We start from the raw sequence: 125,835 nt of genomic DNA on the forward strand, positions 1-125,835 counted from the left end.
TTACGAGTATACTACTATCTCTTTATCAACCAGTGTACAGTGCGGTAGTTCACGGCTGTGGCTACCTCTGTGTCGGAACTCGGCAGGCAGTCCGTCCATCCATAATTGTATTATTATAATATATACCACCTAACCGTGGTTTTTTTTTCATTCTTTATACCGTCATAGTGTCATACTAGTTGTTACGAGTATACTACTATCTCTTTATCAACCAGTGTACAGTGCGGTAGTTCACGGCTGTGGCTACCTCTGTGTCGGCAGTCGGCAGGCAGTCCGTCCATCCATAATTGTATTATAATATATACCACCTAACCGTGGTTTTTTTTTCATTCTTTATACCGTCATAGTCAGTCATACTAGTTGTTACGAGTATACTACTATCTCTTTATCAACCAGTGTACAGTGCGGTAGTTCACGGCTGTGGCTACCTCTGTGTCGGAACTCGGCAGGCAGTCCGTCCATCCATAATTGTATTACAATATATACCACCTAACCGTGGTTTTTTTTTCATTCTTTATACCGTCATAGTCAGTCATACTAGTTGTTACGAGTATACTACTATCTCTTTATCAACCAGTGTACAGTGCGGTAGTTCACGGCTGTGGCTACCTCTGTGTCGGCACTCGGCAGGCAGTCCGTCCATCCATAATTGTATTACAATATATACCACCTAACCGTGGTTTTTTTATACCACCTAACCGTGGCAGTCCGTCCATAATTGTATACTAGTATCCAATCCATCCATCTCCATTGTTTACCTGAGGTGCCTTTTAGTTCTGCCTATAAAATATGGAGAACAAAAAAGTTGAGGTTCCAAAATTAGGGAAAGATCAAGATCCACTTCCACCTCGTGCTGAAGCTGCTGCCACTAGTCATGGCCGAGACGATGAAATGCCAGCAACGTCGTCTGCCAAGGCCGATGCCCAATGTCATAGTACAGAGCATGTCAAATCCAAAACACCAAATATCAGAAAAAAAAGGACTCCAAAACCTAAAATAAAATTGTCGGAGGAGAAGCGTAAACTTGCCAATATGCCATTTACCACACGGAGTGGCAAGGAACGGCTGAGGCCCTGGCCTATGTTCATGGCTAGTGGTTCAGCTTCACATGAGGATGGAAGCACTCAGCCTCTCGCTAGAAAACTGAAAAGACTCAAGCTGGCAAAAGCACCGCAAAGAACTGTGCGTTCTTTGAAATCCCAAATCCACAAGGAGAGTCCAATTGTGTCGGTTGCGATGCCTGACCTTCCCAACACTGGATGTGAAGAGCATGCGCCTTCCACTATTTGCATGCCCCCTGCAAGTGCTGGAAGGAGCACCCGCAGTCCAGTTCCTGATAGTCAGATTGAAGATGTCAGTGTTGAAGTACACCAGGATGAGGAGGATATGGGTGTTGCTGGCGCTGGGGAGGAAATTGACCAGAAGGATTCTGATGGTGAGGTGGTTTGTTTAAGTCAGGCACCCGGGGAGACACCTGTTGTCCGTGGGAGGAATATGGCCGTTGACATGCCAGGTGAAAATACCAAAAAAATCAGCTCTTCGGTGTGGAGGTATTTCACCAGAAATGCGGACAACAGGTGTCAAGCCGTGTGTTCCCTTTGTCAAGCTGTAATAAGTAGGGGTAAGGACGTTAACCACCTCGGAACATCCTCCCTTATACGTCACCTGCAGCGCATTCATAATAAGTCAGTGACAAGTTCAAAAACTTTGGGTGACAGCGGAAGCAGTCCACTGACCAGTAAATCCCTTCCTCTTGTAACCAAGCTCACGCAAACCACCCCACCAACTCCCTCAGTGTCAATTTCCTCCTTCCCCAGGAATGCCAATAGTCCTGCAGGCCATGTCACTGGCAAGTCTGACGAGTCCTCTCCTGCCTGGGATTCCTCCGATGCATCCTTGCGTGTAACGCCTACTGCTGCTGGCGCTGCTGTTGTTGCCGCTGGGAGTCGATGGTCATCCCAGAGGGGAAGTCGTAAGCCCACTTGTACTACTTCCAGTAAGCAATTGACTGTTCAACAGTCCTTTGCGAGGAAGATGAAATATCACAGCAGTCATCCTACTGCAAAGCGGATAACTGAGGCCTTGGCATCCTGGGTGGTGAGAAACGTGGTTCCGGTATCCATCATTACTGCAGAGCCAACTAGAGACTTGTTGGAGGTACTGTGTCCCCGGTACCAAATACCATCTAGGTTCCATTTCTCTAGGCAGGCGATACCGAAAATGTACACAGACCTCAGAAAAAGAGTCACCAGTGTCCTAAAAAATGCAGCTGTACCCAATGTCCACTTAACCACGGACATGTGGACAAGTGGAGCAGGGCAGGGTCAGGACTATATGACTGTGACAGCCCACTGGGTAGATGTATGGACTCCCGCCGCAAGAACAGCAGCGGCGGCACCAGTAGCAGCATCTCGCAAACGCCAACTCTTTCCTAGGCAGGCTACGCTTTGTATCACCGCTTTCCAGAATACGCACACAGCTGAAAACCTCTTACGGCAACTGAGGAAGATCATCGCGGAATGGCTTACCCCAATTGGACTCTCCTGTGGATTTGTGGCATCGGACAACGCCAGCAATATTGTGTGTGCATTAAATATGGGCAAATTCCAGCACGTCCCATGTTTTGCACATACCTTGAATTTGGTGGTGCAGAATTTTTTAAAAAACGACAGGGGCGTGCAAGAGATGCTGTCGGTGGCCAGAAAAATTGCGGGACACTTTCGGCGTACAGGCACCACGTACAGAAGACTGGAGCACCACCAAAAACTACTGAACCTGCCCTGCCATCATCTGAAGCAAGAAGTGGTAACGAGGTGGAATTCAACCCTCTATATGCTTCAGAGGTTGGAGGAGCAGCAAAAGGCCATTCAAGCCTATACAATTGAGCACGATATAGGAGATGGAATGCACCTGTCTCAAGTGCAGTGGAGAATGATTTCAACGTTGTGCAAGGTTCTGATGCCCTTTGAACTTGCCACACGTGAAGTCAGTTCAGACACTGCCAGCCTGAGTCAGGTCATTCCCCTCATCAGGCTTTTGCAGAAGAAGCTGGAGGCATTGAAGAAGGAGCTAACACGGAGCGATTCCGCTAGGCATGTGGGACTTGTGGATGCAGCCCTTAATTCGCTTAACAAGGATTCACGGGTGGTCAATCTGTTGAAATCAGAGCACTACATTTTGGCCACCGTGCTCGATCCTAGATTTAAAGCCTACCTTGGATCTCTCTTTCCGGCAGACACAGGTCTGCTGGGGTTGAAAGACCTGCTGGTGACAAAATTGTCAAGTCAAGCGGAACGCGACCTGTCAACATCTCCTCCTTCACATTCTCCCGCAACTGGGGGTGCGAGGAAAAGGCTCAGAATTCCGAGCCCACCCGCTGGCGGTGATGCAGGGCAGTCTGGAGCGACTGCTGATGCTGACATCTGGTCCGGACTGAAGGACCTGACAACGATTACGGACATGTCGTCTACTGTCACTGCATATGATTCTCTCAACATTGATAGAATGGTGGAGGATTATATGAGTGACCGCATCCAAGTAGGCACGTCACACAGTCCGTACTTATACTGGCAGGAAAAAGAGGCAATTTGGAGGCCCTTGCACAAACTGGCTTTATTCTACCTAAGTTGCCCTCCCACAAGTGTGTACTCCGAAAGAGTGTTTAGTGCCGCCGCTCACCTTGTCAGCAATCGGCGTACGAGGTTACATCCAGAAAATGTGGAGAAGATGATGTTCATTAAAATGAATTATAATCAATTCCTCCGCGGAGACATTGACCAGCAGCAATTGCCTCCACAAAGTACACAGGGAGCTGAGATGGTGGATTCCAGTGGGGACGAATTGATAATCTGTGAGGAGGGGGATGTACACGGTGATATATCGGAGGGTGAAGATGAGGTGGACATCTTGCCTCTGTAGAGCCAGTTTGTGCAAGGAGAGATTAATTGCTTCTTTTTTGGGGGGGGTCCAAACCAACCCGTCATATCAGTCACAGTCGTGTGGCAGACCCTGTCACTGAAATGATGGGTTGGTTAAAGTGTGCATGTCCTGTTTTGTTTATACAACATAAGGGTGGGTGGGAGGGCCCAAGGATAATTCCATCTTGCACCTCTTTTTTCTTTTCTTTTTCTTTGCATCATGTGCTGATTGGGGAGGGTTTTTTGGAAGGGACATCCTGCGTGACACTGCAGTGCCACTCCTAGATGGGCCCGGTGTTTGTGTCGGCCACTAGGGTCGCTAATCTTACTCACACAGCTACCTCATTGCGCCTCTTTTTTTCTTTGCGTCATGTGCTGTTTGGGGAGGGTTTTTTGGAAGGGACATCCTGCGTGACACTGCAGTGCCACTCCTAGATGGGCCCGGTGTTTGTGTCGGCCACTAGGGTCGCTAATCTTACTCACACAGTCAGCTACCTCATTGCGCCTCTTTTTTTCTTTGCGTCATGTGCTGTTTGGGGAGGGTTTTTTGGAAGGGCCATCCTGCGTGACACTGCAGTGCCACTCCTAGATGGGCCCGGTGTTTGTGTCGGCCACTAGGGTCGCTAATCTTACTCACACAGCTACCTCATTGCGCCTCTTTTTTTCTTTGCGTCATGTGCTGTTTGGGGAGGGTTTTTTGGAAGGGCCATCCTGCGTGACACTGCAGTGCCACTCCTAGATGGGCCCGGTGTTTGTGTCGGCCACTAGGGTCGCTAATCTTACTCACACAGCTACCTCATTGCGCCTCTTTTTTTCTTTGCGTCATGTGCTGTTTGGGGAGGGTTTTTTGGAAGGGACATCCTGCGTGACACTGCAGTGCCACTCCTAGATGGGCCCGGTGTTTGTGTCGGCCACTAGGGTCGCTTATCTTACTCACACAGCGACCTCGGTGCAAATTTTAGGACTAAAAATAATATTGTGAGGTGTGAGGTATTCAGAATAGACTGAAAATGAGTGTAAATTATGGTTTTTGAGGTTAATAATACTTTGGGATCAAAATGACCCCCAAATTCTATGATTTAAGCTGTTTTTTAGTGTTTTTGGAAAAAAACACCCGAATCCAAAACACACCCGAATCCGACAAAAATAATTCGGTGAGGTTTTGCCAAAACGCGTTCGAACCCAAAACACGGCCGCGGAACCGAACCCAAAACCAAAACACAAAACCCGAAAAATTTCAGGCGCTCATCTCTAGTATTTTCCAAATTGGATTTATGGGGGGCCTACAATTTGATACTCATTCGCTGGGAAGACAAATGGAAGACAGCATTTAATACCTGCGATGGGCATTTCGAATACCTGGTAATGCCCTTTGGTCTGTGTAATGCCCCAGCAGTCTTTCAAAATTTTGTTAATGAAATTTTAAGAGACCTCCTATACAATTGCTTGGTGGTATATTTGGACGACATTCTAAGCTTCTCTAGGGATCTGAAAACCCATCGAGAACAAGTTAAGGAGGTCCTGACCCATTTAAGGAGAAATCAGTTATTTTTTAAACTTGAGAAGTGTACTTTCGAAGTGTCCTCGACCTTATTCCTCGGTTATATCATCTTGGGAGAGAAGTTACAGATGGATCCCGCTAAAGTCCAGGCGATCCAGGATTGGTCGCTACCGGTCACCCTTAAGGGGGTTCAACGTTTTCTAGGATTTGCCAACTTCTACTGGAAATTCATTAAGAATTATTCGTCCATCATAGTGTCCATCACTGCATTGACTAGAAAAGGAGCAGATCCTACCAAGTGGTCTCTGGAGGCTTTAGAAGCCTTTTCATCTTTAAAGAAAGCCTTCATATGTGCCCCTGTCCTCCAGCAACCTGATCTCGGTCGCCCATTCCTGGTCGTGGTCGATGCATCCACTGTGGGTGTGGGAGCAGTGTTGTCTCAGCTCTTCGAGGACAAGAAAGTCCATCCCTGTGCATTCTTCTCGCGAAGGTTCTCTCCCGCTGAGCAGAATTATGCTATTGGAGAACAGGAACTGTTGGCAATTAAGTTTGCCTTCGAGGAATGGCGGTGTGTGTTGGAGGGAGCTCAACATCCAATTTCGGCAACCACAGATCACAAGAACCTCTTATATTTACAATCAGCTCAATGTCTGAACCCACGCCAAGCAAGATGGGCTCTCTTTTTTACTCGTTTCAGGTTTAAACTCGGCTACCGGCCAGGTTCACAGAACAGGAGAGCCGATGCACTTTCCCATTCTTTAAATTCTGAAGAATCCACTGATCATTCAAGGGAACAGTTTATCTTGGAACCCATCTCTTTCTCAGCAACTCGTATGTCTCCACTTCCCCCTCCTGGAAGAACTTTTGTTTTTCCGAATCTTCAAAAGAGACTCCTTACATGGGCTCATACCTCATCCTTTATGGGCCATGCAGGAGGTCACAAAACTTTCTCAAGTTCAATTAAGCGCTCCTACTGGTGGCCTCATCTCAAAACTGATGTTAAAGAGTTCATAGCTGCCTGTCCAAAGTTTGCCCAATATAAGAGTCCACAGGTCATCCATCAGGTTTACTTCATCCACTACCCGTGCCGCAAAGACCATGGACTCACATCTCTATGGATTTTATAACCGATTTACCTATCTCTGGAGGACGAAATACCATTTGGGTCATAGTTGATCGGTTCTCTAAGATGGCACACTTTGTTCCTCTTCCTGGTCTCCCATCCGCATCTCTGTTGGCAAAGCTGTTTGTAGCAGAGATCTTCCGACTTCATGGTTTGCCGCAGGAGATTGTGTCAGATAGAGGTCCTCAGTTTGTGGCCAAGTTTTGGAGGTCCCTGTGTTCTGCCCTTGGTGTGAAACTGAACTTCTCCTCAGCATATCATCCCCAGACAGATGGCCAAACGGAAAGAGTGAACCAAGATCTGGAAATGTTCCTACGTTTATTTATGTCATCTTCTCAGGATGACTGGCTGGACTATCTTCCATTTGCTGAATTTTCCCATAACAACCTCCACCATTCTGCTACTAAGTCTACTCCATCCTACATAAATTACGGTTACCATCCAAGAGTTCCGGACTTTCAATTTCTACCTACACTTGAGGTTCCTGCCACAGAGTTAGCACTTCGACAGTTCACCAAAACTTGGAAACAAGTTCACGAGGCATTGCTTAGGTCTTCCAAGAGATATAAAACTTATACAGATTTGAAACGAAAGGCTGTCCCAAGCCTCAAGGTGGGAGACCAAGACTGGATATCCACTCGAAACTTAAGACTTAAAGTACCCTCCAAGAAATTTGCTCCCAGGTTCATCGGACCTTTTCCTATAGAAAGAGTACTGAATCAAGTTTCGTATAAGGTGAAGTTGCCTCCCTATTTAAGGATTCCTAACACTTTCCACGTTTCTCTGCTAAAGCCTCTAGTTCTGAATCGATTCTGGGCTGCACTTCCTAATCCTCCCAAGGTCCAAGCCACTCAAAGTGAGGAATTTGAAGTTCATAGGATTTTCGACTCCCGTAAGAGTTATGTTCGTCTCCAATAACTTATTGATTGGAAGGGATATGGCCCTGAGGAAAGGTCCTGGGTTTCCGCGGAGGACATCCATGCTCCAAGTCTAGTCCGATCCTTTCATGCCAAAAACCCGACCAAAGCACATGGGTGTTCGGAGCCCACCCTGAAAAGATGGGGTACTGTCAGTAACCAGAGTCTTACCTCCGGCAGGGGTCTCGGGGATCGCCACTGCGGCGTGGACCTCTGGTACATCCGCCCGGCGACTAGAAGCTGGGGGCCAAAGGCTGGAGGCCTGAGTGCTGTGGCAGGGAGCTGCTGTAGCAGAGGGCTCTGGCGGTGAGTGCAGGGAGTCCAGTGTGCATACTGGTTCCCTGTGTGTCCTCTCATCTGGGGGCCACCATGTTGGAGACCAAGCAGAGCCAATTGGATCCCACTCTGTGCCCAGCCAATCCCGGGTAGGCTTCCCATACAAAAAGGGGCTGGTTCAGAGCAAGGGTGCCAGTGCTTCAAGTTACTTACTTGTGTAAGGTTCTCGGGGTCTGTGCTCCCAGGTTGCTTCAGGTTGCTTCAGGTGCCCTGGTTCTGGTTACTAGCACTTGTTGCAGCAGTCCTTTGTCGTCAGCCTGCCTCCACTCGTAGAGTGCCCACTGGGACCCTAAGCCATAGAGTAATGCCGGGTGCTGCGCTGACCTCCGCAGTCTTCAATTCTTTAAAAGGCAGAGTTCTTGAGCCTCGTCTTTCAAGCCACAGTTTACAAATCCGCAATTTATTATCTTCAGCCTCGTCTTTCAAGCCACAGTTCACAAATTCACAGTTCATTATCTTCAGCCTCGTCTTTCAAGCCACAGTTCACAAATTTGCAGTTCATTATCTTCAGCCTCGCCTTTCAAGCCACAGTTCACAAATCCGCAATTCATTATCTTCATCCTCGTCTTTCAAGCCACAGTTCGCAGTTCATTATCTTCAGCCTCGTCTTTGAGCCACCATTCAAAAGCCGCAGTTCTTTATCCTCAGTTTTTAAAAACGAAAACTCACTGGCTCCTAGCTCCACCTACATCCTTCATTGATCTCTTGTCTCATGAGAAGGAACTATATCCAGCCCCCTCGTCTTCTTCATCCACAAGCACAGAGACTACATATGTCCTTTATAGAACAGGGCTATCCTAGAGAGGTGTTAGATAAAGCTTATAAGGAAGTACAGGGAATGAAAAGAGAGCCCATACTTATGAGATCAAAAAATAAAAATAAAGGACGAGTAGGATATGGGGAAACTGATAGGTCATTGAATTTTATAACTCAATACAATTCACATGCTTTAGAAATTAAAAACATTATAAAAAAGAATAGTCAACTCTTGGTGTTAGATAATTATATTGGGGATCTCATTGTACCAGAGAAAGGAGTAACGTTTCGAAAAGCAGGGAATATTAAAAGTATATTAGCCCCAAGCCATTATAAAAAGACAAATAAAAACAATGAGAATAAAGGGGAAAATTGGCTATCTATAAAATTACCTATGGGTTTCCACAGATGTGGGAAAGATAGATGTGAGACCTGCAAGTTTACTGAAAAAAAGTCCACTACTATAAGATCATTTGTTACAGATGAATGTTATAATATCAAGGATTTTATCAATTGTAGCTCCAACTACGTGATATATGTATTAACTTGTGGTTGCGGTAAACAATACGTGGGACGCACCACAAGGACTTTACACACGAGATTTATGGAGCATAAACGAAACATCACTAAAAATTTGAAAACCCATTGCCTGTCAAGTCATGTATCAAACTGTGTAGAGGGTTCACTTGATAATATTAGTGTAATTGGTATTGAACAAATTGGAGCGACACAGAGAGGTGGTGATCGCTTCAATAGGCTATGCAGACGCGAAGCCTTCTGGATATTTAGATTATGCACACTAAAACCGCAAGGACTAAATGATACTGTAGAATTAAATAATATATGAGTATAAAAATTAGCTAATTGATTACTAATTGGCCAGAACACCACTCAATCTATTCATCTATATGAGTGGTATATGTAGAAAATTCTTCCCCTATAACTGCGAGATATTACATCATATGCATACATATCTTCCTCCTTTTAACAATTGTTCTTTATGATTGGTTTTCCTTGTATATACATATGTACGTATATATATGTATGTGTATATGCACATAGATATGTATATGTATGTGTATATATATTACTACCTTAATTGTTGCCTAAGCCTTCAGATATATCATTTGATGTGATATAATTAATTAATAAAATATTATTTTTCTGATTGTTTGATAATCATGTGATAATTATTATTATAATTATTAGAATTATTATGAGTATTATTTATATAAATTTTCTTTTAGTAATTTTTAATCTGAACTGAGATAGATTGAATATATCAGTGGTGTGGAAAATTGCGATGATGATTGATATATAGCCTAATAATTAATGATTGACGTGTGTACAGTATATTGATGCTTGCTTTTTAATTAATGCCACACAAGGAATATATATATTAATGGGCAAAACACGAGATTGATACAAACAGGAAATGATACCATAACAACCATCAAAACGTATGATGGAACGCATGATTGGAACGCACGTAGTGCGCATGCGCGACCTACGGAAACAGGAAAGAGAGGGAGGTCCCTGGGTTCCGTTAAATACAGAGTGGTGTAAGACAGCACCATTCATTCATTTATTCTCTCTGAAGAAGCCGCCGAGTTGCACAAAGGCGGGGAAACGCGTTAAAAAAAAGAAGAGGAGTGCCATCCTCGGCTGGGATCAATTGTTGCTTACAACCAGCACCGCAAGCGTGAGGACCTGTTTGGAGCACAAGGAGTGAGACGTCACCCCGGTTAACCACATCCCGGTCTGAAGACACGCCGAGTTGCTGCTTGTTTAGCGTGGCCACGCTGGACTGATAAGTACATAATTATACTAAAAGCTGTCTGCAGTTGTTACAATCGAGCAAGGAGATTTCTGCACTAATACGCTTGCTACTAACAAATTTCAAGCTTTGAATTATCATCAAATTATCAGCTGAAAAAGTTTCATGCTTTTAAACTCTTCTACTCTCCATTATGGCATGCTAATGGCTACTAACATTTAGCCCACCAATTAAGCTTAATTATTCCGGAGTGGCTACATTATATAATATATATATTATATATGTTTTAAGTGATAATAGAATAAACACCGGCCGTGTGATTCATGTTTGTCTTGTAATTGTTAAATAAATGTTACATGTTTTAAATATATATTGATTTGGACAGCGCTTCATTATTTTGTATATATCATCCACAGGCAGTCGCTTCCTCGGGCAAACCTCAGCCCCCGGATTCCCAAATCCAGCCGAGCGTGACAATTGCCCTTTTTAATTTCAATCTTAAACACACCTGGAAGTGGCAGATATTAATAGGACACGGATAAGTAAATAAACCCCTTAATTTATTACCACAAACATACATGATAGGCCGCTAAGAAGAACTGTATGATAAGACATTTCATTTATATAACATGAAGATACGTGGCCTGATGGACTTCTGCAAAAGGGTCTTAACTAGATCAGGGAACGGGGTCCCTCCTCCTCAGTGATATTCATTGAGATAGTGCATGTGCATTAGAGAGCAAAGATTATGGGACGATTAGAGCTAATACCTGGATGATTTTTGCTAATTGTACATTAGCACAAAGGAACATGATGTCACTGACCTGGTTTGGGAGTGTTGTGGACTCGGGGCTTCTTCCGATGACCGGGAAGAGGAACCGCCACTCGGTCGTAGTAGAGATGGCCGGATGTAGGTCTTCCTCATGCAGGACTAAGACGGCAGGCGGGAGGCCCAGAGGAATTCTTGAAGGTCTCCTGTAAGACAAGACTTGTAGAAATACTGAAGGCTGGGGTACTGAGATATTGGAGACACTGTGGTATTGGAGGCACTGAGGTGCTGGGAGTACAGGGAGTGCAGGGAGGCCCTTGGAGGCACGGAGGTGCTTGGAGGCACGAAGGTGCTTGGGGGCACGGAGGTGTTTGGAGACACCGAGGTGCTTGGAGGGATGAGGTGCTTGGAGGCACGAGGTGCTTGGAGACACGGAGGTAACTGGAGGCACGGAGGTGCTTGGAGGCACGGAGGTGCTTAGAGGCACGGAGGTGTTTGGAGACACCGAGGTGTTTGGAGGGATGAGGTGCTTGGAGGCACGAGGTGCTTGGAGGTAACTGGAGGCACGGAGGTGCTTGGAGGCACGGAGGTGCTTGGAGGCACGGAGGTGTTTGGAGGGATGAGGCACTTGGAGGCACGAGGTGCTTGGAGGTAACTGGAGGCACGGAGGTGCTTGGAGGCACGGAGGTGCTTGGAGGCACGGAGGTGCTTGGAGGCACAGAGGTGCTTGGAGGCACGAGGTGCTTGGAGACACGAGGTGCTTGGAGGCACAGGATGCTTGGAGGCACAGGATGCTTGGAGGCTCAGGATGCTTGGAGGCACAGGATGCTTGGAAGCACAGGATGCTTGCAGGGACGAGGGAGCTCTGGAATCACAGCTTCCGCAGGAGAAACGAAGATACTCAGGCACCGGATCTCTGCCTGGTATCTGATTTTAAATTCCCCGCCCTAGCCTGATTGGCGGAGCAGGCAGGTGACGTCAGACCTGCTCCGCCTCCTTGCCCTCGCTTGTGATGGCGGCGTCCTTGCTTCCGGGAAGCCGCCGGGGAGCAGCGCCGACCCGCCGCTGAAGCCGGAGACCGTCAGGGGAAGAGAGGCGCCGGGCAGACCAGGCCACCCGCAGGGACAAGCGCGGTCGCCGCTGCCCGAGGTTCGTGACAGTACCCCCTCCTCCAGGAGTGGCCCCTGGACACTTCCCGGGCTTAGTCGGATGTCTGGAGTGGAAGATCCGAATCAGACGAGGAGCCGTTACTTCAGTAGCCCCAATCCAACTTCTCTCCTCAGGACCATAACCCTTCCAGTCCACCAAGTACTGTAATTTTTTATGAAGATAACGAGAGTCAAGAATAGTTTTGATTTCAAACTCCGCTCCAGCTTCTGCCACTACGGACGTTGGCCTAGGGAGTGCTGAGTGGAACCGATTCAGAATGAGGGGACGGAGTAGAGAAGCATGAAAGGCGTTAGGTATTCGAAGATGGGCAGGCAAACCCAGTTTACAGACCACAGGATTTAAGACTTGTAGCACAGGGTAAGGACCGATGAACCTTGGAGCGAATTTCATGGTGGGCACCTTCAACCGGAGATTCCGTGTGGACAGCCATACCCTGTCCCCAACTTTATATTGAGGTGCGGCTTGCCGTTTCTTATCTGCGAAGAACTTGTACCGAACAGAAACCTGCTTAAGATTAGCATGAACCTTTCTCCAAATTTGTCCAAAGTGTCGTAGAGTGGACACTACAGCAGGAACCTCTATTATCGGAAGGCTTGGAAATTCCGGAACACGGGGATGGAACCCGTAGTTGACGAAAAATGGTGATTCCCCAGTGGAATAATGAAACAAATGGTTATGGGCAAACTCCGCCCAAGGCAACAACTCCACCCAGTTGTCCTGTGAAGGAGAGAGATACAAACGAAGAAAAGTCTCTAGATCTTGATTGACTCGTTCCGTTTGCCCATTAGTTTGGGGATGATAAGCAGACGAAAACTTAAGTTTAATGTGTAGAGTTGAACAAAGGGCTTTCCAAAACCTGGCGGTGAACTGTACTCCACGGTCAGAAACAATCTCTTGTGGCAACCCATGCAAATGAAAATGTTCTCGGATAAACAATAGAGCCAGTTTCGGTGCTGTCGGGAGACCAGTCAAGGGCACAAAGTGTGCCATCTTCGAAAAACGGTCAACGATAACCCAAACGGTGTTGCAACCCTTGGAACAGGGCAAGTCAGTGATGAAGTCCATGGAAATGTGAGTCCAGGGTCTCACAGGGATAGGCAGAGGACGAAGTAACCCTGCAGGAGGCAGACGAGGAGATTTATGTTGTGTACATTGGGGACACGAATTAACGCAATCTTGTACATCCTTCCTCATGGTGTTCCACCAGTAAGACCTTTGCAGAAACTTGTACATCTTCTGAGCGCCGGGATGACCGGAAAACTTGGAGTTATGGGCCCACAGTAGTATTCCTGGGCGGAATCTAGCTGGCACGGACATTCTTCCAGGAGGAGGAGCTGGAGTAGTTAAAGCAGCAGAGACAGAAACTGGATTCAGAATTAAACCCCGCTCCGGAGGTTCATCCTCGTCTGTGGGAACTTGTGAACGAGAAAGCGCATCTGCTTTAATATTGAGAGTCCCGGCCCGGTACTTGATAATGAACGAGAATCGGGAAAAGAAAAGTGCCCATCTCGCCTGGCGAGGATTCAAGCATTGTGCGGATTTGATGTACAGCAAATTCTTGTGATCCGTGTAGATGGTAAACACATGTTTAGCCCCTTCTAGAAGATATCTCCATTCTTCCAAGGCAGATTTGATTGCCAAGAGTTCCTGGTCTCCAATAGTGTAATTTCGTTCGGCTGGAGAGAATTTACGAGAATGGAAGCCACACGGATGTAATTTTTTATCAGAGGAATACTGGGAGAGAACAGCCCCAACCCCGACTGAAGATGCATCAACTTCTAAGAAGAAGGGTTCCTCGAAATTTGGTTGTTGGAGAACTGGAGCCGTCATGAAAGCTAACTTTAAGCGAGAAAAAGCTACAATGGCTTCCGGAGGCCACAAACTAGGATTAGAACCCTTCCTCGTCAGGGCAGTAATGGGCGCAACAATGGTGGAGAAACCCTTAATGAATTTCCTGTAGTAGTTCGCAAAGCCCAGGAACCTTTGTATTGCTTTCAGGGAAAGAGGCTGAGTCCAGTCACGAATGGCCGACAACTTTTCCGGATCCATGCGAAGCTCCGTCCCCGAGATGACATAACCGAGGAACGGAATAGATGTTACTTCAAAGGTACATTTGGAAAGCTTGGCGTAGAGATGATTCTCTCGTAAACGGTGTAGCACCTCTTTGACTTGAGTCCTGTGTTCGACAAGATTCTTGGAAAAAATCAGTATGTCGTCCAGATATACCACAACGCTCTGATACAGCATATCACGAAAGATTTCGTTGACGAACCCCTGGAAAACCGCGGGAGCATTACTAAGACCAAACGGCATCACCAAGTATTCGTAATGCCCATCTCGGGTATTAAAGGCAGTCTTCCATTCATCCCCCTCTCGGATGCGTATAAGATTGTAAGCTCCTCTCAAGTCGAGTTTTGAAAAAATGCGGGCACCACGAACCCTATCAAATAACTCTGTGATTAGTGGCAAGGGGTATTTATTCTTAATAGTAATGTCGTTTAGGCCGCGGTAGTCGATGCATGGTCTCAACCCCCCGTCCTTTTTCTTCACGAAAAAGAAGCCTGCACCGGCAGGGGAGGAAGAGGGGCGAATGAATCCCTTGAGCATATTGGACTTAATATACTCCGACATGGCTTGAGTCTCGGGAAGAGACAGAGGATATGTGCGACCACGAGGTGGCGTCTTCCCTGGGACAAGGTCAATAGGGCAGTCCCAAGGCCTGTGAGGTGGTAACAGGTCAGCAGCTTGTTCCGAAAATACGTCCTTGTACCCTTGATATGCCTCCGGAATGTGCTCTTCATCCGTTTTGGAGGTAACACGGAGCGGACAAACAGGAGTAAGACAATTAGTGTGACAAAAGGGACTCCAGGACAGAATTTGTGACGACTTCCAGTCGATGTGGGGATTATGACTTTTCAGCCAAGGCATTCCAAGAACCAGATCATGAGGCATTTCTGGGATTACCAAGAGTTCCAAAACTTCCTGATGTAGAGCCCCGACCTGCAGCTTAACTGGCCCCGTGCGCCACATTATAAGACCTTTGGAAATTCTAGTCCCGTTGATAGCCGTCAGTGAAATTGGCCGCTCAATAGGCCGTAACTTTAAACCCAAACTTTGGGCACAGAAAGAAGAAACGAAGTTCCCTGCAGCTCCGGAATCCAATAGGGCTTCACAAGACCTGGAGACTGAATTGGAGACTAGAGTTACTGGAAGCAAGCAGTCCGAAGTTGGAGAAGCTTTTGTCGTAACTCCCAGCTTGACTCCTCCGGAACAAGCTAGGCCTGCCCGTTTCCCGGACGGGCTTTACAAGATTTAAGAAAATGATCTGCGGCTCCACAGTAAAGGCAGAGTTTACCCTCATGACGACGCTGTCGTTCTTCCGGAGACAGTCGGGAGCGGTTAATTTGCATGGGCTCATCTGAGCTGGGTGAGGCCACCGGCCTAGGAGTAGGATTCCGGAACCTGGAACGATCCGAACGGCTACGTTCTCTTCCACGCTCCTGCATCCGAAGATCCACCTTGACGCAATGGGAAATCAAATCTTCTAATGGATCCGGCAGATCTCTAGTAACCAGCTCATCTTTCAGCCGGTCGGAAAGACCGTTCCAGAAGGCAGCTCTCAGGGCGTCATTATTCCAGCGTAGTTCGGAAGCAATGGTCTGGAAATGAACCACGTACTGGCCCACGGAACGGGCGCCCTGCCGAACACGGAGCAAATCGGAAGAAGCAGTGGTCATTCTGCCGGGCTCGTCGAAAATCCTTCGAAAGGACGAGATGAAGTTGGTGTAGTTGGAAACCATGGGATCAGATCGTTCCCATAATGGAGACACCCAATCCAAAGCTGAACCTTCCAACAGAGAAATAATATATGCTACCTTGGACCGGTCTGTAGGAAAGTTGTGTGCAAGTAGCTCGAAATGTACCTCGCATTGGTTCAAGAAACCACGACAATTTTTGGGATTCCCATTATAGCGGGACGGAGTAGGCAACTGAAGGCGTGGAGTGACACCGGCCGATGGTTGAACATTGCTGGCAACGGCAACTGGTGCGACTACTGGAACAGGTGCCGGAATTACTGAGGCCAGAGACGCCTGAATCTGATCCAGACGCCCGGACAACTGCTGGAGGTACTGCATCACCTGGCCTTGCGCTGCTTCCTGACTTTGCACTCGAGAAGCCAGGTTCTGAATGGCACTCGAGTCCGTGTTCCGATTCCCCGAGTCCATGTGGCCTGAGTATACTGTCACTGACCTGGTTTGGGAGTGTTGTGGACTCGGGGCTTCTTCCGATGACCGGGAAGAGGAACCGCCACTGGGTCGTAGTAGAGATGGCCGGATGTAGGTCTTCCTCATGCAGGACTAAGACGGCAGACGGGAGGCCCAGAGAAATTCTTGAAGGTCTCCTGTAAGACAAGACTTGTAGAAATACTGAAGGCTGGGGTACTGAGATATTGGAGACACTGTGGTATTGGAGGCACTGAGGTGCTGGGAGTACAGGGAGTGCAGGGAGGCCCTTGGAGGCACGGAGGTGCTTGGAGGCACGAAGGTGCTTGGGGGCACGGAGGTGTTTGGAGACACCGAGGTGCTTGGAGGGATGAGGTGCTTGGAGGCACGAGGTGCTTGGAGACACGGAGGTAACTGGAGGCACGGAGGTGCTTGGAGGAACGGAGGTGCTTGGAGGCACGGAGGTGCTTAGAGGCACGGAGGTGTTTGGAGACACCGAGGTGTTTGGAGGGATGAGGTGCTTGGAGGCACGAGGTGCTTGGAGGTAACTGGAGGCACGGAGGTGCTTGGAGGCACGGAGGTGCTTGGAGGCACGGAGGTGTTTGGAGGGATGAGGCACTTGGAGGCACGAGGTGCTTGGAGGTAACTGGAGGCACGGAGGTGCTTGGAGGCACGGAGGTGCTTGGAGGCACGGAGGTGCTTGGAGGCACATAGGTGCTTGGAGGCACAGAGGTGCTTGGAGGCACGAGGTGCTTGGAGACACGAGGTGCTTGGAGGCACAGGATGCTTGGAGGCACAGGATGCTTGGAGGCTCAGGATGCTTGGAGGCACAGGATGCTTGGAAGCACAGGATGCTTGCAGGGACGAGGGAGCTCTGGAATCACAGCTTCCGCAGGAGAAACGAAGATACTCAGGCACCGGATCTCTGCCTGGTATCTGATTTTAAATTCCCCGCCCTAGCCTGATTGGCGGAGCAGGCAGGTGACGTCAGACCTGCTCCGCCTCCTTGCCCTCGCTTGTGATGGCGGCGTCCTTGCTTCCGGGAAGCCGCCGGGGAGCAGCGCCGACCCGCCGCTGAAGCCGGAGACCGTCAGGGGAAGAGAGGCGCCGGGCAGACCAGGCCACCCGCAGGGACAAGCGCGGTCGCCGCTGCCCGAGGTTCGTGACACATGAGTTTTTTGATTCAGCATTCACAGTGGAAATCTTAATTAATGATATCTAAAAAACTGTAAAAGCTGTATTTCAGCAGCACTGGGTACCAGATTACCAACACAGGTGTATCAGAGCCAGTGGCACTGCTGGGAGTTTCACACAAAGTAATGTGTTTGGTGTACTAATATTGCCTACCACTCAAATAACATAAAAACTGGTACAAATTAGAAAAGGGGGCATGGTCACGGGTAAAGGGGGTGTGGCCATGCCCCCTTTCCTATACTTTCAATGGAAATTTGGAGTGTCAAAAATCGGTACAAAGCCCTTTTTGGCAGGTACGGGCAATAAAAAAGATACTTTACCTGCCAAAAAGGTACAGTTGGAGGGTATGTATCTGATGGAGACTGACACGGTAACAGACTACAGCCAGTCATGCAACAGCTGAGTACAACTGTGGTACAGAAAATAAGGTATCAGAAAATGTACAATATCACCATAACTTTTAATAATTAATAAATAATAATAATTAATCATTTTATTTCCATAGCGCTCTTTCTCCAACTGGACTCAAGGTGCTTATAACTTGTCACAGATGGGGTATTTCACTAGTCCACTATGCACCACTTCTAGCTAACATTGCTGACAAATGACAAACAAATATTCTAGACTGACTTTAACAACTGTAACAAATGGAATTCCTCTGGACATGTCCCCTGTAAATTAATAACATTAAAGCTTGGGAAATGTGCAGTGCCACTCCCATTCCTGTTATTAGTTTTCAGCATCTGTGTAGAGTTCAGACATAGCACGATTTATCTTACTTTCTGGCTGTAACCCCAGACTCATTACCATAGGTTATGAATAAACAGTTATATAATGAAGAAGATATTAGTTCTTAAAGAATATTAATTCACCGGTGACACCACTGGAGTGTGAAGATATTTTCGCTAATAAAAAGCCAACAAAACAGCCGGCTCCATTGTGTCTCAAACAAGTGACTACATTCTCATATATTTTGCTTCCACCAAAATGGGTGCCTACACTGGTGGCCATTTTGTGCAGTGCACATGACAAGTGCTGAAAAATACTTTTATACCCCAGGAAGGTTAAACCAGTAACCATCAAGGTGCATGCCTAATCACTTCTCTCTTGATACTCTATTTTAAAGGAGAAATATGCATTTGTGTACAGAGAAATGGAAAACTTTTCAGAGTTGGCAGTTTTGTGTGCGCATAGTTTTTAATGCATACTTGTCTGTTTTCCCTGCATTCCATGGAGTTCTTCCAGACTCCCAGAATATTGGACCAGCCTCTCAGATCCAGGCCACTTCTCCACTAAAGCTTCATGACACTACTTGCATCGAACTGTCAAAAATGACACCGCCTACTGATGCCACAAATTGTGCCCTGTACAGGCAGGTGCCCCAATGACTCTATTTGCTGTGCTACACAGATATTTCCTGCATTATTGAAAGCACACCACATCTACACAATGTATGTCATCTACAGATGGCGTCAACACTCTCTTTCCAATGGAAAAGGTGTCCACTGACATCCCTCTAGTCTAGTACCTTTGGCTCTCACAGTGCAAATGAGTGACCTAAGGTTGCACAGGCTTAGTAACGCTACCAGAACAGAACACTTTCTGCTGCGGGGTACACTAGGCTCCACAAGTCTGGACAATGGGGTGTAGAGTAGGATCTTGATCCGAGTCACCAACAGGCTCAAAGCTTTGACTGTTCCCAGAATGCACAGCGCCGCCTCCTATATCACCCCGCCTCCCAGCACAGGAGCTCAGTTTGTCAGTTGGTGCTGCAGTAAGCAGGCACTTAACAGAGGGGCCGCTCCAAGCAGCCCTAAGAAAAGCTTTTTATGAGGTAAAAAGTGAAGACTTCAAGGGCAGCAGCAGTGGTAAATGTCTTGTGACATTCTCTGCTGCAGCTCCAGCTCTCCCCAGCGGCGCTGTACACTCCCGAGCCCTGGTTGCCGGGTACCTACAGCGGAGGCTCTGGTTTTCTTCATGTTAGACACACACGGCTAGGGCTCTCCAGGATCACGTGGCCGCGCTTCGGGAGGTGGTAAGTGGGTCCCGCTCGTGGGACCCAGTCTTTATCGCGATCCGGTGCGGTCAGTGGGAGGCGGGCCGCGCGCTGGCGGTGGACACTGTGGATACAGACGATCCCACTAGATCACCAGGGCATGGGTGCAGGTCAGGTTTTCTCTTAAAACCAATTTTAATATCGCCCACAGTACCCGGTGGTTTTGCCAGCAAGGGGGATAAGGCTTAGACCTGAAGCCCCTCCCCCAGCCCCAGGGCGCCATTTCCAGCAAGTGTTCCCACCCTCGAGCTGCATCTCTGTCTTTTCCTCACTCCCTGTCAGTGTCTGCGGCGCCATTACTCCTCAGCTCACTGTTCCTGGGACTGCTTGGGCAAATCCTCCTATGTAAAGCCGCCTGGTTGTCAGCGCTGTGCCTTTACATGACACTTAAGTATTCTACCTACCTTTTTAGTCAGTGTTAGTAAGAAAGAGTGCATTTAGTCAGGGGTTTATAGTACAATTACCCTGTGATATACATCCAGTTTCTTACTGTGTAGTGTTATATCTATTGACTATATAGCTGTGTACGCTAGTCCAGTGCAGTATTATTGTCTGTAATAACCTCTGCATTGTACAAACTGTGACTATTTGTGTGTGCATTGATAGCTGAGTGGTGTCCATCTCGTGTCTTTCACTCAACTTGCTATCCCTATATTCTATAACCTGAGGGGGCTTGGTGCGTCAGGTGTTATTTAATATAGGATTTTCTCTAACGTCCTAAGTGGATGCTGGGGACTCCGTAAGGACCATGGGGAATAGCGGCTCCGCAGGAGACTGGGCACATCTAAAGAAAGCTTTAGGACTATCTGGTGTGCACTGGCTCCTCCCCCTATGACCCTCCTCCAAGCCTCAGTTAGATCTCTGTGCCCGAACGAGAAGGGTGCACACTAGGGGCTCTCCTGAGCTTCTTAGTGAAAGTTTTAGTTTAGGTTTTTTATTTTCAGTGAGACCTGCTGGCAACAGGCTCACTGCATCGAGGGACTAAGGGGAGAAGAAGCGAACTCACCTGCGTGCAGAGTGGATTGGGCTTCTTAGGCTACTGGACATTAGCTCCAGAGGGACGATCACAGGCCCAGCTTGGATGGGTCCCAGAGCCGCGCCGCCGGCCCCCTTACAGAGCCAGAAGGCAGAAGAGGTCCGGAAAATCGGCGGCAGAAGACGTCCTGTCTTCAACAAGGTAGCGCACAGCACTGCAGCTGTGCGCCATTGCTCTCAGCACACTTCACACTCCAGTCACTGAGGGTGCAGGGCGCTGGGGGGGGGCGCCCTGAGACGCAATAAAAAACACCTTGGATGGCAAAAAATGCATCACATATAGCTCCTGGGCTATATGGATGCATTTAACCCCTGCCAGAATACATAGAAAAACGGGAGATAAGGCCGCCGATAAGGGGGCGGAGCCTATCTCCTCAGCACACTGGCGCCATTTTCCCTCACAGCTCCGTTGGAGGGAAGCTCCCTGTCTCTCCCCTGCAGTCACCACACTACAGAAAGGGTTAAAAAAGAGAGGGGGGGGGGGCACTAATTACGCGCAGTATTAAACATACAGCAGCTATAAAGGGAAAAACACTTATATAAGGTTATCCCTGTATATATATAGCGCTCTGGTGTGTGCTGGCAAACTCTCCCTCTGTCTCCCCAAAGGGCTAGTGGGGTCCTGTCCTCTATCAGAGCATTCCCTGTGTGTGTGCTGTATGTCGGTACGTTTGTGTCGACATGTATGAGGAGAAAAATGATGTGGAGACGGAGCAGATTGCCTGTAATAGTGATGTCACCCCCTAGGAGGTCGACACCTGAGTGGATGAACTGTTGGAAGGAATTACGTGACAGTGTCAGCTCTGTATAAAAGACAGTGGTTGACATGAGACAGCCGGCTACTCAGCTTGGGCCTGTCCTGACGTCTCATAGGCCGTCAGGGGCTCTAAAGCGCCCGTTACCACAGATGGCAGATATAGACGCCGACACGGATACTGACTCCAGTGTCGACGGTGAAGAGACTAATGTGACTTCCAGTAGGGCCACACGTTACATGATTGAGGCAATGAAAAATGTTTACACATTTCTGATAATACGAGTACCACCAAAAAGGGGTATTATGTTCGGTGAGGAAAAACTACCTGTAGTTTTCCTGAATCTGAGAAATTAAATGAGGTGTGTGATGATGCGTGGTTTTCCCCCGATAACAACTGATAATTTCTAAAATGTTATTGGCATTATATCCTTTCCCGCCAGAGGTTAGGGTGCGTTGGGAAACACCCCCTAGGGTGGATAAAGCGCTCACACGCTTGTAAGGGCTCTACCCTCTCCTGAGATGGCCGCCCTTAAGGATCCTGCTGATAGAAAGCAGGAGGGTATCCTAAAATGTATTTACACACATACTGGTGTTAGACTGCGACCAGCAATCGCCTCAGCCTGGATGTGCAGTGCTGGGTTGGCGTGGTCGGATTCCCTGACTAAAAATATTGATACCCTAGATAGGGACAGTATATTTTTGCCTATAGAGCATTTAAAAGATGCATTTCTATATATCCGTGATGCACAGCGGAATATTTGCCGACTGGCATCAAGTCTAAGTGCGTTGTCCATTTCTACCAGTAGAAGGTTATGGACACGTCAGTGGTCAGGTGATGCGTATTCCAAACGGCATTTGGAAGTATTGCCTTATTAAAGGGAGGAGTTATTTGGGGTCGGTCTTTCAGACCTGGTGGCCACGGCAACAGCTGGGAAATCCACGTTTGTACCCCAGGTCGCCTCTCAACATGAGAAGACGCCGTATTATCAGGCGCAGTCTTTTCGTGGACAAGCGGGCAAAAGGTTCCTCATTTCTGCCCCGTGACAGAGGGAGAGGAAAAAGGCTGCAGAAATCAGCCAGTTCCCAGGAACAGAAACCCTCTCCCGCCTCTGCCAAGCCCTCAGCATGACGCTGGGGCTTTACAAGCAGAATCAGGCACGGTGGGGGGCCCGTCTCAATGAATTTCAGCGCGCAGTGGGCTCACTCGCAAGTAGACCCCTGGATCCTTCAGGTGATATCTCAGGGGTACAAATTAGAATTCGAGACGTCTCCCCCTCGCCGTTTCCTAAAGTCGGCTTTACCGATGTCTCCTTCTGACAGGGAGACAGTTTTGGAAGCCATTCACAAGCTGTATTCCCAGCAGGTGATAATCAAGGTACCCCTCCTGCAACAGGGAACGGGGTATTATTCCACACTGTTGTGGTACCGAAGCCGGACGGCTCGGTGAGACCGATTCTAAATCTAAAATCTTTGAACACTTACATACAGAGGTTCAAATTCAAGATTGAGTCACTCAGAGCAGTGATTGCGAACCTGGAAGAAGGGGACTACATGATGTCTCGGGACATCAAGGATGCTTACCTTCATGTCAAAATTTACCCTTCTCATCAAGGGTACCTCAGGTTTATGGTACAGAACTGTCACTATCAGTTCAGACGCTGCCGTATGGATGGTCCACGGCACCCCGGGTCTTTACCAAGGTAATGGCCGACATGATGATATTCCTTCGAAGGAAGGGAATTTTAGTTATCCCTTACTTGGACGATTCCCTGATAAGGGTAAGATCCAGGGGACAGTTGGAGGTCGGTGTAGCACTATCTCAGGTAGTGTTGCGGCAGCACGATTGGATTCTCAATATTCCAAAATCGCAGCTGGTTCCGACGACTTGTCTTCTGTTCCTAGGGATGATCCTGGACACAGTCCAGAAAAAGGTGTTTCTCCCGGAGGAGAAAGCCAGGGAGTTATCCGAGCTAGTCAGGAACCTCCTAAAACCGAGCCAAGTCTCAGTGCATCAATGCACAAGGGTTCTGGGTAAAATGGTGGCTTCCTACGAAGCAATCCCATTCGGCAGATTCCATGCAAGAACTTTCCAGTGGGACCTGCTGGACAAATGGTCCGGGTCGCATCTTCAGATGCATCAGCGGATAACCCTGTCACCAAGGACAAGGGTGTCCCTCCTGTGGTGGTTGCAGAGTGCTCATCTTCTAGAGGGCCGCAGATTCGGCATTCAGGACTGGGTCCTGGTGACCACGGATGCCAGCCTGCGAGGCTGGGGAGCAGTCACACAGGGAAGGAATATCCAGGGCTTATGGTCAAGCCTGGAGACATCACTTCACATAAATATCCTGAAGCTAAGGGCCATTTACAATGCTCTAAGCTTAGCAAGACCTCTGCTTCAAGGTCAGCCGGTGTTGATCCAGTCGGACAACATCACGGCAGTCACCCACGTAAACAGACAGGGTGGCACAAGAAGCAGGAGGGCAATGGCAGAAGCTGCAAGGATTCTTCGCTGGGTGGAAAATCATGTGATAGCACTGTCAGCAGTATTCATTCCGGGAGTGGACAACTGGGAAGCAGACTTCCTCAGCACGACCTCCACCCGGGAGAGTGGGGACTTCACCCAGAAGTCTTCCACATGATTATAAACCGTTGGGAAAAACTCGACAGGTATTGCGCCAGGTCAAGGGACCCTCAGGCAATAGCTGTAGACGCTCTGGTAACACCGTGGGTGTACCAGTCAGTGTATGTGTTCCCTCCTCTGCCTCTCATACCCAAGGTACTGAGATTGATAAGATGGAGAGGAGTAAGCACTATATTCGTGGCTCCGGATTGGCCAAGAAGGACTTGGTAACCGGAACTTCAAGAGATGCTCACGGAGGATCCGTGGCCTCTACCTCTAAGAAGGGACCTGCTCCAGCAAGGACCCTGTCTGTTCCAAGACTTACCGCGGCTGCGTTTGACGGCATGGCGGTTGAACGCCGGATCCTGAAGGAAAAAAGGCATTCCGGATGAAGTCATCCCTATCCTGATCAAAGCCAGGAAGGATGTAACCGCAAAACATTATCACCGCATTTGGCGAAAATATGTTGCGTGGTGCGAGGCCAGTAAGGCCCGACGGAGGAAATTCAACTGGGTCGATTCCTACATTTCCTGCAAACAGGAGTGTCTATGGGCCTGAAATTGGGGTCCATTAAGGTTCAAATTTCGGCCCTGTCAATTTTCTTCCAAAAAGAACTAGCTTCAGTCCCTGAAGTTCAGACGTTTGTAAAAGGGGTACTGCATATACAGCCTCCTTTTGTGCCTCCAGTGGCACTTTGGGATCTCAATGTAGTTTTTGGGTTCCAAAAGTCACATTGGTTTGAACCACTTAAATCTGTGGAGTTAAAATATCTCACATGGAAAGTGGTCATGCTGTTGGCCCTGGCCTGGGCCAGGCGCGTGTCAGAATTGGCGGCTTTATCCTGTAAAAGCCCTTATCTGATTTTCCATTCGGACAGGGCGGAATTGAGGACTCGTCCTCAGTTTCTCCCTAAGGTGGTTTCAGCGTTTCACCTGAACCAACCTATTGTGGTGCCTGTGGCTACTAGGGACTTGGGGGACTCCAAGTTGCTAGACGTTGTCAGGGCCCTGAAAATATATGTTTCCAGGACGGCTGGAGTCAGGAAAACTGACTCGCTGTTTATCCTGTATGCACCCAACAAGCTGGGTGCTCCTGCTTCTAAGCAGACTATTGCTCGTTGGATTTGTAGTACAATTCAGCTTGCACATTCTGTGGCAGGCCTGCCACAGCCAAAAATCTGTAAATGCCCACTCCACAAGGAAGGTGGGCTCATCTTGGGCGGCTGCCCGAGGGGTCTCGGCTTTACAACTTTGCCGAGCAGCTACTTGGTCAGGAGCAAATACGTTTGTAAAATTCTACAAAATTGATACCCTGGCTGAGGAGGACCTGGAGTTCTCTCATTTGGTGCTGCAGAGTCATCCGCACTCTCCCGCCCGTTTGGGAGCTTTGGTATAATCCCCATGGTCCTTACGGAGTCCCCAGCATCCACTTAGGACGTTAGAGAAAATAAGAATTTACTTACCGATAATTCTATTTCTCGTAGTCCGTAGTGGATGCTGGGCGCCCATCCCAAGTGCGGATTGTCTGCAATACTGGTACATAGTTATTGTTACCAAAAAATCGGGTTATTGCTGTAGTGAGCCATCTTTTCTAGAGGCTCCTCTGTTATCATGCTGTTAACTGGGTTCAGATCACAAGTTGTACGGTGTGATTGGTGTGGCTGGTATGAGTCTTACCCGGGATTCAAGATCCTTCCTTATTGTGTACGCTCGTCCGGGCACAGTATCCTAACTGAGGCTTGGAGGAGGGTCATAGGGGGAGGAGCCAGTGCACACCAGATAGTCCTAAAGCTTTCTTTAGATGTGCCCAGTCTCCTGCGGAGCCGCTATTCCCCATGGTCCTTACGGAGTCCCCAGCATCCACTACGGACTACGAGAAATAGAATTATCGGTAAGTAAATTCTTATTCTCACAAAGATATACTGTATTACGTATTTTTCTCTGTGATTTAGTCACCATATCTCTCCTTTATCTCTGCTGGTGCTGACTACACTGCGCAGGGGTTTGGGTTTAGGGATATAGTGCTGCTAATAATTGTACTGTGTTACCTCATACTGCAAGTTATATCATGTCTGCTAAGTTCTGAGGGTAACGGTTCTGGGGCAGAACACACTGCTGGTGTTGCTGAAGCCACAGGCACATATGGGGAGAATATAGCAGCTGTGGGCTCTGGTTCTGGGGGCTCCTTGCCCCCCAGTGGGACTGTGGCAACGGAGGCACATACTGACCCTCCGTGGGCCGCTTTTTCCACGCTTCTGCATACGCTAGTTCATAAACTAACACCCCCTATGGGACTCCCAATGCCGGTACAACCGTATGTGGTCCCTGCAGCTAACCCGCCGTGGGCGGATGATTTATCTGCTCAATTAAAGAAGTTGAACCAGTCCCTGACTACTAAAAAGTCTGACCATCGCTCGCCTAAGTCCAAGAGGTCCTCTAAGCGAGCGCTCGTCTCCTCACAATCCACTGCTGTCACTGACACCTCGTCTGATGAAGACAGCACATGCACTGACCCCACAGGTTCTGACTCAGATACGGCTGATGGGGAGGGTAGTTCACATCACATGTGGATGTTCCTGATCTTTTGGAGGCTATTAAGTTAATTCTGCAGATTACGGATGATCCCGAGCCATCCGTTCCTCCTAAGAAACCAGACAGGTTCAAGTGTCAGAAGGTGATTAAACAAGTTTTACCTCACTCTGACTACCTAGTGGATATATGTTAGGAACCCTGGCAAAGCCCGGGTACGAAGTTTGTGCCTCAAAAGAAGATGCTGGCTCGCTATCCCCTCGCCCCAGAGCTGTCTAAGAATTGGGAAATGCCTCCTCCAGTAGACTCATATGTGGCTAGGATGGTGGTTTCCTCCGCTCTACCTGTCACTACGGTTACGTCTCTAAAAGAGCCTACGGATAAACGTGTCGAGGGTTGTCTAAAAGCGATTTACACCCTCACGGGTGCTGCACAAAGGCCCACTATTGCAGCTACATGGGCGGCAGAGGCTATTGAAGCATGGGCCTTGGAGTTAGAAGCTGAAATCTCCTCTGACCATGCTAGACAATGCTTGTCATATATTGTCACAGCTTCTCGCTATGTTAAAGAGGCGGCTTCTGATGCCGGTATCCTAGCAGCCAAGGCCTCTACTACGTCAGTCCTGGCCCGCCGGATATTGTGGCTGAGATCCTGGTCTGTAGATCTGGACTCTAGAAAAACCCTGGAGGTACTCCCTTTCAAGGGGGATATTCTGTTTGGAGCGGTCTTTGGATGTGGTACGGGTATCATTGTGATACATTGGTATCTATGTGAAGAGAACTGCTTCTATTCGAAAGTCTGATTCTCTCTTTGTTTTGTTTGGATTTCACAAACGTGGCTGCCCTGCTCACAAGCAGACCCTGGCCAGGTGGATTAGAATGGTGATTGCGCATGCTTATATGAAGGCTGGTCTGTCAGCTCCTGTTCATATTATGGCCCATTCTACTCAGTCTGTTGGACCTTCTTGGGCGGCCCAACGTGGTGCGACCCTTGATCAATTGTGCAAGGCGGCTACGTGGTCCTCCGGGAACACGTTCATAAGGTTCTATGCCTTCGATACTGCCGCTTCCCAGGATGCTTCCTTTGGACGCCGGGTTCTTGTGCCCACTACAGTGCATCCCCTCCCATAAGGAACTGCTTTAGGACATCCCCATTGTCCAGACTTGTGGAGCCCAGTGTACCCTGCAGCAGAAAACGAGTTTTATGGTAAGAACTTACCCTTGTTAAAACTCTTTCTGCGAGGTACACTGGGCTCCACAAGGCGCCCACCCTGACGCACTTAGCTTCTTTGGGTTGATATGGCATTAGCAGCTGACACTTCTCTTGTCGTGAGAGTGTGGTGTATGTGGCTACTAACCGTTGTCGTCTCTTTTCCTGCTACTGCATTGGGCTGGTTAACTAAACTGAGCTCCTGTGCTGGGAGGTGGGGTGATATAGGAGGTGGCGCTGTGCATTCTGGGAATAGCCAAAGCTTTGAGCCTGTTGGTGCCTCGGATCAAGATCCTACTCTACACCCAATTGTCCAGACTTGTGGAGCCCAGTGTACCTCGCAGAATGAGTTTTAACAAGGGTAAGTTCTTACCATAAAACTCGTTTTTGCTGCTGTCATTAATGGTGAAACCTTTAGGTTTTTGTGCCCTGAGATGCATTACAAAATCATGACAAATAGTGGTGATGAGGAAATTTAGGTTCAGGGGCATTTATGTCCATTTTAATAAATAGGTCCCTTATAATATATTGGAAGCCACAAAACAGCCTACCTCTGCTATCTACTCTAACTGTAACTTCGGTTTAGTGTAGAAGAGAACAATGATGTCACTATAACACTGAACTTGAAGTACAGAGGGGTGCTGATCCAGTGAGGAAAGAAAGGGGAGGGAATAATATACTCATCCCTAGAAACCTTTGTGCTTGCATCGTAATTTTGTTATTGTTCCCACAAGTTTCCAGTTCACCCCTTGTCTCCACTCTTTAATTATCAAAAGTTACACAGTGAAGTGAAGTGAAGCTTTTGCTCACATGCAGGGGTGTATCTAGGAGTCTGAGCGCCCCTGACAAAGTAAGGAACTGGCGCCCCCCACCTCCCCCACCCAGGGACACAGAGCGGGGATTTACAGATAGGCTGAGGTCAGGGACACTGAGAGGGAATTATGGGGAGGGTGCGGGCAGGGAGACTTAGGGGGAATTATGGGAAGGGTGCGGGCAGGGACACTGAGAGGAAATTACAGGAGTGTATGGGCAGGGTCACTGAGGGGGCAGTTTCAGGGATGGTGCGGGCAGGGACACTGAGGGAGAATTACAAGGAGGGCGCAGGCAGGGACACCGAGGGGATATATGCACACATACATATCCAGTTGACAAGGTGTGCTGGGACTTGTAGTCTCAACACAGCTGGAAAGGCAGTCACTGGTCAAATCCAGTTGACAAATCCAGTTGACAAGGTGTGCTGGGACTTGTAGTCTCAACACAGCTGGAAAGGCAGTCACTGGTCTAGATAGTCTCCATACAGAGCTCTTTGTAAGCTGTGATCCAGACTGCCAGGATAGACCATGCAGTACAGCTACGGTACCCCAGAAAATGTACAGGTATGCTCATGCTGCACTGCTGACTGGTGCTGATTGTAGTGGCTGCTGGTAGTGGCTGCTTGTTGGTGACAGACCACATGGGACCAATGAGAATGGGAACGGATGAGGAAGAGGAGGTGCCTCGCCCCTCCCCATACTTGGAAGTGCCCCGCTCCCTGGCTATAGTCATCATCATTGTACTGTAGTCACAGAGAGTGTCAAAGTGCAATACGCTTCTGAGAGTCCAGCAGTGGATGATCACTGCTAAGGGACGTACTCAGTGAGAACTACCATGTCCTTCTACCCCCTGGCGCGGGTGGCACTGCCAGGCTGTGCCCCCCCTTTGGCAGGCACCCCTGGCAAGTGCCATCCTGGCCAATAGGCAGATACACCCCTGCTCACATGACAGTTTGCCTTTGTGTTATATAATGACAAAGAACAAGGGACATTGATTATCAAATACTGTTCCATCAACATACAGTAAGAATCACCTTACTGCTCTTTTAAGTATATCATAAGATTATATAGATTGTAAGCTTGCGAGCAGGGCCTTCCTACCTCTATGTCTGTCTGTTTTTTACACAGTTTTGTTCTATTACTGTTGTTCCAATTGTAAAGCGCAACAGAATATGCTGCGCTATGTAAGAAACTGTTAATAAATGATTTAATAAATAATAAGATGATTTATAAAAATAAAAAAGTGTATATTTGCTAGCAATAAATTAAATGTAAAAAAAAAAATCCTCATTGCTAAGTGTCATCACTAATAGTATTTATGAAGCACAAGCTCTGCATGAGCTCACACCTCATTGTAGTTAGAACACTGTGTACTAAATGAGCCTGGTCAAAGTGCGCCGCGCAGCACAGGATAATCAGCTGGAACCACTACACACCCGGCTCCACAGATGGGATGTTTCCTTGAAAAGATCTCATTATGCCCTCAAAAATTTGCTGAGGTTGTCCATCTAACAGTAACATATTGTGCTCGGTTTCCTTTACTTCTCTAGACCATCCTCAGTCTGCCCGTAGTTACTAATTAGTTTTGGTAGCATGAATAACTAATATCCTTAAATAAAATAGGTCGTAAAAATGTTTGATGCACTTTGATACAGCATGTCACAAATAGTGTCACTGATCTGCAAACTTTGTAAAACAACCAATTTATATGATTGACATAAAATGTATTAAAGGAAGTCATTCTGTAGAATTTTCTGGCTATTGCTCACTGATTTCTGTCTACTTGTTCACAGCCTTTTTCTCAAAACCTACGCTGCCAGAATCAAAGTGATAATGCGTATCTCCTAACTTCTGATTACAGCATAACGGTACAAATACCTGTGGTCATGCATCAAGGGGTGTGTCCAGCATTTAATCCAGAACCAATTTACATGCAGGACAAAACTTTTTGTTAGTTTAGCGCTGTAGATAATAAGGGTAGTTACCGCGGGCCATCCCGGCACATTGATACCAATATATATAAATCCTAGTTTTAGAAGAGAGAGGCACTCCACGGTTTTACGTCTCTAAACAAAGTGATGTGTATTCCATTAACAACATTTCAGGCGTGCGATGAGTTCTTTCCTCAGGGTGCAACAATTAAACAAATGAAAAAAGCTTAACTTCAATAACCCTGGTGCAACACCGGAGCTGGGCGCTTGCACGGAGTCAGTAGGCCTACACTGATGACGCCAGAGGGCTAGTAGCATTGGAAAGCACCCAGGATATAGCAGATGACCTGTTACTGGAACAGCAATGTTGGGGGTGGGTGATGCACGGCGCAGTCTGGTAGCATGCAACTGGAGGCGTTATGATGTCATTACCTCAGCCCTCGGCCACTTCATTCTGTAGATGAATATAACCCGTAGGGAAAAGAAAGCATGCAAATAAGTTATAATAGTAAACGAAAAACTGGCCTTAATAGATATACATAACACCAGAGATAATGATTAATGGCTTTATTCATGAAGAAGTGAAAATCCCTGTTTCACTCATACTGTAACTAGGCTTTTCACATATTCATCCATATTCAGAGAAGCAGAATTCTAAGAATTCACCAGTGATGCTCCTGACTAGATTCTGTGGCTGACTGGCTGGCTGACTTCAAGTCTCCTTTTCACCTGGTTTTAGTCAGCCACAGAATTTGGGTAATTTATGTGTCCCTTATTAAAGGGATAATCACGCAGCCCTATTTTGCATACCCCTAACACTTGGAAGATAATATACCGTGTTTAAGTCTAATCATGAAAGATAGTCAGTCTTGCCCATTTGAAAAGTTGTAAATAAAGTATTTAAAAAATCATGCAAAGTATTTGGTACCTGGTTATTTAACATATCCTAATATCATTCTGCTGAACACAGCCCTTTGCATGCAGAGTCCTGTTCCTTTTGGAATTACTGTATCACAATTTTATTTTTTATTTTGTTGAACTCATAAAGTACTTTACTTGGTTCAATATTCTCCGTAATACAGGGAATTACAAGTCAAATAATGTTAGAAAAAAGTTTATAAAAAATGCAATACATCCTGTCCTGGCCTGATAAACAAAAAACATAGCAAGTGCCACTGTCCACTTACTTTGGACACATTGTAAGGGTCTGCTCCTCTATACACAGGAAGACAGTCTGAAGCATGTGGAGACATTTTAATCTTATCAGCACACAAGTGTCTCTCGCTGACTCCTTACTGGTTTTACAACAACCAAAGCTGACACTTAGATCATGTTCACACCTATCCACTTTTAAGAAAGCTTTTCACATGTTAATAAATGCATGAAATGTACATTACTACATACTTACCTACATTTTATTTCTCCTCTCCGGGAGAAGCCCGGAGAGGAGACGCTGCAGGTGTCTTCGGGGGGCGGGGCCGGATTGTGACATCACTAAGCCCCGTCCCCCGCAGCGGGAAATGCCGCGATTCGCGGGTCCGCGGGAAGGGGGCGGGGCTAAAATGACGCGATTTGCGTCATTTTAACCCCTTATCCACCCAACGGACCCGCGAATGCGGGAGGTTATCTCTCCATCCTGCTCGCATCACTAGGGTGCGAGCAGGATGCAGGAGACCTGCCCACTCTTCCGGGGGTGCGGGGGGCTACCCCAAAAAACGGGAGCCTCCCGCAGCTTCCGGGAGAGTAGGTAAGTATGCATTACTATAGGGACGCATGCAGAGGTGTAGCTAGGTGCCATGGTGCCCGGAGCAAGGGTATGTTTTAGCGCTCCCACCCCTGTACTGAATTGGATACCTAGCAAACATGTGGTGGCATGTTACATTTGAAAAGAAAACATATAAAAAAAATCGGAGATAGTGCCAGTTCTAGGCTTTGTGGAACTCAGGGTGCATCAAAAAATATAGGAGTGTGGTTTCATGGGTATGGGTTGTGGACACAGAATAGTACCAATTCACATTACACCACACAGTAGTGTCCATTATTAACATTACACCACACAGGAGTACCCCTTATATATGTTAAGCTACATAGTAGAGCCCCTTATTCACAATACACCATACAGTAGAACACCTTACACACGTTACACCACACAGTAGTACCCCGTATATACGTTATGCTGTATAGTAGAGCCCCTTATTCACAATTCACCACACAGTAGAGCTCCCTATACACATGAAACCACAGTATAGCTGCTTATACACGGGACAGAGAGTGGTGTTGCAGAAGCCTGGGAAGAAAGAAGTGCTGCAGAACCTGATATAGAGATATGTGCTGCAGCTTCCAGAAAAGAGAGAGATGATGCAGAAGCTGGGACAGAGAGAGGTGCTGTATCAACTGGGCAAGAAAGGTGCTACAGCAACAGGAGCAGAGAATGGTGCTGCAGGACGGAAGTAGCCCTGCTGCACAGCTACATGCAGACAGTGAGACATATAAAGAGGGTGGGCAGAGCTCCGGCATGTACTGGCTGTCAGTGCCTCCTGCAGTGTTGCCCCTGGCCTGCCCTGTTCCTACCTACTGTATTTTCTAAGTCCGAGTCAGTGTGGCGCCCTCCCTGGCCCTGCTCTGCAGCTGCCTATACAGCAGTCCACTGTGCAGCATGAGGAGGGAGGGTGGTGACGCGCCCTCTGCCTTTTTTAGTGCCCGGAGCTTTCGCTCCACCGGAGCCACCCTCGCTACACCCCTGGACGCATGAGAGTCAAATATGCTGTAAAATTTCGGAACGAGGCAGCACCCGTATTTCATGCATTACTGCTAGCAGAGTATTCTGCATCGCTAAAATGCACACATAAAAAGTACATGGAAAACTTGTTAAATATGCATAACCAAAACACATCTAAAGTAGATGTTATGGGCCCTACACACCTGGTGATATTTCCGATTTGGACAATGTTCGTTTTCAACGATTAACGACCATCGTCCAAATTGACTTGCTATGATAAACGAGGGGAAACTGGGCCGCACATTGTTCATCGTTGGTGCATACACACACTGAGCGATATGAACGATTTATCGTTCATTACTGAACGAGATCGTTCACATCATTCATACACATCGGCAAGTGTGTAGGGCCCATTAGTTTTCACTTTGTTTTTATCCATTTTCCCAGGTTTAGTGTGAGTCTTCACAATCTCATTCTTTAGGAGGCTCTTAAACATCTACATCCCCACAAATGCAGTTCTTAATCAGGTGCATGAGTTCAAACAGAAACAGGAAATATGCTAGGCTCAGTTATGGGAGTCAATTCAAGTACATGCGCACACCTGAAAATGTGAGATTCAATTATAAATGCCAATTCGTAAGACTCACCCTGAGCTTGTGCTACTTTTTTTGCAAAAAGCGTCTAGGCAGAAATGCATGTTAAAGTGAGAAAATCATGTTGGATCCCAAAAATGTGGCAACTGAGACAGTGGTTTTATATGGTCCATATAAAAGGTATAGTGATCGCAAGGAAAGTACTGGAGGTTCTTAGAAGGTGGGAAATGCCTGATTTTTGTATTTTATAGATACTGAAAAAATGATAGCAAGCAAGTGATCTCAGCAATCTAAAGTCTTTACAGCAATATAAAGTCTGAACTGGGGTTGAGGCAGGTATTTGTAAAGTGATTTTTAAGTGTTTGTAAAAAGTAAAAAAAGAAAAGAAAAATACTTTTAGCTCCCATCTCCAAGCTCAAAAATCCCTCTCCCATCAATATAACATCTTACCATACCTGTAACACATCATTTAACCCATTATCGAACTTTCACAGAAATTCATCTGAAAAATAAAATTTTTATTGGCCACATTATACTATTTAAAACCATCCTATCTGCATGATTATTCATTGAGAGGGGTGTACCCGACATTTTTAGCTTAAAAGATTTTCCCTGCCTTTTTACCTGCTCGGGGGGTGTGCACAAAAAATGGGCAGAGTGAGCCCGCAAAGGGTACACATCTGACTGATGGTGGTCACATAACATGGACTATACAAGATGTGGCCTAAAAAACTCGTGTTGACCATTTTTTGTGTCAACCATCGTCATGTCGACCTTTTGTACCTGTCGACCTTGAGTCCTGTTGGAGAAAGAGCGCTATAAAAATAAAATTATTATTAACCACTGTCAACCTTTTATTTGTCCACCTTGTGTACCTGTCAACCTTTTGTACCTATCGACCTAATGCATGTCGACCATATGTTGTCGACCTTTTGACTGTCTACCTAGGCATTGTAGATCTATTATACCACACCCTACTTATTTAGGGAAACAGCTTCTGTAATAGACTTGGAGTTAGTGAATGGTATAATTCATACATTTCTATCCATGTGATATAAAAGATGGCCAATGGCAGAGTTCAGAATGGGGCTGTCTCTCAAACAATCCTACAGTGAGGAGGGATACTTGGCTACAGCTCCTATGGGAAGGTACAAGTCAGGAAACACTAACATCTGGAAATGGAAACATTCGTCCTTTCTGTCACTTTACATAGACTAAGGAAGGTAAAGAGCTTATATAAACAAACTCACATCAATTATTTCCTATTTTAAATTTGTCACAGTTTTTTATATGCACACACATAGTAAAAAATTACAAAGTCCATAAACATAAATGACTGCCAATAAATACAATGTGTGGACTATCTATTGCTGCTTGCAGTCCCCTGCCAGAAACCCCATTCCCTTTGTTTTTTAGGGGATGTGTGACCCTAGAGGTCGTATCTGTCAGCTTCTCAGATGATGTAACTTAACCGTCCAGAGCAGCACTGACCTGCCAAGCTATGTTATGCTGTGGGACATTGGTATGGCCTGTGCAGTGTATTACATTAGGGAGTTCAGTTGGTATAATTTTCTGCCACCCTTTCATTTTGTACTGTTTTTTTTTTCTTTCTTTTTTTTTTTATACCGACTGGTAGACAAACCGAGGTAATGTAACTAGATTACCTGTAACTGGATTATAGAATTTGTGATTATTATTATTCTTTGTGTAGCCTAGTTGTTGGGTAGTGTAAGTGCATTCACCCTGGTATCTACCTCTGGAGATCCACCTACTCATCAGCTGGGTCTAGCTCAGGAGAGTGACCTACAGTAAGTAACGTGATGGTTAGATGTGGAGCTGACACAGCATGGTAGAGCATGAATGGACACCAGACCATATGTATCTGATGAGTCTTTTTTATTACATCACATTATTTGCCACAGGAGCTAATAACTCTCTAATTGGTATTGACACTGTCTCTCAGTCTCCAATTTATGCTCTACCAGTGTCACGCCACTTGCTGTGCTCTCACTTCCCTACAGGGTATCTCTTCAGAATTAGCATCAATATCCTGCCCCACTCATCAGGAATGTAACTAGAAATGTCTGCTCCATATACTGATGGGACTCCATAGAGAGGGAGGTGCAGGTGGGCAGGATGGGGGTCTATGGCACAGCAATTTGCATCATCGCAGCCCCACCCATGCCACAAGTTCTGTCATTGTGTTGCCCCATTGTACCGGGACGGGATGCAGGAGTCTTGTCCACTTTCCCAGGATGATCTCCTGAAAAATGTGAGAGTCTCCTGAAAGTTATGGTAGAGTGAATAAACAGAGGCGGTTTATGAGAGGAGGGGGCCCGTGTGCAAGAGCTGATCAATCCCCCTTCTCTCCTGCTTTGCAGTAGACTTTAGCATTGTGCCAGAGACTACTGCGCATGCGCAAATCACCAGGAAAATATCCGTGGCAGCCATTTTCCCAATGATCTCTGCAACTAGCACCTGGCCCATAGGGAGGTAAGTATAATTAATTGGGTGCATGGTGTGCTGTGTGTAGGCCCACCTGGACTCATGGGTCCATGTGCACCGCATACCTTGCACCCATTATAGATACCCCAGTGTGAACAAGTATGACCCACACTGATGTCTGTTCCACCTCCAGTCAGTATCCAATACTGCTGAGTTCTAACTGAATTAGTATTAATCTGGTAAAGTACTCTGAATAAAATCTGCAGTTATTTTATCATATAAAAAAGAAACCAAACTAAGTTTATACTCTCAGTAGTTTCACAGCAGGCTCACTAATCTGATATGATCACTACTATAAGACAGCAGTGGGAAACATGATACAGTTCAAGGGAATATTGAGTGATCCCAAGGGCGTAGCCAGTAGCGGATCTTGCCACGGGCAAGCAGGACTTTTGCCCGGGGCGCCGCCTTCCGGAGGGCACTGGCGCCATCCGGAGGGCGCCGCACCGTGGCAAGATCCGCCACTGCTGCCCGCTGTGTCCCCCGTCCGCCTCCGCTGCCCGCTGCCCGCTGCCGTCCCCGTCCGCCTCCTGTGAAGGGAACTAGACGCTATGCGTCTAGTTTCCCTTCGTGGAGAGTAACTTTGCTGAGCGGTGCGCGATGACGTCATCGCGCACCGCACAGCAAAGGTCCTCTCCACGAAGGGAAACTAGACGCATAGCGTCTAGTTTCCCTTCGTGGAGAGGACCTTTTGCTGTGCGGTGCGCGATGACGTCATCGCGCACCGCTCAGCATTCAAGCGGCGCTAGCAATGTACAGGGGGCGTAACTGACCACGCCCCCTGTATTAGGCCACACCCCCTTCCTGCCCGGGGCGCAGAGCGCCCTTGAACCGGCCCTGGGCGTAGCTAACATAGGTGCCGGCAGTGCAGCTGCTATGGGGCCCAGAACTGAGAGGGGCCCATATTCCCTGTCAAAGTTACATGTATTATATACATTTTTCACCATTGGGTGGTATGTATGGGTCCTTTCAAACTTTTTCCTTGGGGCCTGCAATATATCTAGGTATGCCCCTGGACCTGCTCATTGTAGTATAGTATAAAATGAACTGGAGGGCATTTTAATGTTATAGAATATGAACCAGGGCACTCTAAGGAGGCACAATATGAATGGGGAGCACTATATATCATAATGTGAATTGGGGGTACTGTGCGGCATAATGTGTACTGGCAGCTCTGAAATGTGACATAGGGTGAACTTAAGCACTACTGTGATTCATAAAAGAAACTAGGGCACTACTATGGGGCATAACATTAAATAAGGCTCTACTATGGTTCAGAAAATGAACTAGGGCACTATTATAGGGCATAATAGTAACAACTGCTGCAGAGCAGTGTCTCTCTAGCAGCGGTGGGACGGGGGCCCCTTCAAAATGTTGCTATGGGGCCCAAAAAGTTCTGGCTCTGCCCCTGAGTGATTCTCTAACTTTCAAAAGAGTCGCACATTACCCCAAATCTCATTATTTATTACATTAATCAAATATATTTAATGTAAAAAAAAACCCAGACAACACGCCCTTAGATTATATCTCAATTGCAATACAAAACATCCTTCACATATAGGCCCTCATTCCGAGTTGATCGCTAGCTGCTTTCGGTCGCAGTGCGGCGATTAGGTGAAAAAGTGGCATTTCTACGCATGCGTACGGGCCGCAGTACGCACGCGCGAAGTACTTTCACACAAAACTATGCAGTTTTACACAAGGTCGAACGCCGCTTTTCTGTCGCTCTGTTGATCGTTGAGTGATTGACAGGAAGTGGGTGTTTCTGGGTGGTAACTGGCCGTTTTCAGGGAGTGTGCTAAAAAACGCAGGCGTGACCGGTAAAAACGCAGGCGTGGCTGGGGAAACGGGGGAGTGGCTGGCCGAACGCAGGGCGTGTTTGTGACGTCACAGCAGGAACTAAACTGACTGAAGTGATCGCAAGGTAGGAGTAGGTTTTGAGCTGCTCAGAAACTGTATGAAAATTTTTACAAGCAGTTCTGCTAACCTTTCGTTCGCACTTCTGCTAAGCTAAGATACACTCCCAGAGGGCGGCGGCCTAGAGTTTGCACTGCTGCTAAAAGCAGCTAGTGAGCGATCAACTCGGAATGAGGGCCATAATGTGCTGTTCAAAATACTGCCATATGCCCTTAACCACTTAAGTGAAAAATTGTCATTTTTGTTAATTATTGAATTAGGTTAACAACATTTATTTAAAATATATCCAATACTATTTTATTTAAAAATAAATAAATAAATAAATAAATTTTAAAAAATGGTCACAACATTGCAACCTTCAGTTTCCCGTCACGTGATCCTCCCTGCAGCCTCCGGGGGTTCCTAAGGGAAGGTGAGGGCTGTTTTTTTTAAACATTTCCCCAGCAGTTGCTAATATCTGCAGTTGCTGGATGGGGGTGCTGCAGGGCTGACCGATCAGCAGTGCGTCCCTCTGAGAGCGGCAAATGCAGGAAGCCTCTTTTCCTGTAGCCGCAGACTGATCTTTCTGACAGGTTGCATCAGATGCGATCATGTCAGGGAATGCCCAGCCTGATGTGGTCGCATCTGATGTGACCATGCCAGGCAAGTGGTTAAGAATATAATTTATCCCAAAATACCTCCTCATACCTTCCAATGGAACACCTGTTCCTTAAATCCTACCAGTGCCCCTCATAGTCTTAACTCTCTGCCCTCCCTCCTCATCTGTTCCCTGCGTTTTTTCTGCCACTCCCATGCTACTTCCCCTAAATGGTCGCTGAGTGTCACTCACTTTGCAAATAAATCCTGTCTGTATCCACCATCACAACACCATATGCGCAATAATCTCTCAACTGCTAAAAAATCGGGTTTGCGTCCACCCCTCAGTCAGCCTAAAGTCGTTTAGAGTGTACTAGGCACTAGAATTTGTGTTTTTGTTGCACAGGTATTGGTACGAATTCACAGATCAATCTCATCCATATGTGACGTGCAGCGCGGCTCACATGCATCGGACCTCAGTCTTTTACCTTTTTACACAGGTAAGAGTCACACACAAGCAGCTGCATGCAGTGCCAGCGCCAGTGTCTGTGGTACCCGTGCATTGATTTCCATATACTTTGGGGTTTAGTTATCAAGAAGCAGCGATAGTTATGTTGTATGTCACAGTGCACAATGGGAACATATTAATGACCGGATTACAGCATGTGAATGGCACCCATGCCTTCATACACCTATCCCTTTTGTGGCATATGGTGTGAAACAGCAATCACCATATATCACAGCAATAGAAAACAGTGGCGTGCGGTGAGGTCATTGGCTGGTGAGGCACTGCAGCCATAATGATCCGCAAAGTCCGGTGATGAAACTTACCGCCACTTGTGATGTCATTGAAGTAGGCTAACAGTGCCTGCCTACTTCTATTTTTTTATTTAAACATTTTAAAAAAAAATATTTGTTTTAGTTAGGTAGCCCGTGAGTTGAAATAGTTGGGGGATTTGGGATCAGAGTTAGGTACCCCTTTTTACACATTACGGCAGACAGCGTCCCTTTTTTACACATTACGACAGACAGCGTCCCCTTATTACACATTACGACAGACAGCGTCCCCTTATTACACATTACGGCAGACAGCGTCCCTTTTTTACACATTACGGCAGACAGCGTCCCCTTTTTTACACATTCCGGCAGACAGCGTCCCCTTTTTTACACATTACGGCAGACAGCGTCCCCTTATTACACATTACGGCAGACAGCGTCCCTTTTTTACACATTACGACAGACAGCGTCCCCTTTTTTACACATTACGCCAGACAACGTCCTCTTTTTACACATTACGGCAGACAGCGTCCTCTTTTTACACATTACGGCAGACAGCACCCCCCTTTTTACACATTACGACAGACAGCGTCCCCTTATTACACATTACGGCAGACAGCGCCCCCCTTTTTTACACATTACAGCAGACAGCGTCTCCTTTTTTATTTTTCTTACACATTACATCACAGTGTGTGTGTGTGTGTGTGCGCGTGTGTGTGTGTATGTGTGGTACTCGCCTTGGGGGGCCACAATCCACGTCCACACGACGCATATCCTGGCAGCTGCTGCGATGCTGCGGAGCCGCGGAAGACAGACAGCGGCAACAGGGAGCTCGTCTCAGGGGCTGAGCAGGGACGGCGGCGGCGGGACTCGGGGACGGCGGCTGCGGACCTCGGGGACGGCGGCGGCGGAGGGACAAGGGGAAGACTTGGCCTCCGGGACAGCTCCCCTCCCGCTCTCCTGATTCCGGCCTGACAGCTGACAGGCAGCCAGCAGCTTCCTGCTCCACCGCTGCTGCTGGTCAGTGTTAGCTACAGGGGCGTGCTATGGGTTGAAAGCACGCCCCTGCCAGTCCCCTGTCAAAGCGGCACTTCCACTAAGTACCGCTTCAGCTGCATTTTTGAATGGGCTTTTACAGCCCAATTCTTGGTGCCGCCTCCCCGCTTCCTGCCCTCTGCACTGACAGCGGGAGGCACTGACAGCGGTGCCTCCTAAACTCAATTAAAAAGAATATTTACACACAAAGAAGCATTAAAATAATATAAAGCCTAATGCATATACTTATGACACAGAATATGTGTCATAAGTATTTTCTTTATATTATTTTAATGATTATGACAGGGGAGGCACTGCCTTCCCTGCCTCCCCTGACTGCACGTCATTGATAGAAAACTATTGACACTTTTTATCAATAAATACCCCCACTCATAGTCCCTTGACCTTGTCTTCACCCACCACTGTGATCCAACTGACTTCTCCAACTCACCCTTCCCCCCTCTGACCACCATTTACTCTTTTTTACTCTCTCATTTCCTCCTCTCGTCCCGATGCCCTGAACCAATGTCACCAGACGCAATCTCAGGTCTCTTGACCCTGCTATCTTATCTTCCCTCAATACTCTCCTTTCTTCTCTATCCACCATGGCCTGCCCCAACCATGCAGCCTCCTTCTATAACTCCATCATCACCTCCACACTCGATTCTGTAGCCCCCATTTCCTCTGTCCCTCTCCACGCCAAACTGACCTGGCTCCTGCAAAAATGCTAGACACACTGACGAGCGCCGCTGGAGCAAATCTCTAGTGGACTTCTTCCATTTCAAGTTTATTTTCTTTTGATACAGTTCTGCTCTTTCCCACGCCAAGCAATCCTTTTTCCAATCACTCATCTCTTCTCAGTCCTCCAACCCCCGCCACCTCTTTGATACTTTTAACACTCTCCTTCACCCTCCCTATCCTCCCCTCCAATCCTCCCTTACTACCAGTGACTTTTCCACCATTCACCTCCAAAAGTGAGACAATTCAAAACACAATCTCCTCCCGTCTCCCCTCAGCAGCCCTGTCGCCTCCACCATCCTCTTGCTCCAGCTATTCCACCTTGTGCTCCTTCTGCACCAACACAGACAAGGAAGTCCACTCCCTTATTTTACCCTGGACCCCCCCCCCCTCGCCTCCTCCACTCCCTCTTCCCCACTTCCTGCTCCCATCTTGCTCACCTTTTCAACCTATCACTCTCTACCATCTCTCCCTCGCCATTCAAAAATGCTCTAGCTAACGCCTCATCTATCTTCTCCTATTCGCCACCAAACTACTTGAGCAGCTGGTATACAGCCGTCTCACCAGCTACATCTCTGACATCTCCATTCTTGATGCTCTTGAATCTGGCTTTCACCCACTCCACTCCACTGAAACTGCCCTGGTCAAAGCACCAATGACATGCTTTCGGCCAGATCCAGGGGTCACTTCACTCTGGTCAACCTCCTAGACCTCTCTGCTGTCTTCGACACTGTGAATCATCCTCTTCTCCTCCGCACCCTCCAGACCATTGGCCTCTCTAGCACTGTTCTTGCCTGGTTCACCTTTTACCTCGCCAACCACTCCTTCTCAATGTCAGCTTCCGACTCCACCTAACCCCCATCTATCCTTCCCATCGGTGTCCCCCAGAGTTCTGTCCTTGGCCCCCTTCTCTTCTCCCTGTACACATTTTCCCTGGGTGCACGCATAAGCTCCTTCTGCCTTCAATACCACCTAAATGCCAAGGATATACAACTATACCTCTCCTCTCCTGACCTCTCCACCTCCGTCTTCTGTCGGGTATCCAGCTGCCTCTCCGCCATCTCCTCCTGGATGTCTGAGCACTCCCTGAAGCTCAACATGTACAAAAAACTGAACTCATCATCTTTACCCCATCCAGAGTCTCCATCTCTCTCTTCTCTGCCCCCCACGTCCAGTCTCACATCAGACCATTGTTCTCCCAGAGTGTGAATAAACTTATTATCCACTCACTGGTCATCTCATGGATCGACTATTGCAACATTCTCCTAACTGGCCTCCCACGCTACCATCTCACTCCACTGTGATCTGTTCTCAACTCCGCAGCTAGACTTATCTGTCTCTCCCGCATTTCTTGTAACTGCTTAGGACCTGCAAAGGTCTTAATAGTGCCCTATGCAGGATGCAAGGAATGATATACAGAGAGAATTTGGGGACCTTCCTACTATACACCAGATGCTTTTTTTCTTTCAAAAATCTACTGGGGTTTAAAGAGGAAATCCGCAGTGCACATGTGCAGAATGGGTTTGCTCCATCTGTTCCAGCCCCATAGCAGTGATGCAGTGGTCTGTGAACATCAACATCACTGCTACATGCACTCTGACCTCCCCACGTGGCCCTTAACTGCACTGCTGATCTCCCACAGGCCCCTACTCTGCAACACAATGTCAGTGATTTAGGGGTCTATTTACTAAACCTTGACTGGAGATAAAGTGCACGGAGATAAAGTACCAGCCAATCGGCTCCGAACTGTCATTTTTCAAACACAGCCTGTGGCACGGCAGTTAGGAGCTGATTGGCTGGTACTTTATCTACGCTGACTTTATCTCCATCCAAGGCTTAGTAAATAGACCCCTTAGTCACTCAATGCATTAGTGGTGTCATCCTTTTTACTTTGCGCTATCTCAATCCTCGAGAGGACGGAGTAGTGCAGTCGGTTGTATGTGTACAATGTAAAACACACAGTCCAGTTCTACTTGACATAATATGAATTGTGGGCACAATATGGTCACTTATAAGTGCAGTCATAGAGTTGGCTGATATGATGATACTGGGTAGAGCGGACGACAGGATTATATGAAAATTGTGCCCTTGTGTGAACCCCCCCCAATCCCGCCCCAAATGGCACATAGAGTGCTCCTATACTTCCCCTGGGTGCACAAACTAATAAAATGTGCTGCAAAGGCTCTCTGATGTGTTACGATTATGGCAGTGGTTCCCAATTTTTCTTGATTCATGGCACCCTAATGTATCAGCATTTTTTAAAGGCACCCCTAGGCTAAAAGTTTTTTATTGATATATTTGTAAAACAATATGAAATGAAGTAAATTGTGCCTACCTGTCATCCTTAGGGTCAGGTATGTGGTAGTGTACAGAGTTATGCTACTAATTGTCCATATGATAGCCGCCTATTTTTGACCTTAAATAATTTGTTTTGATTCTTGACCACAGGAAGCAGTCAGGATCCTGGCTGTCGGTATTCCAGCAGTCAGAATACCAACGCCGCTGGTGTGTACAGTCACTCTGCTAGACCACCGTCAGTTGTACTCACATATTCCAACCATGCACCAGTTGTTCAATCACTGTGGCTGCTATTGAGCTTTCTGTGTTTTGCGCCACTGGTATTATAAGTCATATTAGTCCTTTTGGTAGAATTAGGAGGCTGCCAGTCTGGGCCATACTGATAGATTCCCTGTCCTTACTCCCTTAGATGGCCTTCACAAAATTACTGTTCTTTAGTATCTTCAAGTAAGTTCTTGTAGACTTTGATGACAACACATCAGTAGCAGCCAATAGCCATTCTTTAGATATATGCCCTGCTTGGCAGGCTCAGTTAAGTGACATATCATTCACCATTACATGTAGTCAAGGTGTAACCAGGGACCACCTAAGCATAGGGTCCTATTATATATATTAATGGCCAACCAGGGTCTGTCATACAACAAATGGGAAAAAGTGCATATTTGTAAGAAACAAAGGTCATGCAGGTCAGTTTAGTTTCATAAAGGGGTTGATCACATCACATCCTTACATTCCGTTTCTGAGAACCAGATTTACAGAACTTGATCATAGAACTGTGTAGAAAACATAGGAGAGGGAGTAGTGGTGACGTGCACTCAACAGTGTGACATCAGATTGTCATCACTGGCTCCTCTACGCAAACACAGCCCTGTAGTGCTCTTACTGCTTGCAGCTGAAGGGTACTGAGTGATAGTACTCTAGTTATACCACTAAAAAGAGTGTGTTGAGTATAGTACTGATGTTCTGACTTGATAGTGACAGGGAAGAAGTAAGGTAAGTGTCCCTAATAAGTGTCACTGTTGGTTCCTCTGCAGTCATGCAGAATGCATCTTTCATGTGTGTCAAGTGTCAATAGAATTTGATGACAATACTAGCCAGCAGAATGTGGGTGTTCAAAAGCAGCTGTCTCACGTCTCAGCATCAGACACAGAGGATGAGAACAATGTAAGGTATATGGCTAGTGGATTGTGTGGTCTGCCTTCTGTGGATGTAATCCATGCAGCTTCTCATGATAATAAGGTAATATTGGGTACAAGTAAGTCACATTATTAGTGGGTTTTTTTGTGTTTAATTACATTATGTTGCCTGTGCATAATAGAGCCTTCTGTACCTTATGCAGGGCCAGCAACAGAAATCTTGGGGCCCCAAACAATATCATCTCTGGGGGCCCCCTACACCCTCAACTCCCCCCCTCAATATGTACTACATATATAAATATATGTTTGTGTTGAAAATTAATTAACTTTTAATTAATTTGTAGGTGGCCCGAAGTGCATTCAGCCAGACCCGGACCTAACCAATTTGATGCCCTAGGCAAGATTTTGTCTGGTGCCCGCTAGCACCGCCACTAGTTTCACCTCTGACACAGCACCCCTCTCCAAGCACAGCACCCATCACCCAGCACACTTTATCCTACACACAGCTCCCCCAGCACACTTTATCCTACACACAGCTCCCCCCCAGCACACTTTATCCTACACACAGCTCTCCCCCCAGCACACTTTATCCTACACACAGCTCTCCCCCCAGCACACTTTATCCTACACACAGCTCCCCCCAGCACACTTTATCCTACACACAGCTCCCCCCCAGCACACTTTATCCTACACACAGCTCTCCCCCCAGCACACTTTATCCTACACACAGCGCTCCCCCCAGCACACTTTATGCTACACACAGCTCTCCCCCCCAGCACACTTTATCCTTCACACAGCTCTCCCCCCAGCACACTTTATCCTACACACAGCTATCCCCCCCAGCACACTTTATCCTACACACAGCTCTCCCCCCCAGCAAACTTTATCCTACACACAGCTCTCCCCCCCAGCACACTTTATCCTACACACAGCTCTCACCCCAGGACATTTTATCGGTGGCACTGTGCACATCTTCCCTGCCCCCCCCCCCACCACCACCACCACATGCAGCTCTTAACTACCTTTTTATTTTGTTCCCCCATTGATAGTCACTGTCGGCGTAGGTGGCATCACGTCGTCTCATTCCCGCCACTGCGGCCAGCACCAGCAGCAGGGGGTCTTGCGGAGGCGGGCCAAAGGAGTTTGTGCAGCGCTGCTCGCCCGCCCCTTTATAATGTGGGAGACAGCAGGCGGGGACAACAGCACTGTGCAGAGTATAGTGGACGGGCAAAGTGGGCTGGAGGTGCGGAGGGGGAGAAAGCATAAGGAGAGGTGCTGAACCAGCTGGAACATCTCCTGTCCTGTTACGTCCTGCAGCCAGCCACAGCATACTGTAATGAGTCAATTTGACTTATTATCAGTACTGCTGACATTGCCGCTTCATCGCACCGCACCTCTGCCACGTATCTCCACCTGATCCAGCAGGGTCCGGCAGCTGTGTTGCTGCCCTGCCTGCTGCATGGATCACACAGCATTCTTACGCGCTGCCTACACATTTTGTGTACCCCTGATGCTTGGGGCCCCCCTGATCCTCGGGGCCCCATACGGGTGTCCCCTTTGACCCCCCCTGTCGCCGGGCCTGACCTTATGCAAAAAACACATTATTTCTTATTGAAATTACTGCATATCAGAAGATTTGTGATTTTTTGTGCAGCGCAAAAGCTCCACAACATCAATAAATATGTATAAGCAATAATTAAAGCAAAGGGGGCAGTTCACATAGGGATGGAAACTTTTCATTGTTAACTTTCTACTTAGTTTCAAGGGCTAATGGGGGTCATTCCGAGTTGTTCGCTCGCTAGCAGTTTTTAGCAGCTGTGCAAACGCTAAGCCGCCGCCCTCTGGGAGTGTGTTTTAGCTTAGCAGAAGTGCATACGAAAGGATCGCAGAGTGGCTACAAAAATTTTTTGTGCAGTTTCAGAGTAGCTTCAGACCTACTCAGCGCTTGCGATCACTTCAGACTATTCAGTTCCTGTTTTGATGTCACGAACACGCCCTGCGTTCGCCCAGCCACGCCTGCGTTTTTCCTGGCACGCCTGCGTTTTTTAGAACATTCCCTGAAAACGGTCAGTTGACACCCAGAAACGCCCTCTTCCTGTCAATCACTCTGCGGCCAGCAGTGCGACTGAAATGCTTTGCTAGACCTTGTGTGAAACTACGTCCTTCGTTGTAATAGTACGACGCGCATGCGCATTGCGCCGCATACGCATGCGCAGAAGTGCCTTTTTTTTGCCTGATCTCTGATCTTGAACGAAAATAGCTAGCGATCAACTCGGAATGACCCTCATTAGTACTACTAATATGGGATGCACCGTTTTGCGTACAGGTAAATGTTAAGGATAAACAGGCCCCCTACTGGACAAAAATGGTGTTGCATTCTTAGTGAACATTAGCCCTCATTCCGAGTTGTTCGCTCGCTAGCTGCTTTTAGCAGCATTGCACACGCTAAGCCGCCGCCCTCTGGGAGTGTATTTTAGCATAGCAGAATTGTGAACGAAAGATTAGCAGAATTGCGAATAGAAATTTCTTAGCAGTTTCTGAGTAGCTCGAGACTTACTCAGCCATTGCGATCAGTTCAGTCAGTTTCGTTCCAGGTTTGATGTCACAAACACACCCAGCGTTCGCCCAGACACTCCCCCGTTTCTTCAGACACTCCCGCGTTTTTCCCATAAACGCCAGCGTTTTTTCGCACATGCCCAGAAAACGGCAAGTTTCCGCCCAGAAACACCCACTTCCTTTCAATCACAGTACGATCACCAGAACGATGAAAAATCCTCATTATGCCGTGAGTAAAATACCTAACTTTTGAGTAAAATAACTAAGCGCATGCGCTCTGTGAACCTTGCGCATGCGCAGTAAGCGACTAATCGCAGTATAGCGAAAATCGTCAACGAGCGAACAACTCGGAATGACCCCCATTTTTCGGAATCATACAGGAAATCACTTTTCCCATTTAAATTCACCATTGTTACATCTGTAGCTTCTGATATATTTATTCTGCCTATTTCCATTATATATAAGCAAATTCAACATATTATGTACCCAGTATAACAGGAACTTCATTTCTCCAAAGTTTCATAGCATTATGAGCCTGTATGGGCAAATGCAGGATTTCTAGAGTGAGGTGTGTCTAAATGTTTGATTTTACAGCGATTGTCGCCAGCTCATGAAGGATGCATAATTTGCATGTAACAAACTATGGGGCAGATGTATTAACCTGGAGAAGGCATAAGGAAGTGATAAACCAGTGATATGTGCAAGGTGATAAAACGCACCAGCCAATCAGTTCCAATATGTAAATGAACAGTTAGGATATGATTGGCTGGTGCCTTTATTACCTTGCACATATCACTGGTTTATCACTTCCTTATGCCTTCTCCAGGTTAATACATCTGCCCCTATGTTCCTCAAACAAAGGGCAGTTTATGTAATACAGTACTACAGACATATGCAGGCCCAATGATCAGGGTAAGCCACTTACCAGATTCTCTCCCTGGTGCGATGATTGAGCACTCAGATCTACAGACAATCTGCTGCCACAGTGGGGGTGGGGGGGGGCAGTTAGGAGGTTCTTGCACTCACTGCAGAGCTGGTTGAATAGACACGTCTATTTACGGAGATAGAGGGACTGGAGGCATGCCAGCAGCTCACTGAATGCTGGCCATGCCCCCATAGTGACGAGAACGGGGGCCGTGGCTCGCGATCGGGGCATTGCCGCAAGGCCATGCCCTTTCTTCGAAGCCACGCCCCTTTTCTGTAGCCATGCCCACTTTTCAGCAGCGGGTGCGGCTTGGTCGCGCATGAAATCCCACTTCCACATTCTCTAAAGATGGGAGGTATGCCACTGCAGTGCAATATGTCTTTGCCAAGGTGCAAATTACTCCTATTACTGCTTTTTTTATTTTATTTGCTCTGAATTTGCCCTGCTGTATGTGTCTTGCTGAGGGTGTGGATCAGATATAGTTAATAGGGCAACCCAAATGGTCGACATGCAAAAGGTTGACAGTGTGGAAAGGTCAACAGGGTGCTAAGGTCGACATGAAATAGATAGATTGTAAAAAGGTTGACAGGGTGAAAAGGTCGACATAGAAATGGTTGACACAAAAAAGTCGACACACTTTTTTGTTTTCTTGGGTGCTTTGACACTTTTCTGCATCAAAAAAAGCCACATTAGTGTACTGCGTCCCCTCTAGGGAGGCCAATCCCGGGCCGTTTTTTCAATCCCGGGATTCAGGATTGAAAAACGGTCAATCCCGGGATCCCGGGATTGCAGTAGGGTTGTTCTGGGAGCAGGTTGTAGGGAGCAGCGCTGGAGGGAGGGTGTAGGTAGTGGTGCGGGAGGTAGGGAGGGTGTAGGTAGTGGTGCGGGAGGTAGGGAGGGTGTGGGTAGCGGTGCGGGAGGTAGGGAGGAGGTAGGTAGCAGTGCGGGAGGGTGGGTGTAGGTAGTGGTGCGGGAGGGAGGATGTAGGTAGCGGGGCGGAAGGGTTGGTAGCGGCGCGAGAGGGAGGGTGGGTGTAAGTAATACTACTTACTATTAGGCGGGCAGCCGCGGCAGCCATGGACTCACTGAACGCGGGAGCATTTCAAATGAAGCGCCGGCCGCCAGCCAACCAGAGCTGGCGGACCAGCAGCCAATCAGGGAAGCGGTCGCAGCAGTGGCTCCTGATTGGCTGCCGCTGCTGCGGCAGCTTCCCTGATTGGCTGCCGAGCCGCCAGCTCTGATTGGCTGGCGGCCGGCGCTACATTTGAAGTGCTGCCGCGTTCAGCTTGTCCATGGCTGCCGCGGCCGCCCGCCTAATAGTAAGTGTCATTACTTACACCCACCCTCCCGCACATGCGCACTGTGATCCCTTGAATCCCGGGATTGGAAGCTCCAATCCCGGGATTCAAATCCTGGCATTTTTGGGCCCAAATCCCGGGATCGCGCCGATCCCGATCCCGGGATTGGCCTCCCTAGTCCACTCACATGGCGAGCAAAGCAAGGTTACTATTCCTTATCGTAGTTCACGTAGATGGTAAAGTATGAAAAAATCTAAAAATAAAAATGGTTAAAAAAAAAATGCAAAAAATTATGTCGACCATATGTGTGTTGACCATTAGCATGTCCACATTTTGAACCGGTCGACCTTTTGTACTGTTTACCTTTTGACATGTCAACGTTTTGACCATGTCGGCCTTTTGACCATGTCGGCCGAATGCATGTTGACCATTAGTGCCCTACCTATTGACTGTCTACCTTTTGATTGATGACCTATAGACAGAGCTGGCCCTAACCAATATGATGCCCTAGGCAAGATTTTGGCTGGTGCCCCCTAGCACCACCACTAGTTCCGCCTCTGACCCTGCACCTCTTTCCCAGCACCATCACCCCTCACCCATAACAGTCCTTATTTTGGTGTTTGTACCCCCTATATTTTAAATAGGAACAGTTCGCTTATTTGGCGCACAGCCCAAAAAGGGGTGTGTTTTTGCTGGCAAGGGGCATGGCCACACAATAGTAACCCCAACTCAAATTACGCCACACAGTACAGCAACTTTATTCACATTTGATCATGCAATAGTGTCCATTATTCACATTACATCCCACAGTAGTATTAACATTATTAATGCCCTTATACACATAATGACACACATAGTGCCCCCTACACATTTGCTGCACATTATTAGTGCCCCTATACACATAATGACACACATACAGTAGTACTCTGTTACACATATGCCACACATTATTAATGCCCTTATACACATAATGACACACATAGTGTCCCTTACACATATGTTGCATATTATTAAATCATTTTTACATGACACACATAATGCTCCTTACACATATTCCGAACACTACTGCACAACCAACCCACTCACATGCACACAGCACTCACACTGCCACTAACACTGTGACCTCTGCTTCTGCTTGGATACAGATGTGTCCTCATAAATCTTGCCTCAATGCTAACATCGGGCACCTTTTTTTTATGAAAATGCATCTTATTTGCATTGCTATGTGGCTAGGATGCACAAGCAGCTTCTGCTGATTAAACTGATATGCAGCATGCCTATATACTGTGTGAGACTGTGGCTGTATCTGCATATGAAATGCTACACAAAGAATATAGGCATGCCGCATATCATTTTAATCAGCAGAAGCTGCTGATGCCCCTAGGCATATCAAATGCCCTAGGCAATTGCCTAGTTTGCCTATGCCTATGGCCGGCTCTGCCTATAGACTGGATTCCTATTCTGTAATGTCTATGGAACACTACATTGCTCCACAACAGGTCAACCACAAAACTATTATTACTGCGTAGACCTGAATGTCAATGATATGTTGTATTTGTTTTATGCTTCACTTATTCTTTAAACGTCTAATTTTACAACGCACACTAAGCAGCTTTTATCTTTTGTTACAAGGTATAATTTAAAGTTGGTTATGTTTTGTTGTTTTACATGAAAGAACTGTTGTCATAAGATGTGGGAATTAAGTGGTTTTGACAATGTAGATAGTAATACACACACACAATAATAAAGTTCTCACACACAGAGTTTAAATAAATGTATATAAAAGAAGGGAATTAAATAACAAAACATGATTAAAAATAAAGAGATTTAGTACAAGCCAATCAAGTAATTTCCCCCAGCAGAACCATGACACTGATTGCCAGGGTAAGCTTGCTGAGTGTCATTCAGAAGTTCCGAAAAGTAACTTGTAAGCTGCTCTGTGTCAGTGGTCCTTCCTGTGGGCGTGGCCTAGAGTTAGGAGAACAGGGCAGTGCTAGTGCTGCCCCCGCTGCATCATACACACTAGCGCCTGCAGCAGTGGTGGAGGAGACCCCGCTCTGTACATGGCATGTTTCACTAGCATCTCTGTGTATGATCGCGGTACTGCCACATAGGAACACTGCAGTGGGAGCTCAATGCTTCTGGTGATTACCTCCAGGGAGATTTTTCATCCAAAGCAGAGTATGGGGACCGCACTTATACTGGGTGTATTCCTGCAGCTCTGCCTGGCAGCAACAGGTGAGAGCCGATAAGCAGTCTGTGCAATGCTTTATATACAGAAATACAGGGGTGGTATCACCAGCCTCAAAGTTTTCTCAGGTTGCCAACCAAAGCATATAGTAGTTTGTGAAATATCATGGCATAAGCATGTTGATATTATTCCACTTATTCATTATTTAAACTGAGAAATAAATGGATGAACTAATGACAATTGGAATCTTTACTGTATATTAATAGTAATAGCATTCTTGTCTAGGGGAGGCAGCTACAGGGAGAAAATGGAGTATTAAACTTGTTTTATCTCAGTCAAAATCATGCTATTTTATTTTACTTATGCATATTGTAATCTCCATATAGAGTTGTATGAATGAATGGGTGTCATTACATTTTGTTGGCAGCTAAACACCAATGTATCTGCTTGTCAATTAACTTAAAACTACACTATTCACCCCCTTGAAAACAATCATGTTTCATAAATACCTTTATTATATGTGTTTCCAGTAAAATATGGCCCTAAATACTGTAAAAAATAGTACATGTGCATTTACTACCCATTATCAGGTATATAACCATTTCCTAACCTAAGTTTGAAAATACAAACAATTTTCTATATATTCAATAATAGGCATCCAGATTGCCCTTAGGAGCTGCTAGTTTTAGTAATTTTAAATTACGCTGGTTGTAAATACATAGGTGCTTAATACAATTATACACTAATTTTGAAAACCATTAGTGCCCAATACCATCAGAGAAAATCATTCTCTGCAGTTTTGAAATTAATTTCCTAACCTCACTTATGTTCCTGATGGACCTGTGGAATATGTGACAGTAATTTGTCTTTGTACGTGTTTTCCTCTGTATCCCATGATGATGATGATGATGTGTAATGCATTGTATTGTTATGCCATAGACCCCCGGTGTGTTATGCAATATTACTGGAAGAAGTGTCTAGAAAGTACAATCTGGTCACATCACTTTTAAAAAAATAAAAAAAAAGTACAGAGGAAGGGTGTTGGGAAGCAATAAGCTGTGACAGGATAAAATATCGTTATTTGCTGTCTCGTTATGGCAATAAATCCAGATTAGGTTTTTAGAGAGTTCACATGTGTGAAATACAGTATACACTAAGTTTATTATATATTACAAGTATTTTAGTATTGTTCCAATCTCCAAAGCATTTTAGATCACGATAAAGGCTTACTTATAGTGTATCAGTATCAAACATCCTTTTCAAAGACCTTGAAGCTGGACTGGCTAAAATAACAGGAACTCCACCCAAGACTATTGAATTGACCTGCTTTGCATTTTACCCCTGGACCATCTGCACAATCTTCCTGTTATGATAAAATGTGTTTTTAAAGTATACAGAGAAGAAGTAGCTTTGTAATTACAAGCATGTATAAGGCTATTTGTAATATATTTATGTTTCTATTATACCATGTCATTTTTGCTTCTTTGCAGATAAACCAAAATTAAGTTCTAAGAATGATAAGATTCTCATAGCTTCAAACTGTACACTAAATATTACATGCAGGTACAGTATGCTAACATTACTCCCTATGCGCATGTTTAGGAATGGTTTTCTTTTTAGAATAAAGTGTAATGTGTCATTCATTCTTGTTTATGTAGCATTATTGTTTTTCATTATACTTTATTTGGGAAATAAGAACTTGAACAGAATCTTGTTTGGTGGAAAGAGCAAATATAATGTACAGTATACCATGCTAATAGTTATCTGATGTCTCTAAGCCAACGTCAGTAAATACTTAATGTCATTTTATTTCTTCTTTTTGTAAATGCAAAGTTGCTATACTGTATGATGATGGGTAGTGAAATCATTATATGTTGTGACTAGTAAAGGTGCTTTATGCTTATGGCTAGTGAAATCATTATATGTTGGTGACTAGTTAAATTGTTTCATGTTGGTAACTAGTAAAGTCGCTACTTGTCATAGGCTAGCAGAGTTGCTATATATTAGTAGTTATTAATGTTGCTATATGTTGGTGGCTAGTGAAGTAAGTAATTATATGTTGGTGAATAGTACATTTTTTGGTGTCTACTAAAGTCATAATATGATAGTGGAAAATTAAGTCATAATTCAGTTTGTTGGTTATTAAAGTCATCATATGTTAGTGGCTAGGAAGGTATTTAGATATTGGTTACTAGTAAAGGTGTTATATGGTGGTAGATAGTAACGTCATAATATCTTGGTGGCTGGTAAAGTTAATGTACTGTAAGTTGGTGGCAAGTAGAGTCATAATATGTTGATGGCTAGTGAAGTAATTACAAGTTGATGGTAGTAAAGTTGCTATACTGTATGTTGGTGGCTAGTAAAGTAATTATTTGTTGGAGGCTAGTAAAGTCATAATATGTTAGTGGCTAGTAAAGCAATATGTTGGTTGCTTGTAAAGCGTTTATATGTTGGTGGTTAATATTGGTGAAGATCAGTGAACTCAGCTACTGCAAGACATCCCAGAGCTAGGAGATCGCTCACTATCTGTGTGTACTTTGTGGTTTTCCTTATATGATTCTCTCGCTCACATTTATGAATTATTCTATTTCTTCTACAGCCATAGGAATAAATAAACTTATACATAGCAGAGATACATCTGTTCCTATATCTGTACTTGCTAGCCAGTAGTGATGAGCGGGTTCGGTTTCTCGGAAACCGAACCCCCCCGAACTTCACCCTTTTTACACGGGTCCGAGGCAGGTTCGAACCTTCCCGCCTTGCTCGGCTAACCCGAGCGCGCCCGAACGTCATCATCCCGCTGTCGGATTCTCGCGAGATTCGGATTCTATATAAGCAGCCGCGCGTCGCCGCCATTTTCACTCGTGCATTGGAGATGATAGGGAGAGGACGTGGCTGGCATCCTCTCCGTTTATTGTTGAAGTTGATTGGTTTATTGCTTAATTGTGGGGAGGACTGGGGAGCAGCTGTTAGGAGGAGTACAGTGCAGAGTTTTGCTGATAAGTGACCACCAGTTTTTATCCGTTCTCTGCCTGAAAAAAACGCTCCATACCATATCTGTGCTCAGTGTGCTGCATAATATATCTGTGCTGATTGCTCACACTGCTTAATTGTGGGGACTGGGGAGCAGCTATAGCAGGAGTACAGTGCAGAGTTTTGCTGACAGTGACCACCAGTATACGTTGTCTGCCTGAAAAACACTCCATATCTGTGCTCAGTGTGCTTCTTTATTGTGGGGACTGGGGACCACCAGTATAATTAATATTATATAGGAGGAGTACAGTGCAGAGTGCACTGCTGTACCTACCTCTGTGTCGTCATCCATTAAGTATACTATCCATCTACATTCTATACCTGTGGTGCATTTTAGTTTTGCAGTTTGCTGACACAGTGTCCACCAGTATACTATATATAGCAGTACGGTAGGCCACTGCTGTACCTACCTCTGTGTCGTCATCCATTAAGTATACTATCCAATATCCATCTACATTCTATACCTGTGGTGCATTTTAGTTTTGCAGTTTGCTGACAGTGTCCACCAGTATACTATATATAGCAGTACGGTAGGCCACTGCTGTACCTACCTCTGTGTCGTCATCCATTAAGTATACTATCCATCTACATTCTATACCTGTGGTGCATTTTAGTTTTGCAGTTTGCTGACAGTGTCCACCAGTATACTATATATAGCAGTACGGTAGGCCACTGCTGTACCTACCTCTGTGTCGTCATCCATTAAGTATACTATCCATCTACATTCTATACCTGTGGTGCATTTTAGTTTTGCAGTTTGCTGACAGTGTCCACCAGTATACTATATATAGCAGTACGGTAGGCCACTGCTGTACCTACCTCTGTGTCGTCATCCATTAAGTATACTATCCATCTACATTCTATACCTGTGGTGCATTTTAGTTTTGCAGTTTGCTGACAGTGTCCACCAGTATACTATATATAGCAGTACGGTAGGCCACTGCTGTACCTACCTCTGTGTCGTCATCCATTAAGTATACTATCCAATATCCATCTACATTCTATACCTGTGGTGCATTTTAGTTTTGCAGTTTGCTGACACAGTGTCCACCAGTATACTATATATAGCAGTACGGTAGGCCACTGCTGTACCTACCTCTGTGTCGTCATCCATTAAGTATACTATCCATCTACATTCTATACCTGTGGTGCATTTTAGTTTTGCAGTTTGCTGACAGTGTTCACCAGTATACTATATATAGCAGTACGGTAGGCCACTGCTGTACCTACCTCTGTGTCATCATCCATTAAGTATACTATCCATCTACATTCTATACCTGTGGTGCATTTTAGTTTTGCAGTTTGCTGACAGTGTCCACCAGTATACTATATATAGCAGTACGGTAGGCCACTGCTGTACCTACCTCTGTGTCGTCATCCATTAAGTATACTATCCAATATCCATCTACATTCTATACCTGTGGTGCATTTTAGTTTTGCAGTTTGCTGACACAGTGTCCACCAGTATACTATATATAGCAGTACGGTAGGCCACTGCTGTACCTACCTCTGTGTCGTCATCCATTAAATATACTATCCAATATCCATCTACATTCTATACCTGTGGTGCATTTTAGTTTTGCAGTTTGCTGACACAGTGTCCACCAGTATACTATATATAGCAGTACGGTAGGCCACTGCTGTACCTACCTCTGTGTCGTCATCCATTAAGTATACTATCCATCTACATTCTATACCTGTGGTGCATTTTAGTTTTGCAGTTTGCTGACACAGTGTCCACCAGTATACTATATATAGCAGTACGGTAGGCCACTGCTGTACCTACCTCTGTGTCGTCATCCATTAAGTATACTATCCATCTACATTCTATACCTGTGGTGCATTTTAGTTTTGCAGTTTGCTGACAGTGTCCACCAGTATACTATATATAGCAGTGCGGTAGGCCACTGCTGTACCTACCTCTGTGTCGTCATCCATTAAGTATACTATCCATCTACATTCTATACCTGTGGTGCATTTCAGTTGTGCGCAGTAAATATAGTAGTAGGCCATTGCTATTGATACTGGCATATAATTCCACACATTAAAAAATGGAGAACAAAAATGTGGAGGTTAAAATAGGGAAAGATCAAGATCCACTTCCACCTCGTGCTGAAGCTGCTGCCACTAGTCATGGCCGAGACGATGAAATGCCATCAACGTCGTCTGCCAAGGCCGATGCCCAATGTCATAGTAGAGAGCATGTAAAATCCAAAACACAAAAGTTCAGTAAAATGACCCAAAAATCAAAATTAAAAGCGTCTGAGGAGAAGCGTAAACTTGCCAATATGCTATTTACGACACGGAGTGGCAAGAAATGGCTGAGGCCCTGGCCTATGTTCATGGCTAGTGGTTCAGCTTCACATGAGGATGGAAGCACTCATCCTCTCGCTAGAAAAAAGAAAAGACTTAAGCTGGCAAAAGCACAGCAAAGAACTGTGCGTTCTTCTAAATCACAAATCCCCAAGGAGAGTCCAATTGTGTCGGTTGCGATGCCTGACCTTCCCAACACTGGACGGGAAGAGCTTGCACCTTCCACCATTTGCACGCCCCCTGCAAGTGCTGGAAGGAGCACCCGCAGTCCAGTTCCTGATAGTCAAATTGAAGATGTCACTGTTGAAGTACACCAGGATGAGGATATGGGTGTTGCTGGCGCTGGGGAGGAAATTGACAAGGTGGATTCTGATGGTGAGGTGGTTTGTTTAAGTCAGGCACCCGGGGAGACACCTGTTGTCCGTGGGAGGAATATGGCCATTGACATGCCTGGTCAAAATACAAAAAAAATAAGCTATTCGGTGTGGAATTATTTCAACACAAATGCGGACAACAGGTGTCAAGCCGTGTGTTGCCTTTGTCAAGCTGTAATAAGTAGGGGTAAGGACGTTAACCACCTCGGAACATCCTCCCTTATACGTCACCTGCAGCGCATTCATCATAAGTCAGTGACAAGTTCAAAAACTTTGGGTGACAGCGGAAGCAGTCCACTGACCACTAAATCCCTTCCTCTTGTAACCAAGCTCCTGCAAACCACACCACCAACTCCCTCAGTGTCAATTTCCTCCTTACCCAGGAAAGCCAATAGTCCTGCAGGCCATGTCACTGTCAAGTCTGACGAGTCCTCTCCTGCCTGGGATTCCTCCGATGCATCCTTGAGTGTAACACCTACTGCTGCTGGCGCTGCTGTTGTTGCTGCTGGGAGTCGATCGTCATCCAAGAGGGGAAGTCGGAAGACCACTTGTACTACTTCCAGTAAGCAATTGACTGTCCAACAGTCCTTTGCCAGGAAGATGAAATATCACAGCAGTCATCCTGCTGCAAAGCAGATAACTCAGGCCTTGGCAGCCTGGGCGGTGAGAAACATGGTTCCGGTATCCATCGTTAATTCAGAGGCAACTATAGACTTGATTGAGATACTGTGTCCCCAGTACCAAATACCATCTAGGTTCCATTTCTCTAGGCAGGCGATACCGAAAATGTACACAGACCTCAGAAAAAGACTCACCAGTGTCCTAAAAAATGCAGTTGTACCCAATGTCCACTTAACCACGGACATGTGGACAAGTGGAGCAGGGCAGACTCAGGACTATATGACTGTGACAGCCCACTGGGTAGATGTATTGCCTCCCGCAGCAAGAACAGCAGCGGCGGCACCAGTAGCAGCATCTCGCAAACGCCAACTCGTTCCTAGGCATGCTACGCTTTGCATCACCGCTTTCCAGAATAGGAACACAGCTGACAACCTCTTACGGCAACTGAGGAAGATCATCGCAGAATGGCTTACCCCAATTGGACTCTCCTGGGGATTTGTGACATCGGACAACGCCAGCAATATTGTGCGTGCATTACATCTGGGCAAATTCCAGCACGTCCCATGTTTTGCACATACATTGAATTTGGTGGTGCAGAATTATTTAAAAAACGAGAGGGGCGTGCAAGAGATGCTGTCGGTGGCCCGAAGAATTGCGGGCCACTTTCGGCATTCAGGCACCGCGTACAGAAGACTGGAGCACCACCAAACATTCCTGAACCTGCCCTGCCATCATCTGAAGCAAGAGGTGGTAACGAGGTGGAATTCAACCCTCTATATGCTTCAGAGGATGGAGGAGCAGCAAAAGGCCATTCAAGCCTATACATCTGCCCACGATATAGGCAAAGGAGGGGGAATGCACCTGACTCAAGCGCAGTGGAGAATGATTTCAACGTTGTGCAAGGTTCTGCAACCCTTTGAACTTGCCACACGTGAAGTCAGTTCAGACACTGCCAGCCTGAGTCAGGTCATTCCCCTCATCAGGCTTTTGCAGAAGAAGCTGGAGACATTGAAGGAGGAGCTAAAACAGAGCGATTCCGCGAGGCATGTGGGACTTGTGGATGGAGCCCTTAATTCGCTTAACCAGGATTCACGGGTGGTCAATCTGTTGAAATCAGAGCACTACATTTTGGCCACCGTGCTCGATCCTAGATTTAAAACCTACGTTGTATCTCTCTTTACGGCAGACACAAGTCTGTAGAGGTTCAAAGACCTGCTGGTGAGAAAATTGTCAAGTCAAGCGGAACGTGACCCGTCAACATCTCCTCCTTCACATTCTCCTGCAACTGGGGGTGCGAGGAAAAGGCTAAGAATTCCTAGCCCACCCGCTGGCGGTGATGCAGGGCAGTCTGGAGCGAGTGCTGACATCTGGTCCGGACTGAAAGACCTGCCAATGATTACTGACATGTCGTCTACTGTCACTGCATATGATTCTCTCACCATGGAAAGAATGGTGGAGGATTATATGAGTGACCGCATCCAAGTAGGCACGTCAGACAGTCCGTACTTATACTGGCAGGAAAAAGAGGCAATTTGGAGGACCTTGCACAAACTGGCTTTATTCTACCTAAGTTGCCCTCCCTCCAGTGTGTACTCCGAAAGAGTGTTTAGTGCAGCCGCTCACCTTGTCAGCAATCGGCGTACAAGGTTACTTCCAGAAAATGTGGAGAAGATGATGTTCATCAAAATGAATTATAATCAATTCCTCCGTGGAGACATTCACCAGCAGCAATTGCCTCCAGAAAGTACACGGGGACCTGAGATGGTGGATTCCAGTGGGGACGAATTAATAATCTGTGAGGAGGGGGATGTACACAGTGAAAGGGGTGAGGAATCGGATGATGATGATGAGGTGGACATCTTGCCTCTGTAGAGCCAGTTTGTGCAAGGAGAGATTGATTGCTTCTTTTTTGGTGGGGGCACAAACCAACCAGTCATTTCAGTCACAGTCGTGTGGCAGACCCTGTCGCTGAAATGATGGGTTCGTTAAAGTGTGCATGTCCTGTTTATACAACATAAGGGTGGGTGGGAGGGCCCAAGAACAATTCCATCTTGCACCTCTTTTTTCTTTCATTTTTCTTTGCATCATGTGCTGTTTGGGGACAATTTTTTGGAAGTGCCATCCTGTCTTGATTGACACTGCAGTGCCACTCCTAGATGGGCCAGGTGTTTGTGTCGGCCACTTGTGTCGCTTAGCTTAGTCAAACAGCCACCTTGGTGCGCCTCTTTTTTTCTTTGCATCATGTGCTGTTTGGGGACTATTTTTTAAATCGGCCATCCTGTCTGACACTGCAGTGCCACTCCTAGATGGGCCAGGTGTTTGTGTCGGCCACTTGGGTCGCTTAGCTTAGTCATCCAGCGACCTTAGTGCAAATTGTAGGACTAAAAATAATATTGTGAGGTGTGAGGTGTTCAGAATAGACTGGAAATGAGTGGAAATTATGGTAATTGAGGTTAATAATACTATGGGATCAAATGACCCCCAAATTCTATGATTTAAGCTGTTTTTTAGGGGTTTTTGAAAAAAACACCCGAATCCAAAACACACCCGCAGTGATCGCGCTGAGCAGAAAAAATTGTGGGTCCTGGGGACCCCTCACTTTAAAAAATTGGGGTCCTACTTCACAGTTTCTGGGTCCCATATAAATGTATGCTTTTGAGCTCCCCTTATGCCTCCTCACATAGCATTAGACCACCGCACATGGTAGACAGCAGTTATGGCAGTATTGCGGGGCAAATAGGGGGTTAGGTGCAGGAAGTGCTGTAGGCAGTGTTAGGGGTAGGGAGGCATCAGTACCCAGGATTCGGTGCTTCCTTCTCCCCGTCAACTTTTAAGATCAGCTTTTCTGTGTCCTTGTTGAAGCCCTACCGCTATAACACGAGGTGTGTGCGTATGCTGGGCACTGCTTTGGTTTGGGGATTGTTTGTGTGTATGCTGAGCACTGTGTGGGTGTGGCAGTTGTGTCTATGCTGAGCACTGTGTGTGGATATGGGAGTTTATGTTTGCTGGTCACTGTGTATGGGGGGATGTATCATGGGCACTGTGGGTATGGAGTACCCATTTGCTAGGCGCTGGGGGGGGGGTGTATAATGAGCACTGTGTGGGTATGGGTGGTGCGTATGATGGCCAGTGTGTGGGTATAGAGGGTGCTATGAGCATTGTAAGTGTGTATAATGGGCACTGTGTGGTATAGGGGTGTGCGTGTGATGGGCGCTGTGTGGCATGGGTGTGCGTATGATGGGCGCTGTGTGGCATGGGTGTGCGTATGATGGGCGCTGTGTGGCATGGGTGTGCGTATGATGGGCGCTGTGTGGCAGATTGCGTATGATGGGCGCTGTGTGGAATGGGTGTGCGTATGATGGGCACTGTGCGGCATGGGTGTGCGTATGATGGGCGCTGTGTGGAATGGGTGTGCGTATGATGGGCACTGTGCGGCATGGGTGTGCGTATGATGGGCGCCGTGTGGCATGGGTGTGCGTATGATGGGCGCCATGTGGTATGGGTGTGCGTATGATGGGCGCTGTGTGGTATGGGTGTGCGTATGATGGTCACTATGGGGGTGCATATGATGGTCACTATGGGGGTGTGTATACTGAGCACTGTGTGGGTATGGGGGTGTTTATAATGGGCACTGTGTGGGTATGTGGGATAGAATGTGTGCAGTAGAGGTGGAAGGGGGTAGGATAGGTGCAGTACTGGTAGGATGGGAGCAGTAGTGGTAGCAGGGGGTAAGATAGGTGCAGTAGTGGTAGCAGGGGGTAAGATAGGTGTAGTAGTGGTAGCAGGGGGCAGGATGGGTGCAATAGTGGTAGCAGGGGTCAAGATAGGTGCAGTAGTGGTAGGGGGCAGGATGGGTGCAGTAGTGGTGGGGGCAGGATGGGTGCAGTAGTGGTAGGGGGTAGGATAGGTGCAGTAGTGGTAGCAGGGGGTAAGATAGGTGCAGTAGTGGTAGCAGGGGGTAAGATAGGTGCAGTAGTGGTAGCAGGGGGTAAGATAGGTGCAGTAGTGGTGGTAGCAGGGGGCAGGATGGGTGCAGTAGTGGTAGCAGGGGGTAAGATAGGTGCAGTAGTGGTGGTAGCAGGGGGCAGGATAGGTGCAGTAGTGGTAGCAGGGGGTAAGATAGGTGCAGTAGTGGTGGTAGCAGGGGGCAGGATGGGTGCAGTAGTGGTGGTAGCAGGGGGCAGGATGGGTGCAGTAGTGGTAGCAGGGGGTAGGATAGGTGCAGTAGTGGTAGCAGGGGGTAAGATAGGTGCAGTAGTGGTGGTAGCAGGGGGCAGGATGGGTGCAGTAGTGGTGGTAGCAGGGGGCAGGATGGGTGCAGTAGTGGTAGCAGGGGGTAAGATAGGTGCAGTAGTGGTGGTAGCAGGGGGCAGGATAGGTGCAGTAGTGGTAGCAGGGGGTAAGATAGGTGCAGTAGTGGTGGTAGCAGGGGGCAGGATGGGTGCAGTAGTGGTGGTAGCAGGGGGCAGGATGGGTGCAGTAGTGGTAGCAGGGGGTAGGATAGGTGCAGTAGTGGTAGCAGGGGGTAAGATAGGTGCAGTAGTGGTGGTAGCAGGGGGCAGGATGGGTGCAGTAGTGGTAGCAGGGGGTAAGATAGGTGCAGTAGTGGTGGTAGCAGGGGGCAGGATGGGTGCAGTAGTGGTAGCAGGGGGTAAGATAGGTGCAGTAGTGGTAGCAGGGGGTAAGATAGGTGCAGTAGTGGTAGCAGGGGGTAAGATAGGTGCAGTAGTGGTAGCAGGGGGTAAGATAGGTGCAGTAGTGGTAGCAGGGGGTAAGATAGGTGCAGTAGTGGTAGCAGGGGGTAAGATAGGTGCAGTAGTGGTAGCAGGGGGTAAGATAGGTGCAGTAGTGGTAGCAGGGGGTAAGATAGGTGTAGTAGTGGTAGCAGGGGACAGGATGTGTGCACTAGTAGTTGGGAGTGGAATGGACGCTGGGGGAATAAGATGCAGTGTAACAGGAAGCGCACCTACTTTGCTGCCTGCGCCCTCACAGGTATAATGTGCCATGTTATTAAATGCATATAGGAAAGTGAAACTAAAGATTTATCAGTGCCATTCCCCCAGGTCGCAGCGCTCTGACCTCCTCATAGTTTGCGGTCGTGGTGCCCGACCGCATTGACATGTCCCGCTCGGCCCCAGCTCATCTTCTCTGCAGCAGACCCGTCCGGGCTGCCCGTGGTGAAGGCCCTCCTCTCCTTCTCCTCGGCTCCCTCCTGCATCTTCCATACGCCTGTCATCGTGATGACCCGCACGGTTGCCACCAGCGCATGCAATGGGCTGGAGGCATCGCAGGGAGGAGGGACCGACGTCTCAGGTGGCGCTTGGATTGGGAGACGCTGCCGGCAGCGATTGGATGTTGAGAAGCTGCCGGCGGCTATTGGCTGGTGAGGCAGGGCTTGGGGAATTCTATTGGCTGTGAGGCGGCGGTCAGCAAAAAACAGCGCGTCCTGTGGGACCCGCTCACTTTTAAAATCCGAGTCCCTCACTGAGCGTAGCGCGTAAAAACGCGCCATAGCGCGTATTTTGCGATCACTGCACCCGAATCCGACAAAAAAATTTCGGTGAGGTTTTGCCAAAACGCGTCCGAATCCAAAACACGGCCGCGGAACCGAATCCAAAACCAAAACACAAAACCCGAAAAATGTCCGGTGCACATCACTACTAGCCAGTGTCATCTCAATATGAGAAAACAATACAGTGTGTTGCTTTAGATATGCGTATTATGGAGGTAATACATTTTAGGTTTAACAACATTACACATTTCATAATTACACATCGTCTTGTATATAGAATGATTTCTGAAAGTAATGGGTAGAAGGTAGTCCTAACATGCAAATATATGTCCTCTGTATTCTAGAGGGGAGCGGCCAGTGGTTTGGTCATTTCCTGTGGCCGTTAGTACTACTGATAACCGCACGTCCGTGAGTCAGTGCGGTGACAGCGCCTACTGCCTGGCGCTTGTGGTGGCCCAGCTCACACCCAATGACACTGGAATCTACAAGTGCCTTTTTGAAGGTACCAACAGCACATCAAGTGTCCATGTTTATGTTGTAGGTAAGTGGATACAAGTTACATTTCTCTGTAATGAAAATATTATATGTTTCGTCCATTAACTGTATTCAGCTGTCTAGACGGGGATCAGTATCAATGCTCAGGATGACAATTAAGAAGATAAATAAATACAATTACTTGTATCAAGCAAACTCTAAGTCAAATACAGTATGAAAATAGATATTAATATGGATTAAGTCTGACACTAGGTAAATAGGAGATGCCTGCAGCTATGCCCTTCTTTTCATGTGAAACTGTTTAAATCATTTACCAAATATCAACAATATTAACAAAAAACTTTTATTTTCCACTTTACTCATTTGCTCAAAGCAGTGAATCCATGTAAAGTGTAGACATGTGGTGGCTTAGTAGAGATGCATTGCTTGGCATATAAAGAAACAGGTCGGCAGAGGAGTCGTGTAGCAATGCTTCTTGGCAGAGGGGTTAATTAATGAAACACAAACATCTTACTCAACAACCTCATTTACCGTGTTTATGCAGATGGAAGATTTAGTCCTTTCTAAGTGATCATTGCCAACATTTTAAACTGTGCCGTTGGACCGGTGAATGCAAATGTCATGTACAAAACTGTCTACGTGGACCTTGGAGCACTACAGTCCCCAGCATGTCATGTTTTATCAATATGGATCTAATTTTTTGGGGGCATATTAAATATGTCTTTCACAAATTTCTGGGAACAGATCTCTAAAATGTGGAAGTAAGAGACAGTGGGCAACTATGGAATATCTGTCTTTTATTTGAACCGCACAGTGATAGAACTTTTTAAGTTTGTTTGTATAAGACATCTCAGCCAGGATGAGAGAACAGTCGGACCTATAACAGTCACTGCATGTCTAATATCTTGTCATACATAGATGAGAACTCGTCTCCATTTGGGCCTTCAGCAAGTGATAGTCCAAATCCTGTGTTCATCCATGGTAGTCTCATGGCCAATGACAGCGTAATAATACCATGCCAAGCTTCAAGGGGGGATCTCAATGTGACACTACGTACGGTAAGAGATGCTCAAATTTGTGTGGTCCTTACTACTGGGTAAAACTAATACAAATAACATAAAGCTCAGTAACTAGAACAGAAATAATAATAATAACAGAAAAAGAAAATTAACATTTTCAATTTTTTTTAAACTTTTTATTCTATAATGTATGTATTTTAACTATATTGGGTTTTTATTATACTATAGCTATCTAGCTCTTATTTTGGGGCCAGTGTGTGTATATTAGGAAGTTATACTCAGCATTTGCCAATTCCATCATCAGGCCACTTGACATTTTTGAAGGGGTTGGGGGCCGCTAAATCTAATAGGAAAATAATATAAACTGTATGTAGTGGTAAATAATGAGACCTAGGCAATAATATTTTGTGGAATTAGTGATGGGCAGGAAAAAGATAAAAAATTGGGAATGATTTTCCAAGACGCCTCAGTATAGGAATGTGCAATCCCTAAAGTATACTCAGTATAGCACAAAGAATGGGGGAATTGGTGTTTGTGTAAGTCTACTAGTGAATTCAGAGGTCTATTCATGAAGCAGTGAAAACAGTGAAGAAACAGACCAGTGGAGAAGTTGCCCATGGCAACCAATCAGCATCTCCCTTACATTTTATAAAACGTACTTGATAAGGGTTTCCTTCAAAGCTGATTGGCTGCCATAGGCAACTTCTCCACTGGTCCTTTTCTCCACTGTTTTCACTGCTTCATAAATAGACCCCTTAGGATGATAAACATTATCACACTGAATTTCACCTTAATTACTCCACAGAGAAATATGTCAAAAATGATTTTAAAGGGCTAAAATGTCCAGTACCTGTTTATTTTTATGACATCATTGTTTTATTTGATTATTTATGTATTTATTACATTTTGGGCCAATCACAAAACCCATTCTGCACATGTGCAGAGCGGGTCTTGCGATATTGCTCGTAGCCCCATCAGCCACAGTATGATTGAAATGCTTTGGCGTTTGGGGGTGGCACCCTGCACCGTACTTCAAAACAGGGGCATTATGGGTCCAGGGTCTGCGTCATTGGATGCAGACTTACTGAACCACGGTGTCCACATTCGATAAGCTTCGGCTTACTAAGGCTGACCGGTGCCTAAAAACATCACAAATCACGACGGTTGGCCGCGATGGTGATCCCAGGCTGCAGCCTCAGTTGCAGCACTCGGATCTGGCATAGGCTAACCAGAGGCGTCTATCTCCTACAGATGCCTCCAGCTGCATTTGAATTTTAATTGCATGGAATTGAACAGCCACTTCCTTGCGACTGTGCAATTTCTTACAAACATGAATCAGACCCTTTGTTTGGAAATTGGTGGTGCATGTTATTTTAATCCTGCTGATATTGTTATACAGTGACTAATCCAGAATATATTTATCATTTTAGAAATATGTAGACAACACATTTGTTCCTGATGGTCACAGTGTGAAGTGGGACAAGGAGAATGGTGTCACAATCCACAGTGGATTGGTGAGGTCTTTTGATATGGTCTTCTGCGAAACAGCTATTGGTGGAGAAACATACAGGTCCCCTAACTACATGATAATAGTGATAGGTGATTATATGTTGCTTTCATTCTTTAGTAACTATATTGTTATATTTTACTTTTAATATACTGTATATTATGTTGCAATAACCATTATTCATTCATATGTGCCAAAATGTTAAAATCTTAGAGAGATTAGTGCTCATTGATAATAATATTTTGCTTTTTTCCCAATTGTCTTGCATCGTTTAGAATTTAAGATGTATAGCCTGTCTATGAACCCGCACCCTCAGATCCAACTGGCCGTTGGGGAGAAGCTGTCACTAAATTGTAGCGCACGCACCCCTTTAAATGCCAGAGTCAGTCTCAAATGGGATTATCCTTCATTGGCAGTAAGTACACTTTTCTCTCGTATGTTTCATTTTTCTTGTAAACCTGAATTTGAGTACATTTTAACATATCATGCACATATATTATTCATAATAAAAGAGAGAGAGTAAGAATATGAAACCAGTCTTATGCGTCCTACGCACTGGGCGATGTTGCAGAGCGATATGAACGTCCTCATTCATTAATCAACGAGAAATCGTTCATTTCGCTCAGCTTGCCTGCACCAATGATGAACTATGCGCGGCCCCGCGTCGTTCATCGTTAGTTTTCCGTCGTTTTGCAATGCAAGCCAATTTGGACAATATTGACATCGATCATCGGTCAAATTGCTGCCGTCACCCAGTGTGTAGGGCGCATAAGTATTAGTTAAATGGGGCATATGGGAAGAAGAGAGCTAGCGCCCATATAACATGTATTTTGGGATCCTCAGAATTTCTTTGGTTTGTGTTGAGTACGTAGAGATTTGATTGGCCCATTGCAGAAATTGAATAGTATCTGGCAAACACTGTGGGCCTTATTTAGAGTTGGACCCCAACAAGTCAGAAAAAGGCTACATTTTTACTATTTATTCAGAGTTGGTTGCACGCACAACTTTGACAAAAAAATCTCCTTAATGCATTTCTATATTGTTAGAATCAGCACCAAATATTAGTCTTTCTGTGACTTACAAATGTCAAGTTTGTTTACAAGTGAATTTTGGTATTTGCCATCATTTTAATTTAACATTAAAACTCTGTCTACATATATGAGAGTATATTTGCAAAACTTAAAATCTGGAGAATATGTAAAGCAGAGCCCAATATACTTTCTTTGTGATCTTAGCAAAAGCGAGCAGAGGTGAGAGTACAGAGGAATGACTTACCTGGGGAACTGGAGCACTTGGGATTCCTGAAAATAGAAGAGGTGACTTTGAAAGATGGAGGAATTTACAGCTGCACAGCAGACACCGGGGGCATGAACAAAACTAACAGCACAACAGTCATTGTACATGGTAAGTGCATTCATTGCTCATCCTGGCTCAGAGGTAGACAACTCTGAAACCCCAGCTTCTGTCAGAACCTCTTCCCTAAGAAACAGCAGCAACTGCCACGTCTCTTTTATTCTTTTGTTTATAAATTCTTTATACTAATTAGGTTTTTAAAAAAGAGTAGAATAGGGAGTACCATGTTTCTTGTGGCTCTGCTTCCTCCCTCTGATCTAAACGTAGTGCTTCTGGCAAAGTAAATAATCCAGATATAGGATGGATGGTTCCCTATATCCAGGGCTGGCTTCAGAAATGATGGAGTCCAGTACAGATGAACCCCTAATCCCACCCACCACCCCCAGCCTCTGACCCAATGAATGCAGAGGTCCAACAAGAACTGGCACCTAGAGCAAACATATGCTATATACATAATAGCACATCTACACTGATTTCTGACCACCTTGTCATTCAATTACATCCTCCTTTATTTAACACACACACACACACACACACACACACACACACACACACACACACACACACACACACACACACACCCTAACACATTGCAGTCAGACACCTTACACATGGAGCTATTTGCTCCTGCATAGTATGTCTGGTAATTAATTTCTGTACTTTCTACTTTCAGAAAAACCTTTTATAATAATTGATAGTACAATGGAAAAGTTGTTCATTGTTAATGCTGGCGGCCGTGTCAAGATACCGGTGAAGTTCACAGCATATCCTCTGCCTGATGCCAAATGGTAAGTTTGGTACTTATAGCGTCAGGGTACGTACTTTGGCCCTCATTCCGAGTTGTTCGCTCGCAAGCTGCCGCCTACTGGGAGTGAATCTTAGCTTAGCAAAATTGCGAACAAAAGATTCTCAATATTGCGAAAAGACTTCTCTGTGCAGTTTCTGAGTAGCTCGAGACTTACTCTTCCAGTGCAATCAGTTCAGTGCTTGTTGTTCCTGGTTTGACGTCACAAACACACCCAGCGTTCGCCCAGACACTCCTCCGTTTCTCCAGCCACTCCCGCGTTTTTTCCAGAAACGGTAGCGTTTTTTCACACACACCCATAAAACGGCTAGTTTCCGCCCAGAAACACCCACTTCCTGTCAATCACATTGCGATCACCAGAACGAAGAAAAAACCTCGCAATGCCGTGAGTAAAATACCAAACTTCATAGCAAATTTACTTGGCGCAGTCGCAGTGCAAACATTGCGCATGCGCAATTAGCGGAAAATCGCTGCGATGCGAAGAAAATTACCGAGCGAACAACTCGGAATGACCACCCTTGTTCCTTACTTAGCCATTAAAATGTAAAATGTAATTATTTTTTGTCAGGATGAAAAATGGGAAACTTCTGCACCACAATCACAGATTTCCATATCTCCTGTCAATCAATGAATGTAGTGAAAGGGATGCTGGGAATTATACAGTTATTCTCACTAATCCACGGACAAAGCATCAGGAAGAACACACTTTTCAGCTCATTGTATATGGTAAATGTCATACCAGAATCATGCCCTTTGTGCAATTAATACATTTTATTAGTCATAGAAAGTAAATTGTAATTAAAGCAAGTAAAACACGTGCTTAATTGCTTCATAGTTCCTCCGCACATATGTGAAAAGTCCGTGTCAGCCACTCAGGAGTCGTATAAGTTTGGCAGACGTTCCACTCTTACCTGTACAGCATCTGGGATTCCGGCGCCGGTGCACATCCAGTGGTCATGGCAGCTGGAGGAGGAGTGTACATTCTCACCACAGTAAGTACTTAGAACAGAATGTGCTTAGAACTGTGAGAGACAGTCTTACTGGTGGGGACATATGTTCAACATTCTACAGCTCAAACTGAATGCTTGTTATCTCACTGTGGGGGAGGTGTATCAAACCTTGGAGAGAAACAATGTGGAGAGATATACAATACCAGCCAATCAGCACCTGTCAGTTTACATGCTATGTTTAAAAAAATAACAGGAGCTGATTGGTTGGTACTTAGGGGTCTATGGGGTCTATATATTAAGCATTGGAAAGAAATAGAGTGGACAGATATAAAGTACCAACCAACCAGCTCCTGTCATTTTTTAAACACAGCCTGTAACATGGCATTTAGGAGCTGAGTGGCTGGTTCTTTCTCTCTCTCCACGGCTTAGTACTTCTGCCCCTTAATCTCTCTCCACTTTATCTCTCTCCAAGGTCTGATACATCTCCCCTAATTATTTAAATGGAAGCATATCCAGAAGCATATTGCTGTGTATTATTCTGCTGAAAGATGACTTACGTACAGCTGTACTGTAGATAATCTTACATCTACGACTCGCTGTTATTACCCAGTCTTGTTTTATTACTGTTTGTTCCCAAGTATAAAGTGCAACAGAATATGCCGGTGATATATAAGTAACTGTTAATAAGGGAAATAAATAATCCACAATTATATCTCTGAGTATGGGCCACTATAACTTAGAAATACCATTTAAAATCATAACGATATAAAGCACAATAAAGGGAAAGTGATAGAGGTGGCTTCTTAGAACAACATTTACAGAATGAGTATTTTTGCCCAGGTAATGTCACTCAGAAAAGTCCATGCAGCATTATTAATTGCCAACTAACAGTTCAATCTTGTTTTAATGTACCTGGCATTGGGGGTCATTCCGAGTTGATCGTAGCCGTGCTAAATTTAGCACAGCTATGATCGTAAACTCAGACATGTGGGGGGACGCCCAGCACAGGGCTAGCCCGCCCCGCATGTCTGTGCCGGCCCCGCCGCACAAATACAAAAGCATCGCACAGCGGCGATGCCTTTGTATTTGAGGAGTAACTCTCGGCCAGCGCAGCTCCTGCAGCTGGCCGGGAGGTATTCGTTGCTCCCGCTGGCCGCAGTGGCTGCGTGACACATCACGCAGCCGCTGCGGCCCGCCCCCCCCAATGGTCCGGCCACGCCTGCGTTGGCCGGACCGCTCCCCCTAAACGTCGGCTTAACGCCGACGTTCAGTCCCCTCCCGCCCAGCGACCGCCTCTGTCTCAGAGGTGATCGCTGGGCACCGACGACTGCCATGTGCCGGCACACTGAGGCGCCGGCGCATGCGCAGTTCCGACACGATCGCTGCGCTGCGACAAACTGCAGCGAGCGATTGAGTCGGAATGACCCCCAATGTGTTGCCATTCTCTTTCTTCCTGACAACGTGTTACCATTCTCCTTCTTGTTTTATCCTACACATAATTCTTATACATTGTAGATGCTGTAAAATGAGATTTTTGTTTGGACTGACACAGAACTGTATTCTAATAACACCCAGTTGTCATATATTAAAGGACCAGATTAATCCGAGGACTGCAACCAGTGTAAATGCTCTGATCCTGCAGCACAGTGTCCCGGGAATTCGTAGACTTTAAATTATTTCACAGGGGATAGCAGATATCTGACATTACAGCTGTGCTTCTCTTATCAAAGTCTGTAAGAAACCATGATTCCTCATTGGATCCACTCAGACAGACGTTCTGCGGGACACTGTCCACTTAGATGTGCCTGTGGACCTCTCTGCAGATGTCAGTTATTCCTACAGGCACAACAAAGCTTGCAGAGCAGTGCTCAGCGTTATCTGGGTGAAAGGCCCTCTGAGAGGAAGTGTGCTGATTGATGTGTGGAATGATAGACAGAGATCCTGTGTGGATTCCGCACAAGTTCCCTTATCAGACCTCTGCACAGGCTCCGACTTCCTGCATCAGAGACCAGAGTATTCCGCTTTCCTGTTGTTGTTGTTTGGATGACTTCCTTTAACTTCTTCCTCTAGAGCTAGAGTACTTCCTACCATCCCAAGGATAAAACCCTTTATGCTTCTCCCTGGGTTCTGGACCAAGCTGCTTCCTCTCATCCACATAAACCGAGAATTAAGAAATTATGAATGAATGTATCCCCCACACACACACACACACACACACACACACACAAACCACCACCACCAAGGGTCCCCTCCTCCATTTCCTTCCATCCATATATGAGTCCTAATTTTAGAAATGTTCTGTGGAATTCACCTTTTTACCCCGGAAACTTTTATTTATTTTATGTATTTTATGCCCCTGTTTCTCTTGATCTACAAATGCCGTATAGTGTTTATGTGTCAATTTTATTTATTGAGATTGGCGTCTATTTTGTTTCCTTCTATTCTAGACTGTATGAAATAGGAAAAAATCCTTACAACTGCTTAGAATGGAGGGATATTGCTGACAAGCATGGGGGGAATGTGGCTGAAACACATGAAAGTCGTACAGATGTCATAGAAGGAAAAATTAAGGTCAGTCTAGTTTTGCATGTAAAGGTCAATTGCACAGAAGTAAGTGTGTGTATTCACCCATATACAGGGGATGCAGTCAATTTACCGACAAACAAAATCCCGACGGTCAAAATACCGACAGCAATTGACCGACGGTCAAAATACTGACAAGGTCAAAATCCCGACATGGTCAAAATACCAACATTTAAAATGCAGACAAGGTCAAAATACCGACATTTATAATATCGACAGGTCAAAAAGTCGACATGAGTTTTTCCAGATTTTTCCATTGAAACCGACTTGTTCATACTTTACTATCCCAGTGGACATGGAGGGGGAATATAATAGTGTGCTGAGGGCAGCGAGCCATACGAGGGGACGCGGTACACTTATATGGTGTCCATGTCGACATACACACTAAAAACCAATGAAAACCGTGTGTCGGCTTTTTGACCTGTCGACATTTTAAATGTCATATTTTGACCTTGTCGGTATTTTAAATGTCGGTATTTTGTCCATGTCAGGATTTTGACCGTCGGTGAGTTGCTGTCGGGATTTTGACTGTCGGGATTTTGATTGTAGGTATTTCATACTGATCCCATATACAGAGTTCTACGATGTGTCCGCCTCCTATCAGTACGCTTTGTGTGATACCATCATCATTGTCATACTTGGCTACTTTCATTCTTCTGTCTCCAGGATACTTCCCGGCAGCCAGCTGGAGGTGCCCACTGTGGGGCACATTTTATCATTTAGCCCCGCCCTATAGTGTAATGTTGCAAATCTTAGTATTACGCAGAGGGGATGGGGCTATGACGATGCACCTCATCCTCCCCCAAGTGAGTGGGATGAGGGAGGGTTCTTCATTCTTCCAGGGGTCTGTAGGATTCCTCCGAAAATTCAGGGACATTCCAGGAGAGTGGACAAGTATGTACTGGGTACAAAATATACAGCTAAAAGCCAGCAGTTATCTCACACTCACTGCCTAGGTCATCATATGGACAATCACAATGTGGACAGTCAAAAAGTCGACACCATTATGTTGAAATGTAAACATAGTAAATATGCAGACATGTGAAATGCCGACACAGCAGAAATGTCAACAATAGAAATTTTGGGGTTAGGGTTAGACTTTGTCAGTGTCAGCATTTTGCAAGCCGAAATTGTGGGCTATCGTCATTCCGAACATGTTGACATTTTATCTGTCGTCACTTTGTACCTGTTGACATTATGTTATCTATTACTGCTGACATTATGATTGTCATCAAAACATACCGAAATTGTGAAAACATCCCACATATTTTCTACAGTCATAAGTGGAGATGTGTCACTCGTACTTTACGTGCACGCAGTTCTGGAGCATGCGCCATGCGCATACATGATAGGGAAAGGAAGAACAAAGCAGCAGCTACATGGTGTATCATAATGGTGTAAATATGACCGTTCTGGGTAAAGCCAATGTATTATGATGTATACTTATATATATATATATATATATATATATATCTATCCACTTGGAGATTATGTATTTGATGGTACCTGGGTCATCTTAAAGTATGGGCCCATGGTCCTACGATTCTAGGGGCATTCGAGCATGGGCAGTGTGGGGCCCAGGCTGGTGCTTCCAGTGCATGCTGGGAGGCAGGTTAGAATGCTGCCTGGCTGATCTGATTGGGAATTACACAGACTGGGCAGGCAGCATTCTCTACTTGCCTCCCAGCCTGCAGCCTGGAGTTATTAACCAATCAGAGTGCTTGCAGCCATTCACTGTATGGAAGCATGTGGAGAGGTGGGGTGGGACAGCAGGAGGGGTAAGTTATTATTATTTTAATTCATTCATGTGAACAAGTGGGTAGGGGCCCCAGCGCATTGCTTTTGCCCAGGGCCTACAATACTGTTAATACGGCCCTGGTTTGCATCTTAGTTACACACCAAACACTAGTATTCATTTCGACTGCAATGCTCACTACTGTACCGCCATCCTATATTATTCTTACTTTGCTTTCTATAGACTGTGAGCAAGCTGGTTATTCCGGCCGCCAATGTATCTGCTATATACAAGTGCTCAGCCAGAAATCAAGCTGGAAATGATGAGCGCATCATCGCCTTTCATGTCACACGTGAGTACAGTCATGTGATTTTCTTACGTTCAGTCTAGTCCAGAGTCAGGGCTGTTTAAAATGTACATGTCACTTAGCATAGGGTAGACATCCATGTTCTATGGGAACTAAAGTGAAGTACGATGGTTCCATGTACCAAGCTAATGTCAAGTCAAGTGGGTGTCTTAGTTTTTACATTGCAAAATATTAGGAACCGTGGGTAAATTACAATTATGTTTTTCTGGTACATTGGTAAATATTATCATCATGGCATAATATCCTGAATATATTGTAAATAAATATATAATATATAACTATATGAAGACTGTATGTGATTGCCTCCTTCATACTGTATATGCAAATAAAGATTCCATGCGTTGTTTCTTAGGAGGCCTTGACATCAGCGTGCTCCCCAAGAACAAGCTCACTGAACATGACAATATAAGTCTGAGATGCATTGCTGATCAGCTTACATATGGGAACCTGTCGTGGTACAAGCTGAGCCCGTCTATGTCAACCAACTGGTCAATGCCCATCTGTGACAGCATGGACACGCTCATACACATGGATTCCACCACGACGTACATCAGAGGATTAAATGTAACCTTGGAGCTCAGTCTGCGGGACATCTCTATGTATGACCAGGGGGACTATGTCTGTGTAGTACGAGACAAGAAGACCCAGAAGAGATACTGTTTGACCACACGTATAGCGATTGACGGTATGGAAAGTTTAACTGTCTGTGCTTATTAGGTGACAGCAATTTGTGGTAAATAGAAGGGGTCAGAAATTCAGTTCCTGTAAAAAATGTATTTCAGGGACAAAGTTAGTGAAAGAACTGCAGACGTTTGGGGAGTGTGTGCCAACAACATCCAGTTTTTAGCCGATTCTGCACAGTGGGCCGGGTTCTGTATCGGGAGCAGATGAATCTTCTGCTGCAGTTACATCTGCATCTTTCTGTTACTGCTGCTACAGAGTCCTTCCATGGTGTACATCCGTACATCACAGTGTGCGAGGACTGAGGCGCCCACTGTCTGTGTCTGTAGATGCTGTAATACTGCTTGGTCTGTCTTTAGATGCACCATCGGTCACACCATCAAAACTTTCAACAGACCTTATGGCTGATGCAGGTTCTCTCTAAGAGTATGGCTCCTATGTGAGCAGTTCAGCGCCTGTATACGCTACTGCTTCCAGTGACACGCCTTGTTACCCCCAGTCACTATCCAGGAACACTGCTTACATTTCTGCTACTCTGTCTCCAAATCTGTACTGTGACTCTGTACATACAAAATCGGGACACATCACACCGTGACACAGACATATGTGCATATGAAGCACATTGCTCCACGGCGTCCCACATCACTGCTGAGCTCGTAAGAAGAAGAAATTGCGCTCAGTCCTGAACTATCTGTAATATTTTTGGCTATTACTATTGGGATTGATTAAACCCTTCCATTTGTTATACACATGTACAGTAAATGGCAGGAACTGTTAATATAATAAACTGTTACTGTGGTAGGTGATGATGTTAAAGAAAATAATGTAAGCACAATGCCATACTCTTTATTTATTATCAGTTATTTATTTAGGGGGTTATTCAGATCCCATGGCATGCGCAAAGTACTGATTATTGGTGCTTTGTGCATGCACAAACAGGTCCTGCGATGAAGGTAGCAGGACAGCAACAGACTGTCAGTGATTGGCAGACTCTTGCCATGTGGGGGGCGGCGAAGGCCTCTGTTTGTGAAAATGGAGGCGTATTGCTGCGGTTTAGGGGATGGAAGAGGTCAGAGATCTCTGTTGTAGGACAGGGAATTCCTGGCCTCTGAACCAAGCCGCCCGATGGTAAGTCCAGTGATCTGATGCCAGGTCCTGGGATGCACTACTGCAGCAGGAGGCGTCTGCTTGAGCAAAAACACCTGCATTTCTCTAATCTTTCATAATCCAGACATCTCACATCATGTTTCCAGAGTCCGGGGACTTGCTTTTACTGCTCTGTGTGTGGCAGTGATGGATGAGACCCTGTCGTGCAGACATGTAACTTATGTATACGTGAAAGTGCATGACTGGTGTACCTACTAGCACATTAATAATATATATTTCTTGTGAATTTATTTCCACAGCCCAGAAACCTCCTGTTATTCACCAAGAGCTGAAGAACCAGACAACCAATGTTAGTGAAACTTTGGAAGTGAGGTGCCAGGTCACCGGGACACCCGATCCGCAAATTCTGTGGTTTAAAAATGCTGAGGCTTTGGTTGGAGACTCAGGTAATGACTGTCACCAAATATGTGTTACTAAATGAAGCAATGAAGAGCATATGAATGTCACCTACACACACGACTTGTTTCTCTAGTGGGCGGAATGTTCTGTACTATTTAGAAAATAGAGGTATAAATATACTGGGCCAGGTTTAATGAAGTCTGAGCTTGCCGGAGGTGGGGGTTCCCAGACGAACTCGGATGGTTTTGTAAAGCGGCAGTCATGTATAAGGCATGGTTTTGTCTTGTACATGATTGCCGCTTTAAAAAAAAAGGGGGACCCGCTCCTCCGGCCAACTCGGAATTTATTATAGTACATCTGGCCCCATGTGGGATTTTCCCCCCAGTTTAAATATACAGTCTAAAAATATAACTTGGATGTCATAGATGTGTAAATTATAATATGCTTTCATACTAGTTTACAGAGACAATTTTTTTGGCAATAACTAGTATTTATAAATAATAAAGTGATTATACGTCAGCACAAACACTCCAGGGTGCAGCAGGTGCTTATGGAATGTTATTGGTCTGTTTTAAAGGTATTATATTAAAGGACCGGAATAGAACATTGACCATACAGAGGGTTAGGAAGCAAGATGAGGGCGTCTATTCTTGCCGAGCCTGCAATGACCTGGGGTGTGCAGAAGCAGAAATGCACTTTACAGTGAACAGTAAGTATCATCAATATGTATCAGCGCGTAATGATAATAACATAGAGCACTACATTCACCTGATATTACAAGATGTATTGTGTATTATTTATTCCTTTTTATTTTTTTTCTATCAGCTTCTACATTTTACCAAAATGGCAGACATGGAATGGGAGAATTGGTGTAATATTGTCTTAAAATTATCACTAAGAATCTATATCTGTATGATACATAGTGGGAGGGGGATTTATTTAAGCTTGGAGATAGATAAAATTGTAAGAGATAAAGTACTACCTAGTCAGCTTCTGCCTTACATTTTACAGGCTGTGTTTGAAAAATGACAGGAGCTGATTGGTTGGTACTTTATCTCTCACAATACTTTCTCTCTCCAAGCTTTGATAAATACCCCCACATCTGCATTTTATAGTACATATCATAAAACATCTCACCAGTGGATCCCCAAGCATCACTGACCTGTAATAACAAAGAGAGCTACCTGTTGCACATTGGCGTAGCCAGATTACGAGAGTAAAGGTGTGTTAGTCTGGGGAATACTTTCTGACATTTAGTTTCACCCCCGCGGGGAGAGTTACTAGAGGGAAGATGCAGGAAGCCACTGTGGGGGATGGGATGATTTGTGTTATTAGACCCACCCAGGACCTTGATGATGTGAATGCCCCCATCCATGGGAGGGTGATTACCCCCCCCCCCCCCCCCCCCCCCCGAGGAGGATAACTTACCCCTCCCCAAAGTTTAGGAGGGTTGGCAGAGGTTTGGGTGAGTGTAGAAAGGGAACAAGTGTAACTTTTGTGTAAACTGTGTACATATAGTATGAAAGGTACATCAGTAGTTTGGGAATTTGATAAGTTTGCCTGAAGAGGGGAGTTTTTAAGGAAATATTGAAAGTTTGGAGGCTACTTTATACCAACAGAAATAACATCCTATGACCCAACAAAACATCATGACTCATTTCCCCAATATTCCCATTTGCCTGGGATTATTGGACTGTGTTAGGTGACTTTACAGTTATTCTGAAAACAGTGAGCTGACGTAAACTGCCAAATCTCCAATTGTTTCCCTGCAGGCTCAGAAGAGAAAACAAATCTGGAGCTCATTATTCTAGTTGGCACCGGTGTGATTGCCCTGTTCTTTTGGTTGCTTCTTGTAATCATCCTCCGGACCGTAAAGAGGGTAATGAATCAAGTTTCTCTACTGTCCCATTTGTATTTGCCTGGCATGACAAATGAAAACTGACTGGGGGCCTTTTGTTTCTCGATCTTCCCTTTGTACTTATGTCAACAGACACATTTTCCCTTTCAATACCTTAAAACTCTTGCATGGTTTACTAAGGCTGTATTAATTTGATTTTAATTGTAATTGCACATAATGAAAAAAATTCTTGGGAACTCTTTGCTTGTTATGGGTAAAGACAGTAATTGTGATCCGTGTGAATCGCCTTTGGGAAACATGTAGGATGTAGATCTGAGCTGCTGGTATTACATTGTAGAACATATGGACACTGTGCTTTTCAACACCGCTATGTTGTTTACCAGAAGTGTTGTTTTCCAGCCCAATGGAGGGGAACTTAAGACTGGCTACTTGTCTATCATTATGGACCCCAGTGAAGTCCCCCTGGAGGAGCAGTGTGAAAGACTCTGTTATGACTCGATGAAGTGGGAGTTCCCTAGAGACCGGTTGAAGCTAGGTAACTTTCCTTAATGCTCATTGCATGATCTCCAGCTGAGACAATTTATTGTTCATTTACATGTAATATGCATATAGCACTGCATTATTTATTGGTTATAAGGTTGCATGAAAAATAAGTTGAACCGGCCCACACCCATAATGTCTTGTATTACACAGGGAAACCTCTTGGCCGTGGGGCTTTTGGACAAGTTCTGGAAGCTGACGCGTTTGGGATTGATAAAACTGGTACTTGCAAAATAGTTGCAGTGAAAATGCTGAAAGGTAAATGTGAACGATTTATCGGTGACACCTAGTAAAAAAATAAACAACCAATGATATTTATAATATATATCTTTCTTTCACAGAGGGGGCAACTAATAGTGAATACACAGCACTAATGTCGGAGTTAAAAATCCTCAGTCACATTGGTCATCACCTGAATGTTGTAAACTTGCTTGGAGCCTGCACCAAGCCAGGAGGTTGGTAATCCTTATTCTGTACCATTGCCCGTCCCCATCAGACCATGTAGGCTGACCTCTTGTTAGTCCTACTGTCCCCCTGTATAGTTTTTATGCATCTCATGATTGTTATTTTCACACAAGTCAGATTGCTGATGCATAGGATAAGGGGGAAGTAACAAGATATCTCAGATCCCAAAATGAATAATATGGTTGATTTTATGACTGGAGCAAAGTTTAAGTCATATGGGTTTCCTGTGATGTATGTAAAAATTATAAGAAGCCATCAGTCACCTACATGCAGATGGTATCTCCTCAAAGTACCAAATAAAGGGGCCCTTAGAACTTAGCAAAAACAATGGCAAATACAGTGCATCCGGAAAGTATTCACAGAGCTTCACTTTTTCCACATTTTGTTATGTTACAGCCTTATTCCAAACTGGAATAAATTCATTTTATCCCTCAAAATTCTACACACAATATCCCATAATGACAACGTAAAAAAAGTTTTTTTCAGATTTTTGTAAATTTATTAAAAATAAAAAACTAAGAAATCACATGTACATAGGGATTCACAACCTTTGCCATGAAGCTCAAAATTGAGCTCAGGTGCATCCTGTTCCAATGATCAGCCTTGAAATGTTCCTACATCTTAATTGGAGTCCACCTGTGGTAAATTCAATTGATGGGACATGATTTGAAAGGCACACACCTGTCTATATAAGGTCCCACACTTGACAGTGGATGTCAGAGCACAAACCAAGCATGAAGTCAAAGGAATTGTCTGTAGACCTCCGAGACAGGATTGTCTCAAGCCACAAATCTGGGGAAGGGTACAGAAAAATATCTGCTGCTTTGAAGGTCACAATGAGAACAGTGGTCTCCATCATCCGTAAATGGAAGAAGTTCGGAACCACAGGACTCTTCCTAGAACTGGCCGGCTATCTAAACTGAGCGATTGGGGGAGAAGGGCCACAGTCAGGGAAGTGACCAAGAACCCGATGGTCACTCAATCAAAGCTACAACATTTTTCTGTGGAGAGAGGTGAACCTTCCAGAAGGACAACCATCTCTGCAGCAATCCACCAATCAGGCCTGTGTCGTTGAGTGACCAAACGGAAGCTACTCCTTAGTAAAAAGCATACAGCAGCCTTTTTGCCAAAATGCACCTGAAGGACTCTCAGACCACGAGAAACAAAATTCTCTGGTCTGATGAGACAAAGATTGAACTCTTTGGCGTGAATGCCAGGAGTCATGTTTAGAAGAAACCAGGCACCGCTCATCACCAGGCCAGTACCATTCCTACAGTGAAGCATGGTGGTGGCAGCATCATGCTGTGGGGATGTTTTTCAGCAGCAGGAACTGGGAGACTAATCAGGATAGAGGGAAAGATGAATGCAGCAATGTAGAGAGACATCCTAGAGGAAAACCTGCTCCAGAGCGCTCTTGACCTCAGACTGGGGCAACGGTTCATCTTTCAGCAGGACAACGACCCTAAGCACACAGCCAAGATATCAAAGGAGTGGCTTCAGGACAACTCTGTGAATGTCCTTGAGTGGCCCAGCCAGAGCCCAGACTTGATTCCGATTGGTGGAGAGATCTGAAAATGGCTGTGCACCGATGCTTCCCATCCAACCTCGTGGAGCTTGAGAGGTGCTGCAACGAGGAATGGGCGAAACTGCCCAAAGATAGGTGTGCCAAGCTTGTGGCATCATATTCAAAAAGACTTGAGGCTGTAATTGTTGCCAAAGGTGTATCAACAAAGTATTGAGCAAAGGCTGTGAATACTTATGTACATGTGATTTCATAGTTTTTTATTTTTAATAAATTTGCAAAAATCTCAAAAAATCTTTTTTCACATTGACATTATAGTGTATTGTGTATAGAATTTTGAGGGAAAAAATGAATTTATTCCAGTTTGGAATAAGGCTGTAACATAAGAAAATGTGGAAAAAGTGAAGTGCTGTGAATACGGGCTTGAGTCAGGTCTGGTCTGCATTGCATCTGTAACGCAGTTTTCTAATTATCGGAAAACCGCACACGGGCAGGACCAGTACTGTGCATGTGCAGTATGGGTCCCTTGTCCTCGTAAGGCTGCAGATGCCAGATTGACAGTCTGCAGCCATTTGGAAGCTGGGCAGGGGGAGGCGCGGTAATGGGCTGCATTTCACAAAACGGAGGTGAGTAGTCATTTTGTGGGAGTGCCAGGGTCATGGTCTCTGTCTTCCGGCGGACATTTCCTGGCCTCAGCGACAGAGCTGTGGCGCGGCCGGTCACATATGCATGCAGGAGACATCAACTTACACTAGACACCTCCTGTTGCATTACTGCTGTTGCAAGCAGCAGCTGTGCGAACTCTGACCGAACCTGAATCAGGCCCATTAATTATGAGATAACTGTTCACACTAGGGGGCGGATGTCATGATGCTCGAGATCGCCAAAACCATGCCTTGCAAGTGATTGCCCCTTTAAAAAAACGTCTGAGATCGGTCAGCATCTCGGGCGTCATTACAGCCGGCCCTAGCTTTCTGTAATATGAATTTCCCATTATGAAAAGTTTTCATAGTGACCTGACTTGGAGGGTGCCCTGGTACAACTTTAAATACATTATAAACAATATTTTTAGGTATTGGATCACTATTTTAACTTGTTTGTTATAGGTCCATTGATGGTGATTGTTGAATACTGCAAGTTTGGGAATCTGTCTGCATATTTAAGAGGCAAAAGGAATGAATTTGTTTTGTACAAGGTATCTATGCATCCATGGAAATATGCAGAATTCATTGCACAGTGGCAGCTTTGTTACTCACAAGGACTGTTTACATTGTTTAGAGATGCAAACACATTGTAAAGCATTGTTGTAGTCTGGGTGCTGTCCTGCCTCCTGATCTCACAGACAAGAAACACAAAGTCACACACTGTCACATACTTTCAGTCATATCAGTATCACGTACTGTAGCAGTCACACACTATCACATACTGTAACGGTCACACACTATCACGTACTGTAGCAGTCACACACTATCATATACTGTAACGGTCACACACTATCATATACTGTAACGGTCACACACTATCATATACTGTAACGGTCACACACTATCACATACTGTAACGGTCACACACTATCACGTACTGTAGCAGTCACACACTATCATATACTGTAACGGTCACACACTATCATATACTGTAACGGTCACACACTATCATATACTGTAACGGTCACACACTATCATATACTGTAACGGTCACACACTATCACGTACTGTAGCAGTCACACACTATCATATACTGTAACGGTCACACACTATCATATACTGTAACGGTCACACACTATCATATACTGTAACGGTCACACACTATCACATACTGTAACGGTCACACACTATCACGTACTGTAGCAGTCACACACTATCATATACTGTAACGGTCACACACTATCATATACTGTAACGGTCACACACTATCATATACTGTAACGGTCACACACTATCACATACTGTAGCAGTCACACACACTATCACATACTGGAGCAGTCACACACTATCATGTACTGCAGCAGTCACATCACTATCTCATACTGTAGCAGTCACATCACTATCATGTACTGCAGCAGTCACATCACTATCTCATACTGTAGCAGTAACACACTAATATACCAGTAGGTTTATGGACTGTGGGATGAAAAAGGAGAACTTGGAGGAAACCCATACAAGCATGGAGAAAAAAATATAAACTCCACACATATAGAGCCTCAGTCAGGAATTGAACTCATAACCTCAGTGCTGTGAGGCAGTAATGCTAACATTTCCCCCACTATGGTGCTTAACTAAATTAAATAAAGATGTACATTTTATGCTCAATCTGGCCTATTCATTTAAATTACGTATTAACACTTTATGGCTCTTTAGCTGTTGGTTGGAAGATCACGCTGAGAATTGTTGTAATCAACAGCTCTAGAGCCTCAAATGACAGTTACATCCCCATAGTATTTGTTTTTAAAGTATATTTTTCTCTTGCAGACTAAGTCTGTGCGGTACAGACAGAGCAAGCAGCACTATGTTGAAGCACCCAGGGACCTGAAGCGCCGGTTAGACAGCATTGCCAGCAGTCAGAGTTCTGCCAGTTCTGGGTTTGCTGAAGAGAAATCTCTCAGTGATGTTGAGGAGGAAGAAGGTAAGACTGTTGCAACCCCTAATATAATATTATAATTATAAGCGTTATATACAGTATACCCCATTGGTTTATTTGCCATTTGAACTCTCAGAGCAGAGTATTTTTGTGCTTAATGTTCATCAGTGTTACAGCATCTAAAATGTAACTTTCATATTATTGAAGACACCATGATACCGACCTGCCCATATACCAGTTTTACTGTACATCCATTTGTATGGTTTGTTAGGTGGAGAAAGAATGAGTTGGACACCAGTGTGTATGTAACTGTTTATAAAAATGTGTCTGTGAAAGTAGGATAGGCTGCAGTGTATACACTTATGGATTCAGTATGAATGACCGCTGGACGGGATACCGGCGGTTACAATACCGACGCCGGCATCTCCCCTCTCCTTACCCATAAATCCTTCCTTACCACAGCCTAACCATAACCTCACCCCGGTGGTGCCTAAACTTAAACCCCCCTTTCTGCAGCCTATCCCTAACCTCTTCCCCGCACAGCCTAAACCTATCCCCCCCACCCCCAGCTAACACCTAAACCTAACCCCCCGACCCTAGCACACCCACTATATTTATGGTTGGGGTGCCGGCTGTTGGGATTCCGGCATCGGTCTCCTGGTCCTATTCGGATCCCGGCGACTGTATTCTGACAGCTGGGATCCCGACAGCCTGCATCTTAACCACACACACATACAGACAGTAAAAGAGTGATTTATAACACAATCTGATCTTTATCCCCACACAGTAGCTGACGAGGTGTGCAAGAACCAACTGAGCATGGAGGACCTCATCTCATATAGCTTCCAAGTGGCCCGAGGCATGGAGTACATGTCCTCGCGCAAGGTACGGTGATTGGCATGATTGAAATCATTCATTTTATTTATATTTCAAGAATGGTTTACTTCAGAATACAGTATTTACATCTTTACAAGCTGAGAAATATGGAATACACCCTATGGGCCTAATTCAGATCTATTCGCTCGCTAGCTATTTTTTGCAGCGTTGCGAACACATAGACAACGCCTATAGGGGAGTGTATTTTAGCTTTGCAAGTGTGCGAACACATGTGCAGCCGAGCAGTACAAAAACAGTTTGTTGCAGTTTCTGAGTAGCTCTGACTTTACTCAGCCGTTGCGATCACTTCAGCCTATTTGAGCCCGGAATTGACGTCAGACACCCGCCCTGCAAACGCCTCGACACGCCTGCGTTTTTCCAAACACTCCCAGAAAATGGTTAGTTGCCACCCACAATTTCCCCCTTTCTGTCAGTCACCTTGCGTTCGGCTGTGCAAATGGATTCTTCGCTAGAACCAGTGCACAGCAACGATCTGCTTTGCGCCTGTGCATACGCATGCGCAGTAGTTACCTGATCGCTGCACAACGAAAAACACTAGTGAGCGAACAGATCTGAATTAGGCCCTATGTACTGAATTAAATGTTGTAAAAGCATGGTACAAGCACCTATAACATATAATGACTATCAGTCTCTGTTCCAAAAACAGCTAATTAAATGTTTTTTTTATAAATATAAAATTAAAATATGTAGGTTTCTACTAACATTGCAAGTACAGTAATGTAACATTTGCTGTTTTCCTGTTATTAAATATTAGAAATACAAAACACTTCAGCCAGTTAACATTATAGTCTCTTTTTCTTTCCAGTGCATCCACCGGGACCTGGCAGCGCGGAATATATTACTGGGTGAAAACAATGTGGTCAAAATCTGTGACTTTGGTTTGGCCCGAGATGTCTATAAAGATCCGGATTATGTCCGGAAAGGAGATGTAAGTATAGAGCTGTGTAATGATTACAGTTACTAAATGTGTTGGGTATCTTTTGTTTTTCATTAATTCACTCTTTTTCCTCAAGGCTCGGCTTCCTCTTAAATGGATGGCGCCAGAGACTATTTTTGACAGAGTATACACCACACAAAGTGATGTGTGGTCATTTGGGGTCTTGCTCTGGGAAATATTCTCCTTAGGTGAGTCACATGTCTAGATTTCCGCTTTTCATGGGGAAATAAATGTACAGGAAATCCTTATGGACTGATGGGATACTGATGAATCAAACATTTTCAGAGACTAATGTCCTTAAATAAAAAACACATTTTTATTTTAAATTATTTACCATAAACTGACTATTTTAATGTTATACTGCTTCCTGGTTAATCATGATAAATAATACATACATAGTTATTATTACTGTATATAACATACAAGATACATATGATATCCCGACCGACGGGATGCTGGCTGTCGCGATACCGACAGCAGCATGCCATCTGCCAGAATCCCGGTAGCGAGTCCCCTCACAGGCTTGCTGTGCTTGCCACAGGTTCTATTACCACTGGATTGGTGGCGTGAACCCACCAACCCAGTGGGAATACCGAGCATGTGTCTGGATTCCAGGCATCGGTATTTCGCTGGCTGTCGAGATTCCGGCGTCGGTCTCCTGAACATCGGGATCCTGACAGCCGGTATATTGACTGCATCCCTAACATACATTATCATATTATGGTAGAATATTTATATATTTTGCAGTGCAAGGTGGTCACGCATAACCATTATATTTATTGATTAGAATTACGTGATTTAAATTGCAAACCTAAATAAATGTACATTACTGGACCCAACACAACATTACTGTATGTTGGATTTGTTCATATGTGGGCAGATGCATTACATTGCAGCCCGACACACGCCTACTGAAGTCCGCTCCTATTCAAAACAGCCAACTTTATTTACCTCATCATCAGTCTGACACAACTGCGTGAACAATGTTGCATAATGCCCGCCAAATTAAATTTTTGCCATAATAAACCAGTAAGCTGTCGAATATAGAGATCCATGGGGGAGATGTATCAGAGCTTGGAGAGATAGTAATAATAATAATTTTATTTATATAGCGCTCTTTCTCCAATAGGACTCAAGGCGCTTAACAGATACATAGCATAATATAGTACAGAAAATAATGAAGTACATTTTCATAAAATACAGAAATAGATAAATAGATACAGATAAAGTACCAGCCAATCAGCTTCTTACTGTCATTTTACAGTATGTGTTTAAAAATGACAGCTAGGAGCTGTTTGGTTAGTACTTTATCTTTCTCCAATGTTTGGTACATCTCCCCCCATATTTGTATAGCACTGTAGCGCCTTTTGTTTACACCTGGACAGTTGCATGGAGTACAGTAAAGCCTTATTGTTATACACAATGAGAGACAATGGCTACAACTCTTTCTTATAGGAGGATCCCCATATCCTGGGGTACAGATTGGTGAAGACTTCTGCAGACGACTAAAAGAAGGAACTCGAATGAGAGCTCCGGATTATGCAACAGTTGAAATGTAAGTATGCAACATAGTGGTGGGGAAGTCTGATTCATAATGAGCTGGAATGTAACTGGAATAGGATGCTCCGCTTACGGACATGGTTTTGTCATACCAGATATCAGACAATGCTAGACTGCTGGCACGGAGAGCCTAGACAAAGGCCCATCTTTTCCGAACTAGTGGAGCATCTGGGAAATGTGTTGCAAGCTAATGTACAAATGGTAAGTAATGCTTTCTTTGTTTTATCATTCCATTCATTTGTTTAGGTGTATGTATCGGGATTAATTGATATTCTCAGGAAGAGAGTATTTCATATTTGCCAATATTATGGGGCTGTATTTGCAAGTTTCTCTTCTTTGATTTTACAGGATGGAAAAGACTATATTCCACTTACAGTGACTTTGAACATTGAAGAGGATTTTGGTCTCTCTGTGCCGACCTCACCTGTTTCCTGTATGGAAGGAGAGGAAATATGTGATCCTAAATTCCATTATGATAACGCAGCTGGAATACGGTACTGACCTATATATAGGCTTTACGTACTACAACCCTATACCACATGTAGTTTCATGTCTCAATGGAATACCATATAGATACTGACTACTTACACTTATTTTGACAATTGTATCAGGTTCTAACTGTTTATATAATTTTTACTTGAATTTTTTACATCACATACTTTGGAAAAAATATTATGTTAAGTATTGAAAAAATATCTAAACTTAATGTTTGGGTTAATTAAAACAGTAAAAAAAATGTATTAAAACAGTTAATTAACTTTAAATTAACTGCTTTAATTAACAATTATTTTCAGCTAGGAGACATTGTACGGGAGGGTAGGAATGGCAGTGCATGCAGTGATTGGACGTGTCCAGGAAATGAGCATGCAATTGGCTAACCACAGCCATTCACCTGCTGACTTCTCCAGCCCGGTTTTTATGACCTAATAGTTGTAAATACAGTGATTGGATGTTAATTCGACCCCTTTTAAGCTATGCAATATAATCATATTTAGTACAACTATAACACAAAGCATCTCCTTATAAATGTATGTATGTAAGTTAATGTACTGTATACAGCTCACTGGATACATAGATAAACTTAATTCAGGTTATATTACCTATATTGATGAGCAATTTTAAGTTAAATTACCTGTGAAATTTATATATATCCTTTACATGTACCATAGTGGGAGTACTCGTGATGAATGGTTTATGAGTAAATTAAATCTGTAATATTTTTGTTTTCTAAACTATTGCTCAGGAGAAGTATCTTAACATACATGTATTGCCATTAGGTCCATTAAAACCACAAAGAGAAATAGCCGGCCTGTCAGCGTGAAGACATTTGAGGACATTCCCGTTGAGCCTACAGTGAAAGTTGCTCCTGACGTAAGAAAACTTTTAATTAACTGTTGATATAATATTCACTAGTTACCGCCAATGTATTGACAGTATCGTTCATATTTTAGGACAACCAGACAGACAGCGGGATGATTCTGGCATCAGAGGAACTGAGAACACTGGAGAACACACCAAGTGATGTACAGTTCTTCAGGTACATGGATTTCATAATGACATAGATGCAGATGTACTAAGCCTTAGAAAATGTGATAGAGATAAACTATTAACCAATCAGCTCCTAGCTGTCAGTTTCCTAACACAGCCTGTAACATGCCAAGAAGCTGATTGGCTGGTACTTTATCTCTCTCCACTTATTATTCTCCAAGGCTTAGTACATCTCCCCGTAGAGATGAATCAAGTATAAGTGCAGTACATTGGCACTTCTTCCAACTGTTGCTGATTTATAGCCCATCATGCTATGTGACTGAGAGGCCAGTGGACTATCATTGGTTTAATGTACATAATTACAATGGCAATATGTCTTCTACATTGTTTATCTGAAAATATAACCTGTGAGCAGCATGATCCACCATCCTGGCTTTAGGTAGTGGAGTTTCACAAAGCTCAAGGGCATCCATGGAAGTGATCTCCACAACTGCTAATGCAAAACTAGATAACCACTTAACTGACAATTTTTTTCTCCAAAATAAAATGTCTATCATAGACTGTTCTTCATTCATGCGCATACCCCAACATCCATAAATAAATAACTGACACTGACACCAGGATATGTTTGCCAATAAAATTGTCAGCTTTTATTAACCAAATGGTATGGTGGCAGGGAGGGACGGCCTATTTAAATGTCCCTATTTATTCTACCCTTTTAACTGTGGCTGATAACAACACAAGAGGAGGCAAGGGCCCAACTTCAGCCCGGCCTCCATCGCATAACAAATGGGGGTTATTAAGGGCCCAATTTCAGCCCAGCCCCCATACATCCCAAGGGGAGGCTCTTAAGGGGCCCAATTTCAGCCCAGCCCCCCACTCATCACAAGGGGCCACCATGGGCCATTTGCCACCCCTTGTGTTCTTTCTCCTTATCGGGAATACCGTGGCCAACTCTCCACTCAAGGTATTCCCCAACTTCAACCCAAAGGTGCTCAGGTGTGTACAAACTCCACCGGAGACCGAAGCCCACCTGGTCCGATGGAACTCCGGCCCCGTAATGTATCAAACTCCACCACCTTCACATCTCCTGAGCACCTATAAAACTCTTTAAATTACAGCCACAATTTAAGGCCGTCCCAACCCGCCAAGCCGACACCAATAATAAACTCCTCAAGGGCGGGTGGGTGGGTCAATTTTCACTGAGGAAAAAGGGAGGGAGAACCTAATCAGTCCTCTCCTTATAAGGCCTAAGCCCCTCCCATCACCAGACTCCTCAGTCACCTCATAGGCCCATCGTTACCATGGATACTACCACTTCTCCAGCTGCTTCATTCAGCCTGCTATTCAGAATTTTATGTCACTACAGCCATATAAAATGTCCTCCGTTCTCTTAAAATGTCTATCATAGACTGTTCTTCATTCATGCGCATACCCCAACATCCATAAATAAATAACTGACACTGACACCAGGATATGTTTGCCAATAAAATTGTCAGCTTTTATTAACCAAATGGTATGGTGGCAGGGAGGGACGGCCTATTTAAATGTCCCTATTTATTCTACCCTTTTAACTGTGGCTGATAACAACACAAGAGGAGGCAAGGGCCCAACTTCAGCCCGGCCTCCATCGCATAACAAATGGGGGTTATTAAGGGCCCAATTTCAGCCCAGCCCCCATACATCCCAAGGGGAGGCTCTTAAGGGGCCCAATTTCAGCCCAGCCCCCCACTCATCACAAGGGGCCACCATGGGCCATTTGCCACCCCTTGTGTTCTTTCTCCTTATCGGGAATACCGTGGCCAACTCTCCACTCAAGGTATTCCCCAACTTCAACCCAAAGGTGCTCAGGTGTGTACAAACTCCACCGGAGACCGAAGCCCACCTGGTCCGATGGAACTCCGGCCCCGTAATGTATCAAACTCCACCACCTTCACATCTCCTGAGCACCTATAAAACTCTTTAAATTACAGCCACAATTTAAGGCCGTCCCAACCCGCCACAGTTTCAACGAAACCCCGCCACCATACCTCTACCTTACAACTAACCTTAACTATTCCTAAAACCCCTCAACCTATCAATAAAAATCCTGAGAAAAAATTGCTAACCACAAATCACCCATAAAAATTTCAATGCCCCTCAAATTCAGATGGACACCATCGGCCATATAAAGATGAGGAGCAGAAACTGAAATTGAGGGATGTGGGACCACAAACCCCCAATTCTCGCTAACAGCTCTGCCAACCACAGAATTGATCCGGCGCCGGATCAACTCAATGGCAGCAGGTCTGTCTGCACCCCTACACACTAAACGAGGGATTATCTCCGACCAACCTACACTCAAAAAACACAACCTGTTCTGAAGACTAACTACATCCCTAACTATGGTTTTCCGAAGATCTAAACCAGACCTCCTGGTCAGATCATTCCCAGCAACATGGAACACCACCCTCAGGGGGTATCCCGACCTCTCCACTTGCTGCCAAAAAAGCGGGATGACTTGCTCCCACCGAAGTCCCCTCACTCCAATCCATCTGACCAGATTAGCTTCCGGGGACTGAAGGCACTCAACACCAGACCTTTCACCATAATAAATGTATGAGTGCCCCATGATCCAAATCGGACACCCATCCAAGCGCAAATCTGAAAATACAAAAGCATTCACAAATCTTATTGAACAAAAAACCCCTAAAACAAAATCTTGCAACAATATTACCCCAAAAACATCCCTTTAAAATCTTGCTAAAATGGTTTAACATTTTTTTTTTTTTTTTTTTTTTTTACATATTTTAATTTGGCCTCTAATGTGATTTTTTTTTTTTTTTTTGAAGAGAATTGTTCTCCTTTTACAAAGGGAGTTAGATAAGGGGGGGGGGGGGGGGGGAATCAGACTTGACGAGAGGCGAAAAACACACCTGCCAGGCGGGTTTGAATCCCCCAGGCTTAAGGCACCTGACAGGATAAAAAATTCCTCAAGACCCCCAAATATGGCGAGTGGCTGAAACCTCAAGTCTGATTTTCTTTCTTTTTTTTTTTTTTTTTTAAAAACAGGTCAAAACCTGATATATTTCCGAAATACATCAGACTTCCACCTTCCCAAGGCTCTAATTTTCCCGTTCGAACAGCCTTCCGCAGCTGCTGTTGTCGCCGCACCTATTCGAAATGAATGGGTACCATATCTCGATACCAGCAAACCCATCGCGCAAATACAACGTTCCATCACCCGTCTAAATTGAAATTGAGTCACCGGCATACCATCCAAATGCTGCAACCATGGACCTGGCACATCAGACCTTGTCTTCGAATAAATCCTCGCCAAAGACACAGGACAAATCTCTATGTTATTAACACAATTCAAAACAACCCAACAACCTTTGCCCAATTGGTCCGTTTTGGAACGTTGTACTTTGCACCATAAGCTTCCCTCTTCCAATGACACGTGTTCACGAAGCATAGGTGACCTTGCTGATTTCGAAGCAGCCACCAGTTCACTGACTCTAAAGGCCCCAAAAAAGGCCATGCCGAAACACAATGTAAATAAAAGTGTTTCGTAATCAGATGCACAGACATCCTGCAACACGACCGCCATGCGCCGCAATATTGAAATAGTTCTTGGTCTACGTGCATCTTGTACAGGGGACATAACTTGAGTCCAACCTTTAAAAATCTTTGCTCGAAAGAAAGATTTAGTAAAATCATGCCGGCCATAAAGTCTCAAGAAATAAGAAAGAGCAGACAGTAAACGTGTTACGAACCCTCTTGGTCTGCCTGCTCTAAAACATTCCCACACCTAATCCAATAACATTGCGTAATCGGTCTTACCTTGATCTTGATGCAGGCGCACATATCTTTCCCACTCTCCCATGGCATTTTTGTACCCTCGAAGAGTGGAGGGAGCCAGGGCTCGAAAAGCTAATCCCTCCAATCCGGGCGAATAACCTGCCAGGCGTAAAACGGGCAAGGGTCACCAGATACCTTCGCATCCGGAGCTAGCACCCTAAACCTGTGACACTAGAACGCGATCGCGCCTCTGCCACTTCGTTTCCAATGCCCGGAACATGCTTAACGCAAGTTACTAGTGAGACCCCTTTCCACCCAAAATTTTTTGCCATGGGGCAGAGAACAATCTCCTAAAACATGCTACTGGAAATGATGAATGCTAAATTGTAAACCTGTTAACTTAACTGAAGCAATTGCCTTACTTGGACACTGCCGCGGCTGGGATTCGTTGATCCTGCTTTTGCCAACTACCTCTTCCACTAACTGTTTGTTGGCAGTTTTTTATGGGATGTGTTCCTTCACAGCGGATACAAGCATGACGAAAACGACACTTGAACCCTAGGGTACATTGACTATTATTGAAGGCATAGCACTTGCCTGCCCGATTCTTACCCAACAACCATTTATTGCTGGAATTACCTTGTTTGACCACCAGACCCTCTAAACCACTCTTAAGAGGCTGGGTAACATCTACAAAAATCTCCACATCTTTTTTACCAAAATCCATAATCTCCTTCCCATTTTGTTTTCTCCGAAATTCCTCATCATAGGACCTCCAAGCTGTCCCGCGCCCGGATCTGGCCAATTCGTGTAGCAAATACATATATTTAATAATGTTCATGTGCTCCTGAGGCCTGTATTCCAAATAACAGGCTGCAAAGATAAGCATGCCCTTCTGCCAGTTAGAGTAAGACTTATAAGCCTCCTCACCTATACCTGATTTCTTTTTCGCCTCTTCTAATGCTTTTCTCCCTTTGCTGGTTAAAGCAAATATATTAACGAATTTTCCTAGTCTAATACGCTCCCTAATTCTAGGTCGAACTCCTCTCAACACTGCAGTATTAGCGCATTGCAAAGAATCCTCAGGACCCTCCTCCGAGGACATACTGGAGCTACTATGTCTGCGCCTCCTTTTATTTTTTCCCTTGCAACCCCTGCATCTGCTATCACATGAACCCGTGGACTCAGAGGAAGAAGTAGATGAGTCCCTGTGCCCTCTGCGCCTATGCTTACGCTTTTTTGACGCTTTTTTACCACATACTTTATCTGTGACTGCTCCCCTGTTACCTGACCCTACCGCTGAATCATTCTGGCGCGCTGCAGGGTGCACCATCGACTCACCATAAAGACCACCCTCGTCCAGGGCAGATTCTACCACCGCAGCTGATTCCCCAGAATCGTCCTGCACCTCAGGTGCTGCAAGGGACTCCTCTGTAGAAAAGCAAGGAGAAACATCTACCAAAAATTCACTAACATTCATATTGCCCCTATTACCTCCACCCGATCTGGCCTGTAAAACAGCCGCCCCTGATTCATCAACTCCATCCCTCTGCAAATCGGCAGGATTCTGCCCCCACAAAAAATTCCTTTCAGCATTATTGGCATTCAGCACCGGGACCAGCGCTGATATAACCGAGGTGCATATAGACGCTACCTCAGACGAATTGAATCCAGCTCCATTACCTCCCAAGCATACCGCATGAGCATCAGATCTCCCCGGTACTGTGCCCCTCATACCACGTAGCTCCCCTGTTCCTTTTTTACTCCTAATATTACCCGTGGAGGGCCTTACAAGCTGCCTTCCCGCATTACTGAACCCAATGTGCTCGCGCCCTGTCCCGCTACAACCGTGTCAGCGCTGATGTTTATATCACTAACCGATCCCATTGTAATGCCACTATTGGGTGCCCCCTCTCCTTGCACCGACTCATGAAATCTTGTACATCTCCCAATGTGCTCACCTCTATTAAGAATCGAACTTCTTCGACCACCTCTGGCAGCCACGGACCCCCGCGGGCCCACGGGGCGACCGCGGCGTACCTCCGGCACATGAACTCCTGAGGTAACACCTCGGGATGTTAATATTCTCCTTAACACCCCGCTCGACGACTCCCCCATAGCTCCCACACTTCGCGACATGTTATTCACGGAAACTGGTTCCTTTGAGAAGTTTCTAGAATTGTCACTCCCAACAGCAGCTCGTGTCACAGACTCGCTACTGACCCGGCCTCTGCGTGACGCACCTTCGCCCGCCAAAAGCCTCTCAGGCGGTCGAGCCCGACCCCTGGTGGCGACATTCCCCACATTATTTCTAACCTGACTTCTTGTCTGTACTGACCTCTGCTGCCCACTACCTGACACTAAGCCAGCAGCATCCCTTACCCCACTGTCGATAAAACGAACAGGGGGACGTACAGCACGACTGGGCCTCGGCATGTTAAAAGATAGGAAAGATAAATAAGAGAAAGTTCAAGAATAAAAGGAGGATGAAAAGCTTAAAGATTAGTAAAGATGGAAAGGAAATGAGAAGAAAAACACCACAAAATCACAAATAATACACAATACAGTACAACAAATGCAGAGCACTTCACTGTTCAATTTTCACTGAGGAAAAAGGGAGGGAGAACCTAATCAGTCCTCTCCTTATAAGGCCTAAGCCCCTCCCATCACCAGACTCCTCAGTCACCTCATAGGCCCATCGTTACCATGGATACTACCACTTCTCCAGCTGCTTCATTCAGCCTGCTATTCAGAATTTTATGTCACTACAGCCATATAAAATGTCCTCCGTTCTCTAACGCTCAGAAATTGTTGGGTTTTTAGGAGTGAATTAGGTGAAGAACATGAATTTAACCTTATCCAAAATGATTTTAGTGAAAAAATAAAATAAAATAAAAAATATTAAAAAATAATATTTTTTTTTAAAAATAATTGTTCTCAAACATTGGAACATCGATCGGTAAGATTGGTAACATCAGTAACATCGCGACCATCGCAACGTTACTTTTTACACCCAAGACAGCTGCCAGGTACACAGGGGGGTGCTTGGGGGTGGTTTGCTTTACACTTTTCGAGTGTCTGCCATTGTCTGCAGCCGCTGGGTGGGGGATCCTGCCGTGCTGTCCCTCTGAGAGCAACAGCAGAGGGAAGTTTCCCTTCCCTGCCGCTGCTAACACTCTCTATCTGACTGGTCACATCCTGTGTGACCAGGTCAGATAAAACCCTTTCTGGTATGGTCGCATCTGATGCAACCATGCCAAACAAGTGGATAAATTAAGTAGGGTTTGTCATTGAACAATATAATGAATAAGAATGTATTAAAATTTGTAGTAATTATATTACTTGGTAGTACACCATCATGGGAAGATCTTTTGGACCAATGATTATTTCTTTTCATTTTAGCCTTCTGATGCCCAGTAAAAGCAAAGAGTCCGTCACATCAGGATCTTCCAACCAAACCAGTGATTACCAGTCCGGGTACCACTCCGATGACACTGACACTGCTAATGACACAAATGAAAAAACTCAGCTTCTTAAAAGAGAGAGCCCGTCTGAGATCTGCTACGTGGAAAAGCATCCTCACCAGGCCGTGGTGCAGTTGAGCACCGAAGTTTAGACGCTCTGGACTTTTGCTGGCCCCATCAACAAATGCACTAATGTAGACTGAGTCTTTGGATATCCATTCTGCAGCAGGCAGGAATATACTTGTCTGTGTTTCTGCATTGCAACACGTAGTGCCTTAAATGGATTAACAGCAGAGTATCTGTATACTGCTGTATAAATAGGGTATGGACTTTTGGAAAACCTTATTTCATATCTGGACACAGAATGTCTGTGAGAGTCAGGTTTCCTGAAGACTGGAAGGATCGATATGGAATCCCCCACTTCCAAACATTCAATGGCTGAATCATGATCATTGGACACACCTTGGATGTACTATGCAGGTCAAGAATCATAATGGATTGTGGCACATTGTTTCTTGGAAATCTATATATATTAGTTTTATATGCATTCTTTTGCATTTCATTCTTATACCTGACTATGGGAAAATGTACGCTGGTCTTGCGATAACCGTGCAGAAAGGGTGTAAAATGAACAAATATAAAGAGAGTTCTTTGTTCAAGAATAGGATTCAGCACTCATACAGTGAGTACACGTTACTAGTTATGCCATTGGACAATCTTGCTCAATCTTGCTCATTGCGTCTTAAGCTAGGCAACCCGTGGTTAATATTGGCAGACATGGCATAGAACAGCCAAACAGCTTCTGCCAGGCCAAATTGCCATGACATGTACGGAAGCATGCTGTACATGGTAACATGTATGTAATGTACATGTGCCCATTTCTGACTCACTCTCTAAGGTGGGTTATTGCTGCAGTTTCCATGCACACTTTTATGGTATCCCAGGATCTATGCAGAACATCGACCCAGTGAATTAAGGTTGGAGAGGACAAATGCCTGAGTGTCCTTGAAAAGAACATTGCACCAAATATTTGCTACTTTATTACAGGTGTGTGTCTTGCATGGTATTGAATGCAGCTCTGTGTATACTATAACAAATGGGATCCCATAACAAATAGCTCTTTCCTGGATTTATGCTAAAGGTACCTGTAGGTACAGTACAGATCTGATGGATTTATGTGTAATACTACTGTAGAAGAAATTACCTGGATGGTTGAGTCTGAGTGAGGGCTGTAATCCAAGTGATGAAATGGTTATAAAGCTAGCGATAAAGCAGGTGGGGATGAGGTGCTGCTGCCTATAGGTGCCTTTAGGTGTGTGCTGGATGCGGTCATGTGACCGGCGCTCAGGATCCCGGCGGTCACCATGCCAACACTGGAATCCCAAGCAATCACAATGCCACAATACGGAATGCCGACACACAGGGTCTATTCCCACTCGTGGGTGTCCACAACACTCATGGAGTGGGAATCGAACTTGTGGTGAACCACCGAGCCCGCAAGGGGCTCTGGTGCACTCATCCCCCGCTGGCATTCTGCTGCTGGGATCCCGCGGTTGGTATGCTGACCGACGGGATCCCGGGGGCTGGCAAAGCATTACCAACCCGCGTGTGCCTTATGTTCCTAATGCTCCTAGTAAAAGCACACAGACATAATCCTCACCTCACAGAGCCATCTCATTGTTTCCTACATTGTTTAGGACAAGTTATATTTATATCAATGGCTGGGAAAATATCTATTCAAACATAAAACCATCTAAGGGAGTTTAACAGTTTTATATCTTAATGCAGAAGATGTGATACTGTGTGTAATGTATGTTATATAGCGTTCTAAGCTGAAGATAGAAAACTTCTACTTATTTATGGCCCAATGCAACATAAACAAATGTAATATATAATATTTATAAACATATGGGCTACCGTTTGTATATACTGTACGTTGGAAAAGTCTTTCTTAGCAGTATTTAATAGTTAAAAAGTACTATTTTTATTAAAGGTATTTTGATTATAGGATCTCTAAACCCAAACTGCAAGTTGCGTTATTAAACAAGGCTACTAATCGCAGTAACAGATCTGTATGTAAACGTTCCAGGAGATTACTAGAACTGAAGGTATGTGAGTTGCAATAGACAGGGGGGTAAGTTTACTAACATCTATTTAAGATAGGATGTTGCCCATAGCAACCAATTAGATTCCATGTATTATCTTCTAGAAGGTGATAAATGAGAAGTAGAATCTGATTGGTTGCTATGGGCAACATCCCATCTTAAATAGAACTCCCATCTTAGTAAATTTACCCCAGGGTGAGATTTATTTCCACACACAGGAGCCCTGAGGCTGAGGGCCGGGGTTACTAAGTACAGAGAGGCCTGCCAACAAGGAGATGCATCCGTGCCCTCAGAATGGTGTTGCCGGCCCGCATCAGCCACAGGCAGGAATTTGAAATGGGGCATGGCCACCCCCTCCGCATGCTTGGGGGATGGTCCTGAACACCGGGATCCAGACCGGATCCCCTTGGTCATGCTCACCAACAAGTACTGGGGCCTGAAAGTGCTCATGGTGGCCCTGTGCACAGCCCTCTCCAAGGCACTGCCAGCCAGACCCTCAGCCTGAAGTTGTTGACAACAAAGGACAATAGCATACCTGTAGGCTGTACACTAAGTATAAACCCAATGCCAAGCATCTCAGATTTTGTCAGACCATGGAAACTTTTACATATATACAGCAGCTGTGAATATTAATAGTAGAGTTTTATATGTTATGTCTCATAATCATGCAAAGAATAACATAATATTATGAATGTGATGACAATTTACATGTTTTAGGACATGAGAGGTGAGGTCATTCATGCAGAAAAATTCTGTGTTTTATGGTATTTCACAATATGCAGACTGCTAATGCTTTATTCCAGGTAAGCTACTTAGTAAATTGTATTAAAAAAAGGTTTATTTTCTATTATTACATTTTTTTTTTATACATACTTTTATTAATATGTTTTTTTTCCAAGATGTATAATTAGTTTGAATTCACATAGTAAATAAAATATTTTTACAAAGAATGTTCTCAGCTCTGTTGATCTTGAACCCCCCCATGTCTTTGGGTCTAAAAGCCTCATTTCTGCCTGTTAAATGACAATCTCAGATATTTAATTTATAACGATTAGCAAATAAGGGGTTGGTTTACACTTTCCAATCAGACTTTCTACACCTGATTGGACAAGGTGTGATGGGATAACCTTGGATCTAAAAGCTGCCCAAAAATTACCTATTTAGCAAGTCACCGCCTTAGAGCCATAGAGCCTTAGAGACATACCTGTAAAAATCCATTTGCACCATGTAAAACTGTGACTCTCATAAGACTTGTCTCACTGCAAATTTGAACAACTTACACCCTTACAGCTAAAGCTGGGTACACACTGGAGCAATGAGTACCCAGCCGATTTGCCAGCCCGATGATAATGAGATATTAATGGACAGAACTGTTCCACCCTTCATTGGCATACATGTTGTAGCTAGCGATATCATCAGTATTTATGTGTAGCACATCAAACCTGACGACGTCGATAGCAACTGGGGACACCTGCATATTGGGCATACACAGTGCCTGACTTGCACCAATGTGAGCGATATGTCAGTCCGATCTGCCAGCTCGGATGACATATTGCTTAGCGTGTACCCAGCTTGATGAAGAATGGAATAAAATGAGGTCAATCCTTTGTTGATCTTATGGTAGTACATATGTAGGCATGGGGGAGTATCATTTTGGCCCCCTTAAATCTCTGAAGGTCGCCCCCTCAGGAGCAACTGTAGTAACCCGCCACACTACCTACCTGATGCTTGGGTTAAACAGTAGTAAATACAGTGGCAGCCAGGAGCGTACAGGGTTTGCTGGGCATTGTAGTGTGTCTGATGCAGAATGCACCATCAGGTTCTAAACTCACTATGAAGAGGGCAGTAGGGTGTTTGGGCACCTAAGTGGTGGTATATATAGCAGTGGGTGTATAAATGAATGATTGCACAAATGTGTCATGCTTTCTGTACTGTGGATGCATTGCTGCTTTGTGTGGCACTGTAAGGATAAATCCCATTCTTGTGTACTAAATATAGATCACCAAGTTCATCACTGCTGCAGCAGTTTGGTTTCACTGCAAAATGTGTTCAAGTGAACCCCTCTCCCTCTTTCAGGTGGTACTAATCAATGCATTTTAGGACATTGCAAAAGATCAAGGGGATCTTATTGGATCCACAAAAGGTGCGAAAGGGTCGATAGAGATTGAAGGAATGACTGCGCCTGTTGCAGGACAGACCTGCTGTGAGAGCCTCGGCAGGTCCTAGAACCTGTTGGCTTTGTACTATGTGATGGAGGCATTGCACCCACTTTCCTAAACCTTTGGTAGCAGGATGCAGGGCATTTGACAAACAGAGAAAAGGGGACAGATAGAGACAATTAGAAATATATATATTTTTTTTTAAGTAGTCGTTTACACTAGCCAGACGCCATCCAGTCGTCTCCACATTACTTAGGAATACTGTGTGTAAGGCAGTGGTTTTAGAATGTACATGATATGCTAATCAGACTATTAACACATGATAATATTTTCTTACTTCTTGCATAAGACCTACAAAAAAAAAATCAAGGTCAATAATGTCTTTCAGTCTGGAATTGGTGGTCATTGGAGTTGGGACAGTTTAAATGAATCCATGGAAGCCGGAGGTTTGGATTTATGGGTGTAACCAGGATCCCAAGAACTGGATTTCTTTGCGTTCTTTATCATGTAGATCAGGGGTATTTAGGGGCTGATTCAGAGGTAGAAACACGTGCATTACTGTAGCTATTGCGATTCATCCGGATCTGTGACTGCGATAATATGCAAATGACATTTTCTGCCCCACTGTGCGAAGTGCTGAGATACCCACTTTCAGTGTCCATAGACAGTGCAGCTGTGTCAGTGATTCAGAATACTCCATCAGTGCACCATTGCGCACACCATCGATACTTGCGACAGACTATGGTCTGCTCAGTGGTCTCATCTTAAATTCCTCTAAACATGGCTCCTCTGGCTGTGAATCTCTATTTGGGAATGCAGCTGATTTCTCTGACATGCCCATGATCCTCCTGTTACATGCCCATGAGCTGGCCGTTTTTTGTGAACACTTCTGGTCACCTCCCAGTCACCCATGGTGCCCATGATGGTGCCCTGCCGGATTTACTACAAGTAACTCCATATGTAACAGCGGCCGCTGCGTACACTCGATGGTACGCATGTTCAGTAGGAGTTTTCAGGACATTTTGTGCAAAGCTCAGATTGCAGCAGGGCAAAATAAAAAAAGCTGTTCTGAAGTTATCAAGTCTATTTTCACTGTTAGTGGCAGAAGCACCAGTAAAATCCTGTTGCAGGATGGATTTGACCCACTGGGCGCTAGTTGAATAAACCTGGTGTTGATGGTAAGATTTTTTCCATATGGGTGAAATAAAAACAATTCCAAACACAATTTCCGAGGCTTATTCAGTCATTGTGACATAATCTGTTAAAACACCTGGACACAGTTATATTTCTGTCTTCGTCAGATAGTTTTCAATCTTTTCCTGTTTGTGTTAAAGTACAATAGAACATTTTAAGAAGATGAGATACATAAGAGTAAAGCTAATTGATTCATTATGCTCATCACTGGTAATTAAAGCATACAACATGATGCAATATAAATAATGAACGTAACATTGGTTTAAGGTGGGAACACAACTGAAAGGCAGGGTAACAATACTAAATGAAACATACCTTTCCCATTTAAAAAAAAAGTGAAGATTTATTTAGAATTAGGTAAAAATAAAACTATTAGGTTTAAAAAAAATAATAATACCTGGAAGAACCATTTTGTGCTGCAGGAGGGCAAATGTAAAATGTGTAACCTAATTTATAATTGTGTGGCACAAACTAGCCCATGTCTAAAGTATAGTGTACAAATAGAGCTTCCCAGTATGTACATGGCTCCTGAGACATTGATCAGGCACCAGGATTAAGGCAATTTCCCGATCCTCCCATGTGTAGGTCAGGAAATTGGGAATATTCAACAATGTTAAAAATGTCGATTCCCCCAACCGAAAATGGTCAGGATCGGGATATCAGTGATTTTTAGCACGGGGAATCAGGGAAACGGCAGGCAAGTGTATGGGGTCCTTAAGTCCAGTCATTGACCCTTGTAGAAGTTGTATGCCTCTGAGGAGGGTGTGACTGAGACATCTTGGAAGCCACCTCCCTGGCAAGACCAGGGGAAATATGTAATAGCCTACGAGGTGCAGGCTGGTCAGGAAATCTTTGTGAGTCTGCCCATATTTTTAAAGCGGAAATTATTTACATGCTAAAACCAGGTCGGTTTTAAAATATGGGCAGACCGGCAGAAATTCCCAAACAGCCTGCACTTCGTAGGCTATTACATATTACCCCAGACCTAGTATTTCCCTGCATGCAAAAATTGTTGCCATTTTCACTCTTTGCAGTGCAACATGTCTTGCTACACATTCTGCACCAAGAATAATAAGCACCTAACTCTAAATCAGCTCCTTGCTTTTCAAGAGTAAATAAAGCTATAACCACTCAAGTTCTATTCAATGTTGAGAAAAAGGACTGATTTTACCAACTGAATAATTGTTGCCATGCTTTATTTAAGAAATGACAAACATGTATTTATGCCCTTACCAATATATGGCCCAATACAGTATGAAAGAACACGGAGGGAATGGTATATGACAGGAGTGTCATAAACCTACAGGCCTGTATACTTGCACTCCGAAAGGACACCTAGGGGTTAAGTTTTGTGAGGGGTGATTGGTTTTAGATGGAATGGTTTCTGATTGGTCCTGCCTGTTGTTAGGGAGGTTCTGTGGGCTTTTGTTGGTTGATTTGGAGATTTGGGGCTCTCTTTTTTTTCAGGACGTTTGCCCTCCTAGCCTCCCTGGTGTGGTTGTGTGGTTGGGTTTAATAGTTCAGTTGTGTCGGCTTTTTTAGGGGGGCCGGTGTCTGAACGGCCTAGGTGGTGCCTTTTGCTTCTCCGTGGATGGGTTGCCACCTCAAGTTGATAGCGATGTGGGCAGATAGCCTCATCGTTTGGTGGTTATGCCTCTGTAAGGATTGGGCAGTTGTCCTTTAGGCAAGGATGGTGGCAGAAGGCCTCATCCTTCCGAAGTGGGCTGTTAGCCCTTGTTTTAATTGTTGTTAGTTCAAAGGGCCGGTGTCAGAATGGCTGTTGGTGGTTTTATAATAATTTTTGGTTGTTTCCCTGTGGGGCAGTTCCGTTCACGGTGAAGATTAGGTCTGGATTCCAGTTTCAGGCAGGGGACAACACCAATCCAGGTTGAACTCCTTGCTTCTCCGTGGATGGGCTGCCGCCTCAATTCGATCGTTTGGTGGTTATGTCCCCATTAAGGTTGGGCAGTCGGTCCTTACCTTGCAAGTCGTTTAGGCAAGGATTGCGGCAGAAGGCCTCATTTTGCCGAGTTGGGCTGTTAATTCAAAGTTTGCACTTATGCTACGCTTTTCTCCCCCACCGGAAACATACTTTAGTTTATTTAAATTAACCTAAAATGAAATCCCTTTAATTAAAAAGTTAACCCCTTTCACCGCCAATTCAGTTGTTCGTGTCATTGTTTATTAGTTAAGATTGTGTGAGTGGAGTGTGAGTGTATCGGCCGATAGAGAATTTGTTATCTCTGATTATTTATATTAAAGAGGTGTGCAGCACTGTAAACAAGTAATACGAGCTTAGAATAGAGAAATATTCTAAGCTAAGTTATAAATAGAGAATATTTGCTTACAGTTCCTTGCTTTTTTCCAGGAAGGGTTAATACATTCTCCAGGACTTCACATATTTGGCAAAATATGTAGGTGAGTAAATGAGAAGGCATTTATGTTAGCCAGACCTGCAGGAAGGGGAGAAGAATACCTCAGAAGGAAGAGGAAATGGGATCTTGTCTGCCAAATAAAACCAATCACACAGCACAAGATGGAAGACTTTCCCAGCACTAAAACACTATTTGTAGACTACAGCCTCTTCCTGATCCTACAAATGCTCCGGAGTCTTCTTTTGCTTCCACTAAACTACTGACCATTGAAATCAACAACTTTTTTATTTAAATGTAACTATTTCTGTGCTCCTAGCAGCATCTCAACTGGCGGCTCTCACGGTTTTGGATCAATCAGACGTATTAACCTGGAGAAGGCATAAGGAAGTGATAAACCAGTGATAAATGCAAGGTGACACACGCACCAGCCAATCAGCTCCTAGCTGTTAATTTACATATTGGAGCTGATTGGCTGGTGTGTGTATCACCTTGCATTTATCACTGATTTATCACTTCCTTATCCTTCTCCAGGTTAATACATCTGCCCCAATGAGTCAGAATGTTGGCAATGTCTATGTCGACAGCAAATGGTCGACATGGTGACAAGGTTTTCCTCGGCACAGGTTACTACTCCCAATTGTAGACCACGTGGATAGTAAAGTATGAAAAAGTCCTGAAAATGAAAAAAAATCCCAAAAACTCATGTCCACCTTTTCATTTGTTGACCATTGTCATCTTGTCCTTTTGAACATATTAACCATATGCATGTCGACCATTTTGTGTCGACCTTTTTTGCTGTGGACCTATTATCTGGACACCGGCTCTCACGGGCATCTGAGATGCTGGCTTTTAGCATCGTCTGAACCACCTGTCGGCTTTTAGCAGCCGCCCGCTGTTTGCAACGGCTGTCTTATTTTATTATGACTGTCTGCATTTTGACTCTGACAACATTTTGACTTTTGACCTTATGACCCAGGTGATTGTATGTCCACGTCGTCTTTTTGTCTGTTGACATTTTGATCATGTCGATATTTTGATTGAGTACATCCCGTCACCTTAGTGTAGAATTTCAGATATGCCAGAATTCATTCACCAACTGTACATAAATAGGCAATGTAATGGCGCCCAAGATGGCTGCCTCACCTTTTGTATGCTCCTGATCATCTCCATAAAACAACTTAAATTCACCACAACTGACCTATGAATCATCATAAATATCCAAGGACTTACCTTGAACTTGTACTACTCTACGCGAACATTTCATCAAAACCAACGGATTGCATTCCTGCGCTGAGATACACACTGGATTGAATCCTGGACTGAATCCTCTGCATATCTTCACTGAGAAATCCTTCAGTTTAGCAGCTGCTGTACTCTGCATTGGACATTACCCAGATAAGGTACTGTGGATTACAACCTATCTTTGGCTACATCCAGCCCCTCACTTAGACATCATCCACCTCTGTTCTCTGAGCAACAAATAACTGACTTATTGCATTAATCTACTAATATCAGTATATTCAGGCTCTGAATTGCTGAAGGCTCACTGTTTAAAATCAGGATCCATTTCCAGGACACGTTATCACTACCCCCACAAAAAAAAAAAAATCTACTTCAAAGGCCTCTCACACTGAGACTTTTCACACCTACACAGTAGGAATTGGCTTCTAACACCTTCCAAAAGGCTGCCTATCCTAGGATAATTGACTAAATCAGCAGTTATTTTATTTATTACTTGCTTCAAATATACACAATAGGTTATAGCAATAACTTTGTTCATAATCCCATTATCATTTTGGATCACATACCGAATTGGGGGAAAACAAAACACAAAAAGGAAAAAAAAAAACACTGCTTTCTCTCCGTCTCTCATCATCATATGCAGCTCAAATTTATAGTAATCTGTCATTGATGACCAAATGTATACGTATTGCTCCAGCTTCATTCTTTCACTCCGCTCACCACGTTCTGCAGTTCCTATCACACCATCACAGGCTTCTATTCTCCAATCCCTTGGCATTTTAAAAAGAAAACACTGGCGCATTCGTGGGAAGCGAGCAGGCCGGAAATGTATTTCCCCCGGTAACCATCTAAGTCCTTTGCCCACCTGCTCACACCCATACTCAAAGAACAATCAAATAGAAGTGATACCCAAAAGACGGCCCTGTGTTTGGAAGGACAGAACCAGAGCTCCTGCACTTAACATAAACAAAACTGAAGGCCCCCTGGTATGCCCAATCAGGTCAGTCCTTTGTAATGCCAGATCTATAAGAAACAAGACTGCAACAATTGCTGACCTTATTGAATCTGCAGATCTAGCCTGTATTACAGAGACCTGGCTAGATGAAAATGCAGCACCTATATTGGAGGCTGCAATACCAACAAACTACTCTGTCATCCACAACCCAAGACTGGACCGCAGGGGTGGCGGGGTGGCTATCTGCTTAAAAAAAGAACTTAAACTTAGGGTCCACCCTATTGAAACTACTCGCTCATTTGAGTGCATTGCTGCCGGGAGTTCGACAGGATTAGGTTTCAGAGTACTTCTCATTTACCGGCCACCTGGAGATGGAAAGATATTTCTGCAAGAAATTGCAGACACTGTCGCTGGCCTGGTTCTGGAACATCAAAGATGGCTCATCCTCGGGGATTTCAATGCATGGGTGGATGATGAGCTCTCACGCCTTGGCCAAGACCTCCTGTGCACAATGAATGGTCTGGGCTTCACACAGGTCATTCCTTCTGCTACACATAAAAGCGGTCACACTCTGGACCTTGTCTTTCAGATTGGATTAGAAGTCACTGACCTAAAAATAAACCCAGTCATCTGGTCAGACCACTACTCCCTCTGGTTCTCAGTTGCAACCCCTCAATTAAGATCTCTGCCCGTGGAGTTGACCAGGTATCGTCCAAGGAGGGGTATGACTCCCCAGGCTCTTGCAGCAAATCTGGATCTCTCTGCTATACTGGGTGCCTGTGAAGATCCCTGTTCCCTAGTCCGTTATTATAACAGGGATGTTATGGCTGCAATTGATATTATCGCCCCTGTGCGTATAAGACCTCGCAAACCACAACGTCAAGCTCCATGGTTCGACAACAGTGTTAGTGAGCTCAAGAAAAGGGGACGTAGACTGGAAAGACGATGGAGGAAGACTAACCTAGTGGATGACAAAATAAAACTAATAAAGCATAACGTAGAATATCAATCGACAATCACTCGTAAGAAAGCACAGTTCCTGTCAAATGAGATCACAGCAGCAAACAATAGGCCAGCTCAACTTTTCCGCACAGTGGAGATGCTTTGCAAGCCAGCATGCCTGCAGACTGATGAGACCCTCTCCCAGGCAAGATGCAACGAGTTTGCAAACTTCTTTGCATATAAAATATCCACCATCCGGGCTGGAATCTCCACAGTGCCATCAAAGGAGTGCCAAACTACAAAGCCTGCCAATATAAGCTACCTGCCTTCATGGACCAGCTTTGATCCAGTGGATGTAAAGGACACTGCTGAAATTGCTCGGATTTTGCGTCCCACCACCTGTGATCTGGACCCAGCCTCAACCAAGCTTCTAATAGGTTGTATGGATATAATTGGTCCTGTCTTTACAAAAATTGTTCAATGCTCTTTGCAGACAGGCATTTTTCATGGACCCCTAAAGGAAGCAATTGTTAGACCGCTTCTTAAAAAACCTAATTTAGATCCCGACTGCATGACCAACTACAGACCGGTATCAAACCTTCCTTTCCTAGGAAAGGTTATTGAGAAAGTCGTTGCAAATCAACTGGAAACCCGCCTGACAACCCATGATATTTATGATCCATTTCAATCAGGATTCAGGAGAAGACATAGCACTGAAACAGCCCTGGTGTGTGTGTTAAATGATCTTCTGATGGCAAAAGACAGAGGTGACTGTTCAATATTAATCCTTCTGGATCTCTCGGCAGCATTTGATACCGTGGACCATGGGCTTCTGATTGAGCGACTGATACATTTCTGTGGTCTGGATGGCACAGTTCTAAGCTGGTTCAAATCATTTCTCACAGGCAGGTCACAGAGAGTATCATCTGGATTATACTCATCACCACCAGTGCCATTGCCATGTGGTGTCCCACAAGGTTCTATACTATCCCCCATGCTTTTTGCAGTATACATGCTCCCATTGGGCGAAATAATCAGGCGCCATGGCCTGGTCTACCACTGCTATGCAGATGATACACAACTGTACTTGTCCTTTGCTCCGGGCACTGATAACCCAATAGCAACCCTAAATGGCTGTCTAGCTGAACTACTGGAGTGGATGAGCGCCAGTTGGCTGCGACTGAACCCGGATAAAACAGAGGTCCTTATGATACGACCGCAACATCAAAGGACAAGACTGCAGCATAGCCAACCAACTGGACTTACACTCGGGGATTCAGAATTACAGACCAGTGATCGTGTGCGGAATCTTGGCGTTGTCCTGGATGGTGGCTTGACACTTAAACATCAGATATCAGCCACAATCAAATCCTCATTCTTTCACCTGAGGAACATAGCCAGAATCAAGCACTTAATTCCCTCAGATGATATGCCAAAAGTCATACATGCATTTGTATCATCTCGTTTAGACAACTGTAATGCCCTCTACCTTGGTCTACCAGCAAAAGAATTGCAGCGCTTACAGCTGGTGCAAAACACAGCTGCCAGGCTATTAACCAACCAGCCCCGTTCTAGCCACATAACACCCATCCTCTACTCCCTTCACTGGCTGCCTGTACGATGGCGAATCATCTTCAAGATTGGCTTACTGAGTTTCAAAGCATTACATGACCAAGGCCCAAGGTACCTGAAACAGCTTCTGACCCCATACTGCCCCACTCGATTACTGCGATCTGTAGATGAAGGACTTTTAGCAGTACCTAGAATCTACCGTAATTCATCTGGGGGTCGAGCTTTTAGTCATGCGGCTCCGACTCTATGGAACTTACTTCCCCGCACAGTGCGAGAGGCCCCAACTATAGAATCCTTCAAAAGTAGACTCAAGACTTTTCTGTTTACTCAAGCATTTCCATAATGTCCCTTTTATTATTTATTTATTAACAGTTTCTTATATAGCGCAGCATATTCCGTTGCGCTTTTAGTATCTTCATGCTTCTGTATTTTATGAAAATGTACTTCATTATTTTCTGTACTATATTATGCTATGTATCTGTTAAGCGCCTTGGGTCTTATTGGAGAAAGAGCGCTATATAAATAAAATTATTATTATTATTATTATTATTATTATTATAAATACACATAAAGTTCACCACTGTTTGCCCATGTAAAGCTTTCGTCAGCTATAGATGGGGAGAGCGGTGCGGTCCCCAATGCCGGCAATGGAGACCCAGCGCTGCCTTTCCAGCTTCAGCGAAACATTCTGGGCATTCTGCCAGGTGAAGGCTAGATGTTGCGCATACACATGACTTAGCAGCCTGTTGCTGGCAGTGTTAGGCTGCCAGCAGGAGAGCAGAGAATGGTGCTGAGGGGACAGACAGCGCAGGACCTCACCAGAGGTAAGTATTGCTGAATACCAGCTGCATTTGTGTTTTACAACAGTGATACTAAACAAATAAAAGCAGCTGGTGTTATATTTCTTTAATAAACTGGGCTCAATATTTATGGATTAACAGTTGTTTACATAGCACACACATGTTTCACAGTAGTTTACAGATAATACATTTCATTCACATCAGGCCCTGTCCAAGTGTAGCCAACAATTTGTATTCCCTACCACATGTACACTCATGCACCATACTAGTCTATGATCCCAGAAGTTGCAGGAGACTCCTGCTTATTGGGTAGTTCCCGGCAGCCCTGGAAGAGTAGGCGACTCTCTTGCATCCTGCCTGCTTCCTAGTGCATCACGTCACTTAGCCCTGCCCCTCTCCACGGACCCGCAAATTGTGGACATTTTCCCATGTTGGGGACAGGGCCTAATGATGTGACAGTCCAGCCCCGTCACCGATGTGTCCTGCAGCGTCTCCTCTCAGGGCTTTTCCCAGAGAAAGGAGACGATAAAAGTAGGTAAGTATGACACATATATTGGGGTAAATTTACCAAGGTGGGAGGTTTTTTTTTAGAACTGGTGATGTTGCCAGCTACCAATCCAATTCTATTATCTTTTAGAAGCAGCTAGATAGATTGAATTGAATTTATTATTATCATTAAATATTCACGTATGAACAAACAATGAGATTTCCATGTGAGTGAAACAGATATCATAAGTACAACCAATAAAACACCATAAAATATTTTTAAAATATTTGTAAAAGCCGTAGGAACACAATAGACACATAAGCAGGTACTACACTCCTATCTTCCCCCTAAACCATTAAGCATGTTAACTGCCCTAGGGAAAAAACTATGCCTCAACCGACTGGTCTTACACAATAAAGATCTATAACGTAAATTAGAAGGAAGCAGGGTAAATACCCCATAATTGGGGTGGGTTATGTCATTCAATATACTGGCCTTCTTAAGGAGCCTCTTTTCATAAATAGATTGAATGTTTGGCAATACTGAACCAACTATTCTTCCAGCAGTTTTAACAATTCTGTCAAGCGATTCGCGCTCTGCTACCTTACAATTTCCATACCAAACGGAAATACCATATGTAAGCACACTTTCAATAATACAAGAATAAAAATTAACTAAAATTTGCTTAGATATTCCTGCTAGACGCATTTTCCTAAGAAAATATAACCGTTGTTGGGCTTTCTTTATGATATTGTCAATGTGATAATACCATGACAAGTCATTAGATATAATCATACCCAAGAATTTAAAAGATGTAACTATCTCCACCTCTTGGTTGTCCAGAACCAAAGGACTGTAAGTATACTGATTTGTTGTCCTAAAATCTAAAATCATCTCTTTTGTTTTTGTAACGTTAAGAATCAGATGATTATCCTGACTCCATTTCTCCAGCCTACATACTTCGGATATGAATTCAGAGTCATTATTTCCACTAATAAGGCCTACTATGGCAATATCATCTGCAAATTGTAAAGTAGAATCTGATTGGTTGCTTTGAGCAACATCACCAGTTCAAAAAAACTCCCACCTTAGCAAATGAAACCCATGCAAACATTAAGAGAACCTACAAACTCCACACAGATAAGGCCCTTGTTGGAACTGAACCCATGAAATCAGTTCTGTAAGGCAGCAAAGCTAACCATATCACCATCTTACTGCCCTAACACATCCATACGCAAAACATACACGTTAAATACAAAAATAGTAAGTAATAGTAAGCTAAAGAGTGTTCTGTAAGGTACAGTAGCTGATATTATACTGATAGTTATTTCATTGACAATACAATATTGTTACTCTTTTCAATTCCAGTTTGTGGAAACATAGCGTAGGGTCCAGACCTAGGACTACCCAGCATGATATGCCAACTCACGGGAGACCGTTCATCTTTGCTGTCATCAGTCACTGCTTAGATTTATTCAGGATGACTCCATACAGCACTAAACTTACTCAAGCTCCCCCTAGCTGGGGGTATCTTACAGTATTAACGTATCCTTCAACAAGCGGCGTCATCTGTCTCCGCCTTGTCCATTATAATATTACTACAGTCCATTATTCATGGGCAACTATTATAAAGATCAGTGACTACTGTTGGGATATGGAGTGTGCTCCTACGCTAAATCCATAATGCTCCTTTACTGATGCATCAGTCCTTTACCAAGATGGCCGCCGGCGCCAATATATCTTCTGTGCATGCGAGGCGCCATCTTGCCACTGTGTTTAAGCGCCACAGTACTAGACATAACCTGCATTATCCTGCACATTGCTGCTTTATGTACATGACTGGACAGTCAGCTGTATGCTCCGTCCCATCTCCGCTGACTACTGGTGTTACTGTGAGTATGGCTGTACAATGTGTGCCTGCAATAAAACCAGGTTCCTGTTTAGGTCAATGCCAGGTGTGCCTCAAGTACTTCTTTCTGCTGGTGTCTACTGTTAATCATCTGTATATTTCACAAATAGAACACACACACAGCTCCCAATCAGGGCACCCTCCAACTGGTGAGCATAACTGGGACATACTGGTTATCATTACCTAGCTCCTCATTGACACTATATGGAAATTATTTATTTACCAATTATAAGTTATGCTGCTGTTTCTGTCTTTCTGTCAATTATATAAAATAAATCATATTTTACCTGTGTGTGCTGTGTATGTTTAGGGTGGGGTTGCAAGAATACTGTGAATGTTCTGAAATAAGAATATAGATACCATTAAAAATGTAAAAAATATAAGCTGCAAATTATTAATTTTAATAATATATTATATAATATACTATAAAATACAAAGACTATTTAAGTGGTTATGGATGTGTGCAGTGCTAAAGTGGTCCTAGAGAGGTGGTGGAACTCACCCCCCCTTCCCACGGTGCCCATGTAATAAAGGTATTGCGCGCGCTGCAAAAAAAGGGGCGTGGGCTCAAAAAGAAACGGATGTGGTCACACAATAGTAATAATGCCCACAGTAGTAGCACCCCGTAATACACATAATGCCCACCGCAGTAGCGCCACTTATACAATGCCCACAATAGTAGTGCTCCTTATGCAATGTCCACTGTACTGGTAGTGCCCACAGTGGTAGTGCCCCTTATATAGACCCCATAGTAGTGCTGCCCCTTATGCAATGCCCACAATAGTAGTGCCCCTTATGTCCCCCGGAGTGATGTCCCATATGAAGTGCCCCGTTTACAATGCCCTCAGTAGTAATGCCCTTAATGGTAATGCCCCTGTGTAGCATTGTCCCCAGTAGTAATGTTGCCTGTAGTAATGCCCCCTGTAGTTTAGCCCCAGTAGTTATGCCCCCAGTGGTAATGCCCCTGCAGTTATGACCCCAGTAGTTTACCCACCCCCCCTTTAGTTTAGCCTCCCAGTGGTAATGCCCCCAGTAGTTTAGCCCAAGTAGTTTGCCCGCTTGTAGTTTGCCCCTTTTGTAGTTTAGCCACCAGTAGTAATGCCCTCTTGTAGTTTGGCCCCTTGTAGTTTAGCCCCTGTAGTTATGCCTCCAGTAGTTTAGCCCCTGTAGTTATGTCCCCTTGTAGTTTAGCCCCCAGTAGTAATGCCCCCAATAGTTTAGCCCCTGTAGTTATGCCCCTGCAGTTTTGACCCCAGTAGTTAACCACCCTTTAGTTTAGCTTCCCAGTGGTAATGCCCCCAGTAGTTTAGCCCTCTTGTAGTTTGGCCCCTTGTAGTTTAGCCCCTGTAGTTATGCCTCCAGTAGTTTAGCCCCTGTAGTTATGTCCCCTTGTAGTTTAGCCCCCAGTAGTAATGCCCCCAATAGTTTAGCCCCTGTAGTTATGCCCCTGCAGTTTTGACCCCAGTAGTTAACCACCCTTTAGTTTAGCTTCCCAGTGGTAATGCCCCCAGTAGTTTAGCCCTCATGTAGTTTGCCCCATGTAGTTTAGCCTCCAAGTGGTAATGCCCCCAGCCGTTTAGCCCCAGTAGTTTGTCCCTTTGTAGTTTAGCTGCCAGTAGTAATGCCCCTGTAGTTATGCCCCCAGTAGTTTAGCCCCCCTGTAGTTTTCCCCCAAGTAGTAATGCCCCTGTAGTTACGCCCCCAGTAGTTATGCCCCCAGTAGTAATGCCCTCCTGTAGTTTGCCCCTTTGTAGTTTGCCCCCAGAAGCTTGCCTCCTTGTAGTTTGCCCCCTTGTATTTTGCACCCAGTAGCTTGCCCCCTTGTAGCTTGCCCCCTTGTCGTTTGCCCCTTGTAGCTTGCCCCCAGTAATAATGTCCCCCATTAGTTTGCCCCAGTACATGCCTCCCAGTAGTAATGTACCCAGTAGATGCCCCCCAGTAGTTTGCCCCCAGTAGATGCCCCTCAGTAGTAATGCCCCCCAGTAGTTTGCCCCAGTAGTAATGCCCCCCAGTAGTTTGCCCCCAATAGATGCCCCCCCCAGTAGTAATGTGCCCCAGTAGTTTCCCCCAGTGGATGCCCCCCAGTAGTAATGCCCCCCCAGTAATTTGACCCCAGTAGATGCCCCCCCAGTAGTTTGTCCCCAGTAGATGCGCTGCTACACTAAGGAAGAAAACAGACAAAAATCACGACACTCACCGAGCCCCGCTCCCGCTTCCAGACCGCTGCAGTCCTCTCTTGGCGTCCGCTCCACGGCACTATGGGAGAGACATCAGTGACAGTGCCAAAAGCCGGAGCTCAGTAGTGAGCTCCTGCCGCCGGCTTCCGCTGTAGAGAGGAAGACGGGCGCCCGCTGATAACACAATCTCAGCGGGCGCCCGTCATCTCCCTGTGGCGCCGGGGACACATCGGGTTAGGTGAGCCGGAGGAGGCGGAACTGCGTTCCGTCTCCAAGTGGAAATGACGGAAAGCAGTTCCGCCCCGTTCCGGCTCACTTTAACCCCTGGATGTGTGTGCTGTGTGTGTGTTGGCTGCGAAGCTGTGAACTGTGTAACTGAATATATATCTTAGAAAAACTTATAGATAATTGTGCAGCATTGTTGCCTACTCTCCTGGAACAGCTCAGAGGCTCATGAAAATTGTTTGGCGCTCCCGACACCCTGGAAGAGTGGGCAAGTCTCCCAGAACCAGCCACCACCCGCTGCCAACCTCCCATGTATTAATGGAAGCAGGTGGTGCAGATGGAAGATGACGTGATTCATGCTGAATCGTGTCATCATAGCCACACCCCCTGCTGTACAATGCCGGTAATCTTGGTATTGTCTAGTAGAAGCATGGCCACAATGATGGAAACATGCAACCACGCCCCTGCCCCACCTAATATGTCACGGCTCCTAACCACCTCCCTACGCTGCATCCATAGGTGCCGATTCCGTGGGTGCTCCCTGGCCCGAGCAACCACGGACAACGAGGAGCACCCACAGAATCAGAAGCTGCCCCAGTAGTTACCGCTAGCTGCCACCCGCAGCCCCCGCAGTGAATTGAGACGCGCTGGGGGCTGCGGAAGTGCTTCCGTAGAGTGCAGTGTGTTAAACCCCATGAAAAATGGCCACCGCCAAGGTGGAGACAGACGCTAGAGGTCACATTTGACCTCTAGCACCTTTCTCCCTGGCGGCGGGCATTTTAAGGTATTATTTTACACTGCAGTGTACGGAAGCGCTTCCGCAGCCCCCAACACGTCTCAATCCACTGCTGGGGCTGCGGATGCTAGCAGTATATTTAGTGATGCCCGCAGCCACCCTCCCATACTTTAATGGACCACTGGCAATGCGCAGGGGACCACTAGCAACGCAAAGAAGACCCCTGGCAAGACGCATGACACACCTGGCAATGCGCAGGAGACCCCTGGCAGCGTATATTAAACCCCTGGCAACGTGAAGGAGACCCCCTGGCAACGCAAAGGAGACCCCTTGCAATGCAAAGGAGACCCCTGGCAAGATGCATGACACCCCTGCAAATGCACATGACACCCCTGGCAACACGAAGTAGACCCCGGGCAACACAAAGGAGACCCCTGGCAATGCAAAGGAGACCCCTGGCAACGCAAAGGAGACCCCTGGCAATGCAAACGAGACCCCTGGCAAGACGCATGACACCCCTGGCAACGCAAAGGAGACCCCTGGCTACCCAAAGGAGACCCCTGGCAACGCAAATGAGACCCCTTGCAATGCAAAGGAGACCCCGGGCAAGATGCATGACACACCTGGCAACGCGCATAAAACCCCTGGCAATGTGTATGAAAACCCTGACAACGCGCAGGAGACCCCTACGAGCATGGAACCCAGAGCATGAAACCCCTGACAACGTGCATGAAACCCTTGGCAACGAGCATGAGACCCCTGACAACAGGCAGGTAATTTAAAAGTAATTAGAAGCCTTACTGTTTGGCACCATTTGTAAGGGGCAATATTGTGTGTGGGGCATAAAATGGTGTCAGGGTCATAACTGTGTGTGGCATAATATGTAATTAACATTACAGTGTGTGGCATAACGCATAATGGGCATTACGGTGTGTGGCATATTGCGTAATGGGCATTACGGTGTGTGGCATAATGTGTAATAGGCATTATGGTGTGTTGCATAATGTGTAATGGGCTTTATTCACTGCTGCGGCTGCCCATTCTTTCTCACTGCCGCCTCCCACCGCGCACCCACCAGCAAAAACATAAATCGGCACCTATGGCTGCATCACGCCCCCTTTGCCTACCCCTGTTGGGCTGACTTGCCTGCTCCCACCCGAAGAGGGATTTCAGAATGTCGGCAAATACTCATTCCGAATGTTAAATTGTGCTACAGCCAATCAGCTCCTAACTGACGTTTTTAAAAATTGACTAATTGGTTGGAGCACCATTTAACATTTGTATCGAGTGATAACAAGAATATCACTAGTTGTTAAATCTGCCCCAAAAGTAAAATATGGTGCGCTACTCACCTTGAAGCATACTTACTGACTTTGTGGCTGCCTCTCCAGGAGGAGGCAGCCAGGGTGGCTCAACAGGGAAGGTGGCATCAGCATAGGTGGGTTGCACGGCGGTGTAGAAAAGCAAAAGCGATCACGTCATTGCGGCCCTACTATACAATGTCCAGATTGCTGGCATTGTAAAGTGGGGCTATGGTGACGTGATTCAGAGCGAATCGCTTCATTCCCCCCCCCCTCCCTGGACTACCCACTGTTGTGGGCGGCAGCAGATGGATTCGGGCTGATACTGGAGGGTGCAGGCAGTGGAAGCCGTCTCTGGGAGACTTGCCCACAAAGACGCTCAGTGTATGAGGACACATGTGTTGCATCATACAGTGGTTAGGAAAAGTGGGAAGCTGTCCAGTGTCCCCCTCTTTCATCCATCTCTATGAACAGTGCCTGATGTGGGCTGAGAAGAAATGTAAATTCAATGCAAAGAGAATATCATTCAAGAGGCAAATATTGAGACAAATTTGCTCCAATTTTGTCAAAATGTATCACAGCCCATGTTCCCCACATGCAACTCCACATTTGTTTTGAAAATATAACAGGCCATTGTCTAGTGCCAATAAACAAAGCAATGACGGCAGCTTATTTATCTCCCATATGACCTACAGTATAATGTCAGTCTATTAAAATGTTGAAAAGCGCACTGCAAAATAGGAAATCATTGGTCACTTGGGAGGATAAACCCAGAACCAGAATACTTGTGATTCTTAGTATTTGGTTAACATGGAAGTCTAATTAAAATACATCACCTCCCGATCTGTTGTGTTAAGTCTGTCTTTTGTCTCTCAAAACACAATGGGGGTAATTCTGAGTTGATCGCAGCAGGAAATTTTTTTGCAGTTGGGCAAAACCATGTGCACTGCAGGGGGGGGGGGGGGGAGATGTAACATGTGCAGAGAGAGTTAGATTTGGGTGGGTTATTTTGTTTCTGTGCAGGGTAAATACTGGCTGCTTTATTTTTACACTGCAATTTTGATTTCAGTTTGAACACACCTCACCCAAATCTAACTCTCTCTGCACATGTTATATCTGTCCCCCCTGCAGTGCACATGGTTTTGCCCAACTGCTAAAATATTTGCTGCTGCGATCAACTCAGAATTAGGCCCAATATACTGTATCTTTTATTTATGAAAATGACATAGCCGACTACCCTTTTAAAGCATTTACATGGAAAATTATGCGATACTGTAACAAAAGCTGAACTGAATAAAGCTGAACAATTTTCATAAAGTACTGTATGACAAGCAGGAGCACAGAGAGGGAGTAGCAGAGGGTACTAGTAATTACCCAGGTCTGGGCTTTTCTATGGGGCCCAGGTAAGCCAGCAGGGGCCCAGGTCCCTACCCTTGGCTGCACAGTGGCCCACAAGTAGTAATTTCTAAAGAAAGACGTTCCTAAACATGCTGACCCACAGACAAAGCTGGAGTCAATGGATGGAGAATTTAGAATCAGGGGGGACAAAGGTGAGGTCGTTACACAGCCCCCCAAAAAATGAAAGACTCTTTGAAGCAGTGGCAGATGGATGAAATTCCAACATTGCTCATGTAAATATGGTAGAAGGGCCTTATAAAGGCTGCATTTTAGTCCTAAGTGACTTAACAGTTTGCACATTGCTAGACACTAATGTGTCAGCTACAAAAATATAGACACCAAAAGGAGAGATAATTCTGTGGTTTCCGTCATTGTGCTATTTGCCTAACAACTGAACCTACTGAAGTCTATGGTAAAGTAGTGCTCTTGTGGGTGCAGTAGGAGAAACTCGATACAGCAACTTAATGGAGTAAGAACATTAGTGTTAACTGGGGTCATCTTCAAACATGTTTTACTAGCTACCACCACCACCACCACCACCACAATTACTAGCACTACTAAACACCTTTCAGTAACTGACTTGGCTCATTAAACAGGATCACTTGCTACCACTTTCAGTTGCATGGAATGTAGTGATCCCCTGGGATAACTTTATGTAGGTATAAATAGCTCTCCACATCAATTAAACACATCGTAAAGGGAGAGCTAATTTTATACATTATTTCCCTTTCGTATCCAATAAATTTAGTGGAACGTACTATGGGGATCATTACAAACACACACACACACACACACACACACACACACACACACACACACACACACACACACACACACACACACACACTTTTGTGTAATGACATGGAGCTATTAATACAATGATACACCTATTTTATTTTTAACGGGCAGTGATTAGCACATAAAAAAGGTTGTTAATCCGGGCAGAGATTATTGTTCTTCAAACGATGATGAAGCTAAACAGAATGAGGCTTACCACTCAGAATTCAGGAAAGGCGCGTATAATAACGTATATTGGCCCTCATTCCGAGTTGTTCGCTCGTTCTTTTTCATCGCATCGCAGTGAAAATCCGCTTAGTACGCATGCGCAAAGTTCGCACTGCGACTGCGCCAAGTAACTTTACTATGAAGAAAGTATTTTTACTCACGGCTTTTTCTTCGCTCCGGCGATCGTAATGTGATTGACAGGAAATGGGTGTTACTGGGCGGAAACACGGCGTTTCAGGGGCGTGTGGCTGAAAACGCTACCGTTTCCGGAAAAAACGCAGGAGTGGCCGGAGAAACGGTGGGAGTGCCTGGGCGAACGCTGGGTGTGTTTGTGACGTCAACCAGGAACGACAAGCACTGAACTGATCGCACAGGCAGAGTAAGTCTGGAGCTACTCTGAAACTGCTAAGTAGTTAGTAATCGCAATATTGCGAATACATCGGTCGCAATTTTAAGAAGCTAAGATTCACTCCCAGTAGGCGGCGGCTTAGCGTGTGTAACTCTGCTAAATTCGCCTTGCGACCGATCAACTCGGAATGAGGGCCATTATGTGGTGGTGGTGGTGGTGGTGGTGGGGGGGGGGATATTCTGATTTTATTGAGATTTCCGGATATATATAAACTAAGTAGATGTGCAGGTGTTACCAGATGTAGATGCACTAAACCACTGCAAGCTACAAGCATGGAGGTTGGGGTAATGAAGTACCTTTTACCTTGGCTTGCAATGGTCAATAAAAAAACACAAATATAAGCAAATTAACTACAGCTCCTAACTTTACTGATTTTAGTGGTATTGCCCCATATTTTTCCCTTTTGTCTCGGACATGTCCCCCCCCAATTCTCCTCATATTGTCTTATTTCTGAAAGTCACACTTACGGTTAGATTTAATAAAACTTGCAAAAACTACAGCAGATGTATTGCCCGTAACAACTAATCAGATTCTAACTATCTTTGTCTAGAAAGTACAAGATTAATTATAGCTAGAATGTGATTGGACAATATTTTCAGAGGAGCGCAGTTGTAATGTGATTCCCTGGCAGGCGGTCTCTCACCATTTGCTGTGATTAGTGATGTGGAACTCTTAAGGTGCCCATACTAGATGATATTATGAGCGCTTTGGCCATTACCAACGGATGGGAACTACAAATTGTTCATAATAGTGCAGATCGTTCATTGTCTGTGAACAAAAATGATCACGATGCACGGTCCCGTGAGCATCGGATCGGAGCCCCTAGGTCGTTAGTGCTGCTCTCGTGTCGGATCCCACAGGCATGGCTGGGATCGCATACGGTACATCATATGCAAAAGGACCGCATATGACGTATCGTATGCGATCCTGCCGCCCGGGAAGCTGCTGGGCGGTTCAAGGGAAATCGCATCTGACTTTAGCATCAGACATGTCGCTGTAGTGTATGGGGTCCTTCAGTTTTGCAATGATAAGTCTTCACTTGAAAGAACATAAGTTTTGATGAGGCTACTGATGTCCTCCCTGCTCTTTCTGAGCTGCTTGAAGCCACCGCAGAGAATTCCATTTTAAAATCCCTCTTATTGGGACATCTCAGAGTAGAATCAATATAGAAGCATGATTTAGATGATACTACAATAAGTCTAAGTGGCATGAGTAGAGGATGGTGGTTCATAGTATGGAGAGAGTCAACCAGGGAGATCATGATCTAGGAGAGAGTCAATGCAGAGGTTGAAAAACCTTGGGGAGAATCAATAGAGAGAACTTGCGAGAGGTGCAGCTGTAAAATGTTTATACATAAGTCTCAAACCCAACTACACCTCTCACCCCCAACTACACCTCTCACCCCGAGAGGTGTAGTTGGGGGTGAGAGGTGTAGATGGGGATGAGACTTATATATAAACATGTTGGTTGCTGTGTATCATGGACAAAGTGTTGTTCATTTCAGAAAATTACATATGGGTCAACCAATGTCACAGGGAAACTAAAATTAGCAAACGAAACTTAAGACGATTAAAATAAGGTAACCCTGCTTAATGCAGGGAATTTAGTAGATTTAGTGATCCTCTGGGCAAATTAACAACTTTATGTAATTGTTAATGAGAGATGTGAATTGTTTGTTCCATATAAAGTTAGCATTACAAATAATTTAGTTGAGGATAAAATGTGAATTATTTCAAATAATTATGGGTGTGTTTCTAGTAAGCATACTAGACTGTACTGTGAGATAAATTCAATGTGAAATATACACTTATTAGAAATATGGGAGGCATACAAATATGCTGAGCTGCCCTATAATACTTCTGCATTATAGATTAGTGTGTATGGGGCAGAAGTACTAAGCCTTGGAGCAGGGGTGTTTTATCAGAGGAGGGGGCCCGTGTGCACCTCCGGATGGGCTCCCTCCTCTGTATGGCGCAGTAGTCTCTGGCACTGTGCCGGAGTCTACTGCCCATGTGCAGGTCTCCGGAAACATTGTGCCAGCCATGTTCCGGAGACAAATTTGGCTACTGCGTATGCACTACAGCCATTTTGGCTGCAATTTTTATGCCGCAACCAGAGCTCCCGACGCTGGACTCCAGAAAGGTAAGTATTAAAATAATGGGTGCAGTGTGTGCAGTGTGGCTCCCCCCTGGACCCAGGTGCCTGTGTGCATCGCACACATTGCACCCGTTATAGAAATGCCAATGTCTTGGAGAGTGATTCAGTGGAAAGAGATACACTACCAGACAACTTGGAGTTATCCAACACACCTTCCTTTCTTTTAAACCACACATTCAGTACCTCCCGCAGTCCTGCCCTTTCCATCTCAAAAATATTTCCAGGAACAGACCCTCTCGCACCCTGAATCTCCTCTAATCTGGCTTCCCTGATTCTCGCCTCTCCCAACTCCAATCTGTCCTCCATGCTGCTGCCCAGCTCATCTTCATCTCTAAATATATTATCTCTGCCTCCCCTCGCCTTCAAGCCCTACATTGACTTTCCTTCCCCTTCATAACGCAATTCAAGCTTCTCACACTCACAAAGCCCTAACCCATTGCTGTCTGATCTACAGTATATCTCTGACCTCATCTCCCTTCACTCTCCCACCCACCTTCTTCACTCCACAGTTGTATGCCGCCTCTCCTGCCATCTTATTATTTCATCCCATTCCCATTTTGCCCATACTGCTCCCACCTCATCTCTGGAATTTTCTACCTCTCCCCATCAGAATCTCCACCTCTCTACAAAACTTTAAATGTGCTCTCAAGACCCACTGCTTCATCTAACCCAGACATCTCTCATCCTAACCCTCTGTTCCATGCTCTCAGTCTACCCCTTCTGTGTCATCCCTGTCTGTCTGCCCATCCCTTTTTTGAATGTAAGCTCTCATGAGCTTTGGCTTTTCTTACTTAAACTATCATCTACTCCATACTTCTTTTCAGCGGTACCTAACCATTGTTTTTTTTCTAATGCTTGGTCTATGTCTCACAGTAAAATAATACGAAATGAGCCATTAAATGCGGAGAGATAAGCATGTAAGGTACACAATTGTAAAATTTAGGTTGTGTAGCAAGGGTGATTTAAGAGACAAGGGGGCCCATGTGCAGTCTCTGTGTGGGCCCCCTCTTCTCTAGTTGGCAGCACTGAGCAGCGAGCACTAGTAGACTCTAGTGCTGTGTCTCTGGTGAAATGGTGAGGCGGACATTTTCCTGGAGATTTGTGCAGTGTGCCACTGCCAGCCTGCCACTCTGGAGAAGTAAATATTAAGAAAATGGGTGCAGGGTGTGCGGTGTAAGCCCATCTGGACCCAGGAATTGTGTGCACCACACACCCTGCACCCATTATAGATACACCACTGGAATGTAGACTCGCTATTAGAGATGAGCGGGTTCGGTTTCTCTGAATCCGAACCCGCACGAACTTCATGTTTTTTTTCACGGGTCCGAGCGACTCGGATCTTCCCGCCTTGCTCGGTTAACCCGAGCGCGCCCGAACGTCATCATGACGCTGTCGGATTCTCGCGAGACTCGGATTCTATATAAGGAGCCGCGCGTCGCCGCCATTTTCACACGTGCATTGAGATTGATAGGGAGAGGACGTGGCTGGCGTCCTCTCCGTTATAGTAGAAAAGAGTAAAGACTGAGTGACTTAGTTATAATTGTGGGGAGGATTGGGGACGGGGAGCAGCTGTTAGGGAGTACAGTGATTTAGATTAGGAGAGAGAGAGAGAGAGAGATTGACCTGATTTACTGGAGCTTAGGAGTACTGTAGAAGAGAGTGCAGAGTTTACTAGTGACTGACCACAGTGACCACCAGACAGTGCAGTTTTATTTAATATATCCGTTCTCTGCCTGAAAAAAACGATACACACAGTGACTCAGTCACATACCATATCTGTGTGCACTGCTCAGCCCAGTGTGCTGCATCATCTATGTATATATTATATATCTGACTGTGCTCAGCTCACACAGCTTATAATTGTGGGGGAGACTGGGGAGCACTGCAGTGCCAGTTATAGGTTATAGCAGGAGCCAGGAGTACAAGACAGTCACATACCATATCTGTGTGCACTGCTCAGCCCAGTGTGCTGCATCATCTATGTATATATTATATATCTGACTGTGCTCAGCTCACACAGCTTATAATTGTGGGGGAGACTGGGGAGCACTGCAGTGCCAGTTATAGGTTATAGCAGGAGCCAGGAGTACATATTATATTAAAATTAAACAGTGCACACTTTTGCTGCAGGAGTGCCACTGCCAGTGTGACTGACCAGTGACCTGACCACACTGACCACCAGTATAGTTAGTAGTATACTATATTGTGATTGCCTGAAAAAGTTAAACACTCGTCGTGTGACTTCACTTGTGTGGTGTTTTTTTTTTAATTCTATAAAAAACTCATTCTGCTGACAGACAGTGTCCAGCAGGTCCGTCATTATATAATATATATACCTGTCCGGCTGCAGTAGTGATATATATATATTTTTTATATCATTATTTATCATCCAGTCGCAGCAGACACAGTACGGTAGTTCACGGCTGTAGCTACCTCTGTGTCGGCACTCGGCAGTCCGTCCATAATTGTATACCACCTAACCGTGGTTTTTTTTTCTTTCTTCTTTATACATACATACTACGACATCTCTTTATCAACCAGTCTATATTAGCAGCAGACACAGTACAGTACGGTAGTTCACGGCTGTGGCTACCTCTGTGTCGGCACTCGGCAGTCCGTCCATAATTGTATACCACCTAACCGTGGTTTTTTTTTCTTTCTTCTTTATACATACATACTACGACATCTCTTTATCAACCAGTCTATATTAGCAGCAGACACAGTACAGTACGGTAGTTCACGGCTGTGGCTACCTCTGTGTCGGCACTCGGCAGTCCGTCCATAATTGTATACCACCTAACCGTGGTTTTTTTTTCTTTCTTCTTTATACATACATACTACGACATCTCTTTATCAACCAGTCTATATTAGCAGCAGACACAGTACAGTACGGTAGTTCACGGCTGTGGCTACCTCTGTGTCGGCACTCGGCAGTCCGTCCATAATTGTATACCACCTAACCGTGGTTTTTTTTTCTTTCTTCTTTATACATACATACTACGACATCTCTTTATCAACCAGTCTATATTAGCAGCAGACACAGTACAGTACGGTAGTTCACGGCTGTGGCTACCTCTGTGTCGGCACTCGGCAGTCCGTCCATAATTGTATACCACCTAACCGTGGTTTTTTTTTCTTTCTTCTTTATACGTACATACTACGACATCTCTTTATCAACCAGTCTATATTAGCAGCAGACACAGTACAGTACGGTAGTTCACGGCTGTGGCTACCTCTGTGTCGGCACTCGGCAGTCCGTCCATAATTGTATACCACCTAACCGTGGGTTTTTTTTCTTTCTTCTTTATACATACATACTACGACATCTCTTTATCAACCAGTCTATATTAGCAGCAGACACAGTACAGTACGGTAGTTCACGGCTGTGGCTACCTCTGTGTCGGCACTCGGCAGTCCGTCCATAATTGTATACCACCTAACCGTGGTTTTTTTTTCTTTCTTCTTTATACGTACATACTACGACATCTCTTTATCAACCAGTCTATATTAGCAGCAGACACAGTACAGTACGGTAGTTCACGGCTGTGGCTACCTCTGTGTCGGCACTCGGCAGTCCGTCCATAATTGTATACCTCCTAACCGTGGTTTTTTTTTCTTTCTTCTTTATACATACATACTACGACATCTCTTTATCAACCAGTCTATATTAGCAGCAGACACAGTACAGTACGGTAGTTCACGGCTGTGGCTACCTCTGTGTCGGCACTCGGCAGTCCGTCCATAATTGTATACTAGTATCCATCCATCTCCATTGTTTACCTGAGGTGCCTTTTAGTTGTGCCTATTAAAATATGGAGAACAAAAATGTTGAGGTTCCAAAATTAGGGAAAGATCAAGATCCACTTCCACCTCGTGCTGAAGCTGCTGCCACTAGTCATGGCCGAGACGATGAAATGCCAGCAACGTCGTCTGCCAAGGCCGATGCCCAATGTCATAGTACAGAGCATGTCAAATCCAAAACACCAAATATCAGTAAAAAAAGGACTCCAAAACCTAAAATAAAATTGTCGGAGAAGCGTAAACTTGCCAATATGCCATTTACCACACGGAGTGGCAAGGAACGGCTGAGGCCCTGGCCTATGTTCATGGCTAGTGGTTCAGCTTCACATGAGGATGGAAGCAATCAGCCTCTCGCTAGAAAAATGAAAAGACTCAAGCTGGCAAAAGCACAGCAAAGAACTGTGCATTCTTCGAAATCCCAAATCCACAAGGAGAGTCCAATTGTGTCGGTTGCGATGCCTGACCTTCCCAACACTGGACGTGAAGAGCATGCGCCTTCCACCATTTGCACGCCCCCTGCAAGTGCTGGAAGGAGCACCCGCAGTCCAGTTCCTGATAGTCAGATTGAAGATGTCAGTGTTGAAGTACACCAGGATGAGGAGGATATGGGTGTTGCTGGCGCTGGGGAGGAAATTGACCAGGAGGATTCTGATGGTGAGGTGGTTTGTTTAAGTCAGGCACCCGGGGAGACACCTGTTGTCCGTGGGAGGAATATGGCCGTTGACATGCCAGGTGAAAATACCAAAAAAATCAGCTCTTCGGTGTGGAGGTATTTCAACAGAAATGCGGACAACAGGTGTCAAGCCGTGTGTTCCCTTTGTCAAGCTGTAATAAGTAGGGGTAAGGACGTTAACCACCTCGGAACATCCTCCCTTATACGTCACCTGCAGCGCATTCATAATAAGTCAGTGACAAGTTCAAAAACTTTGGGTGACAGCGGAAGCAGTCCACTGACCAGTAAATCCCTTCCTCTTGTAACCAAGCTCACGCAAACCACCCCACCAACTCCCTCAGTGTCAATTTCCTCCTTCCCCAGGAATGCCAATAGT

The 125,835-nt window shown here is 45.2% G+C and overlaps 1 protein-coding gene across 1 annotated transcript; it reads left to right on the forward strand.

Annotated features, from left to right (window-relative positions):
• Nucleotides 1-51,741: 51,741 nt before the first annotated feature.
• KDR (kinase insert domain receptor) lies at nt 51,742-98,838 on the forward strand. The gene is made up of 30 exons (XM_063920917.1): nt 51,742-51,942; nt 53,386-53,458; nt 64,093-64,289; nt 65,162-65,301; nt 66,693-66,861; nt 67,045-67,184; nt 68,005-68,173; nt 68,796-68,910; nt 69,496-69,653; nt 69,763-69,919; nt 72,325-72,448; nt 74,439-74,547; nt 74,915-75,247; nt 76,650-76,796; nt 77,327-77,458; nt 78,522-78,628; nt 79,007-79,142; nt 79,301-79,405; nt 79,489-79,602; nt 82,241-82,329; nt 83,603-83,756; nt 84,499-84,596; nt 85,414-85,536; nt 85,622-85,733; nt 87,001-87,100; nt 87,201-87,306; nt 87,454-87,599; nt 88,383-88,476; nt 88,557-88,642; nt 95,776-98,838. Exons 1-30 carry the CDS (start codon nt 51,840-51,842, stop codon nt 95,987-95,989), a joined length of 4,050 nt encoding a protein of 1,349 aa, XP_063776987.1. The 5' UTR covers nt 51,742-51,839; the 3' UTR covers nt 95,990-98,838.
• The last annotated feature ends 26,997 nt before the right edge of the window (nt 98,839-125,835 follow it).

Source organism: Pseudophryne corroboree, chromosome 1, assembly GCF_028390025.1.
Source record: "Pseudophryne corroboree isolate aPseCor3 chromosome 1, aPseCor3.hap2, whole genome shotgun sequence".
Lineage (NCBI taxonomy): Eukaryota > Metazoa > Chordata > Amphibia > Anura > Myobatrachidae > Pseudophryne > Pseudophryne corroboree.

Excerpts from the sequence above, each read along its gene's own strand:
- KDR (XM_063920917.1), top strand. The coding sequence starts at position 51,840 with ATGCTTCTGGTGATTACCTCCAGGGAGATTTTTCATCCAAAGCAGAGT. Across the intron at positions 78,629-79,006 it reads TCCTCCGGACCGTAAAGAGG|CCCAATGGAGGGGAACTTAA; the intron begins GTAATGAATCAA and ends GTTGTTTTCCAG. Across the intron at positions 87,101-87,200 it reads GATTATGCAACAGTTGAAAT|ATATCAGACAATGCTAGACT; the intron begins GTAAGTATGCAA and ends TTGTCATACCAG.